This window comes from Lycium barbarum, chromosome 5 (genome assembly GCF_019175385.1).
Source record: "Lycium barbarum isolate Lr01 chromosome 5, ASM1917538v2, whole genome shotgun sequence".
NCBI classification, from domain to species: domain Eukaryota; kingdom Viridiplantae; phylum Streptophyta; class Magnoliopsida; order Solanales; family Solanaceae; genus Lycium; species Lycium barbarum.
In genome coordinates, this window is record NC_083341.1 from 141,906,584 (window position 1) to 142,050,762 (window position 144,179).

The following is a 144,179-nucleotide window of genomic DNA, read 5'->3' on the forward strand; positions in this document are numbered from 1 at the left end:
AATTAGAAATTTTAAGAAAAGAGAATAAGCAAAAAGAAAGAGATAAGAAAAATGAAACCAGTTAAGTAACAAATTATATTCCGTTGTCCTATTCCATGTAAAACAGGATGACATCTTAGAGCTAATCAGAACCAAAATGTTAGAGAAAGTAATGTAAATTAATTCAAGTTTTGCTAATGACACTGGAAATCTAAAAGGAAGCATGATAATTCTATCTACATTAAGGTACTTCAAGGTATTGTTACATCATTTGAAGATTATGATTAACATTTATAAAACTGACATTAGATATTTAAACTAATCCTGTTAACAATAAAATTAGAGGGAGCATTTTGGCCTTTAACTTTAGTCATATGAAAAAAATGATATTCTATTGTGTGCATTGAATATTAAGGATTGATTTGCACCCTACCAACCCACGAGTGGACGTTTCATGAATCATGAACGATATATTCAATCACTAAAAACCTAAATATTGAAAAAGATTTGGCCACTGGGGACTGATATAGTAGCAATGAATTAATTAATTACTATAATTATTTTTAAAAATATCAGAGAATGACGTCTTGTTAGTGGTCAAACGTAACCTGCAAACCAAGGGAATAAATTCAATGTGTAATTTAGTGGTAAAACAATTAACAATTAGAATCTCATGATGATGAAAGCAAAACTAAACATTAAAGAAAAAACTTGATAGGTAAATTGCAAAATTTTATATTTGTACTTAAGTCCTCAGCATAAATAAGGACCCCATAAGATCCCCTAATTTTGGCCTAATTAAATGATTATTTCTTGTGAATGTATCAAGATATCCCTTTCATTTTCGTTCTTCATTTCACATGGTTGATGGTCCTTCAATAGTGCTTAATTGATAATCTCATTACTGTGCCACGAGTGTGATATATAATTATGGTGGAAAAAACCATTTTTTATTTTTATTTTATTATTTTAGTAGAAAAAAAGTTGAGATGTATAAAAAGAAAATGTTCAAATTTGTCATTGAACAAATGCAAAATTATTACCTTTGCTCTCGGTCAGTAGTTGGGTCAAAACTGCCCCTATTGTCACCAAATTGGTTGACATTTGTCTGTTGCCACTAACGAAAAATAATTAGCACCACAAATTGCCCCTTTTTAACCGAAGAAGGGCATAAATGGTGATTTTGCATAATTTACAAGTGTATTTGAACATTTTTCCAACAAAAAAAGAACACGTTAATTTGGAACTTATATTTCTCCTTCATCAATAACTTTAACGGTGATGCAAATTGTAAATGAATAGAAAATTGGAATTGAACAGACAATCTTTAATGGTTCAAAGCAAGAAATAAACGGTACTTTCTTCGTCTCCATTTATGAGATATTCTTCTCTTTTTAATATGTTTGAAAATTAATGATACGTATTTATATATACTTAAAAATTATTTATCTTTAAACTTCTCATTTTATCCTTAATAATATAATTTATAGTCACACTACAAATTTCAACTTTTTCTCTCTCTTAAACTTCAAGCTCAATTACACAATATCACGTATATTAAAAAGGAGGAGTACAAAGTACTGCACAACACAAAATATGTATTACAATGACAGGCGAACATTGTCGTAATAATTGATTAGTGAAAGATGAAATTTGTTTGAATACTTATGTTATAAGCCAATATGTTTGTGCAACCACCCTTACATAAGGGGATACATAGGAACCTTAATGTCTTCTATAAGCCATCATTTTCCATGGTGTTTTTTGTGCTTTGACCTTGTAGTCCCATGTGTTGGAAATCCAATAAAAACAAAAATTATTGTACACACACAATACTGTCATACATATAGCCAAATATTTGGTCTTCGACAGACACACAAAGCAGTTGTATAAATGGACTCACAAAAAATGGCTCTTAAATATATCATTTGGAAAAGAAAATTAATATTCGACTTAAAACCTTAAGATAGTGTTTGAAAACTCTTTAAGAGAAACAAATAAAGAACATTCTTTAAGAACTCTTTTAGCAAATTGGGTGGGGGCTCCCTTGTGTATCTTGTACAAGATCTATGGAAATCAACGAGAGATTCGTTCACAAATAAAAAAGAGAGCGATTTTTACAGTTTGGACATTATCATATATATATACATTTTTTATGTGATTTGAAAACTGTTATTAGTTGATTGGACGTTCTTTGAGCCAATCACAAGAAGTTTCAAAATGTGTGAAACACGAATTGGCTACCATGTGAGCTATTAGGCGAAGCAATTAATGGATTGCAAAGTGGTACATGAATAATCTGTTGGCAAAGTAATCTATATAAGTTTAAATAAAGTTTCAACACAATCTGTAAAACACTTAGTAAAAATAGATTACACAGTATAAAATACTTAACAGTAAAATACTTAAAACTAGTAAACTACAGAAACTGGAAAAATGAACAGAAACAGTGTTGGAAAAAAATAAAAAATATTTTTCAGAATATAATCGAGCCCACTTAGTTCAAAGTGTGTCCTTAAGGAAATTATTCCCCTCACAGTACTCGAGGTTGATGGAATATCCCCTCCCAGGATAGAACGATTATTTTACCAGAATAGTAGTACTCCAAATTCCGGTAGCGGCGAACCACTCAACGGCAGTGTATCACACAGAATAAAACAAGAGAGTTTTGGAGAGAAAGGTTTTATTTTGTTTTTGTTGAGCGCAGAAAAATTCGTACTGAATTATGGAACAAAACAGGAATTTATAGCAATTGGAGGTACTAATTCTGAATGTTTGCAACCATTCAGATCAGTCACCAGGTTTTTGGAGGGAAATTCGAAAATATCCGGGAAGAGAAAAAATGGACCGGGTCGGTCACAAGTCACTGGTCAGGGTCGATCCGCATTGGATTAATTAATTAAATAAATCAATCTTTGACAAATCCAAATCCAAAGCCAAAGCCGAGCCGAGCGACGACGACGACGCGAGAGGTCCTTGCCCCCTCAATCTTTTTAGCGACTAGAGAAGGTGTAATGTAATCAATCAATCTTTGCCAAAGCCGAAGCCGAGCAAGCGACGACGACAGCGCGAGAGGTCCTTGCCCCCTCAACCCTTTTAGCGACTAGAGAAGGTGTAATGTAATAAATACACCTCTCTTTTCCTCTCTTTTTCCTATGTGGGACAAATGCTTTAACCAAAGCAAAAGAGACCTTTTACATTCTCCAAAGCAAAAAGGGGCCTTTTACATTCCCTTCACTTTTCATCCCATCATTTCCCATTCACCAATATCAAAACCCAACATAATCAAACTAATTATATTATTGCTATTAATTTTCCAACTTCTTTCTATGAATATTTTGTGGACAACAAATACCATTTATAGTTTTGCTGGTGCAGCTCCCATGGAACATCCTTATGGGGTAACAAAAAGGACAAAGCCAATATTTCTATGTTAATTCTGAACGAGGGTAAACTCTATTTAACAAAGGATTCTTGTGTTCAATCCAAGCCAATGAACATATTTTAATAGGGATTCTTACTCTATACAACAATCCTACAAAGCCCACCACAAAAATTAATCCTATTTAGCCAGTTTATTTAATTTACTGTATAACCAGTGTATAAATAAATACGTATAGAATATATACAGAGAACATAGTACTTTTTATATATACACTGTGTATACACCGACGATTACAAGAGGTTATAGTTAGAGACGGCTGAAACTTTTGCCGCTTAGCTAAACATATTAAGATTTTGTTTTAATACGAGCCCACTTTTATCGTAGTGTAATAAGAGATTTATGGATTTCTTGTTGATGAAATGGACATTGGGAATAACTCAAACTTAGTAGCTAGCTCATAAGGTGAGTACTATCCAAGACCATATAAGGAGACCAACAACCTCTCTTATCCGACCGAATTAAATTGCACTGATAATGTGAAGTTGCGTTGCATTACACGATCAGTGAAAATAATTATTCCCTCTTATCAATTTATGTATCATACTTTGCTTTTTCATTTGTCCAAAAAGAATGCCGTACTTCCTTATTAGAAATAATTTAACTTTATACATCTCATTTTACCCTTAAATGATTTATAATCACACAAGTATCTATAATTTGTGTTATATTGTAAGATTCAAACAAAAAAAAATCTTAAATTCTGTATTCACTCAAACACAACCACCTAAATTAAGACTATGGGTGTAAATTAAATCAATCGAAAATAAAGTATTAAGTCCGACAAACACAACCACCTAAATTAAGACTATGGGTGTAAGTTAAATCAATGAAGTATTAAGCCCGACAACTCCATATACATAAGACTAATTTAACAAGAAAATACCATCAAAGGTGACGATTAGAGGGATAACAAAGTGTGGAACATATCAATGGATGAAAAGCTCCAGCCGACACTCACAAAAAGAAAGGGGAAAAAGACAATTTAGTAAATGAAAGATTAATTAGCAATTAAGATATGTGGGGTATACAAAAGTAATGGCGTGTCATAGGCAGGGACATTGAAATATTGAATCTTGATTAATGCTATAACAATTGATTTAATTACTAATATATTATCATCCATTAATATCCTCTCACTCACTTTTCTTTTTCTGTATCTTTTGGTGCCAAGTAAGATCAGTAATATTTTATCATTATGGATAGTGGTGCTAAGGACATGATTCTTGAATGACTATCTCATGTTCCCTTGGAGGGAAAACAAATTTAACTATTTCTGAAAATGACACTTCCACTGTCATTCAGCACGCCAAAAAAATAGTAATTACTTGTTTTGGAAAACTATTTTAATGCTGAAATGTGTGATTATCTCATATAATCATTTAGACGGTTAGCGAAGCACACATTTGTTTTTTTTTTTTTTTGAGATTTTTGCATTACACAATGATTCATGAAAGCCCACAACAAAAAACAACTCTACTCTTTATTCTTTCGAATAGTATTAGCTAGTATAACCATTGTATAATCTGTCAGTATATATTATGCACTTATTATATATTAGTATAGATTGGCGATGACTCAAAATGGTTATGACTAGACGGTAAAAGTTTCTTTCGCTGTTGCCTAGCAATGTTAAGATCACATTATTTATTTAATTATGTCTTTAACATACCCATCGTATGTGTGGGCTTGATTACTTTTCATGAGCCAAATATACATGGAGAAATAATTTTTGATAGGGTAGTTGTTGTTGTTGTTGGATAGCAGTGAGACTCAGACACGCGGGGCTTCTTGTTTGCTGAATACTATGTTGAAATATATGTGACAGTCTCATCCAAAAATTTAAATTCTTACGGAGAGCATATTTTTATTGCTACGTAATTATGTTTTCAACACTTAAAATAGAAGTATTTGATAGACTTTATTAGCTTTAGACAAGAAGTCCATAAAAATATGGTAACATTTCTTTTCCCATTCGATATACTTAAAGGATTGATATGGATGAAACAAGTGAAGAAAAAAAAATCTCAAATTTGTCTTAGATCGATGTCTAAATTTTGCAGTAGAAATGGAATCTTAACGTTTTGATACCATTTTATTCACATTAGACTGGTCACCCTAGTTACATATGTTATCATTCTAGTTGCATATTATATGTTATCATTACCTTTTATTTTCAAAATTAGTTTACTTGTTAAAGGTACCCTAAACTGAAACGTGTTCATCCATATTATAAAAAGCAACAACCTTATTCTGGTGGATACCCATCATGAGACTTTAGAATTGAGAAAAGGCCAATAATCATGCGTGACTTATGAATAATTAAAAAAAAATGAATTTAATATCGTCAACTTTATATTAATTAAAGGAAATCATCATCCATTCAAGCATATAGGGTCACTCTAGCAAAGTTTAAGATGGACCGCAGTCCACATATGTGTCAAAAGCTCCATAACTTTTTGCTATGAATAAGGTGTTATTGCCATTGGCTAAGGTATACTACTGGTGTATATGAGCATTTTGCCATTTTCTTGTAGTTTGCCACTTGCCGATTCAAGAAAAAGATATTTGTCAAGGAAAAAACCTCAAGAATAGAGAACACATTGTTTTTAAGAATTGTTTGTATTCGTTTCACTAATTGTCAATATAATCACATGCCACAAATAAAAATTATATTGAAAACTTTACAGGCTAAATCATATCTGATCAGTTATAAAAATTGCCCCAACAAACAATGTTGAAAGTGATTTCTCACTTTCCTTAATTACTTTTCACAGAAGCTCTTCATTCGAGACTAAAAAAATTTCCGTTATCGTTCGATTGTGAGAGGAGAAGATCTTCTCTATTTTTAAAAATACTGTATATAATCGAAAGATTAAGATCCTAATGCTAGAACTTCTATTTAACTTTCTGAAGTGGCACAATTGTTCGGGAATTTTTCTAACAATAATAATATGTATTTAATTAATTAATTAATTAGACGTGGATCCGGTTGACCCACGTGGGTGGCCTGAATCCAACTTCCTTCAATTCGATCATATAAGATATTCACATCAAATCATACTTATCATGGTTAAATGATACAAATAAGTGAAAATCTGCACTAATGAATCATAATTATACGATAAATATAAATTTATGTGACAAAATATGTATTCATTGATTTGATATAAATATACATAAACGTTTTCTATATTTGCATGTGAGTTGTTAGATTACAATGTTCAACCTCTTCACTTTTTGGTCTTCAACTTGATGGTCATTGTCCTTTTTGGAGGTCAATGATAGTTTGGTTTAAATTTTGATGCCTCTTTGAGTCTCATCCAAGATTAGTTTTTAGACTTTTTTTAGTCAAGATTTGAATCTGGAAAGTTCAAGCTTGACTGCGTACCTAACCTAGACTTTTGCAACTTGCTAATCATTTTCTTGGACATAGTTTTGGTATTGGGAAGAGAATTAAAGAAGGGTTCCAATGACGAATGAGAGTGAAGGAAATAAGGAGTTACCTAGATAACCCTTGGTCATAGGATCATGATTTAAAGTTTGAAACTTCATTGAGATGGTTGAATTGTGTGAATATTTCATTTAGAAGTCTAAACTATTAGAGAAAATATAAGATTATTTACTTAATTATGCCTCAACACTCACGTATTTGATTTCTTTTGATGAGTCGAACATGTGAATTTTTTTCATAATGGGTGGCGGTAAGACTCTTAAGCATGACCTCTTGCCTGCTCTGATACCATGTTGATATAGATGACTATCTTATCTAAAAACTTAAAATGTTAGAGGCAACACACTTTTATTTACTTAATTATGCTTCAACATTGAGAATTGATAATTAATGAAACAAATAAAATTTAGGCCTTTTGTTTTGTTATTACTCCCTTAGGTCCTCTTTATCTGCTATTTAACAACATTGATCATATGAGGTATTTGACTAAATTTTCTTTCTCTCTTATTTAAATGAATAGTTAATGATTAGCTACAGTCAAACCTCTCTATAACAACATCATTGGGTTCGAATGTTTTTGGGTATAAAGCATGATTGTTATACACCTATAACACAACATTTACATTTAAATAAATAGTTGGCTGTTATATGTAAAAAAGATTCATAAAATCTATTTTTTATTTTTTTAATGTTATAAAAAATAACAAAATTATTTAAATTTTAAATCTTAAATATATACATACTTGACTAACTAAACATTAAAGAAAGTTAGTACAATTCCAATAAATTCATAATTGAATGTATAAAGTTTTAAGCTCTAAGGTACACATTTTAAATCTACTTGAAAATTAAATTTATTCAAGATTGCTGAAAGAAATTTATAATTATAGCTTGTTACGTAGATGTCAAACTCCTAGTGGTGATATAACGCGTGTTTTCCTTTTTGAAAATTATTTATAAATAAAAATAGAAAACAATGATATTTTTAGATTACAAAAATATCTATTCATATGTAATATTCTATCATAAATATAGTATATTAAAGTATCAAATTAAATATTTGGTCAAAATCTCTACACTTATTATTGATTATCATAGACTATTTTTATAAAGATGGTTAATTATTAAATTACCAAAAAAAAAATTGTTCTATGGGGGTTATTTTATAAAGAGCATATTGTTATAAAGTTAGTTGTTGTTGTTATAGGTAAAATATTGTTATAAAGAAGTAAAATATAACATAAAAAACGATTTGGAAAAAGCTTAGTTATTCTAAAGAGGTGCCGGTATATGCCGATGGAGCTCCGACTTCTGACTGTATATGATTTCTCAAAGTAATAAGAGTGAAGTTGGACAAAATTTTAATGTTTTCATGATTTTTTAAAAGTTTTTCCTAATTAAATTAAAGTAGCAATTAAAAAGGACATGAGAAAGTACATTTTAGTTGATAACTCTATATATTTAACTGTGTCTCATTTAAACAGGAGTACTATTCGATACCTATTTCCTCCGTTAGTGCCTCAACACTCTGCAACACACATTTTGACCTTTTCTTTGTTTCGTTTCATCGACTTTAATAGAGCTTAATTAGTAAGATACCTTTTCATTAAGATGTTTAACGGACAATGTAAAATATATTTACGTAATCAAGTTACTTAAAAAGTAATAACATGTAACTTTAATTGACTACATTAATTAATACTCTACTTAAAAGGTTTGTAAGTAACGTGATATAACAGGTTTGTAAAAAAACATTACTTCGACAAAAGCAGAAGGGTGAAATCTCAAAAGGTGGGGTTAAAAATCTTTTACTGTCTTTGTAGTTAGAGTGAATCTCCAATGTTGTCGCACGAGTTTTTGCACTAACCCAAAATGCTACTACTACTTAATTATTTCTTTCTGTTTCATTTTAACAGTCGTTTTAACTCTTTTCACGTTCATTAAGAAAATAATAATTTACTAAGTTATTCCTATTTATTAGATTATTTTTTTTGTGAATTAAGCATTATTAAAAAGTTTTTATCTTTAATGCTAAGGGTATAATCTAATAATTTTTAATTTTTATCTCGAATTCCTAAAGTGACAATTATTTTTTAGGCGAACTTCCTTTTTACTAACGACTTAAAATGGGACAGAGGAAGTACATTATTTGATATATTTGGAAAATATAGTAAGTAAATTGTTATAACATATTAAGTTACACTAATGATGTTAAAAAAAATATCATTACTTGATCAATCTAGAGATTCAAAAGGTGGGGTTAAAAATCCTTTTACCGTATTTGTAGTTAGAGGTGAATCTCCAATCTTGTCGCATGAGTTTTTGCACTAACCCAAAATGTGAGTAATTAAAGTTTAATCTCCCCACTAATGTTGACCAATTCTCCTCTTTTGATACTATCTTTTCTGGTACAGATTTCATTTCAGCAGACAAAAGTTGTAGTAATATTTTCAATGATAGCCACTTTAGGTTTGTCTGCTGTGTGTAGTAATATTTTCAATGATGGCCACTTTATGCGTGTCTGCTGGGAACTGAAATGCACTAAAACGGAACCTAAAATCACAGTTTTTTCATGCCTACACTCCTCCAAGTCAAATAACCGTCATTTTACTATGATCAACTTAAATAATTTACCTTGTTAAAAACGCTAAGTTTTTAAAAATATTGAAATTACTAGGGTGAAGATGTTAATTACGAGAACTACTGCTACCATGTAGAAACTATACAATCTTGGCTTGTCGCATTCATTCACTAAGAGAGAATATATATATGATACAATTTTGAACCCTAGTGAAACAAGGAAACTAACTAATATATGGTAATTATCTCCCTACAAATATGCTACCAAATAATATAAAATCCTACAAAGATATTATACCGCAATACCCCCCCTCAAGTTGGAGCATGGGAATAAAAAATGCCCAACTTGGAAAGCAAGAGGTCAAACTGAGTTTTGCCGAGAGCTTTGGTAAAAATGTCTGCCAATTGTGAAGATGTCGAAACGTGTGACGGAGAAATCAAACCTTCATTAAAGCGGATCTACCTCATTAAACCATCACGAACAAAGTGACAATCTACCTCAATGTGCTTTGTTCGTTCATGGAAAACCGGATTTTTTGCAATGTGCAAAGCGGACTGACTATCACAAAACAATTTGATCGCCTTGGGATGTTGTATACCTAAACTCAACAACAGACCTCTCAGTCACTTCAACTCACAAGTGATCGCAACCATGGACCTATATTCAGCCTCTGCAGAAGATCTAGAAACTGTGTGTTGCTTCTTTGTCTTCCAAGAGATGGGAGATTGACCTAGAAATACTAGCTAACCTGTTAACGAACGACGAGTAAGCGGACAAGCCGCCCAATCAGAATCACACCATCCCTGCAAAGTCAACTCACTGTCGGCACGTAACAAAATACCCTGTCCTGGTGTGCCTTTCAAATAACGGACCACTCGTAAGGCCGCTTCCCAATGTTCAATCCGGGGTTCTTGCATGAATTGAGACAAAATATGAACAGAATATACCAAGTCCGGTCGAGTGACCCTCAAATAAATCAAACGCCCGACTAATCTACGGTAGACCTCCGGGTCCGACAACAAATATCCATTTGCAAGGCCAAGTTTATGATTTTGCTCAATAGGGAACCCACTTGGCTTTGCACCTAACAATCCTGCTTCAGAGATAATATCAAGAGTATACTTGCGTTGACACAAAAACAACCTTGATGAACTACGAGCCACTTCAATACCCAAAAAATATTTGAGAGACCCAAGGTCTTTCATTTTGAAACAATCACTCAAATAGGCTTTGAAAGTTGCAAGTGCAGCGGAATCATTCCCAGAAATAATAAGATCATCAACATAAACCAAGCTATTAATCTGAATATTCCCTCTAGTAAATGTAAAAAGAGAATAATCAGAATAAGATTGAAGGAAACCGTACCCTTTCAAAGCAGTCACCAATTTTGCAAACCAACATCTAGGGGCCTGTTTCAACCCATACAACGATTTGCGCAAACAACACACCAACGTAGGATCTGGACTTTCAAACCCGGGAGGAAGCTTCATATACACCTCCTCATCAAGGTCACCATGTAAAAAGGCATTATGAACATCCATTTGGTGAAGTTCCCAATTTTTGGATGCTGCAATGGCTAGGAAGGCTCGAACAGTAGTCATCTTGGCGACCGGAGCAAAAGTTTCATTGTAGTCAATCCCCGCTTGTTGATGATTTCCCAACACAACCAAGCTCGATTTGAGCCGTTCCACATCTCCATTTGACAAAAATTTGGTCTTGTACACCCATTGATTACCAAGTGCTTTCTTACCCGGAGGAAGATGTTCCAAAGTCCATGTACCGTTGTCTTCCAATGCACGTATCTCTTCTTTCATTGAATGTCTCCAACCTTCGTGTTTCATGGCTTCTTTGAAGGTCTTAGGATCCTTACCCGAAATAATAGCTGCAAGAAACTTACGATAATTTACAGAAAAATTGTCACAATTAATATAGTGTGCCAAAGGATAGGGAGTACCTGAGGAGTGATTGTTAACAGGAGTAGAAACTATACAAGCTTGGCTTGTCGCATTCATTCACCAAGAGAGAATATATATAGGACACAATCTCGAACCCTAGTGAAACAAGAAAACTGAGATCCTAGTGAAACAAGGAAACTAACTAATATATGGTAATTATCTCCCTACAAATATGCTACCAAATAATATAAAATCCTACAAAGATATTACACCGCAATATACCAACTTATCTTTACGTAAAAACTTTATCGATATATGTATGAAGAGATTTTTTTACCATTGTTATTTTAGTTGTGCAAACTCTTTTTACAAGAAATCAATAAAAAAAATAACACAATAGATTTGTAAATATAATACATGAAGCAGAATGATTTTCTTTTATTCTAATTATAAACTAGCATAGGAGATTATTTTCTCTATAGGTTTAATGTTGAATAGTTCATCTTAAGAACTATTATCCACTAAGAGAAACTTCAGGAAAGATTAGTTCTATGAGCCGTACTGATGTTCTTTTAATTACATAGTTCTTTTCACATAAAATCGGACACATGAAATCAACCTTAACTATACGTACACTCATGGGACTTGAGAAATGCCAAAGCTAATAATTAACATTGGAATAAATACTTGGATGCATCGAATATTTATATTTAACTAACCTTAAGAATCATCGAATCAAAGTGAAAATGCATATCACTTACTACTATCTAGCCATGGTCAAGTACTACTAAAACTTGCAAGACATGTCTGATTTATATTTATTGGTGTGGTATATGCGCCCATAAAAATTATATATACAAGACATATATCTTATATTTATTAGCCTAATATAAACACCCAATACAGATAATTTTTTAACCTCATACTATACACCAAATTATTAAAAAATTCCAGCTTTAATAAAGGTAAGATAAGATCTCCATTATTCAAGTCAAGAGAGGAGATCAGTCTAAGAATATAAAGATTATTATAAATGGATGACCACATATCAAAAGTTCACTAGCTATATCTTATTCGTGGCATTGGCTAATGTACTATAATCTCATTATGAACATTATATTTTGCCTCCTTTTATTATTGTAGTTGACTTGCCACTTGCCGTTTTTACTTGTTTGCATGTGTTTGGTAGGATTTTACTTTATCCTTTTCACCCTTTAATTGAAAATCTTGAAAATGACTACCTAGCTATAACCTAAGATTTTGCAACTTGCTAGTCATTTTCCAAGATAAATTCTTAGTTTTGTCAAGGAAAAAATAATAAAGGGTTTGAGTGAGGTGAAGGGGAAAATAAAGACTGAGGTTCAAACTTCATTTATGAACTAGTAATAAGTTCATAAAGAGTTTGTAAGTTATACTCAATGCTAATGTAAATAATTTTTTACTCAATTAGCATACTCAGGCCAGGGGTGGAGCCAGGCAGCGATGGGCTTCGAACCTCCATTGGCAAAATATTATATTGTATATACAATGCTAAATTATTTTTAATAATATATATTAGATCCTAAATTCTCGTGACTTCTTTATGTGTTTGCTTCTTTATATTTTGTCTTCCCTTAGTAAAAATCATGATTCTACCACTGGAGGAGAACTTCCTTCTAGCTACCATGAATACTGGAATGAGTTTAACTTTTACACATTATCGGTGGGTGCAATTTTTTTACACTATCAGGTTAAAGTAACTTACAACAGCTTATACTAACATAAGAGTACAGTAAGTAGCATGTCATAACAAATTAAATCATCTTAATAGTGTAAAAATCAACTGCATTGTCAGTGTTGTAAGTTGGAGTTCCTTTTTATACATTTTTTTTCCCTTGACTAAGTAGAGAAGAAATGAGTAATTAAGAGATTTCCATCGATATCATTCACAATTTTCTGGGAGGAATTGACATTATAAAAATGGGAAACTTAAGTAAATGTATCCTTCGGCCAGCAAGTTTACGAACATGACCGACATATTTACTATCTATACAATTCGGGTGTATATATTTTGTATAGAAATGTATATTATATGTATATTTAGTATAAAGTATACACTATCTATATTGAATACATATTTCGTAAATTAGATGGTTTGAATATGGCCTTAATTTTCCCTACAAAAAAGGTGGGGTGAAAAATCTTTTTATTGTGTTTATATTTAGGGCGTTTAAAGCCGAAATGAAAGCCTAATGATCTTTTTAAGTGGCGACCATAATCCCCTTTTGGCTTTTGACAAAGATTTCCACACCCAAAAGTGTATATTTTGAATGATTCTACTTTTATGTGTGTCTAGTGGGAATTGAAAGGCATCAAATTAAGCATACTTTAAAATAAAAAGTATGCTTATCCTATAAATTACTATGTAATACACCCGTATTGTTTTGACTCCCAACAATAAATGATCTAAAACATTAATTCAACTCTCATTGATGTTAACTTCCAATCAGTGCAAGTTTGTGGGTAGTTTTCCCGTGTAACTGGAATTTTAAAGGATAAGCATACTTTTTAAAAAAAATCCTAAATTTCGACTTCATCCCTAACAATCCTGCAGAAGTGCAAATCAAGACTTTTTACTAGTCGGCAATTCTGAAATACTCCAATGTGAAAATTTCATGGCTACCCTATTTGCGTACCGTTATTTTTGTACTTAATTTTTACAAAGTTTTTGTTACATCCCGTATTTTTGAACGTCGGATTAATTGTAAGTTGAGGTGGGGCCCACACGTCAAGATTTTTTTTTCGGGACATGTGACAAATTATATGAATCACATATGTGAAGTTAAACACAACTCAAGAAGGACCCTTGGGCCAAATCAAAGTGGAAGTCCTCCAAACGAATATTTTTAAGAAAACGTTTTCGGATGACCTGACTTTGGGGGGCAAAAACTGTATTATAAGTTTGGAATTTGGAAAAATACCAGGAAATAGAAGTTGTATATAATTGAATTAGCTTTCCATCCATAGGTCGTGGGTTCCCAGGTGACGTCGGTACACGGAGATATGGACGTTTTAAGGTCGAAAGGTCAGTGGGCTAGGCCCAACTCGGGACCGACCGGGTTGGCCCAAAAAAATAAAAAAATAAAAATCAAGCCCAAGGGAGGGGGGGTGGCCGGCCATATTATGGCCCAAGCCCATAATTCCAATTAATTTGCCATGTGGAAAATTAATATAAGAGATCATAAATTGTCTTGAAACATTAGAAGTTTCAAGACAAAACTAGAAGGAGAGAAAACAAGAAACAAGAGCAAAAAAGAAGGAGAATTTCGGCCAAGCAAGGAGAGAAAGGAAAAAAGTTTAGGCCATCAATTCTTGACTCAAAAATTATAATTTTCTAGTATTCTTACTAATTTAAGGGCCCTCTTCAACGTGGTATAATTTTTAAGGAAAGAAAGTGCTTGTGTTGGCAAGTGGAAATTTCTTGAGAAAGGTAAGATTTTACTCCTTTTGTCTTGAAAGAAATATATATATATATGTGTGTTGTAAAATGAGGAAAGGAATGTAGAGTATGAAAAATTGTGTGTTATAGGCATATGTGTGTATGGCCGAAAATTGTGTTGATGAAGAAGGATGGTAAAAAATTTATTTGTTATGTTAATTGTGTTGTTGTGGCCTTGTGATGGAAATGGAAGAATAATGGTTCAAGTTGGTATAAAAATTTATGAAAAAATGGTTATGGGAAATTATGTGATTTTAATATAGTTTTACGTAATTATGGGAGTGAAGTTCTAAATGTGGATTATTATGTTAGTTGGTGGATTTGGAAGGATACTAATCCATATTGGCATGAAAGATTGGTTGTTAAGTTGTTATGGGAAGTTTTGTGATTTTATGGTAGATTTAAGTAATGATGAAAATGAAATTGTTAAGGTGTGAATTATGATTATTGTTAATGAAATTGGAGGATGAAAATGTGTTATGAATTTTTATGTCGAAGATTAGAAGTTTTGGATGGATTATGGTTTTGGTGAAAATTTTGTATACTTTGTATATTTTGTGGATATTTCGTAGAAATGATATGAAATGCTTCCGAATTATATTGTAATGATCTTGGTTAGTAATGAATATGAGAATGTTGGTATTGATTTGAAAATGTGAAGTCGGAATGAAAGCTATTGCACTATGTTGGAAAGAAGACTAGTTGTGTTATATTGTGTTTTGTAGTTATTGTTGTTGTTGTTGTTGTTGGTGTTGTTGTTGGGTTGTTGTTGATTGTTTTGGCCGAGTTAAATTCTCGGGGATGCTATATGTATAGGGGAGATGCTGCCCAAATTTTTTGTAGACAAGTATGAATTAAGATTGAATTCTTAAAAATTTGAAATTGATAATTGGTAAAAGTGACCAATTGCAGATTTTTGACGAAACGGGAATTGAATTTGGACTAGCGTAAAGGGCGAAAAAGGTATGTAAAGCTACCCCTATTCTTCTTTTGGCATGTCCTAGGTGTACTAGGATCAGATTTGAATCTCGGGAAGCGTTCTATTCATCGGAATCCGCATTCAAAAATGCCCCTTTATCATTCAATGGAATTGAATCCTTTAAGGATATTTTGGTTGAAAGAATTATGTAAACTTTTACAAATTGTCTAGAAAGTTATGGAATGTCCCTAGGACCTCTATAGGTGATTCCATAGGCATAATATACGTAATTCGAGCCCTTCGCTTCGGTTGTCCCGAGGTGGACCACTATTTTCGATTTACCCTTTTGTATCTATGATTTGTCTTTAAGCGGTTCTAAAGGAAATATTTTAACTACTCTTCTAACTACTAAATAAAAATTGTTTTAAATGCTCCCTTAAGTCTTATAAACTATTTTGGAACATGGAAACGATCGTAGAAAGGTTATTTCTCCGTAATCCATTATGACATCCGAAATACATTCACTATGATTCTGTCCGATTTCATTATTTCGATTTGTCATCCGATAAGTCTTATTGAGTCTCTAGAAATATATGACATTCGTTTGAATTATTTTGATAAGCCCCATAATGTATTTTGAAACATGAAAATGATTACAAAAAGCTTATTTTGACATATGCTATTGGGATATCCGAAATGCATACACTATGATTACTGCTCCGCTTCTGTCATATGGTTTGTCATTGAATTATGCTACTGAGTCTCCGTAAATGTGCTATATTTTATTTTGCATTAGTTTCTCACTACTCCATTCGTGGATGCCTCAACGTTTCCTTCACTGAGCCCGGGCCAGGATATGTTATCACGCGTATTTCACTGCATTGTTCGCCGCGCCTCGAAGTGAGGGGGCAGGTATACATGTATATGGGTTGTGGAGTATGCTGTGCCGTGTACACATATTCTGATATATGATGATATGATATGATATGATATGGCCATCTGATATGTTCGACATGTGCACATTCTGATATGATATGATATGATATGATATGTTACGGAGTTATTCCCTACTCTGGAGTTATGCTGTGTTGTGGCGCCAGTGTCGGGGTGGCGACCACGTTCTGTTCACCGAGTCCCTTGGCGGGGGCCGGATATGATATGGCATATGTTTCTGCATACACTCTTTATGTTCTGGAAATATGCATCTGATAATCTGGATATTATACTCATTTTTCTGTACGTTCTGTTCCGGTCATGATTTTGTTCCGTAATGGGACTAGATATGACATATGTTTTCTGCATGCACTATTTATGCTTTATGATCAGCATTCTGCTAATCTGGATATTCCGTTCATTTTCTGTACCTTCTGCTTCGGTTATGACTTTGTCTACTACGTTCCGTGCTTTACATATTCAGTACATTTTCCGTACTGACCCCCTTTCTTCGGGGGCTGCGTTTTCATGCCGCGCAGGTTCAGATGACAGATTTGTTGATCCGCCTGCTTAGGACTATATTCTGCTATTTCGGGGCGCTCTTTTGTCCGGAGCCTATATTTTGGTACAATCCTTTGCTATTGTATATATGTACGCTATTCAGGGGTATGACGGGGCCCTGTCCCGTCTTATGTTTTTGTTGCTATTCGTAGAGGTCTGTAGACATACATGTGGGTTCTGTATATGTTTTGGGTTGATATGATCTGTGATAGCCTTATCGGCTTCCACTTGCTATATCTGTTTTACTACGACAATTAGTAACGTCATTCGACTTCTGTATGTGTATATTCTGCCTACATACTGGTTTGGGTTATTGGGTACGTACAGTTGTCCAGCACGGACACTAGTCGCGGCCTACGGGGTTGGGTCGTGACAGTTTTAACACATTTATCTATTTCGAAATAATCCCAGATGTTGCCCTACTTGAAATTTCATATGACTGAAGTTCATTTATTTTTATCAGAAATTCAAATAAATATGGTTGAATTTCATTCATATGCGAATGAACTCAGGCCAAAATGCATGAATTTCAGCTATATGAATTGTCTGAAGTTTGGCATTGCAAGACTAACTTCAGACAAAACATATTTGAAGTTATTCTGAAGTGGATAGACATGCAAAAATATATAAACTTACAGGGGCGGATTTAGTGTGCTATATGGGGGTTCTCGGGAACCCCCATACATTTGCGCGGTTTATGAATTTGTATTGAAAAATCTAGTATATATATAAGAAATACGAATTGGGAACCCATTAACAAAGTGTGCTATTAGTTCAGTGGTAGAAAAACAACTTTTTAAGCTTTGTGCCTCTTGGTTTAAGGGTTTGAATCCCCTTGATCACCATGTATCATTTTTTTTATTTTTTAACTTGAGATGGGGTGGGAACCCCCAAACTTCAAATCCTAGATCCGCCTCTGTAAACTTAGGGCATAACTTAAATAGTGGTACCGAAATTGAGAATTTGTGCACTTCCCCCTCCTCCAATTGCTAGGAACTTTTTATTCTTTTCTTGTTTTTCGACCGAATATTGATCATCTCGAGTTGATAGAATTTACGCGTGATTGATTTGATCCATCACGAAACTGAAGATGTGATTAAATGATTAAACGGAAAAGGGCCAAATATACCCTTGTACTATGAAAAAAGGTTTAAATATACCCTTCGTTATACTTTAGGTCCAAATATACCCCTGTCGTTATACTATGAGTTCAAATATACCCCTCCACCGTTAAGTTTGTCCAAAGTGGACATTCAATCCTACGTGTCAATGACATTTGATGAGGTGGATGCCACGTAGCATGCCACCTCAGTGCCCTAACCCATTTTACCCCTCCCTTCTATTTATTCTTCCACCACTAAAATTTTCTTCACTCCACCACCATGCCATTAAAAATGGAGATGGATTTGCCAGCACTGTACGGGACCTGTGTTTTCCGAGGGGAAAAAATTATCAGCTTGTGAAATCCATGTGTTGCTTTGCACGATCTTTTCAAAATATATTGGTTCTTAGTTGCGTTGTACATCATCAATTAAGTTGTTAATTAAAAACCTCTGTATCAAAGGGCCCAAAAAAGAGAGAGCTTCATCGAATTAAAAGATCTTTGATGACACCAATAGTAATACAGTTTATAGTGAAAACAAGGAAATCTCATGGTTGCTACTTTACAGTCTTGATTCCCCTGAATTCTGGACTAATTGCTTCTGCCGACCTTCAGTTGATGCGACTTTAATGGTGGTGGGAGGGAAGACAATTTTAGTGGTGGAAGAACAAATAGAAAGGAGGTGGCATGCCACGTGGCATCCACCTCATCAAATGTCATTAACACGTAGGATTGAATGTCCACTTTGAACAAACTTAACGGTGGAAGGGTATATTTGAACTCATAGTATAACGACAGGGGTATATTTGGACTCAAAGTATAACGAAGGGTATATTTAAACCTTTTTTCATAGTATAAGTTGGTATTTTACCAACTTATCTCTTCTTTAATCTTATATTTTTGCTATGTTTGCTTGAGAAAATAGTGCATTTAATATCATTTACATCTATTTTACAGGTTTTATATGATTTAGAAGTGATCGGAAGAAACCAAGTGAAAATAAAGTCAAAAAGAGGCCAAATTGGACAGATTTGCAAAACTGTCAAAACTGGACAGTTTTGCAAAAAATGGGACAGATTCGCAAAAACAGGCAGAATTGCAAATCTGAAATATGGGGCATAAAAGAGAGGCTTAGGGCAAAAACATTATCATCTTTGGCATAACACATAAACTTGGAGGCTAAGGTTTCATCACCAACACCATTGGAGGAGAAGATTGGAAGCACTTTAATGAGATATTTCTTAATCCTTTCTTCAATTCCTTGTTTTGTATTGAATATTTATGTGTGTAGTATTTCATTTCAATACTTGAACCTTGTTTATGGAAGTATACATTGTTTAAGTTTGGATTGAATCTCTTGTTTTGCTTATGTGTTGAATGATTTTATTCCTAATGAAGTGGGTTATTGTTTCTTTAATTAATCTCATTTTGAATGATTCTTAAGGGAGTAGCTAACCCTAAGACTTGCCCATTTATTTCGATTTAAACTTGGAAGAGGCAAACTCGGGATTGAGAAAGATTAATTAACAAGAATTTGGGGCGTTAACCCTCATCTAATGGAAATCGACCTAGGGATAGGCGACACCACTTGTAGCCATATTCGGGTGTTCTTAATGCTCCTAATTGCTTTAGGGATATTCAATTAGGTAGTCTAGTTAGTCTTCGGAAGAAGCTAATTTAGAGTCATTATCTGAGGCTAAGTAATATAAACTCACCATTATTTGTAAATCATGAAGTACATTAGATCGTTACTTGAGCGTAGTTTCCCTTGTATCCATGCTTGTGGCCATTGATCATTTTACTTACTTTCTAGGTTAGTTTAAATTTTTGCATTAGTTATAATTTTCTCCGAAAAAAAACCAAAATATTATCTATTGTTTGGCATAGCTATCATTGGTGATAATTCCTACTTTTCCTAATCGCCTATATATTGTTCTCTGTGGGATTCGACCCCGACTCATAGTTGGGTAAATTATATTTGCATACGATCGTGCTCATTCTAATTAATAGGGTGGATTTGGACGTTATAAAAAAATGGCGCCGTTGCCGGGGAACAATTTGGCGTATTTGGGTTAGTTTGGGATTTAAGCTAACTTGTTTTGGTCCAAACTTTCTTTGCTTTATTTTATCTTAAAAAAAAAAAAAACTGACCAGTTTGTGCTAAACTGCACAGTTTCTGCAGAACTGTCCAGTTTTTGCTTCTGCAGAACTGTCCAGTTTTTGCAGAACTGTCCAGTTTTTGCTTCTGCAAAACTGTCCAGTTTTTATTTTTTTTTAAAAAAAATGGCATCATATAATGAAAATTGGTTGGATGGTAGTTGTTCATACTTTGATGACCCATGTCCATATTGTGGAGGACCTCACTTTTGGCAAAATTGTGAAAATGCTCCCGGGAGAGAGATGTGTGCACCGTCTCAATCTTATGATGGGAATATTTGTAATATATGTGGTGGTCAAAATGGACATTGGAGTGATTGTCCTAATTATTTTCCTTCCCCTCCCCCAAGTTGTTCTAATGAAAATACTAGTTGTGCTTTTGAATTTGATAGGAACAATGATATGGCAAACGAAGGGCAAAGTACCAGATATGAAGGTGTCAACTGGTGGTTTTTAATCGTGCCTTTCGTTAGAACCCCTTGATTTCGGGTTCGAACTCCCGCTCAGTAAAAAATTAAAATAAAATTGGCAAGGCAGAGTTTTGCATGCTTCAGACAGAGTTTCAAACTCTACCTTAAGGTAGAATTTTGGGCAAAACTTTGCCTTAAAAATCTCAAACATTAAATGAGTGTTCTCAATAATGTGTCCATTCTCATCCCTCATACTATGGAAATAGATCAAAAAGTTACTCAGCTAACACAAAGCAAAATCGCCAAAATTAAGTCCAATTTAGGGAAGAACACTATCAAAATGAATTACCTCTCATTTATCTGCCCCAGCATCAGTGTTTCAAACTCTACCTTAAGGTAGAATTTTTCTGCCTTGCGATTTTTTTTTTTAACTGAGCTGAGGTTTGAACCCAGAACCTCAGGTATTGGGCGAAGGACAAAAATTAAAGACCACTAATTTGAGGGACAAAAATTAAAGAAAGAAGGACACTCCGAGCCAAAAAATAAATAAAAAATTCAACCGAATGCGATTAATTCACAAAAATTAACTTTCTCAATTAGGAAAAAGGCCCTTTTGAGCCCAGACATCAATGGGCCAGGAGCTACACAATTGACATTTTTGAGCCCATAAAGATGCTTATCATTTGCGAGATTATCCTTCGCTGGGGGTGGGCTTTAATTTTTGTCCCTCAAATAAGTCGTCTTTAATTTTTATCCTTCGTTAAAAGCCCTTGGTTCCGGGTTCGAAGCCCAGCTCAGTCAAAAATTAAAAAAAAAAAAATTGCAAGGCATAAATTGGGTTTCAAACTCTGCCTTAAGGCAATATATATATATTGCTGGAATTTTGCAAACCTCTGCCTTAAGGCATAAGTTGGGGTCCAACTTCTGCCTTGCGAATCCTAACTTCTGCCCTGCGGATCCCAACTTATGCCTAGTGATTTTTTTTTTTACTGAGCCTGGGTTCGAACCCAGGACCTCTAGGTGTTATGCGAAGAGCAAATATTAAAGACCACCAATTTGAGGGGAAAATATTAAAGACCACCCCAAAAGAAGGGAAATCCGCACAAAAAATGGTTTATTACAGTTGGGTTTGGCAGCCCAAATTCATGAGAATCAACCCTCAATTAACATAAAAACATTTTTTTGCGCGGATTGTCCTTTTGGGGTGGTCTTTAATTTTTGTCCCTCAAATTGGTGGTCATTAATATTTTCCCTTCAGTTAACAACCAGAGGTCCTGGGTTTGAACCAAGGATCAGTTAAAAAAAAAATCGCAAGGCATAAATTGGGATTCGAAGGGCAGAAGTTGGGATTTGCAAGTGCCTTAAGGTAGATGTTTGCAAAATTCTAGCAATTTTTTTTTGTTTGCCTTAAGGCAGAGTTTGAAACCCAACTATTGCCCTGCGAATCCCAACTTATACCTTGTGATTTTTTTAAAAAATTTTTTTGACTGAGCGGGGGTTCAAACTCCAAACCAAGAGGCTTTTAGCGAAGGGCAAAATTAAAGACCACTGATTTGAGGGATAAAAATTAAAGACCACCCCCAATGAAGGACAATCCTGCAAATTGCCCACATAAAAATAGAGCGATTTGCCATTTTTCGGCCCGGTCTTTGGAGAATAGCTATTGTCATGGAATTTCAAATTCAATAAGTGAAATTGCATAACAATATCCTAAATTTTCACATGTCAAATTTGAAACTCTATGACAATGGCTATTTTCCAATTACAAGAACTGAAAGGTGGCTATTGTGAATTTTACCCTCTACTAACACAATCAAGCCCTATATTTATTCTTCCAAAAACTTGGTTTAGGATTCAGGGTTAAGGATTAGGGTTCAGGATTTAGGGTTGGTTCAAATGTATAACGTGCGTAAACATAGTTATCAATTTTACACAATTTGAAAAAATTTCAGACTAGTAGGTTCAGTTTGAGCCACTGTAAAGCTTGTCATACTGCAGTTCAAATCAAAACCTATATATATTTTGTTTGTGCGTCTGCATGAAAAGAAAATAAGCTAATAGCTAAGTTTTAGTTTTCTATAAATTCTTCTTGCACAAAGAGTATTTTGAATTGTTTATCAGGTTTCATGTTTGTTTTTCTTACTAGTAATGTTTGTTTAGGTATTAACGAAACGGTTAAAATTTTAAAATCCTCTCATTGCAATTTTTTCTTCGAAATATTAATGTTGACTTCTTTTTCTTTCTCAATGTTTTTATAGATGTTTTGACCTCTATATCCATTAGACATTTTCACATATTTTAACCAGTTGACACTTTTTTTACAAGGAAATGCAATGTTAAACTTTCCAGACATGGAAATGGTAGACTGAAACTATTCAAAGCAAAGTGAATTACTTTCAAATGGATAAGCTGTATTATATTGACAAAAATATTCAAAACCTCTCTTCTACCAGGATTACATTTGAGGATCAAGAATTGGCAAGATTTGTTGATAACAGTGTGGGAGAACCTAGGGAAAAAATCGGCTTCACCCTTTAACTGGCTAACTTTTAAGGTAATTCAACAGGTTCAATCCGCCATATATCTCTTGCATATTGATGAATTGTCCGATCACTGCTAAACTTGGATGATCCAGCTGTGTTTAATATCGACATTTTGGTCCATTTCTGCAGTCATTTCAAAGATAGATGTTTTAGAAACAATACCAAATGCAACACAAGTTTCTCTTTGCATTTGTATGACTGACATAAAGGAATTTCCTTCCTTGTCCTAGTCATATTCTCCCGAAAAAATAAGCATGATAATATCCTAATGCAATGTTAATCATATTGGGCAGTGTTCTATTTGACATCTAATTGTTTGCTTATAGCAGTAGGCCAGTTTGTGAGTACTATGAGAAAAAAATATGCACCTTCTGGTCTCGATATGCTTCATCAACCTTATCTTGGCACTCTATATAATCAGGGAAATCCTTTCCTACAAGAAAATAGTCAGCACGGCCATAGCCTTCGTTTCCTTCCAAGGATCCAATGAGTTCTTCATAGTTGTAAGGACCAAAGACGCCTGTCCTAACAAATGCCTTTACTTCTTCAAATCTAGGGTCCGGGACAAACTACATGAAGAACAGAGCAACATATATAGCATTATTATGAGCCTGTGCTTATGCAATATAATTTGTAGATAAAGAATGAAAAATATTATGCATTATGGTTAACTCACCTTTCCCTCGGCTCTTTCCTTACGTAGGCCAGCAATTTCATGAGCCTGTGCTCCAAAAAGAAAGAAATTGTCTTCTCCAACTTCCTCTCTTATTTCAACATTGGCACCATCTAACGTCCCAATGAGGAGGCAGCCATTCATTGCAAATTTCATGTTGCTGGTTCCACTAGCCTCCATACCAGCAGTACTATTGGAATAATATCGATATATCAGAGAGAGATATGACATGTTAGCTCAATACAAAATAGTGACTTCATGCAAAAAGTTGTATTATAAGTTAATAGGTACGTAGTGTTCAATTTGTTATGCAACATAAGTCCAAGATACACTCTCTTTGCCTATTATCAAATGTTAACCAATATGGATGTGCAATTACATGTTTTTTCCCTAACGTTCTTAGCATTTAAACCATATTATTCTAGAATGAGATTAGTTAGTATTTCAAATTTTGAAGTATCTAGTATGCATGCAAATTGATGTATTTACCAAAATAAAGCTGAGATATGCATTTGGTGCAATGCTCCTATATTTTTTAGAACAAATCAGATGAATGAAAATGCATCAGAATGCACAAAGGCAAATCTCTTGAAGGTATAGTAATGCTCATTATGAAGTAGACACATGTATGATTGGATAAAGAGAAACGGAAAGTTGAACATATTTTCAAATCTTCAGTATATTCAAACTTTCAACCATTAAACTTGAGATGCGACCGAAATATATGCGATAGTGAAATTAAGTACCTAATATGCTGGGACAGCTCACTGCCAGGAATTAGTATTTCTGCCACACTGACATTGTAATCAGGGACAAAGACAACCTGAAACGCGAGCAGATAAATTTTCAAATCTAACAACATCTGGGACTTATAACAGGTATAATCACAGGATTAATTACTAGTTAATATATGAGGTATTTACTGATTCAGAGAGAATCGATTATAAAAATCACATTCTACAAGACTGCAAAGCACATAGATAGCCTTTAACACAAATTGTGACTAGAAGAAGCAAGAAAGATAAGTAGGAGATCCACATGGAAAATAATCGCTTGCATACAGTTGACAAATGCAGAAAAGATACAATACAATGACTAATCTCTGCTTTCGAAAAAAATAATAATCTCTGTTTCAGAATCTTTAGAACTATTTCTAAAAATATTATCATATTAAAAAAATTATTGAAACATTATCAATTTTGTAATGATGTCTAATGAAATTACAGATAGAACTTTTACACCAAAATTAACATATTACTTAAGATATATGAACACAACAACCTCGAAACATATCTTTTAATGATTTTTAAAACTAGATTATTTTAGTAAAAGCTCCTACATTCATTACTATCTATGGAAGGAGCTTGGGAATGTTTCTTTTATAATGGTGGCTCCTACTAGCACAGGTAGTGAGAGACTCTGCCACCAAAGCTTAGACATATGGGAAGAAATCACCTAGTGTTTTTTGTCTTTGCTGGGATTTGAATGTCTCCAATGTTTGTACCCACCTCATTGACCATTAGGCCACACTCTTGGGTGCAGGAGCTGGGGACTTTACAAAAAAAAAAAAAAAAAAAAATAGTAAAGGAGCTTAAGAAACCTTGTAAAATGATCGATGAGTTAGTGAAATCTGGTTCTTGCTTCTCTAGAAACCAATAATTCTTGATGGACATGATTACCAGACTAGGGATCCAGTTTCAAGTATATTTATATAAGTGCAGAGCTACATAAACATATAAGTACTACAGCTGCATGCTATATTTGCTAAAAGATTATCATACTTATATTAATTGAAAGTTTGCAAACTTTAAAGGCATTTATAGTTAAATAATGTAAAATGGTTAGTAAGATCTTTGAAAATCTCTAAGCGTACATCGATTTTGACTCGTCCAAATCATACCTTCAAAAGATCACCAATTTCAGGATCATGGTTCACTATTGCCCCCACATCAGTGATAAATTTTACAATCCTCTTGGCCTGAACGTATGTAGCAAATGCTTTCCCTCCAAATATGCAAACTCGAGGAACAAACTTTTCTTTTCTTTCTTCAAGGCTCATTTCTTTCATCTTCTTATAGCGATAAACAATTCCGAATATATTTAATAGCTGTCTCTTATACTCATGGATGCGTTTGATCTGGAAATAGAGAAGCAAGGTTATATTTGAAATCCAGAAAGAAATAAAAATAGAGTAAGAAAGTGCCACAGAGATTCAATACATAGAAAATTAGAATTGGTGAACAAGAAAATAGATATTATTCACCTGCACATCAAACATTGCATCAGGACTGACCACGTATTCAGTTTTTTCTTTAATGAGGGAGACAATCTTCATTTTGTTGCTTCTTTTTGCCTTCCTCCACTCTGACTGGAGTTCTTCATTATCAGCAAACTGTTGACAGTTAAATGCCTGAGGTTGGTACATAATATAGGGTGTCCTTTTGTAAATTGTTTTGAAATAGATACATCACTTAAGATAAGAAGAATAGAATAATTTCTCAGGTCAGTGGAACTACACTTACCTGTAATAATTGTATAAACACCTAGAGTTTTTATGGTTTTGACTGTTTAGGAATCAATAAGATCACAAGTCAGATACAACTTCTTACCTTTCTAAGCTCAGCCAATTTTTCAGTGTTTACTAACCAATCATCAGATCCCGTCCACTTTGTTATAATTTCACTCAGCTCTGGGTTACAGAAGCTTAGCCATCTTCTTGGTGTCACGCCATTTGTCTTGTTTTGGAATTTCTCTGGCCATAACTGTCAAGAAACAAAGTGTTTGGATCAGTCAAAACAACATTGCAGTAGATAGCTGAAAATGATATCTGCCACGTCTAGGCACAAGATACAGGAATCTAGCAAGTGGCAAGTTCGAAATCTTTATAATCTTGATACCTCGTAAAATTCATTGAAAACTTCCTGCTTAACTATTTCACTATGAATCTCAGCAACACCATTCACTGCATGTCCACTAACAACACATAGATTTGCCATGCGAACCATCTGTGGTCCATTTGGAGCTGACCCGAATATCCGTTTTATTTTTGCCTGAGCTTCCTCCACCTCTACCTTCTCAACATCAGTTTCCTCCTCTCTGTCCGTAGTTTCTGCTTTTACAGCCTCAGTTTCCTCATCCTTACTGTCATCTTTACCTTCTTCTTCTTCTTCTTCTTCTTCTTCTTCTTCTTCTTCTTTGATTTCTTCTGCTTGTTCTATGCCTTCCTGGGATTTTATAAGCAACTCCAAAACAGAACTCGATATTTCAACATTATCCAGAATCCTCATTTGGTTTAGCTTTTGTTGCAACAAGTCAAGATCTTCAGTACCATATTCAGCAACTATAGTATGCATGAGCTGCAAAAGCATCGCCTCCAATTCAGTTTAGAGATCAACAAGTCAAAGAAAAATCTCCAAAAGCATACAGTCTATACAAGCACAAATCACGATGTCCAGGGAAGTATTCACGGGAAATAGTTCTAAGAAAGAAGCAAATTTAATATGCCGAGCAGCATCAAATTCCCCATTAAGAGGTGGGGGTGGCATCGAATATATAATACCTACGGTTCAAAATGTAAAATAAACACAATCCTAGAACTGAAATAAATTTTCAACTTTTACCTCCTCATCTATCATTTTTATGATCTCCACGTGCCGAGGAAGCAATTCCTGAAGGAGTGTCAAGCTCCATTTCTCCAGGGCCTCAGGTAGAACAGTGTGATTAGTGTATGCCACAGTTCTAGCAAGATATAACAGTGTCACGGAAATAGAGCTACTGAATTTACATGAATAGTCACAAGTGAAGAATCATCTATGGTCATATCTAAAACTGCTTGCTAGAAGAATCAGACATTGGAAGGGTCGAGTTATATTGTATCTCCACTAACAGTGTGAATGGAAAATTAGAATGCTTTAACAATGATGGTTTCCAATATATGTTTTTGGATAAATTTGTAGGCTAAGTGCTACGTTAAACAAAGTCAAAGGCAATCTAACCACAATATTAAACTGATTATTCTCATTAAAAGCATTTATCTGATGCAATAAGGAAAGAGAGAACCTTTGAGTAATTTCCCAAGCCTGTTTCCAGCTCAAACCTTTAACATCTATCAATGTTCTTAACAGTTCCGGTATGCAAAGTGTTGGATGAGTGTCATTCATCTGTACTGCAACTTTTTCAGGGAACTGATCCCAGTTCAGTCTATTCCCTGATCTCCTCTCGAACCGCGCAATAATGTCCTGAAGAGAAGCCGAACATAGTGTGTATTGTTGCTTCAACCTCAGTGTCTTTCCCTCAAGTGACTCGTCACCTGGATATAAGATATAGCAAATCTGATCCAAAAGACAACAAAAGATAGAACTTTAGTGATCTTTTCTTGTGGTGAATAAACTGAATTTTGCAGTATATCCACAACATTCATGCTTTGAAATAGCACAGTATTAATAGGACAAAACATGCGTGCATAATAATATATGGTCTTGGTCACTACCCAGTGTAATCCCACAATAGTGGGGTCTGGGGAGGGTAAGATGTACGCAGCCTTACCCCTACCTGGGTAGGGAGGCTGTTTCCGATTGACCCTCAGCAACCCTCCTCCTTTATCCGGGCTTGGGACCGGCAATGTGAGCGAGCTCACACAGGCGGAGTTGCATAATAATATATATGTTCAGAATAGAAAGATATCATTTAATATTTTCTTAATTAAGCTAAAGAAAAAAGTACACCTTCTCAGCCTTTTTCTGGGCCTCGTATGCTTTGGCATGGTCTCCATTATTAAAAGCATGTAGATCAAAAGCTTCTGCAGCTAGCTTTGTTGACCACAGTCGAAGGTTAATCGTTGTTTTTGTTTTATATCCTGGTATTGGGACATCATAGGCAACAACAGTTATATCTTCTCCTCCAACCCATTCTTTCCTCCCATCAGCTCCTTCAATGACCTCCCCATAGAATTTTACAGGATATGAAATATCATTCCTGACAATTTCCCATGGGTTTCCCATCTGAGAAAGTAATAGTTCTTTTACTTTGGAGAATAGGCCAAAAAAAAAAAAAACACATATAAAAGCTATTGAAATATAAAAAAACCTGCTTTCGGTAGCATCAGGATCCTCCAACAATATCATTAAGTGTTTGAAATTGCCACAAGTACTAAAAATTGATATATCATACCTCAAGCCAATTTTCAGCAACTTCCTCCTGGCCATCTTTTGTAATAAGCTGTTTGAAAAGGCCATACCGGTATCTAAGTCCATAACCCCATGCAGGGTAGTTTAGCGTCGCCATTGAATCCAGAAAGCAAGAAGCAAGTCTTCCTAAACCTCCATTCCCTAAAGCTGCATCTGGTTCCTGTCAGTCATTACACTAAACAGCTTAAGCTAATTTTAATAAACTACGTATCCCAAGTATGTCACACATCAGATATGCTTCGATTCGGGGGGGAAATCAAAATATAAGACACTGGTGATTTTTTCATGAGGAGATCAATTGACATAATTACTATGAGATAGACCTAAGTGGAAGGTACACATGTACACATCCTCTATATCACAATTTGGATAGTTTGAATATGTTGACGTGTTATTAAACCATTTTGGCACAGCATATCAATCAGGAACTTGTGAAATCTAGAAATGGGAGCTAGTAGCCTTGAATATTTCTCATTTTAGAGCAGAATTTAACTGTCAGTAACAAACATTGAGCTGTATCAAAACAAGACAAAGACTCAACTGAACAGAAACTACTTCTAGTGGCTATCCACTGACAGAAATAAGTTTCTACAGAACCCGACCTGTTTGGCTACATCTTCTAAAGTGTATCCGAGCTTAGCTAAAGCATCTGCATAAGGTCCTGTTAGCCCCAAGTTACCGATAGCATTGAGTAAAGCTCTTCCCTGCAAGCACCAAAAGTGTATTAAAGCAACTCACTCAAAGTCTCCAATGAACAACCTCTGTAGTTATACTCCGAAAAAAGGGGAAGCTTAATCGAACCTGAAGGAACTCCATAGACAAGTAATATGCCTGTTTTGCATTCATCTTTTCATAGAATTCGTATGTGGCATTCCAATTTATAATGAGCGTATCTCGAACACTCTCTGCAGTTGCATAGTACGTCTTTGGAAGTTCAAACTTCTCAGGAGAGAATGATGGCGTGAACTCTGCATGATATTTTATACTTGATAAAACAGATGTGGAGTCTGGCTGAAAAACATCTACTGTGAATCCTGAAAATACCAAAAACAACTCACTATAAGGTGTCCAATTCGAATTGCTGATCTCCAATTAACAAAGGGTCCAAATAATTACTGTTGCTTCTCTACTTCCTCTATGTTAATAGCCACTACGGAGTGAGAATGCCAATGTATTCGAGTTTTTGAATTCACCATTCTAAACAAATATAAAATTTGGCTCATGAAAGAGACTGAGCTTCAGTTTATTGTCAAAATTCTCAATAATGAGATAAAAATGTATAAACAAGAAATTATCATGTCAAACAGATTTACTGATTCCTCTAGTTTTATGAATCCTAGATCTTATTATGTTAAACAATATCATCTTATTTAAATGAATACTAGATGCACCATCGCCACTTTTTGAAGTCTACATTTTCCTTTAGTCTTCATTTCTCAGGCATTTATATAAGAAGGTAACTTCATCTCCTCCAGTTGATTGATTCTCATAGTCCTCTTCCCAATTCAACATTTTAACCCATTAAGAGAAAATGGATTCATCAATTTGCCTGGATTTTGATGAAAATCATTCAAAGGCCCTACTTGGTTCCAAAGGATACCAGATATACAAGCTGTGACTTCCCCAGGAAGACTAACATATAACAGATTAAAAATGAAATTGGGGAAGGGGTACCTAGTGTACCCTGTCTGTATTCATTAGTATGAGTTACAAGGCTATGGAAATGAAATTTGATTCAATAGTATTTGTAACATTTAATGAGACAGCGAAAGCTAACTTGTGCAGTAAGATTATCCAAGACCATATAAAAATAAAAAGATAAACACCAAAAGCTAACTCATGATGATTGTTGGAGATAACAGCCTATTCGCCCCACCAATGCAGGACTGTAACACCCCCACACACCTAGACTGACATTTGGAGTGCGAATAATATAAGATGGGGCCTACACTGAATAAACTAAAAATTAGGAACGGGTCTCATTACATATTAGGTAAATAACCGTTTGGCCATGAGAAACTTTCACTTTTTTCACTTTCTTTGAAAATCAGCGTTTGGCCATGAAAATTTCAAATTGAAATTTGAAAAACACCTAAAACCCTGTTTTCATTTTTTTTTCTTTTACTTTTTTCTCTTTTAGTACATTCAAACAACCAAATTGTTTTTTGCAAAAACTATAACAAAAAACAACTCCATCTTCAACTCATGGCCAAACGCCTACTAAATCTTTGACATAATTCAATCTCAAAAGCTAGCTAACGAGCCGAGCATTGTGTGAAACAATATAAAAATACAACAACTCATTCCTTTAACCAATGTAAGACTCTTAACACAAGAACCCAAAAGTTCATGAGCAAGAAAATTATTGAAGTACCTTCATCAGAGGAAGAGTCCTTGGTCTTCTGCTTTTGATCACTAGCAACATTGCTTACATATAAACTTCTTGTTCTCCAATTAAACAATAAAACCTTCCTTCTACCCAACAAAATATTTGGGTTCTTGCTTTTAAAATTGTTGAAACCAGTAATACTTGAAGTTGAAGTTGTGCATGTAACTGAGTTCACTCCAGAGACAACTGAAGTTGTCATGTCTCTGAACTGAATCTTTACTCTCTACAATGCTAAAATATTCACTATTTTAGATACAAATTTAATAAAAAAGAATAATGGGCCAATGAAGCTTTGGTTTCTTGTGGAAGGCAAAGCACAAGTGGGTAATAATACTTTTTTGAGTGTTGATGAACAGTGGCATGTTGAAAATGAGTCACTAGTAATAAATCTGATTTGTCTTTTTTCTTAGAAACATGCAGTACTACAAATTTTCTGATTATGATATTTTAAAGGAATGTGCGGCCAGTAGCATTCAAATTAAATTGGGCATGTAGATATTTTTTTCTGCCACCTTATTGGAGTTAGAATTTTGCTTAATTTCTACAAGCTGATGGTGACCTGTGTGGTGCATTTGGGGTCCAGTCCCCTATCCCATATTTTAAGAAAGGAAGATTTTTCTTCCTTTGACAAATTATACATTGGCAACAATTGTGGACTTGGCTAACAAGCCAATTTCTTTGTTCACATTTTCATGATGTAAGCGCTTACCTCATCATAATCGTGATGTAAGCGCTTACCTCACCATAGGAAATTCATTCCTATAAATAGGCAGCTTATGGTTCATTTGTAACACACCAAAATCTCAGACAATACATCTGAGTGAGAGCAAAAGTGAGGTATTCCATAGACTGTAAGAAAATAGTCTGTGAAGAAAAATAGAGTGTGAGTGATATTGTAGTAAGGTGGGAAATCAAAAGAGTGTTATTTCTTTTGAGGGTGTAGTGGTCTTAGGAGTATTTGTACTCGGTACTACACAGTGTAAAATTCCTCTATAGTGATATCAGCTGCTCCTCTTGGCCGTGGTTTTTCCCTTATTCAGAAGGGTTTCCACATAAAATCTTGGTGTCATTATTGCTGCATTTTATTCTTGCTGATTTAACCATAAGTTAGTGTTCCGCGTTTATCACTAATACCGTGAATATTATTTTTGCGGGTCTATTTTATTCCCATCAAGTGGTATCAAAGCCAAGGTTCTGTCTGAGTATGCTCTGTGGTTGCAGCACAGTCTGAACTTCCACATCAGAAAAGAATTACTTTGGTATTCGAATAAAATAGTATTTGTATTTGTGATAAATGATGGAAGCCAACACTAGTAGAATGGTTACTTTGAGTGGCGTAAATTATGTCATTTGGAAGGGCAAAATGGAAGATTTGCTCTATGTCAAGAATTTTCATCAACCTGTCTTTGCCAATAAAAAGCCTGATAATAAATCAGATGAAGAGTGGAATTTGTTGCATCGGCAGGTTTGCGGCTTTATTAGACAGTGGGTTGACGATAATGTGTTGAACCATATTTCTGGGGAGACACATGCTCGGACCCTATGGAAGCATCTTGAAAGTTTGTATGCTCGAAAAACTCGTACCAACAAGATGTATGCAATGGTATGCACTCGACCAGATATTGCTCATGCAGTCGGTGTTGTTAGCAGATTTCTCGAAAATCCAGGGAAAGAGCATTGGGAAGCTATGAAGTGGATACTCAGGTATCTAAGAGGAAGCTCAGGGGGAGCTATACCATGGCAGTCGAAGTTGCAGAAGTGTGTCGCACTATCAGATATGCTAACCAAGGTGGTACCAAGAGACAAGTTCGAATCGTGCAAAGAACTTGTCGGCATGCACTCAAATTAGAAGCCAGTGTACCCTCCTTCAGGTGAATGGGACTGGAGGGGGAGATTTGTGGGGTCCAGTCCCCTATCCCATATTTTAAGAAAGGAAGATTTTTCTTCCTTTGACAAATTATACATTGGCAACAATTGTGGACTTGGCTAACAAGCCAATTTCTTTGTTCACATTTTCATGATGTAAGCGCTTACCTCATCATAATCGTGATGTAAGCGCTTACCTCACCATAGGAAATTCATTCCTATAAATAGGCAGCTTATGGTTCATTTGTAACACACCAAAATCTCAGACAATACATCTGAGTGAGAGCAAAAGTGAGGTATTCCATAGACTGTAAGAAAATAGTCTGTGAAGAAAAATAGAGTGTGAGTGATATTGTAGTGAGGTGGGAAAATCAAAAGAGTGTTATTTCTTTTGAGGGTGTAGTGGTCTTAGGAGTATTTGTACTCGGTACTACACAGTGTAAAATTCCTCTATAGTGATATCAGCTGCTCCTCTTGGCCGTGGTTTTTCCCTTATTCAGAAGGGTTTCCACATAAAATCTTGGTGTCATTATTGCTGCATTTTATTCTTGCTGATTTAACCATAAGTTAGTGTTCCGCGTTTATCACTAATACCGTGAATATTATTTTTGCGGGTCTATTTTATTCCCATCAGTGCATAGGGTATTTTCACCCAACTTAGATAACTTTGGTTATACAAGTAAGTAAAGTCACTAAATAAGTACAAATGACTAATTTCAAATTTAATAAATCAAAAGATTATTGTAGAATCTCAAATTCGAATCCATAAAATTCAAAATTTTGGTCCACATCTGATGGAGACTAGAAGAGCAATTGTAGCACAAGGGTCGAGGTAAGAGTTTTATTGAAACCTATTGAATTAATCCTACAAATAGATCTCTTGCGAAAAATGTATGGTAAAACCGTGTACCATAAACCTCATACAGTTCTGCTCTTCTCTAAATTGTGCATAGCTGAAATTTGATGTACGGTAAAATTGTGTATCATAAACTTAATATAGTTTTGCTCTTCTCTAAATTGAGCATAGTGGTAATTTAATGTACGGTAAAATTGTGTACCATAAACCTAATATAGTTTTGCTCCCCTCTAAATTGTGCACAGCGGAAATTTAATGTACGAAATTGTCCTTAGATGGTAACCAATGGAACATTTCTTCACAATACATGGTAATTCAATGGTGAAATTGTTTAATACTTTGAAAGTTTATGAATATTAATAAGAAAAGAAATAAAAATGCACATTTCATTGAGTTATTGCTTGGTTTGTCATTTCAAAGAAAAAAGTTTGAGTTTCCATGAGGCATGATCTTTCAACGTCACAGAAAGAGGGCGACAGCAATTTGTGGGCTGTTGATGTTGTTTTTGGTGCTTGTGATTGTAATGTGTTGTGTTGGTAATGCAAAAACTTAAAAGATAGAACTAAACAAAGAGAATTTTTAATTCAGTGTGTAGTAATATCAATAACATGAAAGCTAAACACGAACCAAATAGACCCAACAAAATTCATTTTGTTCTTTTCCCCCTCAACACTATTTTCTAGAAATAAACCAATCCTAATGAAAACAATTATGTTTCTCAACTTATAAGTTACAAATTAATAGTTGCAATTTCATCTTACATCACTTAAGTGCAGAGTTTCAAATCTCACCAAAGGTCTTTCTTTCTTTTATTTTTCCCTTCTATATTATTCATGAGCAACCTCCTTAATAGAAATGGGATCCTTGGAATTGTTGTGCACACCATGGTTACTATTAGGCCTTAGACTATTTTATAACTAACATTAGTGAAAAAAGTGTTTCAAAAATTTCTTGCCACATGAATACAATATGGAGGTGAATAACAAACCAAAATACTCAATCCGATTCTAGTAATAAGGGAATTTTTTGCATTTAGTCTCTCAAATATCGAAAAATGTTGGTTTTGGTTCTTATGATTTATTGTTAAGCATATTTCACCTTTAATTAGTTGATATGTGCATTTTGATCTCCCTGACTTATGAATCTTCACAAATTTAAGGAATTGTTAATTGCTAAATTATTTAATTATCATTGTGTTATGTCAAATTTGAATTGTTACTCTCTATTTGTCACTAAAATTGTTAAAGAAATAATCAAAATACAGCGCATTTTCTATATATGAACTAAAATGCATATTTTAGTTAATTAAAGGGTTAATTATGCTTAATCAAATATTATAAGGACCAAAATTAGAGTTTACCAAAATTAAAAGACCATCAAAGGTTATTGTGGAGTGGTAAGTAACCTCCATTCTTAACCCGAGATCTCGAGTTTGAGCCCTGAAAATATAGTCATTTTAGTTATCGTGTTTTACCCCGATGTGATGCAAATTCGAATTTGTCGGGTCCTAAAGCAGATACAACACCGTGGAAAACCAAAAAAAAAAAAATGCACAAAAAATAGGTGGATAGGTGACGTAGGAGGATAACATAACTGAATGTTTGAAAAACGGTTAAAATTCCAAATAACGGTCAAGAAAGTGTAGAACACCTGGTTTTGTGGGTGACCTTCCAATTTTTCTCCTTAATATTTGATCCATTGAAAAGAGGAAGTGCTGTATCCATTGTTTCTTCATTGTAATTGCACCCTTAGGAGAGGAAGAAATTTCTGCAACATTCAGTGTTTCTTCTTCTCCATTGCCTCTCAATTCTTTAATTCCCTCTTCATACTTCTATTAATAGACCCCATTTCTTAATCATCCACAGGTAACTAATTATTTCATGCCAAATTTTTCATAGTTTTCTTCAATTTTCTTCAATCGTTGGTACGACCCTTTTTTTGTTTTGTTTTTGTTTTAAATATTTTGGTATAAATTTCTTGTACTCTGATTTGTGCTACTATCTGTTGTTTCTTGTACTTCAATTATCCTATTTATCAGTGATAGCTATTGCTTCTTTATTTCAGACTGCTTTATCATGGCTTTTTCGCTTTCGTTATTTTCAATTTCATACTGCTTTGAATTGCTTGTCCTTATCTGACCTTTTTTTTCCCCATGTTTTCTCTTGAGCCGAGAGTCTTTCGGAAACGGCCTCCCTACCTTCCAAGGTAGGGGTAAGGTCTGCGTACACTTTACCCTCTCCAGACTCCACATTGTGGGCTTTCACTGGGTATGTTGTTGTTGTTTTACATATTTTGGTGATCATTTATGCATCATTATTATTATCATTTTTTTTTCCGTTTTCCCTCCTGATCCTGCATTGAAACCCCACTAAATCCGGATACACTCTGGGAGTGCCACATTGAGGTAAAGGGCTCCCTAACAAAGGCAACTCCGTATCCAGCAGGGCTCGGACCTGAGACCTCTGGTTAAGAATAAAGGAGTACTTATCACTCCACAACAACCCTTGTTGGTTCTACATTAATGTTTATGTGCATTTCTTCTCATATTGGTCACAATGTAATTATACTATGATCTTTTGGATTACATATTCTTGAATTTTGAGTGCAACCCTTTACTCCTTTTTTAATTTTATTGGTGTTGGCTTCCTCAATTGATTAATTATGATGCATTTTTTTCTCAAATGAATACAGATTTTGGTGATCACTTCATCATCAACATTTTTTTTATGTGCATTTTTCTTTCTTTTGATCTTGATCATTTTTATGGTGTATTTTGTGAATGGTCCTTCAAAATTCAATTTTATGATAAAAGCAAAGAAGAATAGGGAAATTTAATTGGGCAAATGATGGCCTTCTGCAGAAAAACATTCACTTGATCCTGTTTGGAAATAAACTGTTTTTGCCAATGCATTATCAGCATGTTGAAATTAGAAGTTCCAATTAATCGATTTGGCCGAAAAAGCTACTGTATAGTTTGAAGTCTTAATAATTTGCTCCTATTGGTTTTTCTGTGTGGTTCAAGCAGGGACAATTTTTTTGGTTTACAAGCAAATTTGACCCTTTTGTTTATAACCTTGAAATTGTTTGCATTTCAGGTGATCCTATTAAGTGCAAATACTGATCTTTTAGAAAAATCCCTTTAGTTTTCCAAAAGCAGATCCCACTCAATTTCCAAAAATGTTTGGCTTCAGGAAACCTAAACCAGACTCTGCTACTACAAATACAACTCCTGATGGAAAACACGGAACTAAACCTGGTCGAAGAACTTCTTCCGAGCCAGTACTTGTCACACCAGATGACGATGATTTTGGAACATCATCGTCGTCAGGGACAAGGAACAAACATAAAAGTAAGACAGAGGACTTTGATAACATGTCTATGCAAGAATTGGAGGGGTATGCTGTAAACCAAGCTAAGGAGACCACGAGCTCAGTGAATAACTGTTTGAAGATAGCTGAGGATATTAGACAGGAAGGCGCTCAGACACTCGATACCTTGCATAAGCAAGGCGAACAAATTCATCGTACTCACATGATGGCTGTTGATATGGACAAAGATTTGAGCAAGGTATGATCATTTTTTCAAGAATTCAATAACTTCCGTGCACTGATAGTGTACATTGATTTTATACCATCAGTCAAGTTACCTACAACGATAGGTAACTATTCATAGCAAGTCTAATGTGGCAATTGTTATGATTTTTTGGAGGGAGATGCAAGGAGAAAAGTTGAAAGTATGGATGAAAATTGTGTCTTATAACTTTCATTAATCATAGGCTTTTATATAGCCACCATAAACAAAGTAGTAGACTCCTCCTACAGTTAAAGTATTTGACTCGTACAAAAACTGAGACATCAACTATTAGACTCATTTTACAATTAAACGACTAATTATTCAGGAAAACTATAGCAGTAAAAGACGCAACATCCAACAGTAATTTGGAAAATAGAGCAAATAGCATGCTGTCACATTTGGAAAGTAGCTTTATCTTGTCCAGCTTACAAGTCTTTTGCATTCTTCCAAGTCTCATTAGTCGCAACGAGTTCTTTTTACTTTGTCTTCTCTACAAGTTCAACTTCTCAGTTTAAATGTATCCTGCGACCATTAAAGATGAGGGTGTGGCTTAATTTGCTATGCTCGTTCGAAATGTTTATTATTTGGTATAATTGGAACAAAGGGTACATATGACATGACATAAGTTGACAATAATGAACATGTTTTCTGCAATCTAGGGGGAGAAGTTATTGAACAATCTTGGTGGCATGTTCGCTATGCCTTGGAAGCCAAAGAAGACTCACGATATTAAAGGGCCTCGAACTTCAAAAGGTTTTGTGTTATCCTCCATATCATGTTCATCCTTCTTCTTTCTGTAATTATGATTGCTAACTAAGAATTCAGAAGTTGATATATATAGTTATTACAGGTTACTTTTAATAATTGTAAGGTTACTTTTAATAATTGTAAGTAGCTGCATAATCGGTCGTGACTGACTCTCAAAAGTTTAGGCAATTTTACTGACTCTCTCTTCTCCGGCTTTTGTAGATGATAATCATAAAGGGAAAGGAGGTAGTGCAAGTGAAAGGGAAAAATTAGGTTTATCTAATGGTAAAAAAGGAAAGTCAGCATCTAGCACACCTCCTCCTGAATCGATGAATGCTATGGAGCAAGTTGAGGTACATTTTGTATATGCAAAATTAATCTAGCTATTTGTTACTTAAACTTATGTTATATTGTTCCAATGTAAACAACTATGTTAATGTTTAACCAGTTTGAGAAGGCAAAGCAAGATGACGCACTTGGGGACCTCAGCAACATATTAGGCGATCTAAAAGGCATGGCTGTTGACATGGGATCTGAACTTGACAAGTAAATTTCTTTGAACTTGACTAGCATTGCCTGATGTTTTTCTTCTTTATTACTCTGTTGTTAAGTTTCATTCTGAATACTTTCGAGAAAATGTTAAAGGAAACGTGACTTAGTAATAATTTCTTGTGACAAAATCATAAAGCATGACTCTGAAAAGAAATCCAACTAATAAATGGAAAGTTGACAATATTAGTGATTTCTAATCGAAAAACTATGAGCTGCAGATTGCATATACAGTATATACTTGATGGTTGATATGGTGCGCCAAAAAAAAAATGTGGATTCATCAAAATGACAAGTTTCCGTAGTCATTGCTTTGCCTAATGATTTAAAAGATGGATTAGGAACTTCAAAATTTTAGCCAATCACTAAAATTGATACGTAGACTAGTGTTTAAATATCACTATCATCTTTTGCTTGGCTTTTCACAGTTTCTTCCTAAGCACTGATCTATTATAATTTATAAGTAAAGTTAAAGGTGGATAAAGCAATCTTTGAACTTCCAAACTTTTGAGTTATTGGATCCAGCAAAAGTGATTCACATGTCAAATGTTGCCTGGTATACAACAATTTGAAATCTGTGACGAGGAGGAGAGAAGGAATACAAAAGGGATATTTTTTAAAATTGTTTAATTGTATACCAGAGGAAGAATACAAAAGGGATATTTATTAAAATTGTTTAATTGTATACCAGAGGAAGAATACAAAAGGGATATTTATAAAAATTGCTTAATTGTATATTGTTAAAGTCGCTGGCATAGCGGACCAAAGCAATTTTTATTTTTAATCTAGTTTTCTTCAAGCAAGTGGTGCAGTTGTTCATAGTTGAGAATAATTCTGAAGTTAAAATGTGTTTTTCATAAGGGAAGTCATCAAGTGACTGTCAACTTTCATCTGTGATACTGAACTAAATTATAGCATTTGATGAACATGTAGCTCAAAGCTGTGGTGATCATACATGAAAATAGGACATCCATCAAGATTTAATTCATATACACTGGCATTTTGACAATATAAAAAACTTATACCATTAGTATAATTTAACATATTGCAATATGTTGTCCGCTTTGCTTCTAGGTAACTAAATTTACTTATTCTGGACATAACTAAGTGTAACTATTTAGCTGAACTTATAGTATATAATTCTCTTACACTGTCAGTGTATTGGAAGTTAATCCATTCATCAAATATTGCAATGTGTATACTGTTTTTCTGCTAGGCTAAGACATCATTTTCTTTGTTTAGTCTTTTTTCATAATAACACTTGTTATTGAAACGTGATAAATGCAGGCAAAACAAAGCTATTGATGATCTTGACAAAGATGTGGAGGAATTAAACTCTCGAGTTAAAGGTGCAAATCGACGTGCACGTCAAATAGTTGGGAAGTGAGGGAAAACATTTGCTTCAACATCAGATTTACTGAAAGTTTCTGGCATTTGGCTCAAGGCCTATTAGAAGTTTTGGTTGCTTCTTTTATTCTTTTTTCATTCATTTTTGTCACTAAGATCACCTTTTTCCATTCCAAGTTTTACTGGATTGTCTCACTTTTCATTGTTCATTTGTGTAAGATAATCAAATAGGCCTTTTCGCAAAATTTTGCAACTTGAACTAGTTGTGTTTGTTAAATATTTGGATGAGTTTGTAAACCGCACAAGCCTTAAATGTTAGGACCTTATTATACTGTGGTTCACTTCACTATGGGACTCACTACTTTGCTACTGAAGCTTGCTTGATTAGCTCAGCAAGGATTAAGATTATGTATAAAGCTATAATTTTTATCAACAAAGACAGGGAAAAAGGTACCATAAGTCCTAACAGTCATGTATGATATTGGCATAAGACTTTTATAAATCAAGATAAGAAATTATATTTACCAGGTGTTTATAGTAAATAGTATCAATTTATTACGATTAAAGATTTAATAAAGTGAAACTATATGTTAATTAACCATAATTAAGTGAGAGGTTTCTATTACAGACACATTATGCATTTAGTGGATTGGTGTAAATATTTGCGGCAAGTATTTAACATAAACCACTTTGGAAGTCAATACACAACCTATGATTACCTGCAACTGATATTTACACAAAATCAATGAATCCAAGACACTTATCTTTCATACACAAATTCCTTACTGAACCATGATACTGAAAAAACTTACCACCACCTTGTGTTTACTACACCAAATCAAACAATTTAACCTTTATCATCTAAAAATACAAGTGAAAATACATACTCCATCGGTAATAAATGTGTGCATTAAAGACAAATGTCTCTGCTTTGATTAGTGTGATGTAAACACCGAGTACGGGTAATCTTACTTTTACCTCTAAGAGATATGGGCTTGTTTGGATTGGTTTATTTTAGATGTTTTTAAGCCAAAATGACTTTTAAGCACTTTTGTAGTGTTTGGACAAAATAAGTAGGCGTTTGGCCATAAAAATCAAAAAAAAAAAAAACACTTTTTTGGAATTTTTGAAGTTGGAGTTGTGTTTGGCCATAGTTTTTGCAAATAATAATTGGTTATTGAAATGTACTTTTCCTAAAAAACATGAAATATGATTAATACCCTCCAATTTCTAAAAAGTAGCAAAACCACCCAAAGCAATTACTAAACATAACCGGTGTGAGAAATATAACAATTATACTTGAGATCAGCTTATGAAGTGCTCAAAACTGATTTTTCTTTCCACCAAAAGGCTGCAACTGGGAGGCTTACTGGTGTACACAAAAAATATAGCATCTCTAAATATGATTTTGTTCCAAAATTTCCACCTGCTTCTTTTCTTTTAGAGGCTTTTTAGCACATGATGTTCAATGTTGTTGGAGTGGAGAGCAACTGAGCAATATAAGTTGCCTCTGACTAGTTAAAAAAGTTGTATGACCTTTTGGGTAAAAATTAAGCAACATAAAAACTTTTGGGATAAAAATTGAAAACGAAAAAACAAAAGTTAAGGTCCAAAACAGAAAATGGAAAAAGTGAAAAATAAGGTTTTGGTTGTTCTCAAAATTCTAGATACAACAACTTTAAGTTGTATTTGGAATTTTATGGCCAAACACCATAAAGTGAAAAAAGTGGGGGGAAAAAATCCGAAAAAAAAGTGAATAATTCTCATGGCCAAACATGTCCTAAAAAAGTGCTTTTAAGCACCAACTTTAAAGCCAAAATAGTAGAAATTCCTAACTTTTGACTTATAAGTCAAAAGCCATAAAACTCATCCAAACAGGCTCATATACATTCTAACTTTAATTTTCAACTAGCTAAGTTTAAATTACCGATTTTGATTCGATATAAATATCGGTCTGAATAAATAATTATTGTGGAGCAACTTCAACAATTACATTCTATTTAACCCAAAGTCCATGCATGACAACTATTTACTAGGTATTACAACACTCCTCCATCTCATAATAAGTGTCACTTAAGTTAAAAAAAATTGTTCCATAATAAGTGATGCTTTAGAAAATCAAGACATAAATTGACTAGTTTTTTTTTTCAATTCTACCCTTAGGCAAAAACTGATAAGTAAAAGTATCATCTAAATGATGATTGGCAAAGCCACATAATAACTTGGTGTTGTTGGATTTCCAATGTCAAAAGGTTTACTACTTGTGCGTGCTCTAGCTAGCCAAGAGTAAAAAGTAATTTATTTTTATTATATGGGGGTAATTTTTTAAACTTCACATTGCATTATTGGTTTCTTAATATGCGTGTTTTTAACCACGATGACACTTATTATGAGACAGAAGAAGTATTATTCAGTGTAATATTGAAGTTTAAACTATTTTCGCTCTAATTTTTTATTTTTATTTTTTCATAATGGCAATAGATGGGTCAATTTGGGTCTCAATTATTTTACTAGCGCTTGCAACCTCCCACGTCATTATGTTCACTCTAAAACACATAGTTTCGAAGTACGCTAACCAAGTGTGTTTATAATGGGTCGATGATTAGCTCATTTGGTGAGTTTTTTGCCTTCTGTATTGAAATAAATGGTTCAAATTTTGTTATTCTGCCTTCCGTAATTGAAATAAATGGTTCAGATTTCATCAATAGCTTAGCACTCTGTTCCCCTTGTCCCCCTCCTCCTCCTCGATGTAATAGAAAAATTAGAAAAACTATGTAATAGAAAATTAGAAAATCTATTAAAATAACACAGAAAAATGATTTGTGATTAAGACTTAAAGAGTAGAGACATGCCCTTAAATTAGTTTTAAAAAAAAAAAAATTGCCGCCCTCAAATCCTCTAATTTAATTGTTACTAGTATTCATACCCGCGCAATGCGCGGCGGGTACCAAATGAAATTATTCATAGAAAACTATTATCTTATTTGTTTGATATAATAAATTTTTTTATTATATATCATTGACATATTTAAATAATTTTTTAAAATATTAAATTGTAATTTTACTTATTTATACACATTAGGCCTTTATAATTTAACTAAAATTCAAATCTTGTTATGATTAACCTTGTTCATCATACAATCTCGATTAATTGTTGATCCGTGACATATATAAAATCATATCATTGCAAAAAGAAAAGGTTTATTTGACACAACTATAGTTAAGTAACTCATTCTAAATGTGATATTGAAAGCAAAAGAACTTATGAAGTCATTCTAAATGTGATATTGAAAGCAAAAGAACTTATGAAGGCTATGTTTTAGAGTTACCCACATGTTTAATGAGGTGCTTGAATTTATTTATATAAGATATTTTAAATTTTGGCTCTATTTATTATGTCTTATGTTATGCGGTCTTATTCATAATATAATTTTTATTAAAATATAATTTATTATAATTTTTTATTTCAAATCCTAATAAATTTTATATTCTAAGAAGTTGAACTACATAAACTCAATTTATAAATGAAGAAAAAAAAAAAAATTATGTACATACAATGATATCTACCTCTGCATGAAAGTCAATCATCATCATCTTCCTCTTCATGTAGGGTAATCTAGTTTCCACTAGATTTTAAATTAACAGAAAAGAGCATTCAACAACATCGTACCCGATGTAATCCCATAAGTCGTGTCTTGAAAGGGTAAATTATCTTTTATCGATGATAACAATTATATTCTAATATTGATATTAGTTCAGTAAATTAGAGAATAAAGACAATTGATAGGAAATGACGTACTTTATAATTTATAAAAGGCTTCTTTAACACTCTTCTCTTTATAAATATCTTGTCAGCGCTTGTTCCTTCATCATTAGATAATTAAAGATCTTTATTGATCCCTTATTTTTTAGACTTTCAGTTTCAAGCTGATGCAGTTGAACTACATAAACTCAATTTCTAAATGAAGAAAAAAAAAAAAAAAATTATGTACATACAATGATATCTACCTCTGCATGAAAGCCACAAATAGTTAGTATTAGAGCAGTCATCATCATCTTCCTCTTCATATAGGATAATCTAGCTTCCACCAAATTTTAAATTAACAGAAAAGAGGATTCAACAACAACATACCTGATGTAATCCCATAAGTGGTGTCTTGGAAGGGTAGAGTATACGCAGACCTTACCCTAACTTTGATCGGCTGGTTCCTACAACCAAACACATGCAATACATATATTTTATCATAACTACTACAGAAACTGTGTTACAATTCAAGCACTATATAACAACTTTGCATTAGGAATGGAGCTTTAGAAAGGAAGCAAATGATAGGCTAGTCACAAAATGAATTACACTAAATCATATAATTAGCCAACGATCAGTGAAAAAATGTATGATAGGAATTAAAAAAAGATATATTTTTCAACTCAAATTTAAACTGCAAATAAGTATGATAGGAATTAAAAAAATGTATTTATCTTCAATTTACAAATAAAAAAAGTTTTTCCTATAAATCTAATTCAAATTGTAGCTAAGTAGGATAATGATGAACAGTTTAAAAAGATATTTTTGTGCAAGTTAAATTCATAAAATATTTATTTTTCGATTCAAATTTAGATAGAAGATAAGTTTCAATAGATAGGTAGAGCAAACCTGATAAGATTAACAAAGATTTCATATTTGACTATTCAAATTTGAATACAGATATTATTAACAACCAAGAAGAGCTGTCGGATTTATCGTAATTTATGCATGCAGATATATGTTAACTTAAGATAATATCTTATTTTTTCTATTTACATTCATTCATCTAGTAATAAATCGTAATTCTAAAAGTATATATAAGTATTTAATCAATTTGTTCTCTCTAAAACAATTGTGCAAATTATGTTGGAGATAATATTTGAATGAATTTAAATCAAATAATATTACTCCTTTATCTTGCAAATATTAGACAATATCTTCATAAATATTTAATTTCTATGTAATCTTTTTAATCACTAAAGTCTTGATTAAAATAACAAACACTTTATGGATACCTAGCATACATAAACGAATTATAAAAATGACTGAAGAATAGAAGTTTAACCTAGAAAATTGGACAATTCTTTAAAAATATGGAACTTATCCATCTATGTAATCGTATATATATAGTATTTTAAAAAGATAAGGTTTGAGTTGTTTTGGGTTAAAAATCAAAATAGCACATCATATCATTTCTATATAAACTATCTGCGATCATTTTTTATATTATTAGTTTATAATTTCATATTAGAAAAAATTATTATCAATTGTTAATTTAAAATCTATATTTCAATCAAATTCAAACCCTTTATCTATAAATTCAAAAATTTATCTTTAAATTCAAATTCAATGTTATTACATAACCAAGTTAACCACATTGCTTATACCTCTCTTATTTTATATATGTAGATATAGATTATGATTACTATTATTATTATTATTAAATGATGATCTCAGACAAAAGATAATGAATAAAAGCAAAGTGATAAACATCCTTATTTTGAATTCAAATTTTAATTTCTAATCTTTTCATTTAAATTCAAAATTATTTATTTAAAATCTTATTAACTTTGTTTTAATTCTCATTAACTTTGTCTTAAAATTGCCAAGTGACTTGTTATTAGCGTGTCACTTAGCTTAACCACGTTGCTTGTACCTCTCCTATTTTATATATATATATATATATATATATATATATATATATATATATATATATATATATATATATATATATATATATAGATATAGATAACTTTGTCTTAAAATTGCCAAGTGGCTTGTTATTAGCGTGTCACTTGGCTTAACCACGTTGCTTGTACCTCTCCTATTTTATATATATAGATATAGATTTGTAAATTGTAATATAGGTTTTCTTAATCACTTGAAAACAACAGCTATCACAATACGTACCATTCCTAACTTTGAAAATCCATAGTGTGAACTCTCACCACATCTTGATCATTTTAAGAGAAATATTAGATCAAACTTCATTACAAAAGATTACGTAATAATCTTCATTTTCTATCATTAGCCTTTGACAACTCTCATGTTAACCCCACCTCTTTAAATACACGTCATTTTTAAGTCACTATAAATAAGAGGCTATTTTTCATCATCTTATAAAAGCCATAAATGAGTTTTTCCAAAATACAAAAAAAATTAAATTGCGTGACTCATTTGATAAAAAGGAAAACTTTCAAGTTCTGCCTTTTGACCTTTTTGGCTACGTGTCATTTTCTCAAAGCTCTACTCTTTTTTCATATATAAATATACATATACTTAACTATAAAACTTACTCCACTATGTACAAAATCCTCTCTCTCAATATATCTCTTTGTTTCTTTATTTTTTGCCTCTCAAATTCACAAAATCACCATGAAAACAGCTCTTTTTTCTTCTTCTTTTTCAAGTTCAAGAGTGGCATGTAAGTGTATATTTCTTGTTTATTTGATCCTTTTTTCATTCTCTACAATGGCTTTAACACAAACCCAAAAATTCCCAACCGAAAAAAAAGATCAAGATCATCTTAATTCTGTTTTTATATGCTATCAACTACAAAGAATTCGCCATTGTCCACCATTTCCACCACCACCACCATCATTATCTTCTTCATCACTAGATGAAATTGATCCAAGGTATGGTGTTGAAAAAAGATTAGTCCCATCTGGTCCAAATCCTCTACACAACTAAAAAAAAAACCACTTTCATGGCAAGAAAGTTATAATTACCTTTCTTGTTCATTTTCTTTCCCTTTTCTTGGATTATTTAGTTACCTTTTTGGATGTCACAGTTGAAAAGTTGAAGAAGGAACTGATTCGGTTAGGTCATTAGAGTTTTTGTTTTTAGTTTTGTCAGTATTATACTAAGAGTTGTTGTTTGTATGTATTCAGAGATTACTATTTCCTTTTTTGTTTTTGGACCTGCACATTAATGGCAAACACAGAGTAACCGATGAAACTCTGGGGGAAAAAAAAGAAGCAGGAAAAACAAGTCTGGAAATAGTTATCATGAAGAAATCAAGAAAGTAGTTCTTGTGAAGTTTGAAGTTATTCAAGAGAAATCCATGAGTTACATTTAATTTTGAGGTAGTTGTTTGAAAGGGGTATTTGTATTTAGTGGTGTCACAATTTAATGGGATTTTAGTTAGTAGTAGTACTAGCTAGCTAGTACATTAAATAGAGTCATGTAAAAATATAGTTTCTTCTTGACCTGTAATATTCAACTTGAATTTAATGTTAAGTTCAAAGTTTTACATTATGTGCCCACTTTATTCTTTTCTGTATTTTCATATGATGTACGATGAATGGTTATTATTGGTTGTTTCACTTATTCCTATGGTTACGTGGCATAAAGAAAAAAGAAAAAGAACAAATGTGTGGAGAAATTAATCAATCTTTCTGTGAAAGAAGTCATGCACTGCATGAGATTCCTAGGTATTGGCATTTATGGATTGGTTTTCAGAAGGGACATTTATTAATTCCTTTTTTAATCTTGGGTCATTGTTCTTCATTTGACTGAGAGAGGCATAATATTTTTACTGATACAATATTAAGGATTTGAACTTTATAAGTTTTAAGATTATGACGTTAAGTGTAATATATTTTGTAACACCCCAATATTATTTTTTTTTGTAACACCTCAATTTTTTTTTTAAGAAGAATTTTTTTTTTTTTTTTTTAGTTACGTTTTCGGGTGATCTGACTTCGGGAGGCCATAACCCCATCAGTGTTTGAGAATTTGGGAAAACTCCCAAAATGAAAATTGTAGATAATTGAAATACCTTTCCAACCATAAGTCGTGGGCCTGTATGTGACATCAGGATAAGAAGATATGGACGATGCAAGTTGGGCTGGCGGAACAGCAACTTGAGACCCAACCCTTACATTTCGGCCCATGAGTATATTTTGACCCATGAGGCCCATTAATGTTAACATATCTGGAAAATTCAGTAAATGGCTGATCATTTTACATCTAGGAACTTCCAAAATATTAGAGAGAGAGAGAACTCCTAGGCAAAGAAAAGCCATTTTGATCAAAAATCGGAGCCCCGAATTCCGAAGCTCGTGAAGAGAAAAGTGTTGTACGTTGCATTGCCTTCAGTTTGAGCCAAAAATCAGCTAAGAAGGAGAGTGTTGACGTGGTTGTTGAATACTTAAGGTAAGATTGAGGTCCCTTTTTCATTATTAACAAGTTTGTTTAGAGATTTAACGGATTAGAACGGAGAAAATAGCGTTATAAACTTGTTTATTGCCTTGTTGAGATTTATGGATTAGGGGCTGTTTTAGTTGGATTAAATGGGTGGAATTGGTTGAGTTATGATGTATAATGATTGTTGATGTTGTTGATAAGTTGCTGTTTTCGAAATTGGGAGAATAAAGTGTATGAAAATATCGTATACAAAGCGTATACTGGGCTGTTTTGTATGATTTTTGTGACAATATTTTGGGACTGTTTTATATGATTTTTGTGGCTGTTTTATGACAATATTTTGGGACTGTTTGGTGGTTGTTATGAACTATTTTGTGGGCTGGAATATCAAGGGAGTTGCTGCCCAGATTTTTGTTTTGCAAACCCGTTTTTGGATGGGACTGCTGTTAGTGTTTTTAGCATAACTCCTTGTGTAAAGCTCCGTTTTGAGTGATTCAAGATGTTCTGGAAAGCTATTTCATAGACCTAAAACTTTCATTCAGTCTCTAAAACCCAGTTTTTCCTTTATCTAGTCGAAAAGGGGTGATGAAGTACAGGGATTTTGTTTTGAAAATCCTACATGGACTGCTGTTAGTATTTTGAGCATATCGTTTTGTACAAAATTGCTGTAGGGGTGATTCGAAATTTTCTGAGACCCTAAGACATATATCTACAACCTTTGTTGAGGTCATAAAGTCTATTTCTCCCATTTACCCCTTCGAAACTGAACAACAATACAAGACGGTAGTGCTGTCCAGAATTCCTGTTTTGATAGTTTGGGCTGATTTTCATTGATTTCATGTTTAGTTTCGATGTGCTGAGACTCTTAAACTTAAGTAGATATTTGATTGTGTATTTAAGGTGTATATGCTCTTCTACAAGCTAAGAGGAATTGTTTGACGAAGTGGACTTTGGTTGGTCTATGGCGTAGATGAATTGAACTCCTTGAGTTGTGGTAGAACCTGTTGTGTGCTAAAACGCCAAGGTTCGGGTATAAACTTGAACTTGAAATATTTTATTTTCTGAAATTTTGAAGTATCTTGATGGGTTGTTTCCTTACTCTTCGTCTTATATTATGGTATGATTATTATCTCAAGTATTGCAAAACTTTCGCTAAATCGCCCACTTGTACGAATTGCTTGATCATTTTGCATTCTTGTTAGGACTTTGTCCTTCTTGTTACGGTAACTTGTCATCGATATTGGCATGCCCCTCGATTCGGATCTTTCCCATCTTGACTTTGGATTTACATTTCGTCTTGATGATGGATTTTCGTCCATTTTCGAGCACGAGTGGAAAGCCACTTTCAACATGGATTTTCGTCCATTTTCGAATATTGAAAGTGGCTTTCCACTCGTGCTCGAAAATGGACGAAAATCCATCATCAAGACGAAATGTAAATCCAAAGTCAAGATGGGAAAGATCCGAATCGAGGGGCATGCCAATATCGATGACAAGTTACCGTAACAAGAAGGACAAAGTCCTAACAAGAATGCAAAATGATCAAGCAATTCGTACAAGTGGGCGATTTAGCGAAAGTTTTGCAATACTTGAGATAATAATCATACCATAATATAAGACGAAGAGTAAGGAAACAACCCATCAAGATACTTCAAAATTTCAGAAAATAAAATATTTCAAGTTCAAGTTTATACCCGAACCTTGGCGTTTTAGCACACAACAGGTTCTACCACAACTCAAGGAGTTCAATTCATCTACGCCATAGACCAACCAAAGTCCACTTCGTCAAACAATTCCTCTTAGCTTGTAGAAGAGCATATACACCTTAAATACACAATCAAATATCTACTTAAGTTTAAGAGTCTCAGCACATCGAAACTAAACATGAAATCAATGAAAATCAGCCCAAACTATCAAAACAGGAATTCTGGACAGCACTACCGTCTTGTATTGTTGTTCAGTTTCGAAGGGGTAAATGGGAGAAATAGACTTTATGACCTCAACAAAGGTTGTAGATATATGTCTTAGGGTCTCAGAAAATTTCGAATCACCCCTACAGCAATTTTGTACAAAACGATATGCTCAAAATACTAACAGCAGTCCATGTAGGATTTTCAAAACAAAATCCCTGTACTTCATCACCCCTTTTCGACTAGATAAAGGAAAAACTGGGTTTTAGAGACTGAATGAAAGTTTTTGGTCTATGAAATAGCTTTCCAGAACATCTTGAATCACTCAAAACGGAGCTTTACACAAGGAGTTATGCTAAAAACACTAACAGCAGTCCCATCCAAAAACGGGTTTGCAAAACAAAAATCTGGGCAGCAACTCCCTTGATATTCCAGCCCACAAAATAGTTCATAACAACCACCAAACAGTCCCAAAATATTGTCATAAAACAGCCACAAAAATCATATAAAACAGTCCCAAAATATTGTCACAAAAATCATACAAAACAGCCCAGTATACGCTTTGTATACGATATTTTCATACACTTTATTCTCCCAATTTCGAAAACAGCAACTTATCAACAACATCAACAATCATTATACATCATAACTCAACCAATTCCACCCATTTAATCCAACTAAAACAGCCCCTAATCCATAAATCTCAACAAGGCAATAAACAAGTTTATAACGCTATTTTCTCCGTTCTAATCCGTTAAATCTCTAAACAAACTTGTTAATAATGAAAAAGGGACCTCAATCTTACCTTAAGTATTCAACAACCACGTCAACACTCTCCTTCTTAGCTGATTTTTGGCTCAAACTGAAGGCAATGCAACGTACAACACTTTTCTCTTCACGAGCTTCGGAATTCGGGGCTCCGATTTTTGATCAAAATGGCTTTTCTTTGCCTAGGAGTTCTCTCTCTCTCTAATATTTTGGAAGTTCCTAGATGTAAAATGATCAGCCATTTACTGAATTTTCCAGATATGTTAACATTAATGGGCCTCATGGGTCAAAATATACTCATGGGCCGAAATGTAAGGGTTGGGTCTCAAGTTGCTGTTCCGCCAGCCCAACTTGCATCGTCCATATCTTCTTATCCTGATGTCACATACAGGCCCACGACTTATGGTTGGAAAGGTATTTCAATTATCTACAATTTTCATTTTGGGAGTTTTCCCAAATTCTCAAACACTGATGGGGTTATGGCCTCCCGAAGTCAGATCACCCGAAAACGTAACTAAAAAAAAAATATATTTTTTCTTCTTAAAAACAAAATTGGGGTGTTACAACTCTCCCCCCCCCCCCCCCCCCCTTAAGAAATTTCGTCCTGAAATTTACCTTATACTATCCTCAAAACAACTGTGGATATTGAATTCGCATATCCTCTTCTCGCTCCCAGGTAGCTTCTTTGCCAGAATGATTTCTCCAAAGGACTTTTACTAATGGAATTTTCTTGTTTCTAAGCTCTTTTGTCTCATGCGCCAAGATTTGGATAGGTTCCTCTTCGTATGTCAAGTCAGGGCTGACCTCAATGGATTCAACGGGAAGAACATGAGATGGATCTGAGCGATATCTTTAAAGGTTTCTCCATGGAAGAAGATTATGAGATTTGGCCAAAAAGGAAAACTTAGTCCTCGATTTATTGGACCATATGAAGTACTTGAGAGGATTGGTCCAGTTGCATATAAATTAGCTCTTCCACCGGAGTTGGCACCTACGACGAACAAGGGAATTGGAGAATCTAATGGCTCCAAGCCCAAAGTTTATACACCACTAAGCCTTATGCTTAGCGATAGTTGTTTTCTATCGTAGGTAATGTGCGAGATGAGATGTGAAGATGGCCATTTGGAGTGGACTTTTTGGGAGCCCTTGTGAAGATCACATTTGCATATGCATCTAGTTTTTGTAAAAAAAATTGGGGACTTGTACATGATACATGTGTGACACTTATGTATAAAATTTTGAAGGCTTGTGGAAAACAAGACCATATGCTTGTAACTTGAGCTTGGTGACTTGTTTTGCTATTTTAGGGTGTGCTTTTAACCCAAGTCATGCCATGTACTGAGTTTATATTTTGTCTTGTAATTATGTACAAAGGATGATAATAGTTTTGTGAAAATCACTAGGCTGAGTTTTGTGTATCTTATGGACCCGCAATGGTATTGATTTGGAAATAAAATTTCAAAACGAAGTTTCTTAAATGTGTTGACTATTTGAGAAGGGAATTACCGTTTTAAAATGATACTCTGATATTGTATTTCATTTAAGAAATTTTTCGGAGGGCGCAATGAAAAAAATAATAATGTCGCACTTTCAACCTTTTTTCGCATGGGCCTTTTTCCGCTATTAAATATATTTGTGAATATCTTTGGGCATAAGTTTCTTCTAAACGACGTAAGTGTAAAATTAGCTTTTGTTTCGTAAGTGGTATCCTCCCAAAGGGGATGCTACATATTTTAGGATTTGAGTTAAATATTGAATTCATGTATTCAAATCTATATCCGTCACTGTACTTTTAGTTCTATTCTAATTGTAATTTGAAGTTAATTGATTTGTGGTATTAACCAATCTGTAGGGAAGGCAACAAGAAAATGTATAGTCAAACAAGAAACCGATAATTCTAGTTTTGTTTAACGAATATAGGCTGCTTAATCAATGGACAATTGAGTCATTGACGTACGGCCATTTTTCCTAAGTCATTTTCTGAAGAAAAAAATTATTTTGTGGTTGCTTTTTTAAGAGTAAAAATAAAAACTTTATTTGTATCCGAAATTTACACTAAACTTATAAATGCAATTCATGTATCTTTCGGATGCATTTGTCACTTGATCACAGTTAAGTGTTATATGTTCAATTTAATAAATAACTATTAAGATCAATTTTTTTTATTTGATATAAATACCAAAAACAGGTACTTTAATTAGAGTAAAAGAGGTGGTGAGTTCTTGGTTGATTATATCATTTCATTAAAATCCCATTATTGCGACGTGGGACTACAAGCACATTAACGTTGATTCAACTAGTGAAGTATTTAGTCATACTATATCTGAAGATTATTATCACCAAGTAAATTTATGAGAAAATTAACCATGCATCCCCCCACCCCCACCCCCTCTTTCGGTCACAATAACCATGAATGCTTCTTCCTTTCTCTTTGATTTTAGCCGGTTAAATTAGTGAAGCGGGTCAATTTAATGATTAAAATGGACAATGTTTTAGTTTGGCTTAAAAAAGAATTTACATCATGTTATAAAACTTATATAATTGGAAGTAAACAAGAGAAGCAAACTAAAATAACTTTGTAGAGAGAAAGGAGATATTGTATTATCACTTGTTGATGGTGTTCCAAATGAGAAGGCAAAGGTCTCTATTTATAAAAGAGTTTTGCCCCTCAATCTTCAACATACAACTTGTGCAAATTGATTTACAATTTGCTACAACTGAGCTACAACCAAGATACAACTAATCTACAACTAAAAAGTACAACTAAGGTATAACTTGCAACAACTAAGATACATCTTGCAAGTGCAAGTTGTATTTTATCACTTAATGTGCAATTGGTATAATTTACACTTAATATTACATCCAAATATCTTGTAATATAGTTCATAACACTCCCCCTTGGATGTTTTATAATAGATAATGTACCTCGTTAAAACCTTACTAAAAAAAACCTGTGGGAAAAATTCTAGTGAGGAAAAAGAGTACGCATATCTAGTAATACACATTGCTAGCTGTCTCGTTAAAAACCTTACCAGTAAAACCCAATGGGATAAAACCTTAGTTAAGGAAAAAAGAGTACAACACGTATTTCACTCTCCCTGATAGAAACATCAAGTAATGTCTCGGAGATGACGCATTCCAATCTTGTATATCAACTTCTTAAATGTTGAGGTTAGCAATGCCTTGGTGAACAAATCCGCTAAATTATCACTTGACCGAATCTGTTGTACGTTGATATCGCCATTCTTTTGGAGATCATGTGTGAAGAATAACTTTGGTGAAATATGCTTCGTTCTATCTCCTTTTATGAATCCTCCCCTTAATTGGGTTATGCATGTTGCATTATCTTCATATAAGATCGTGGGTACTTTGTCACATTTTTCTCAAATGAGATGTATCATTGACCTCAGCCACACACATTCTCGGCTTGCTTCATGAATAGCTATTATTTCAGCATGATTTGATGAAGTAGCCAAAATAGATTGTTTTGTAGATCGCCAAGATATGGCAGTACCCCCACATGTAAACACATAGCCTGTTTGAGATCGAGTTTTGTGTGGGTCAGATAAATACCCTGCATCGACATAACCAACAAGATCGGGACTGCAATTATTGGAATAAAACAAGCACATATCAGTAGTCCCTTTTAGATACCGCAGTATGTGTTTGATTCCGTTCCAGTGTCTCCTGGTTGGAGCAGAGCTATATCTTGCTAACAGATTGACTGAAAATGCTATGTCAGGCCTTGTAGTATTAGCAAGATACATTAGTGCACCAATCGCACTAAGATATGGTACTTCAGGACCAAGAATCTCTTCATTCTTTTCTTGAGGTCGGAACGGATCCTTATTCACATCAAGTGATCGGACAACCATCGGAGTACTTAATGGATGTGCTTCATTCATGTAGAATCGTTTTAACACCTTTTCTGTATAGGCAGATTGATGGACAAAGATACCTTTTGTCAAATGTTCAATTTGCAAACCAAGACATAATTTTGTCTTTTCAAGATCTTTCATCTCAAATTCTTTCTTTAAATAATCAATTGCCTTTTGAAGCTCTGCTGGAGTTCCAATAAGGTTTATGTCGTCAACATAAACAACAAGTACAACGAACCCCGATGTTGTTTTCTTTATAAAAACACATGGGCAAATGACATCATTTATATAATCTTCCTTCGATAAATACTCCCACATGCGTCCTGATTGCTTCAAACCATACAATGATCTTTGCAATCTGATTGAGTATATTTCCCGAGACTTTGAACTATATGCTTCAGGCATCTTAAATCCTTCGAGGATTTTCATATATATCTCACTATCAAGTGACCCATAAAGATAGGCTGTAACCACAGCCATCAAATGCATCTCAACTCTCTCATATACAGCGAACTAATAAGATAACGTAATGTTATCGCATCCATAACCGGTGAGTATGTCTCTTCATAATCGACACCAGGTCTTTGTGAAAATCCTTGTGCAACAAGGCGTGCCTTGTATCTTTGTATTTCATTTTTCTCATTTCTTTTACGCACAAAGACCCATTTATAACCAACAGGTTTAATACCCTTAGGCGTTTGGACTACAGGTCCAAAAACTTCGCGTTTGGCAAGTGAATTCAACTCTGATTTAATTGCTTCTTGCCACTTTCTCCAATCGCATCTTTGTCGACATTCTCCAATAGATTGAGGTTCAAGATCATCACTATCTTGCATAATTCTTGTTGCAACATTATATGCAAAGACATAATCCACCACTATTTCTGATCGATTCAAATTGTTTCCATCATCAATTGGATTTATTGATAGTTTCTCATTTTCTTGAGTCTTAGGCTCATTGATCTCTTCAAGGATCATAGGATTGCTCAAATCTTGAATTCCTTATGAGATTCTTTGGTAGTGTCATCTTGTTCATTGTTTTTTCGTTTTCTAGGATTTTGATCCTTAGAACCCAATGGTCTACCACGGTTCAGGCATGCTTTGGACTCATTAGCTACGACACTAGTAGATGGTCCTACAGGGACTTCAATCAGAACTGGGACATTATCTGCATGGATATGTGATTTGGTAATTCTTTTCAAATCTGTAAATACATCTGGCATTTGATTTGCTATTTTCTGCAAGTGAATAATCTTTTGAACCTCTTGCTCACAAATAGAAGCACGTGGATCAAGATGAGACAATGATGGATTATTCCACAAAATTTCTCTTTTGATTTCACTATTTTCTCCCCCTAATTTTGGGAAAAGTGTCTCATTAAATCGACAATCTGCAAATCGAGCAGTGAACAAATCTCCTGTCAATGGTTCAAGGTAGCGAATAATTGAGGTTGATTCAAACCCAACATATATTCCTAACCTTCTTTGTGGACCCATCTTAGTACGACGTGGTGGTGCTACAGGCACATATATAGCGCATCCAAATATTCTTAGATGGGATATATTAGGTTCTTGACCCAAAACTAATTGCAATGGTGAGAATTTATGATAATTTGTCGGTCTGAGACGAACAAGTGTTGCTGCATGCAAAATTGCATGACCCAAACAGAAGTGGGCAACCTTGTTTTCATAAGTAATGGTCTTGCTATCAACTGCAGACATTTAATTAATGATTCTGCAAGACCATTTTGAGTGTGAACATGAGCTACAGGATGTTAAACTTTTATCCCAACTGTTAAACAATAATCATTAAATGCTTGGGATGAAAACTCAGCAGCATTGTCAAGGCGAATAGATTTGATCTGATTATCAGGAAACTGTGCCCGTAATCGAATTATTTGTGTCAATAATTTTGCAAATGCCAGGTTGCGAGATGACAGTAGGCACACATTAGACCATCTAGAAGAAACATCTATTAAGACCATAAAATATCTAAACGACCCACTAGGTGGGTGAATAGGTCCACAAATATCCCAATGTATACGTTCTAAAAATGTTGGGGACTCAATCCCAACTTTTGTTTGTGATGGCTTAATAATCAACTTGCCTTGATAACAAGCAGTACAAGAAAATTCATCATTTGAAAGAATCTTCAGGTTCTTTAATGGATGCCCATTTGAATTTTCTATAATTCGCCTCGTCATTATAGATCCAGGATGTCCTAGTTGATCATGCCAAAGTACGAAAGTATTAGAATTAGTAAACTTCTGGTTTACAATAAAATGTGCCTCAATTGCACTAATTTTTGTCCAATATAAGCCAGAAGATAAAGCAGGGAACTTTTCTATAACATATTTCTGGCCCGAGACATTCTTGGTGATACCAAGATATTCAAGATTCATCTCATCCATTGTCTTAATATGATATCCATTTTGACGGATATCTTTAAAACTCAATAAATTACTTTGAGACTTAGGAGAGAACATGGCATCGTTTATAATGAGTTTTGTTCCCTTAGGCAAATTTATGATGGCTCTTCCGGAGCCTTCAATCAAATTAGTACTACCAGAAATCGTAGTAACATTTGTCTTGTCCATGAGTAAATGAGAAAAATATTTCTTGTATTTGAATATCGTGTGTGTTGTAGCAGAATCAATCAAACAAATGTCTTCACAATTGAATTTTAATTCAAACTCATTTTGAGAGATATCCATATCTTCAAATGACATACATAAATAAAAGTAATAGTAAATATTACTACTATCATTTAAAAACCAAAATGTTTAACATATAAAAACGGAAATAGACTAGTACTTCGATTACATGATCTATTACTACTATGATAAAAACGGAAATAAGCATGAAAATGGAAATAGACTAGTACTACGATTACATGGTCTTTGTTTGCTTACTACTACGAATTAGCAAAAACCAAAATTAAGCAAATCAATCATTCTTAACAATAGATCCATCACCAATCAAGTGATCTATTTTTCCTTCAGGGTGCTCGAAAAAATCGGCAACATCCAAGTGGGTAATATCAACTTGATCTTCAGAGATAAAATTAGCTTCAGGATTTTTCTCTTTCCTTTTCATTGATGCTTGATAAAGCTCAAACAAGTGCTTTGGCGTCCGACATGTACGTGACCAGTGTCCACTTCCACCACAACAATAGCATTTATTTTCTGAGCCACGTGCTTCTGGCACTTCATGCCTCTCATCCTTATTTTTCCCATTTTGGTAGTAATTTTTCTTTGAAGAATGATTAACGCTAGGGAAATAATTTCTTCCTTGGCCATTATCACCACTACGACCATGACCACGATCGGGGCCACGACCTTTTCCACGCCTAGAGTAGTGGGCATACACCTCATTCACTTCAGGGAATGGTGCAGCGCCAGTAGGTCGATTCTCGTGATTTTTCATCAGCAAATCATTAATTTGTTCAGCCACAAGAAGATGAGCAATCAAATCACAATAATTTGTGAAACCTTTCTCTCGATATTGCTGTTGCAGGAGCACATTCGAGGCATGAAAAGTGGAGAACGTCTTTTCCAGCTTATCAGAATCACTAATCGTTTCTCCACATAGTGTTAATATAGAAGTAATTCTGAACATCCCAAAGTTATACTTCATAATTGATTTGAAATCTTGTAGCCTTAGATTGATCCATTCATGTCGTGCTTTTGGGAGGAAGACCATCTTCAGGTGGTCATACCTTTCTTTCAAGTTTTTCCATAAAATGAGCGAATTCTTAATAGTAAGATATTCAATCTTTAGATCCTCATCAAGGTGATGACGCAAGAATATCATAGCCTTTGGCATTTTCTTGGTTGGATGCTTTATTTTTTTCTTTAATAGTGCCTCCAAGACCCATAGCATCCAGATGGATTTCAGCATCTAGCACCCATGATAGATAATTCTTGCCCGAAATATCAAGGGCAACGAACTCAAATTTTGTAAGGTTAGCCATAAAATAGAGAGAATAAAAATAATACCTTAGCTTTCAAAAAAATTCTTGAAGCGGCAGAGTCTCGTGCTGAGAACGTGTTATAAAACTTATTTAATTGGAAATAAACAAGAGAAGCAAACTACAATAACTTTGTAGAGAGAAATGAGATATTGTATTATCACTTGTTGATAGTGTTCCAAATGAGAAGATAAAGGTCTCTATTTATAGTTTTGCCCCTCAATCTTCAACATACAATTTGTGCAAATTGATTTACAATTTGCTACAACCAAGATACAACTAATCAAACCAAACCAACTGCGTCAGATATTTAAATTTATACACCAAATCAAACCAATAAAATTCGAGTTTTTCAACCTAGGATTTTCTCCGGTTATTCGGTTTTCTTAGGTTTTTCGGGTTTTTTCGGGAATAGTCTTGACACAAAATATATAACTTTTACTTCAAATATTTCTTTAGTCCTACTAAGATACAACTATATAATTAACGTGTTCCATAAGAAAATAACACAAAAATGTGAGAAGAGTGATGACCTTGTATTTAAATATTCAACAAAAGATAATAAAATCGATTAAAATAAATATTGCTAATTAATAAGCCATAAAGAAAATGACCATAATCTAAAAATACTAGGTCATGCTAAAATAAGTACGGCTAATAAGTATTAATTACATGACAAGAAAAAAAACTTAAGTTATGTATTTTCACTCTCTAAACCAATTATGCAAAACTAAAGAATAGATATCCAATATTATTGTCATTTCTAATGGTAAATTGAATTTCTTTGGTTAGTATTAGTGTTGAGTTGGTTTTGCTTTGGACTTTATATGAGCTACTAACATCCATAGGATATAAAACTTATTGACATTCAAAATTCTAAGTTCAAGCTTGAATAATATGATAATATATAAAAAAAACTACGAAAAAAATTTAAGAAATATTTATAAATTACACTACAAATAAATATTTTTATGTATAAAATATTTTAAAAATTGAATACATGTAATGTCGGGTTGGTTTGGTTCGGTTTGACTTTTTTTTAGCTAAAACCAAACCAAACCCTTAATATTCGGGGTTTTTTTTTCAACACCAAATCAAGTCAAACCAAATCACTAGTCAGATTTTTTTTTTCGATTTGACTCAGTTTATCGGTTTGGTGCGGTCTGTCGGTTTACTTTGTACACCCCTACCTAAGAGGACTAAAAATACATCAACAACAACAACATATTCAATGTAGTTACACAAAGTGAAGTCTCAGAGGGTAGGATGTACCTACACATCACCCCTACCTTTGTGGGGTAGAGACTAAAGAGGTTGTTTCTGATAAACATATTTTGATTAATTAAAGGTTAAATGTGCTTCGTGGATATCAGATGACCAAATCAGAATATATCTATAATTTAGGGACCAAAAATGTTATTAAAAAAAATATATATAAACAAACTGAGTCCAAAAAAAAAAAAAAATCACTCTGTTCCGTACACACACAGTCACATAGTGAGATCTTCTCAATTCACTTAGCGATCTTTCTACTGTGGATGATTCTAGAACCTTCGATTTTTTTACCTCACTGAATGTGTGATTACATATATATATCTAAAAATGTCGTGCCATTATCGTCTACATTCAGTATTTCTGTTGATTATCGTGTTCTCCTTGTTACGAAACGTCGTCGTTCACTGTAAAACTCTCAAACGTGACGGTAATTTTGCCTTTCTCTCCCTCATTTACTCTTTACTTGTTACGTTTTTACTGTAATTACGATTCGATCTAATCAGATTTTATTTAGCTTATACGTGTTAGAATTTACTACTTGGTTTAGTAATTTTGAGCTTTAACATTTAGATGATTTAGTTAAACAAATTAGCTTTAACTGTAGAAATTAGATTTATTGCCCGATAAAATAGTGCTATCCGTCCTAATTAACTAGGCACAGAGTTTAAGAAATTAAAGATGTAATTAGTGTACTAAAATATCCTTTGAATCTTGTGGTTTTAAACTTGTCATTGTACGATGTTTGAGTTGTCAACTTACTAAATAGAGTAAGAAACGCTCTTTTTGGAACAGAACAAAAAGGAAGGTAAGACACTTAAATTGGGACGGAGAGAGTAGATGATTTAGTCGGAAAAAAAAGTTAGCGAAGTTAGTAATGCAGAAGCATGGTCCAATAAACTAGTGTTATTTTGCTAGTAGTAATGTGCATATTTATAATTGCACTTCTTTCCTATTTTATGATGGCATTTCAAATTGTCAAAAATTATAGGCATAATACATAAACAAACTCTCAAACTTGGCCTCAGCTGACAAGTATGCCCTTCAACTTTCGGTGTGCACAAGTAGGCACCTCAACTTGTATAAAGTTGAACACGTAAACACAAATGTTGACGTGGCACCTTCAAAATGTATGTGCCACGTCAGTGCCAAGTCAGCATTTGTTTTTACGTGTTCAACTTTATACCAGTTGAGGTACCTACTTGTGCATACTCAAAGTTGGAGGGCATACTTGCCAGCTGAGGCCAAGTTTGAGGGTCTGTTTATGTATTATGCCAAAATTATATGAAAGTATCGGACTGGATATGGTGTTTAAGATGTTAATTAACGGCTTTTATTTGATATTACTAATAGTAGGAAAAATTATTAGGAGTGGTTGAAAAGTTATTTTGATGAAGAAAAGAATCCATTAACGCTTATATCTGACTGGTTTAATGAATTTCCTTGGTTAAGTAGTTTTGAGCTTTGGCATTTAGATGATTTAGTAAAAACAAATTAGTTATCGTGGTCCAATAAAATAGTACTCCCACTGTCCCAATTTATGTGATACATTTTTCTTTTTAGTCAGTTTCAAAAGAATGATAAATTTCTCTATTTAGTAACTGTTTCACTTTAAACTACCTATTTTACCCTTAATGTGATGATTTATAGATTGTTTTACACCACAAGTTTCAAAAGTGGTCCTTTCATTCTTAAACTCCGTTGTGTCCACATTTATATATTGTACTTCCTCTTTCCCATTTTATGATGGCATTTCAATTTTTCAAAATTTATATGAAAGTGTCTGACTTGACACAAGTAGGAAAAATTTGAAGGAATGGTTGAAAAGTAATTTCGATGGAGAATTCAATCCATCAAAGCTTATAATTTAAATAATTTAATGAATTTGAAAGCTTAAAAAGTTAAGCTTAAAAAGTTAACATCTCAGGAATATCGTATAAATTTGGATAGAGAGAGAGAGTGTATTAGTTAGCACTTCTGACGAAAACTTCGTTATATGGATTATATTTTTTTCTTCCACAAGGAAGTGAAATTAATTAATGTTTTTGTTCAAGTGTGAAAAATTTAACAGTTTGATTAATGTCTTTCATTGCATTCATGAAAAAAAAGTAGTTATTGTAAATCTAATAGTATGCATTTTTATGACTGTAGTGAAAGCATTGAATGAAATTAAGGCATCTCTTGGATGGAGAGTGGTATATGCGTGGGTTGGTGATGATCCTTGTGGAGAAGGCGGTTTGCCCCCATGGTCCGGTGTTACATGTACCACACAGGGTGATTATAGAGTAGTTACTGAACTGTAGGTGTTGCCTTAAAATTCTAAACTCTGGCTTTTGGATGTACTACTTGCTACCTGTACTATAATATATATTTCTATCTGAATATCACCTTTTTCACACTTCTTATAAACTTGCAGGGCAGTTTATGCTGTTTCCATTGTTGGCCCATTTCCTACTGCCGTGACTAACTTATTGGATCTTACTCGGCTGTAAGATGCTTCTCGGTTCTTTAGCAGAATCTAATTCCTGATGACCTTTAGCTATCTTTTTTCTTAACCTAGCTCTTTTACATGATTGAAACGGAAAAACTTCTTGTAAAACTACAAGCTGGATGTGATCTTTTACACCTTCCAGTCGTTTGTACTTGTTAGTTTAACAAAAAGAATTTCCAAGCTTGGCATTAATCATAGAGTGCCTTTGTATTTTTCAATTAAGGGACTATGTGTATGCATTCTTCTATAACTTTTAATCTTCATTCAGTTTCTTAATGTGTTTTATCCTTTTTAATTGGCAGAGATCTGCATAACAACAAGCTGACTGGTCCACTTCCTCCTCAAATTGGGCGGTTGAAGCGTCTTAAAACATTGTACCTTCTTCTCCTTATGTATTCATATTAAAGCCTCTTTAATTTCTAGCTTTTTTGCATTCATAATTGTGTCTAGACTTTATGCTCTGGCCTTGATAACCAGAGTAGTTAACATCTGGATCAACATCTTATAAATTAGTGTTTTCTTGCTGTTGTCGTTCTATCACCTTTAGGGGTTGATCATTCGAAATATAGGAAGAAAAGGAAACTAATAAATAACAAATCCAGTACCATTTTAAGGCCCATTTGATTTGGATTTATCAAAATTTATTGCAAATTATATACATAAAAATTATTAGGAATTAATTAAAATGATCAATTATTTTGGAGTAATAATTTGTTATTTAGCATTAAAACTTGTATTCGTGATCTGATTTAATCAGACAACTAAAAAATTCTAAACCCAATGAGTCCTAATTCAAAATATTTTATCTTATCCTTGTTTTCATTCCCTTTTTTTTTTCCTTTTCAACCTGTTGACCACTTAAGCTCTCTATTAGTTAATATTGTAAATACACATGCTACTCTATTTGAATTTTCACAATATTTTTTCGGATAGCTGAGAAATCTCAGAGGGTTAGTGACACACGGTTCGAGACTCAGTGGATAATGTGCTTGCCCCTCTACCCTTTTCCACTTAAATACCAGGTTTTTGTCTGTAGCAGGATTCGGACCCGTGATGTGCGCCTAACCTATGCATCATGTGTTGTACTATTAGAGACCAAAGCCCTGGGGCTGTTTGAATTTTCAGTATTACCATGCCTTTTTTTTTGAAACATAGATTAGCATCCTACCTTCTTGTTAAAATGAGATGTAAAACATTAGGTAGGGGCTAGCTGTCTCGTATCTGGAAGTATCGTATTTGACAAATTTTGTGTATCGGAAACAAGTCTGGCTTTGGTAATTACTTTAATGCCCTGTGTTCTTTCTTTCCGGTGAATATTGTTGTTTTAGTGAAACTTTTTGGAGGCTTCTACTTTCCAAGTGTGTAATATTGATACACATGTTATGTTACCTTCTCAAAAAAAATATTGATACACATGTTGATAGTTCCTTTTCTTGGAAATTTTCTCCCAGAAATTTAAGGTGGAATAAGCTCCAAGATGTCATTCCTCCTGAAATTGGTGAATTAAAGCAGCTAACACATCTGTGAGTTCTTCAATACCTTTTCAGACTTTACTATCTATATCCTTATCAGTTTAGTGTCATAACTAATAATTGACTCCATGGATCTTATTCAGCTACCTGAGTTTTAATAATTTTAAAGGCGAAATCCCCAAGGAGCTTGCTAATCTTTCAGAGCTGCGTTATCTCCATCTGCACGAAAATCATTTTACCGGACGAATTCCACCCGAGTTGGGAACCTTGCAGTACCTTCGGCACGTGTAAGAGACTCGCCTATATATTTGTTTATTTTATTTTAGCAATTGAACCGGTCTCTTACATGGATTACTCTGTGATCTAATGCAATTCCAGGGATGTTGGTAACAATCGTTTGGTTGGGACTATTCGGGAACTCATACGCGTGGAAGGATGCTTTCCTGCTCTTCGCAACCTGTAAGTTGATTATTCTTGTCCAAGCCTCAAATTGCCTGAAAGTATCTTTCTGCTAACTTGATGGAGGATGTGCTGATATAGGGACTTCTCGTCTTGCCTCTTTAACTTGCAGTTACTTAAATAGTAATTATCTTACTGGAGGCATTCCAGCGCAGCTTGCAAATTTGACAAATTTGGAGATCTTGTAAGCTTTATGTTTTGGTCTTCATGTAAAGTGCTTATTTCTGGATAATAGATGCCAACTCTTTCCTGCAGTTATGCTTGTGCTTTCAACTTTGTATCAAATTTGATATCTTCGGTTACTACAGATACTTATCCTACAACAAGATGGCTGGAATTATACCAGCTAGCATTGCTCATATTCCCAAGTTAACTTACTTGTAAGTCTTCATCTCTATAGTTTATCTACGACTTTACTATTGGATGTGAGGTTACAGCCGTTTCTTTCATGTATGGCATCAAGGATCTTTCTTTAATTCTTTTTTAAGGAGATAACTCTAGGACTTTTCAGCTTAAGAATTGCTTTGGCATACAGGTTATAGATGTACTTGGGGCTGGCTGGCCGACCATATGGGACCTTAATCTTGACCATTTATTGATGCGTAACAACTGGAAGAAAAAAATTAGTATAAGAAAGTTTACATCCTAACATTAGCTTGCCTGCGCAACCCTTACAAGAGCTATACATGATGAATGAACTCTTTCCAACATTTAAGCTTGCCGACAAGTTATAAATAGCCTTCTGCTTTTGGACTTCCACAAGGGCGATACACTGTGATATGTATGGTCCTAGATAAGAGCCTGTTATTGCAACTAACAAGTAACAACTACAATTCATAGGTTAAATGTCAGATTAGGTTTTTCTCTTTTGCCCCAGTCTACTCTCTCACCCCCAACCACCAAAAAGAAAAGGATGGAAAAGGGTGTACTTTTGAGTAGTGAAAACTGTTGCGTCTCTATGAAGCTAAACCCCTAAGTTTATTTGGGCAGTAAGCTCTTTATACATAGCAATATTTTAACAGATACTGGTAGGCCTGCCACGAAATGAGCTCATGTGGACTGGTTAGTCTACCAACATATACTCTTTCAGCGTTCAAAATCTTGACACCATATAGGTTTCCGTGCTTGAATCAACCAAATTACAGTTACTTAATTCTGCTCCTTGTCCATAAGTGCTTACAGATCATTTTTTACTCTTCATGACTTTTTAATAGATCTTGTACTTGAAAACATCTTTGAGCATGCATGTGATTTTGATTCTTGAATCGTGATGTCTGAAGCTGTATCTGTTTTCAGGTATCTTGATCACAATCAGTTTTCTGGGAGGATCCCTGATGCCTTCTACAAACACCCCTTCTTGAAAGAAATGTAAGTGATAACTCTAAGCAACTAAAACTTTTTGGGCACCATGCAGATACTAATGTTAAATCATGTTACAGGTATATTGAAGGAAATGCATTCCGTCCTGGTGTAAATCCAATCGGCGTGCATAAAGTTATAGAACTTTCAGATTCAGACTTCCTGTTTTAAATCACTTACACCAATTAGATCAGCCATGAGTAATCACACGTTAATTGAAAGAAGCAAAGCAATTCTTTTAGTAACTATTCTTTAGTTGTCAGTTGAGTGAAGGTTATATTCTTTCGTGCAAATAAGCAATAGTCCAAAGCTATCTGGTGCTCTTGATTTCTTTTCTGCGAGAGAATTAGGCGTTTTCGAGCTGAAGATAGGGTATATTCCACGGTTGGTCCTGGTTTTGGAATTAGAACAATCTCTGCTTCATGTTAAATTGCAAAATTACTGCAATAAAAGCACTAGTTATTGATTATAAGTCACTTAAACCTTGCAACTTTGTACGTTTTGCTAGTTGAAAGTGATGATTGGAAATGTCTAACTGAACCATCTTTCTATTTATTTTCTTGAAACTCTGGATTGCCTAGTTGGTTGTCTTATCGTCTTACGGTAATATTGATAGAGAATTTTATAGCAACTCTTTTGTTCCTCCTGCCCCAGTTTAACTGAGGAAGGTCGTCATTTTTCGAGTTTGAATTGTTTAATGAGCTCATATTGTGTTTATAACTCATTCAAGTTTAGTGTGAGATGATTGTCTTTTTGTGGGTGCTTTTTCCATGCCCTGACAGATCATAGGATGCATTAGTCATGTGACAGACTGACAGGCGGCAAAGTTCCTTTAAGGTAATGGGCAGAGTTTGGCAAACGAAAATTCATGTGATATAGTTTGACTAGGCACGGAATTTTAAAAAGAAAGGAAAACATTTAAAATTTATAGTGTAAAATAAGTTATAGATATTTGTGTGGCCGTAAACATTTCATTAAGGGTAAAAGAGGAAGTATTAAGTTAAATATTTTTCTAAATATAGAAATGTACTCCCTCTGTTTCAAGTTATGTGAACCTATTTTCTTTTTAGTCCGTGTTAAAATGAATGACCTCTTTTCTAATTTGAAAACAAATTCACTTTATGAAATGATTTACAGCCAAATGGGTTCACATAAATTGAAACGGAGGGAGTATCATTCTTTTGGAATAAACTAAAAAGAAAAGTATACTCCCTCCGTCTCATATTAGTTGTCCACATTACTATAAATATATGTCTCAAATCACTTGGTCATTTACAAAATCAAGGTAGAAGTAATTAGGTTTTTCCTACTTTGTCCTTGACATTAATTGTCTTTTTTAAGGAACCAATATTAATTAGAGTGCAATTAATTGGAGAAAGATAAGGATAATGTAGTAAAAATATACTTTTATTTATGAGTTCTTTAAGTGTAAAGGAAAAAGTGGACAGATAATATAGGACGGAGGGAGTATCACATCAATTGGGGCAGAGGAGTAACATTTTTAAACCGTTCTTCTTTCAACCATGAACAAGAAATATTTTAATGATGATATTAAAGATGTATATTGTAGGTTCAAAAACTTTCCAGCCATAATTAGTAGTTAGTGATTGGAAGAGAAGAGAAGGCACGTTTAAATTAAAACAAAATTGTTGGAAGTGCATGTCCAAAAGAGTTGTGTCTTTTTTCAATAGATGTCATATGACTTGAAAGATACCTAAGGTATTATGAGTATACTTCCAAACATTATTAGACACCAAATCAGAATAGCCTAAAAGTTACTTCTCTTCTTGGCAAAAGAATTTACAAACGTGTTCTAGTGGAAATACAGTTATTGCTAGAACTTGAATTTCGATTTTGGTTAATAAAATCCTTGAGGAATTCTAACAGAAAATATAACAATATAGTAAATATAGCAAGCGTCTATCATTCAAATAAGTAAGAAATGGACAAAAGTTTGTAACAGACAGGAGCAGAATCGCATTCCTAATTTCTTATATTCAAGTTATAAAAAAATAGACATGCTTTTGAATTTTAGAGTATCAAAATAGAATTTTATTTAATTCTAGATATTCTGAACGTGTATTTTTTTAATTGACATCGTCGATAGGCTATTCTTTTATCGAACTTTAAATTAGGCAAGGCTTTTTAGTTTACATTGGCGTCGATCTCTCAATTATTATCAAAAAGTTGTGTTTGTCTTAAATACTGCTTAATCCTAAAATTAGCCTTTTTTATTTGAATGAAATAAAGCAGGATATTCGGATTACAAAGGATAAGTTAAATTCCCTGAAGATATGATATAGTTAAAGTAGGCACATCAAAGTATTCAACGATTGGTTTGAACTTTGTAATTTCACAGTATACATATTTTTTATAGCATCAAATTAAAACGACCTACATTATCAACATGTAACTGTCTATAATAATAATAATTCTAACATGGTGATCTAAAAGTGACATTAAAATCATCAGTTATAAACGGTGAAAAAACATTGATAAGATAAAAAATCTTTATTGGGCAAGTGTATATATGTTAATTTTCTTTATTATTTATAGAGAAAAATATTAATATTGTAAGAATTTTTTACACCGTTAGTATATCTAAGTTGAGCTTTTAAGTTATATACACTGACATAATTTTTTTAGTCCAATATAATTAGTTAATATAACAAATTATTACTTTAATATTTACAATACTATAAGACAACATAACCTGATAAAGTAACAGTTCTTATGTTGTCGGTACATTACTTAAACTCATAAAATCCTACTTGTAATCATGGACGAAATTTGTCTTTGTGTTGACTGTTGAGTCCTCTCAAACTTTGAACTCTTAATATTTACAGTATAAAGGAATAATTACTGGATAAGTTTTCTAAATAGAATCATAGTTGTAGTAGTTCACATTTTGTAACAGTGGCCAACAAGGATTTAAAGTCCTTAGCCACTATATTTTTTCTCTATATAAACGTTTCAACCTGCATAATTTCTTATCACATTCTTCTTTCTCTTCCACTTCTCATTGATCATTAAAATCATTAAATAAATGATGGTTTCAAGAACTAGGTTGTTTTGTTTATTGGTTTTTTTAGTGTCATCATGTTTTTTTCGTTTGTCTAATTCAGATGAATTGAAATTGATGGTGAAAGGAGTTACATCTATTGCTCAAACAGATGATAATTTCATATGTGCAACTTTAGATTGGTGGCCAGAAAATAAGTGTGATTATAATCAATGTCCATGGGGAAAAGCTGGTCTCCTTAATCTGGTAATTATTCTATTTTTATTATCTGTCCAAGTTTTGTATTTTGTATATAATTATTTCTTGAAGAGAAGATAAAAAATAGGAGATTTTCTATTGATTGATTGTGAAAAATAATAATCATGCAGGACTTGAAAAACAGGATTCTTGCAAACGCCGTTAAAGGTTGGTACTGTAGTTTATTGCTTTAATTTCTATTGTTTTTATATGTAATATAATGTAAATCCTCCTTTTAATATGTACACACTATACATGGACCAACATTACTTGAAAATAATATCATTTAAACAAAAATAGAGCCTCTAAAACACCACGGCCCTTAAATCAACTCATTTATTGTGACAATAAATCACTACTTGCCTAAAATTAAGGGTGGATGCAGCATACTAATAGCGGCTTCATTATATGTAATAAATATTAGACCTGAACTCATAAATTTAGAAGTACAATAAATTGATTGAATCTCTCAAGGTTTAATTCTGAATCTACTTCTACTAAAATCTTGTTAATTTTGAATGTAAGAACTGAATAGAAAAGAGAGAATATAATGGAAACGAGAAACATCTAGAAAATATAATGAAAACAAAAGAATTTGTTGTTTTTTAATAGAATTTAATTTTGGAAAGTTGTCTTTTACTTTAGATGTTCTCATAGTTTTCATGCCCAATTTTGTTTTTATTCTAAACGTTTGTGTCATTAGAAATACGTTATATTTGCAGTTTTTTTTTTCCTTCAAATAATGTTATAATTTTAATTAATTTGCAGCATTCAATCCTCTAAGAATCAGAATAGGAGGTTCACTGCAAGATCAAGTTTATTATAAAGTTGGAAAATTCCCAAAGAATTGCTCAAACTTTGAGAAAAAATCTGATGGCCTTTTTGGATTTAGTGATGGTTGTCTCCACATGAATAGATGGGATGAATTGCATGGTCTGTTCAACAAAACAGGGTAAGCTCATTAAATTCTTGAACACTTAATAATTTTTTTTTTTTTGAAAAATTATTCTAATTAATGCTAAGATTATGTTTGTTAGTGTGACTCCTAAGGTGAATTTATGCTAAGATTATGTTTGTTAGTGTGACTCCTAAGTTAATATTTCAATATGTTTGTTAGTGTGACTCCTAAGTTAATATTTCAACTTCTTTGTGAATTTATGCTAAGCTTATATTTGATAGTGTGACTCCTAAGTTAATATTTCAACTTCTTTGTGAATTTATGCGTAAGATTATCTTTGTTAGTATGACTCCTGAATTAATATTTCAACTTCTTTGTGGAATTATGCGTAAGATTATATTTGTTAGTGTGATTCCTAAGTTAATATTTCAACTTCTTTGTGAAATTTATGCAGGGCTGCAATAACATTTTCATTCAATGCCTTACTTGGAAGAATACAATCAGATGAAGATAATACTCTTTGGGAAGGCGATTGGAATCAGTACAATGCAAAGTCATTGATGAAATACACTATCAAAAAGGGATACAGAATTGACTCATATGAATTAGGTAAAAATAAAAACAATATGAATTGTGTCACTTACAAAAATAAACATTAATTAGCGACAGACAATAACTGTTGTACATCCAACTACAAAATTTTGTAGTACAGATTAGCGACGAATTTTGTATTATGTTTATGTACTTATAAAACTATTAACATCAATCTTTTTTAGGTAATGAGCTTTGTGGAGGAGGAGTGGCTGCAAAAATAAAAGCTCAACAATATGGCAATGATGTCAAGAAACTAAAGAGACTTGTAACACATATGTACCCTGACCCTACAAATAGACCAAAAATCTTGGCCCCTGGTGGATTTTATGATGAACAATGGTTCAAAGAATTCCTTCAAACTACTGGACCGGGCGTCGTGGATGGATTGACACATCATATTTACAACCTTGGAGCAGGTATATAACAATTTTCTTGCATCCAGAGACAGATCTAAGATTTAAACTCCGTGTAAAAAATGTTGTATGGGACTAAGTATCTTGGCAATTTGCAGGAAGGGATCCAACTCTGATTAACAAACTTCAGAATCCATTTTACCTCAGTCAAATAGCTCAAACATTCAAAAATGTTGAAAATTCTGCTAAGTTATTTTCACCATCATCTGGACCTTGGGTTGGTGAATCTGGTGGAGCTTACAATAGTGGTGGCAAAACTACTTCACATACTTTTGTCAACGGCTTCTGGTAACTCTTCATAGCAAGTCTGATAATACGTAAACAATATCTTTTCATCGTCGTTGGCTACAATGTCTTATATTAGTCTCTGTGTTCTAGGTATTTGGATCAGTTGGGAATGACTTCAACTTTCAACCATAAGGTATACTGCAGACAATCTTTAATTGGAGGAAACTATGGTCTTCTCAACACTACAACTTCCATCCCAAATCCAGATTATTACGGGTATTTAATGCGATTTTTATGATCACAAATCGCCTTTTTTCATGCTAAAGTTTAGCTCTTTTACAAGTTTTTTTCTGATAATTTTTGCAGTGCTCTTTTATGGCATAAGCTCATGGGAAAGAATGTGCTTTCTGCTACTCATGAAGGCTCTCCTTACTTGCGCACTTATGCTCATTGCTCAAAAACAAGTGTAAGCTACACAACATCATAAAAAAATGTTTCATTTTGGCCCGTCGGTCAAAAATTAATTACGGCCTCTAGCAAAAATATACAAAACCTATACACTAATTATGTATATTATATATCTCTATACTTAATATTCAAAACCTGCTATGATCTTTAAAGTTGTCTGAAAAATCTTTATTTATTTATTTTGTCTCTCAGGGTATTACAGTTCTACTAATTAACATGGACAAGTCAACAACCTATGAAGTCTCTGTGGTGGATGACTTGAATTTGTACCCTGATAGTGTTGAATCTATACATGAAAGGGAAGAGTACCATTTAACTCCAAAAGATGGAAACATTCAAAGTGACGTGTTGTTGCTAAATGGCACTCCATTGAAGCTCACTTCCTCATTGGACATTCCTGAAATGAATCCTAAGCTCATTGATCCAACGTTGCCCATCGGTGTTGCTCCTCGTTCTATCGTCTTTGCTACCTTGAGAGGGTTCCAGGCTCCTGCTTGTGCATAGAGAATTTACAAAGTTCAAATTATTAATTTAGTTTTAGATTAGGATAAAGATATTAGGTCCTTCTCATGATCAACATGTTTAGAGAAGTTTCAGATTGAACTTAAGAGTTTGTTTTATTGCTTTAGTAAATTGCTTTACACTACTTTTTAGTTTTGTTTTCTTTGTTTCTTCTATTGGTTTCTAATAATGGAATTTGAATCTATATAACCAGAAAAGACTCAAGATTCTCCTTTTCAACTCTAGAGGAATCTGAATCTCTTCAAGAAAAAGTAAACCAATTAGCACAAGAAAAGAATGCTTGATAACTTTGTTTCAAGATCCAAAACCAAGCCTTACATGCAAAGATACCTTAACTTAGTCCTTTAAATTCCTTCAAAAGCAGCACAGCTTTTATACCTGACAAAGAAGCTTCCTTTTTTGTTGTGCTTCTTCAAAATAAAGTTTCACTTTTTTATCTGGTCTTTGATTGAAAGAGCTTCAAAATAAGGTTTCGTTACAAAGAAAGATGGATATGCTAAAGCAAATGAGGTAACATACACCGTCAACTTCAAATTCTAGCGTAAGAAATAACTTTTTCGTCACGTTGCAATTAATACAACTGTTCCAGGGTGAGATTCTCCGGTATAGGAGAAGAAGAGAAAGGAGGCAGCAGTAGCAACACAAGAGATAAAACAATACCACCTCAGAAAACTCAATCCTTTAAAGGTAATAACTCAAATTCATAGTCTCAATCTGAGGACAAAATAACATTGTAATTGTGAAACTTCTGAATAATGCTAGAAGTTTGGTTTTTGTTTTGGCAGACACAAAAAGAACACCTAGCTGGTTGTACAGACAATTTATAAGAACAATGAGTCGTGATTATGATTCAAGCGATGTCGAATATCCAGCTGCGGTGGCTGCAGCTGCATTTGCTGTAAAATCAGTCGAAGACAAGAGTGGATATTATGACCACAGAAGGACACATAGTGGAGGAGCTGATAAACCTGCGACTAAGATCAAAGGTAAACCACAGGATATTGCTAAGAGACCTGAAAAGTTTTCGGGTAGGAAGAAATCTTGCTATGGTTTTACTTTGATTTTACTTTTGTAACAAAACTTTCTTCTTAACTTTGACTTGTATCAGATGAAGGTTCAAAACTTCCTGATAAAAGTTTGCCAGTAAGGTCAGCAACAATCAATCCAGAGCCAGTTAAATCCGTTCCATCTATTAAGAAGACACCAACTTTTGGAGATAACAAACCTGGAAGTGAAGTTGCTGAACAGGCCAAAAGAGTTCCATCCATGAAGAAAACACTCACATTATCAGACCAAAGCACTGATATTAGAGCTCCTAAAACCCCTGAGGTTCCTGTTTCCGATCCTGCTCTTAAGCCAACTAGACCATCTTCATCTCAAACTAGACAATCTTCATCTCAACCTGGAAGTGGAAATTCTAAGGCAGATATTTGGGAGAAAGAAAAGATGGAGAAGATCAGAGAAAGGTACCTTGTTAAACTGATGCCTTACAATTTTCATCACACTAGAAAACCTTCACTCATACCCTTTTCTCCGAAAACGTTTTTGCATGAAAATTGTCTGATCTTCTCCAACCTGCCCAACATGACTCAACTCCCTCCTCTTTATTTTTCTTTTAGAAAAAAGGGACTTCCATTTTGGCTCGTCAGCTGAAATTAAATACAAAACACATACACTAACTATGTATATTTTATATGTATAAATGTATACGATATATATAATATATGTATATTTAAGTATTAAATATACAAAACCTATACATCTGCTAGCTAGTTTGTATATTAGATCACCCAAAGGCATTGTACTGTAATTATGTGAAAACCGATCTAAATGGTCAAAGCGATATGCCTGCATATTGACAATTACATTTCATTGTCCAATTATATATGACCTACTTGTTACCCTTTTACTAAGAAAAGAATTTTTCAGGTACAAGAAGCTCATAAAAGAAATAGTGGAATGGGAGACTAAGAAGAAGCAAAAGGCAAGGCGTAAATTGGACAGAATTGAGGTTGATTCTATGTTCAACTTATTATAGTTGATCTGCTTGAATTCATTTATTTTACCAACACCAATTACATACTGAATGAAATTACAGGCTAAATTACGATCAAATAAGAGTATGAAATTACAGGCTGAATTAGACAGACGTCGGGCAAAAGCCATGACACATTTCAACAATGAAGTCGGAAGGATTGAAAGCATTGCAGGAGGAGCCAGAGAACAAGCAGATCAACATCGAATAAACAAAGAGCTTAAGGTTATAGAGAAGGCAAATAAGATCAGATCAACTGGGAAAATGCCATCAACATGTTCATGCTTTTAAATAGTACCATTCATTAAGAAAACTGTAAAAATTGTGAAAATCCAACTTTTACTACATTTGTTGGAGAAACATGTAAATATACTGAGTACAATATTTGCCGTATATAAGCTTCATATGATTATCACAAATCAGTATTGATGTCAAGTTGTAATCCATCAAAGGAGAACAAATCTATCTGAATACAGTTATACAGTCAGACCTCTCTATAACCAACATTTCACTATAACAACCATGTTTTCTGCGGAAACGATCTTTCATATTATGTTATATTATATGTTCTCTATAACAGCATTTCGTTGTAGCAACCAAAACATATCGAGACAAACAATGTTGTTATAGAGAGGTTTGATTGCAGTAGAAAGAGCTGAATGTGAAAGGATCAAGCAGTGAACCCCGCTATACCATTAATCCAATTACAACAAAAAATATAAACTATGAAGGAAAATTAAAATTAACTTCCATGAAAACCAACAAATATTTACAGAATCTCTTGTTAACTAGTGCAAACAGTACTTTGTATTACAGCCTCGGAACTCTAAGAAATAATTCTCAAACAAATTGAACGGAAACACTTCAAGCAGTAATCTCTCTCACCAGCCAATCTAGAGCAGGGTAAGCGAAGTATAATACTAGCAAAGATGGAAGCCCAAAGAGAATTGTGATAACCAGGTATAGAATCAAGATGCCCACACTTGAAGGTATCACAAATATAACAACCAGAAGAAGCACAATAACCAACGGAAACTTGGATGTCAATTGGAAAAAGAAATCAAGCGACTTCTGAAGAGAAAACTGGGTCCTTTGCATTGTAGGGGTCCCACTTGGATTGCTAGGACCACTTGAAGAGCCTAGACGATGAGACCTCCTGCAGTTCGTGATAGAACTCTGGGTCCCAGTTGAAGTACAAGGGGCGGAGCCCACTAGTTGATCCTGGTATATGGTAGATGGAGACTTCATCCTGTCACCATTTCGGCTCTCCACCATCCAGAGGAGGAAGAAGTTTTTGCTCGGAAACTTGAGATTTCCCTGGTAGAACAATCGAAGTGTCAACAAATTGCACCATGGGCAGGAAACGAACAATGGAATCTGGACTTGTTGAGTGGATATCTTCACGGAAGCTGGTTTAAGTCCCAACAGACAATTCTTACAAAGAGAGTGGCCGCACCATAATACATAGGGAACATTCTCAACAATGTTAAATGATTCCCAACATATTGGGCATTCTAGTCCTTCCTCCGTGCTGTCATTAGAGCAAATATCATCGTCGTCTGAGTATTCGTGACAAGTATGACTGGGTGTAGCAGATTCCTTCTTCTGACCAAAGCTTGTGATGGCATTTGAAATGGATTTCCACATAGCACAGAGCAACTAGTGCAATAAGGATCTGATAGGAAGCACTTGTTCAACCGAAGAACCTCTTTTGGTTCTTTTGAACCTGAATATAGAGTTTAAAAAAGCATTTATCAGCAATCTCTAAGAAAACCCGGAGAAGGAGAAGAGCTAACGTTACACGCCTCATAAACTGCAATCACAAACCTCTCTAATATGGTTCAACGAAAAAACGAATAGCTCCATTTCGTTGTCCCTCTGCCTATTCATTATGTATCAGCACAAAGGAAAAAATGAAGTATATATACTCAACGTCACTAGAAAAACAAATCATCTAGTTTAGCCCCTCCTGAAGCCAGAAGAAAAACTGAATTGGACCTATTTTCCCTCCAAGTAGTGAAAACTACATCCAACGCCAAACTAATTCCTCTGAACGAACCAGATGGACTGTTGACTGCCATATTGAACAGAAAAAGGGATTTTTTACATGGCTGCCTCGTCTGACACTTTGATGCTGGTTGAAAATTATACGTGGATTTTTACATGGCTTAACAGAACTATCATGACTGCTAGGCATAGCTCATGCGTGAGTAGCACAGTAACTCATCTAAATCTATGTCAACTTACAACTCCCACGAGGGCTACAGAATTCCAATATCTGGATATAGTTGCAGTTAAGTTCTCCTCTATTTGGTTTTTGTGGATCCGTATCATTTCAATGCTCAATAATTTGTTTTAACAGACAACTTAAAGGTTCTCTAAATCTTGCAGTTGTCCTTATACTGACATATAAATCTCTAACCAATCGTATCATTTCAATGCTCAATTTGTTTTACAAGGAAACTTAGCGGTTGTCCAGATATCGTCCTCTAAATCTTGCAGTTGTCCTTATGCTGATATATAAATCTCTAACCAAACTGGAAAAGCTCCTCGGAAAACCAAAAGCCTAATGTGTAGTTAGAATAATTCCTTCATTACAAAATTATGCTTGGAGAACAAATAATGCTCAAAAGGAGATATCTAGACACTACGAGACTTAGACATTGGGTACTCCTTCACCCACTCCAGCCCCCGAAATAAACACCATTAAAGGGGGAAATAGTGGCCTTGATCACTCTCGTTCATTTATTACAACGATGATGACATCTTAACCCCAAGCTAGTTGGGGTTGATTATATCAATCCTCATTAACTATGTAACTCCGTTTAGACCCGTATCAACTCAATATGTAAGAATTTAGATCTTTTAGCACTAGAAATTATCTAAAAACATTGGACCTGACATAAAATCTCAACATGATTGAACTTTAATTCCAACTAATTCATAGCATATATGATTTTTTTCCCCTTACATTGTGCTCTATTTTATGCTAAATCTGCATTTATTCCAAGAGGTTTTAGGTATTTCCAGACAACTTCCTTCTATAAGATTTTAGGCTTACCTCATCCCCTTTAACACATTCTATCACCATAGTTCCGTACCCATAGACCGATGCATTGAGAGCTCGAGGTAGGACATGACTAATTATCTCAAGAGACCTTCTTTCGTTTTACTTTGTATGTGTGCTACTTGCATTCTGCCTAATGTGATCATTCCTAATCTTATCTAATTTAGTACAACCGTGCATTAATTTTGCAAAAGATGACAGCTGTGGGATCTGAACCCATGCCCTTTCTGACCAGAAACTAAATCTGACACCTTAACCACTCTAGTTCATTTAACAGTTTCAAATTCTTACTAATCCAATGACAAGAACTAATCCAAAACATTATGCAAGCTCATCAGCAAAGTTTCAAAATCCAAACTTTTCTATTAAAACTTTACTAATCCAATGACAAGACTAATCCAAAACATTATGCAAGCTCATCAGCAAAGTTGAAACTTTCAAAATCCAAACTTTTCTTCAACTCTTTTATTTCAAACTAAAATTAAAAACATACACAAGATAAAAGAACCAAGAACCTCCAAAACCCAAAAAGGGTTAAACCAAGAATTTGAATTCCACAATACTTGGCAAATCAATAAGCATTGCATCAATCACAAAATACCCACAAAAATTCAAAACCTACAAATAGATTTATCTATCTCACATGTAACAACAATTTCTACACATAACAAATCCACCAAGTTGATAAAAATCCAATCTTGAAACTTAATCACCATCAAAACAAGATTAAAAAAATATAAATTTGCAGAATAGAGATTTAAAAAAATCAAGAAAACAGTGATGGACTTACTAGAATTAACAACAATTATAAGGAATCCACAAAGTTCATAAAAATCCAATCTTGAAACATAATCACCATCAAAACAAGATTAAAAAAAATATATAAAAATTTGCAGAATGGATATGGAAAAAATTTCAAGAAAACAGTGATGGACTTACTAGAATTAACAACAATTTCTATTCATAAGAAATCCACAAAGTTTATAAAAATCCAATCTTGAAACTTAATCACCATCAAAACAAAATTTAAAAAATACATAAATTTGCAAAATGGAGATGAAAAAAATTCAAGAAAATAGTGATGGACTTACTAGAATTAATTGATGATTCTAATTAAATATACATAAAGAGAGAGACCAATAAAGAGAATTGGGAATTTTTTGGTTTAGGTCTCTCTCTCTCTTCTTTTTTTTTTTCTCCGTGTGTTTTTCGGAGAAAACTTTGTGGAAATTGTACATGGTACAGCCAAGTGGAAAAACGTTTGATTTCCCTTTTTATTTTTATTTTTTAAACCCTTTTTTTTTTTTTTTTTTTTTAATTCTGTTGTATGTTATAGGATGATTTCTCTACTATATTTGTTATGTCTAGTTTGTATTCTACTCCTTTAAAACTTGTTTGATATGCGTTATTTGAGTCGAGGTCTTTCGGAAGCATGAATAAGATTTGTGTACATTTTACAAACTCCACTTTGTGAGATTACATTAGACATGTCATTTTATTTTTTGGTTTTTTTGGTTGTTTGTGTGGAATTAGGTGTACTATTTTTACTTGTCCTGCCAATATTGGGAATTTGGTAAGACTGGATTTTTGCTACTTTACTATTAATGGTATATCCACTTTGACGGCTAGTAGCTTCATTAAATGTGAGCACATGAGAATAAATGTGCATACTTTGGAAAACAATTGATCTTTTTGTTTATTTGGTATTATACATTTTTCATTATCTTTTATTTGGAAAACCATCACAAATGTTATTTAAGAAAAGTTATTCCCACCACAAAATATTGTACTAAGAAAAGAAAACCATCACACAAATCATTTCTATTTTCTTTAAGTTGTTAATTAGAGTAACACTCCACTAATTTTATACATGAATAACTTACCGTATGTAATTATACAATGCAATAATGGTAATGATCGAGTGTTTACCATAATGTAATTACAATATACTCCCTCCGTTTTATTTTACTTGATCCTTATACTAAAAATAGATATTTCTTTTTACTTGTCCATTTAACAAATTAAGAGAATTTTTTTTCTCATACTACCCATAATATTAAATAACTACATAAAGTACAACTAGTCAAATTTAAAGTTTTAAAGCATCGTTAATAAGATTAGTTTAGTAACATACATTTCTAATAAATGTTTTAAGTGCCAAGTTAATATGGGTCAAGTAAAAAAAAATGAAGAGAGTACTTTTTAGTGCTATATTTGATTGCACTTCTCATATTTTGATATCCTCTTATAATGTCTAACCAATATATGTGTTTATAAGAAATAGTAAAAAAAAATAAAAAATTGAAAAGTCATCAAGTAATTATATCACGAAATTATTATCGATTCTTTGCACCCCTCGAGAATTGGAGAGTGGTTCTCTACCTTAATTGCACTCAATTACATGCTGACCAATTAATTATTTAGCCATATAAACATATCAATTAATTTAATCACACTCAAATCCTATTTCGAAATAGCCTTCAAACATGTCCTCAAGGAAACATAGGATTAAGACACCTTGAGTTGGGCAAACTTTATCAAAACATAAAAATGCTCCTCCACTTGTTTAAAGGAAAGTGTAAATTTATAGCGGAAAAGGGCCAAAATTACCTGAACTTTGAAAAATAGTTTATTCATACCCTTCATTATACTATAGAGTCAATTATACCATTACTGTTATACTATGGGATCAATTATACCTTCATGTCTAACGGATGCCACGTGGCATCATCCCAGAACTTCAAAATTATTTTCCCCTCAAATTATTATTTACTCACTATAATAACCCAATCCGACCCGAATTCATTTTTTTCAGCCAAAAATATACGGACCCATTGGGTTTTGAATAGAAACCCATTGAGAAAAATCAAAATCCAAAAAGCTAACCAAATCATACCAAAAAAAAAAAATCATTCAAAATGGCAGAAACAAAACAACAACAAGAACCTCAAATTCCTTAAACCCCACAAACTCTGTTTTTTCTAATTGTCCTGCTTTATATGCATCTGTGTTATTAGGTTTAGGTTTTGGTGTTCTATCAATGGTTGCAGCTTTAGCTGTTGCAGTACCAGCTACTTTCGTGACTTGGATTACTATTTTGGTTTTGTTAACATTTGCTGGTAAAAATAGAAGGGATTTGGTGTTGGAAGGAAAGAAATTGACAGGTGATATTATTGGATTTGTGGTTAAGGTTTTGATTAAAGAATGGAATGTTGTTGCTGCTCTTTGTGCTGTTCTTGGTTATTTTGCTCTTCTTGTTAGAAGGAATAAACAACAAGAAGATGTTGATTATTGATTGAATTATTAGAAATCTGAATTTTGGGAAATTAGAAAATTGTAATTTTATTTTGTTGAAATCATCCCAGGCAGTATAATAACCCAACCCGACCCGGATTCATCTTTTGCACAGTTGGGTCCGTATATTTTTGGCTAAAAAAATAAATCCAGATCGGGTTGGGTTATTATAGTGGATAAATAATAATTTGAGGGGAAAATAATTTTGAAGGCCTGGGATGGTGGCATCATCCGTTAGACATAAGGGTATAATTGATCTCATAGTATAACGGTGAGGGTATAATTGGTCCTGTAGTATAACGAAAGGTATAAATAAACTATTTCTCAAAGTTCATGGGTAATTTTGGCCCTTTTTCGAATTTAAAGTGTTAAGAGTTCATGATACATCAAATTCTAATGGTCTGAATCAAAATCCTAGAAAGTCCTAAAAAATATAAAAATACTTCCAATCTTGCAACTAGTACCACCTTGTTCACTCTCTGTTAAATTAATGAGTTCTTTTGTATTTTGCACTCTTAAACCGCCACCATTTATTTTTATGAAGCCAAATTGAGTTGAAATAAATAGATACATAAAATATTGTCCTGGTGATGAACAAGTATCAGCTTATAAATTAGGTTTAAGGTTTGATTCTTTGTAGGACTAAACTAATTTCGTAAACACTCAAACATTGACGTGAATAAATTTTTAATCGGGAAAGAATGAAAACTTATGACATGTTTGGCAAAAAAAAATATATATATGCGTTCTAACTCGAACAATAAACCACTTGGTTCTAGACTCCTATCCTAGTAAGTTAGAATGAACAACATCACTGTCGACGTCAGGTTCGTTAAAAATAAATTATATTGTTGAATTGAATTAAATTAGTGGCTAGCTGTCTTATTGGAATGTCACATTGTGTCAACATAAGTTATAAAAATAATTCAATAGCCGTTGTTCTGGTCACTTCAATTAAATAAGCATTAGCCCTTCATTTCAACATACAGGTACTCATGAAAGGCATGCTTTTTAATTAAGATTTAAGTAATAAACATTGACATAGTAAACAAAAATCATATCATTAGGTGAATTAAATTAATTGTAACAGATTATTGTTCTATTTTCAAGTTATTATATTAGACTTGTTATAAAAGATTTGTTTATTGTTGGAGTTTAAGTTTTATGTACCGTCAGTGTATAAAACTATTTATACCATCAGGTAATTTTAAAGGTAATAGATCTTTACTTTTATATTTACAATTTATTTAAAAGGAAATTGAATCCTAATTGTAACTAACCAAATTAAAGTTCTTTCCTTTTCCAGCATTATTTACTAAAAATACGTTTTTCATGGTTTTCATCATTTTCTTTTCAACTTTCATGGTTTTCATGTCAGTAAATTGATTCTTCAACACCAAATTATTTCATAATTGAATGCTATTTACTAAAGTATTATTTTCTGTCAACATCATGGGAAATCTTCAACGCCCAAACATTAGAATTCTTAAAAGAAAAATTCATCAACGTCACATTGGAAACTTTTCTGATTTTCATTAGGAAATTGGTGCAATTCCTTATGAATTGAAGTTGTAGTGGCAAACTGGCAATAATATTACCATTAACAATATTCTCATTCTGGTGATACAGAATTAAAGTTAGTGGTAAAGTTAATTATTTAAAAAATAATCTACTCATATTCATGAAAAATACCAATAAATCCTGGAAACAAAACCCAAACAAATATACATATATCCAAGAAAGCTGGATTTCATTAAAGATATGAGGATAGAATTGGCAAAAGTTTGGTATGATTGTTATGGACTGAAGAAGAATAGCAAAAGATGCATTAGGCAGTGACAGAGAACTTCGAGGAAATCTCAGAGATAGAAGTGGTGGATTCATTCAAGGTACTTCCTATAGAAAGAGAAAATAGATTAAATTTTGAGGGTGGGGGGAGACTATTGGATTGAAAGGGATAGAGAGAAAAGACATTGTTTGACATTCTTTTTTGCAAAATATTTACCAAAAATAAAATTTTAACAAAAATTTGGTAACCTCTGTTGCAGGTCATTGTTACCTGATGGTGTAAAAAAATAGTACACTAAACTTAAATAAACTTAACATGATAATATAAAGAAAAGAGTAAAATTATACACACAGTTTACAGAACTTCAACTCGTTTGATTATTGTGTTCCATTTCTTTTAGTAATACAAATGGAAATACTGCTGACTTAAGTTACGACTTACGAGATAAAGTGACAATATTCTTCCACAACTTGAACACTGATCCCATAATTCCCATTGGTCTTTAAAATTTTGACGAGGTAAAATGTGGTAATTAACAAAGCTAGTATAATTAATGGGTGTAAAATACATGTTTAAGGCCATTATTAGAGAAATCAAAACGAATGACATATTCAAGCAATTAGTGGTAACTAGTAGCATGCATACAGTTTTTAAAATGGTTTGTTAATCAACTACATAGTTTTACATGCCCATGTACTTTAGAAGCAAACTATTGAAAGAAATATTTCAAACACTGTTCACTTTCATTGTCGCGTTATGTTTTTCTAGGAAAATTTGAGTTATAACTAATATCATTACATATGGAATGTAACTTATATAATCAATGACAAGAAACATTCTATTTAATCCCCCAGGAAACTTTATTTATTTGTATTAGGTGTACTATTTTTTTTCTTGTCTTGCCAAATTTCGGGAATTTGGTAAGACTGGATTTTGGCTACTACTATTAATATCTACTTTGACGGCTAGCTTGATTAAACATGAGCACATGAGAAGAACTTTCAACACACTGTTCTTTTCTAATGTGTTTGGTACCACGAACGTCATTTTTTAGAAGAATAATTTTTATTAATGAATATTTTATGGTGTTTTTAATTAGATATTGGCTTTTAAAAATACTTTTTATTAAAAGTCAATTTTTGTAAAATTATTTTAACTTTTAACTTCATATTACTTGTTCCATCTAAATCGTAGACATTATTATGACTCTTTAACCACATTTTGTTTTTAAATAATTGACGTTTTAGGTTTTTTCATTTTATTTCAAAATAAGTGGTGTTTTAGAATTTTAAGAAGAAATTATTCTTCCAAAATTAACCTTATTTACATGATCAAGAATCATTAAGTAACTTTTAGGAAAGAGGTTAAATTTGATTAGGGGTAAGTTCGTAAAAATACTCTTAATTTTTTAGGAGTGGGTAATTTCTTAAGGGGTGTGCATAAGCTAAAAATACTATTTATTATGAAATGAAGAGAGTGGTAAAAAAATGTTTAGACGATCATTAGGTGAATTTAATTAGTTGTAATAGGTTACTCTTTTATTTTTCAAGTTACTATATTAGACTTGTTATAAAGATTTATGTATTACAACAACAACAATAACAACAACATCCCAGTGAAATCCCACATCGTAGGGTCTGGGGAGGGTAGAGTGTACGCAGACCTGACTCCTACCAAGGTAGGACGGCTGTTTCCGAAAGACCCCAGCTCAATACATAAAGATTTATGTATTGTTATAAATAAATGAACTTAACTTGATGACGTAAAGAAAATTATATGCGAGTAACTTAAACTCACGTAGCTTAAACTCGTTTGTTTATTGTATTCCATCTCTTTTAATATAAAAATGGAAAGTACTGCTGACTAAAGCTACATCGTGGTGTCATGAAGTGACAGTGTTCTTCCACAACTTTGACCTTTTTTTGGTTAAAAAAATATTGTATTAATCTCCACGAGCCGATATTACATTTTATCATCCAAGAGGCAAACCAGAGTTGCCTCACAGTTATTCTTGATGGGAATAAAATAGACCCGTAAAAATAATATTCACGGTATTAGTGATAAACGCGGAACATAACTTATGGTTCAATCAGCAAGAATAAAATGCAGCAATAATGACACCAAGATTTTATGTGGAAACCCTTCTGAATAAGGGAAAAACCACGGCCAAGAGGAGCAGCTGATATCACTATAGAGGAATTTTACACTGTGTAGTAACGAGTACAAATACTCCTAAGACCACTACACCCTCAAAAGAAATAACACTCTTTTGATTTTTCTACCTCACTACAATATCACTCACACTCTATTTTTCTTCACAGACTATTTTCTTACAGTCTATGGAATACCTCACTTTTGCTCTCACTCAGATGTATTGTCTGAGATTTTGGTGTGTATAGCAAATGATCTTGGTGATGTTACAAATGAACCATAAGCCGCCTATTTATAGGAATGAATTTCCTATGATGAGGTAAGCGCTTACATCACGACTATGATGAGCTAAGCGTTTACATCACGACTATGATGAGGTAAGCGCTTACATCACGACTAAGATGAGGTAAGCGCTTACATCACGGCTATGTGAACAAAAGAATTGACTTGTTGGTCAATTCCACAATTGCTACCAATGTGATTTTATCAAAGGAAGAAAAATCTTCCTTTCTTAAAATATGGGATAGAGGACTGGACCCCACAATTCTATGTAAAATAAAAACTCAACATATACATGTGTGGTGCTATCTAAGTATATCCTCTATCCAATCCTTGTATTTTTGACTTTGTCGTCTGTTAAAAAATGTCTCCTTACGTACTTTGCATTCCTGTTGGATTTGAACCAGCAACAATTGAGGTCTGGGTACCTTAAAGTCCCACAGAGCTGAATTCCTGGCCTTCCAGACAGGGGCGGAGCCAGCCCTTCGAGTGTGGTTCGGCCGATTCAGTAGCTTTTGTCTTAATCATCTATTTGTATTAAAAATTTTGTCAAATATGTAAAAATTATGTATTAAGAACTCAGTAACTTTAAAGAATTAGAATCCCGAACTCACAAGTTTGGAATCCTGGCTCCGCCTCTGCTTCCAGATCCTATATATTAGTGCTGGCAGTGCCACCCTAAACCAATTCCCTCTACCCTCTTCCTTGTGCAGTTCTATCCAAACGTCTCCATATCCCTTTGAAGTCCATGATCCGGAGGTTTTTCCTTAGCCATTGCAGCAATTCTAACTGGCAAGTTTTTGAGAAATCACACTCAAAAAACAGGTGTCTCTCATTCTCTCTCTCAGTTCCACATAACAAGCATTTGTCATCTTGACTTATCCCCATTTTTTTTTTTTGGTAAATAAGTGTTCTTTAGATACCAAGGGAAATGTGTACAAGCAAATTAAACCCCCAGAACAGTTGGACATACCCCAACCTGCAAACAAACAGAGACCATCCCAGTTACCCATCATACTTCCTTCTACATGAACTCTACATTTCACCTATTGCTTCTACGGGTAGTAATTCATGTTCTTCAGCATACCGGCCAGTTTTGGGAATCTGGCACTCCGAGAATGTATTTCCTGCACTATCATCTTGCATAATACTTCATGAGGCCTAGCTCTGTCCTGGAATATCCTATTATTTCTTTCCTGCCATATGAAGTAGACACAGCTTGCCAACACCATTCTGTACACCATAGTTCTAGCATTTTTCCCAGTCACAAACTTACCCGCCCATGCTAGTTCTGCATTCCAACCTTGGGCCTGTCGATGCACTCCTTGCCAGCCCAGTAGCTTAGTCCACAAATTCTTAGAATAAGGGCATTTGAAGAAGAGATGGTCCACGTCCTCATCAGCATCCTTGCATAAGGCACATTCTTTGTCATCCACCACACCCCACTTAGCCAGTCTTGTCCTAGTATATAATTTCCCATGAGCAGCAATCCTGAGAGTGAATATCCATTTTGGAAGTCCAAGGTTGTTGCACACCAGTCTCCTCCAAGGTACTTTGATGAAATCCCCTCGTAGTTTTTGATACATCTGCTTAATAGAGAAAGTATTCATATCTAACACTTCCTGGCGATTATATCCAGCCTCTTCAAAGTACTTGTGGGCCTTCAAAATCTTTCTAATTATCCACGAAGCAGAAGGTCGATGCACCTCCCACTCTGTACACTGCTTGATATAATAGGCATGGACCCATTGGATCCATAACCTGTCTTTTTTGTGACATAAGTTCCAAAAATGTTTACTAATAGCAGCCTTATTCCAAATCCCAATGTCAACTAAGTTGAGGCCCCCAGCAGTCTGAGGCCAGCATAGTTTATGCCATGCCAGTGGTGACTTCTTTGAGTTCTCTGTCTGGCCTGTCCACAAGAATTTCCTGCAAATAGTCTCTATCAACTGAATGATTTTTTTTTGGGAGAATAAAAATTTGTGCCCAAAATGTCTTGATGGCAAATAGGACACTCTTTAGCAATTGCAATCTCCCTGCGTAGGACAAGTTTTTGGTAGTCCATGAAGTTATCCTGCCCACCATTTTCTCCAACAGAGGCTTGCATTGGTTTATGGTAATCTTCTTGGTGCTGAGAGGGACACCCAAATACCTAACTGGTAGTTCACCATTTTCAAACTCCAAGTAGTCTAGTATCTGTTGTTGAACCGAGCCATCCACCCCTCCAAAAAACACTGAACTCTTGTTCTTGTTCACCATCAATCCCGAAGCTGAAGAAAACTGTTTAAAGCAGTCATATAGTAGTTGAATAGAACTGAAATCTCCCCTGCAAAATAGCAACAAGTCATCTGCAAACCCCAGCTGCACTATATGCAGTTTTTCACACCTGGGATGGTAATTGAAATCTGGGATTTGTTGCAGGGTCTTCAACTTCCTGGTAAGGTACTCCATAGCTAATACAAAGAGGAACGGGGACAGGGGGTCTCCTTGCCTAAGTCCCTTTTTTGCATCAAATGGTTTGGTTGGGACACCATTAATGAGAATGGAATAAGAGACACTCTGAATGCATTTCATTATCCATTTAACAAACTGTCCAGGAAAGGCAAGCCCATATAGTACTTGCTCAAGGAACACCCACTCCAATGAATCATATGCTTTTTGCATGTCTAGTTTCAACATACATCGTGGAGAAATTCCAGACCTTCCATACCCCTTAACCAGCTCATGGCTCAATATGATGTTATCCGTTATAACTCTCCCTGGAACGAATGCAGATTGCCCATTATCCACCAGACTATCCATAACTACTTGGAGTCTCTTTGTAAAAATTTTGGATATGAATTTATAGAGAGTATTGCAACAAGAGATGGGTCTATATTCTTTAATTGAGGAAGGGTCTTTAACTTTAGGGATCAAAGTAACTAACGTAGTATTAACTGGTGGGAACATTTCGGTTGTTTCAAAGAAAGCAAGAACAGCATCAGTTACATTTCCACCTATTATGTTCCATGCTTTTTTGAAGAAGTACGCATTCAGCCCATCACTCCCCGGTGCCTTCAAATCATCCATATCTTTCAATGTCAGGACCACTTCATCCTTAGTAACAGGCGTGATCAGTGCTAATTGTTGGTGTCGGGTTAGGACAGGTCCTAGTTTTATCACATTAGGATCAATAGCTGGAAGTTGTCCATTATTTGAGCCCAATAGATTCTTGTAAAAGCCTAAAATTTCAGTTTGGATCTCATGGTCTGTCTGCAGGAGGTATCCAGATGAGTCATAAAGGTTCCTGATATGGTTCATAGAGTGTCTATTCTTCATACTTGCAAAGAAAAATGCAGTATTTGAATCCCCCAAGTTCAGCCATTGAATTCTAGATTTCTGCCTGTATATACTTTCTTCAATCTTACCCCATTTTTCAACTTGGCATTTCAGTTCCTTCTCTTCATCTATCCATTGTTGTTGATGCATTTGTGACCCCATCTTATTTTGAAGCTGCTTTAATTGACTCCTAGCTTCTTCCAATTTTTCCCTCACCCCAATGAATTGAGAGGTGTTAAGTTGTTTCAGTTTCAGTTTGGCAGATTTCAATTTATTCCATACCTTTTTCAGGTCCATTTTTGCGCTGTCTTAGCCCCAACAGTCTTCTCTAAGTGGTAAAAAATGTGGAGACTCTGCAAGGCAATTTAAAAATCGGAAAGGCCTTCCTTTTGTCTGTGGTGGTTGCTCCAGTTTGAGCAAAAGTGGAGAATGGTCTGAGAAATGAGGTTCCAGAACCACCACTGGTGTGGTTGGCATTTGAATAATCCATGCGGGGTTGACAATTGCTCTGTCAATTCTGCTATAAACATGGTTATTAGTCCATGTGAATTCCCTTCCTACATATCGCAATTCAGTAAGCCCACACTCCACAATGCACTCATTAAAGTCTTTTGTCTCTGCATCTCTAACTGGTGTCCCATGTTGTCTGTCATCAGAGTTCAACACCGCATTATAATCTCCCATTGGCAACCATGGTCATTGGGTTACTTGCTCTAAACTTCTGATCTTATCCCATAGGCTCACTCTATCTTGTATTGTATGCAACCCATATACTGCTGTGAATGTAAAGTCTAGGTGCAAGCTATAGATTCTAACCGACCCATGTATATGCTGGATCCCAGTTTCAATCACATTAAAACTAATAACATTTGGATTCCACAGTATCCAAATTCTTCCTTTATTGGTAGCACTCATATTTGAGCACCAATGCCATCCTGGTACGATAAACTTTATTATTCTACCAGCTTTCTTGTCGTTCATTCTATGTTCTACTATGGCTATTAACGCCACTTTATTCTCCTTTATAAACACCTGTAACTCCCTCTTCTTGTAGGCTTGATTCAGCCCTCTCACATTCCATGTGACAATCATTGAGTTGGGAAGTTGGTATCTCCCTCTGTCCCCCCTTTGCTAGTCTGCCCTCTTTCTTTAATAGTTATCCCCATTTGTGCAGGCTGCCCTCCTATTGCCAGTGGATCATACGCATTGCTCGTACTAAGTGTGACTTCATCCACAGGTACCACCTTTGCTGACTTATTGGCAGATTTCCCTCTAGCTACAGTCCAGTCATTTGAGTTTTTATTTGGTGCTGAATCAGATTCTTGGTCGTGTTTCAGTGATTCATTCTTGCTATTTGACATATTAGGGATCACCTCTGAAATCTTCATCCTGTCTTGTGGCCCTTGTTGCACTGAATTTGACTGATTGACCATAACTCCTGGCTTTGATGCATTCTCCTGCCATACCTTCCTTATTCTAGGAGGTTTCCTCTTTGCGTGCTGCTGGTTAGGGCCCTTTGGGTTTGCTATTAAGCAATTATGCCCAATCACTAAGCATTTGGAGCAGAACTCAGGCTGCCAATCATACATTACTTGTTGCTCAAAGATTTTCCCCTTGGGATCTAGAACTTTGATACTTTTCGGGAGCGGCCTAGAGACGTCCATCTCTACGAGAATTCGAGCATAAGTAACCCGAGCAATGTTCGTTGTGCAATCATCAGCATACACCGGATTACCCAACCTACTACCATTCTTACTCAGAGTTTGCATACTCCAGCAGTTCACCGGTAAATTCAGTAGTTTTATCCACAGCAGCACATTGGTGTTTACTTCATCGTTCGGTTGGAAATTAGAAGTCCAAGGCTTCATCACAACTGGACGACTGTTAATTGTATGAGGGCCAGACAACATGACTTCATCCCTTTCTTCCACTGTTGCGAATCGAATTATAAAATAGTCATCCTGATGGTATAGTATCTGAGGCTTCGCTGGGAAAATCCACTGGGATTTTAAAAACCTTTCTATGGCTCCAATTGATGGAGAATCCCCAATTAAGTATATAATCATAGCTGAGTCCCATTTCCGAGTTTCCTTTTCAATTTCCTCCGGATCTAATTGTACTATCTGCTCCCCTTCCTGAATAATTGGGGCTATAAAATGAAGATCCATCCCTCGTGAGGCAAGTTTCCCGCCTGTAACGACATTTGCCCAGGTCTGCGGCAATGGATCGATTGGCTTTATTTTTGCTAGATCTGGTGGTATAGTCCCTTTTCCCTGCTGATTTGGCGTTCCTTGTATTCCTTTTCCCCTTTCCTCATGGCTCACACCGGTAGGCGGAGTTACCGGTGTCGTAGTCGTGACCACCTCCGCTAACCCATTCGATTTCTGTGTTGAACCTTGGATTTGCACTGTCTGGGTCGGACCTGCAGTTGCCGGAGTTGTCGGCGGCGATATCATCGTTTTTGCAGTCTGTGGTTTTCCTTTCGTTTGGATCGGCTGCTCAGAGATCTCAGATCCATTTATCGAGCCTCCCATACTCCATTTATACCCACTGCTTATGGCGTATTTGCCTGTCAAAGTTAGCTTTAATATTTTGATGAGGTATGAATATCGTAATTAATAAAACTTTTTAGTAATTAACGAGTGTAAAATACATGTTTAAGGTCATTTGTCATTTAAACCCTACTACTAAGAAAACAATATGTAATGTAATTGGAGTTGTAATATATAGAAATCGAGACGGACGACATATTCAAGCAATTAGTAGGACTCTTTGACCAAAATAAGCCATTATTTCAGCCAATTCACCAAAATAATATATTCTTTCGAAAATTTACAGAAGTAGAATAAACGTATTCCGCAGTAACGTATTATGCATTATTTTATTCAAAAAATTCAACGGGCAAAAAAGTTAAAGATTAACGGTGTTAAAGGGTAATTCGTTACTGTGAGTAACGTTTTATGATTAATACGTTACTGTGAGTAACGACTCTAAAGAATACAAAATCTAACATTGATTGATCTTAAAGTCGTAACTCAGAGTTACAACTTCAGGCTAAAACGTAACTGACAGTAACGTTTCTACAGAATCCAGGCACGAGCAGTTAAATCCTGCAAAGAATTCCTCAAATTACGAACCCTTCTAATTGATGTAATTATAAAACTTTACCGACAATATTGATTACCCTTAAAAAAAAGTATCGATTAGCCTTACAAAAAGATACTGATTAGCCTTAAAAAATATTGGTAAGCCTTATAAAAAAAAGTATTGATTAGCTAAATAAAGTAGTTGTTTTTCAATTTCAAAACAACACCAGCAGTGGGAAATTATATGAGCAGAAGTTGGTTAATTCTCCCTTTCAACATTTTCTTATACATTTTAAAGTGCAAGATGGTTAAGACCCAAAAGAAATTAAAGATACAATGTCTTAAGTTTACAACAATAACTACTAGTAATTAATGCTTATATATCACAACCTTTTCATATATGAAAATTAAGAAGCAACCATCTTTCATATATATTGCTTAACGAAAAATACTCTATCTTCTAAAAGCAAAACAACAGCTAAATTTGGTCTCTCAATTCACTTCGCGGGAACTAAAATTGTATAAAGCAAAACGGCAGCTAAGAATGGTTTCCATCAAGTTGTAGACTAAGAGACCTTAGTGAATCATATATACTCCATAAAATAAAGCACACAAATCAGCTAGGATAAAATAAAGAATCAAATCAGTGGAACATTGAAATCATTAATTAACCATAAAATGTTACTCACAGTAACGTATTAACCATAAAACGTTACTCACAGTAACGAATTACCCTTTAACACCGTTAACCTTTAACGTTTTTGCCCATTGAATTTTTTGAATAAAATAATGCATAATACGTTACTGCGGAATACGTTTATTCTACTTCTGTAAATTTTTAAAAGAATATATTATTTTAGTAAATTGGCTGAAATAATGGCTTATTTTGGTCAAAGAGTCCAATTAGTAGGGTTTAAATATGGTTAAATGCATACAGTTTTCAATGTGGTTTGTTAATCAAGTACATATAATTTTAAATGTCCAAGTACTTTAGAAGCAAACAATTACAACAAATATTTCAAACACCGTTCACTTTCGTTGTCGCACTATTTTTTCAGGAAATTTTGAGAAGTAATATCAATACATTTGGTATACTTATATAATCGATGGCAAGAAAATTTCTATTAACCCCACAGAAAACTTTCAAATCAAAATTGTATATTCTACTTACATGCATGTACATTAATATTTGCATGGCAGCTCCTAGCTAGCTAGCCACACACAGAGTACATGTTTCCATTATTACAATTCAAATCGAACTATAGCTAAAAATCCTAAAACTTTAGGAAAGAACAACAGAAAAATTGATCAAAAGCTTATAAAACAACAGATCATGACATTCTATGTTACAATTAGTCTATGTTTCTTATTACTTGAAGAAACTTCCTGCCATCTTAAGAAAATCTCCTTTGCTCTCTGCACCTTCCTCAGTGTGATCTTTGGTAGGGCTACGATCGCCCTCATGACCGGAATCTTTCTTAAACACACCTTGAGCCATTTTCATGACCCCACCAAACCCGCCACCGGAATCTCCATCACCTCCATCCCTTGGACTTTCATCACCGGACTTTTTCTGGAGCATTCCTTGAGCTTTCTTGATATAATCACCATACCCTCCACCAGATTCAGCATCATCTTTCTCCGGACCATCATCGTCAGCTGATTTTTTCTTGAGCATCCCTTGAGCTTTCTTGATGTACTCGCCATACCCTCCACCAGATTCACCATCACCTTTCTCTGAATCATCATCACCTCCGGGTTTTTTACTTAGCATTCCTTGAGCTTTCTTGATATACTCGCCGTACCCTCCACCAGATTTGCCATGATCATCTTCCTCTGAATGTCCACCGGATCTATTAGCTTTACCGTGCCCGCCTCTCGGATGATCATCATCTTCCTCTGAACGTTCACGGTGATCATGATGGTCACCAGCTTGTTTCCTGGGCATCCCTCTACCCTGCTGCACATGCTCGCCGTGCCCTATTGAGACATGATATTATTAATTAATTAAAAGTATGGTCTCACCTTAAATTTTTAAAATGAGATCGATGGTCATACAATTAAACATATAATTAGAGCAGGCAGAGGTCCTCTTTTCAGATCTCAAACTCACTCAAAAAGCAGAAAAAATATATCACGTGTTTGACCAGGAAAAAGCGTAGTATCCAAAAGTTATCATATGTATTAACACATAATATAATTAACTATAAAAAGTATATATGGTATCTGTAACAGTTTAATCTTTCAGACGATCACATGATCTAAATACTCACCTCCAGCATGATCATCATCACCTTCCTCACGATCATGATCGTAATTGTCACTGGATTGTTTCTTTGGTGGCATCCTTTTCTTATGCTCTCCGTGCTCATCACCATCATCATAATCATCTCTTGAATTGTCGGCATTGCCCTTTGGGCGATGCTCCGAGTCCTTGCGCGCCGCAGTAGTACTCTTTTTGGCTGAGGCAGCACCAGCACCTGCACCTGCACCGGAACCTGCACCCGCTTTTTTTGCATTCTTGAGCTCATAACCATGGAGATAATCCTCAGCTTGTCCCACATACTTACCGATTCCATCTTCGCCTAATTTCCCGTATTTTTGGGCGGCGCTAAGGAGGTCGGCGGCGGCTCCGGCAAGCTTTCCAGTATCCAATTCTTCTTTGGGTTTGCCGTCGCTGCCGCCACCTAATTGAGACTGTGCAGCTGCAGCCAGCAGCTTTGCACTAGCCATCAGCTCAGAGTTTGTTGGCTCTTTGTGCTCATTTGGATTATGAGCACCAGCCGCGCCGCGACCTGCACCACCCTCGCCGCGGCCTGCACCCGTCTTGGCGGCACCACCTGTCTTGGCGCCGCCACTCTCGGCGGTGCCACCTGTCTTGGCGTCACCGCTTCTTGCAGAGGCAGTTTTGGCGCCACCGCTTGCGGTGCCAGTCTTGGCGCCGCCACTTGCTGATGTTTTCTTTTCAGGGCGGTCATCGGAATCATCCACGTCATCATGATGTTTTGTTCTTTCAGGGCGAGGGGAAGTTTCTTTGCCACTGTTGGACCTGAGAAATTCCTTTCCTTTTGCAAAAAGGGCGTCCATTGGATTGAGTTATTGTTCGGATAATGAGAAAATAGTAATATTAGTATTAGAAAATAGAAAGTGTATCAAAATGTGATTCAAATGACGAAAATGGTGAATGTGAAAATTTATATGGACGCTTTAGAGATTTTCACTGAAAAATGGGACGCTGCACAAAACTTTCGTAATTTTATGGCTGTAGAGTAAGCTTATACAAGTGAACAACGATTATTTGCCGCATAATACTAAGGTTCATCTTCAAATTAAAAGAACAAAAAGCGGACCATCTCACATTTCACTTATACGCATTAAAATGTTGTTAATTGTTCTTTCTTTTTCCAATTTCTTTCAACAAAATTTACGAGTCATTGTGAGATTTGTGTTTGACTGATGGCATGAAATCCGTTTGGATCACGCACCAAAAAATTGATGAAATTAACTCAAGATTTTTGCTTGATAGTATGACTTAAGATAGGAGTTTTAAGGATTCATTCTCGTTAGCATCATTTCCAAATTTCCTTAGTCCGGTTCCCAGTAGCATCACTTTCTTGCTATGGCCTTTGTTGCTCAAACTTGTTTAGTGACATTTTTCTTATACGTTCGTTTGAGAGTACTTGATATGAGTATGTAACTTTTTTCTCCCTAAGTTTTATTCCCTTTGTCTCAATTTATTTGATACATTTCGCTTTTCAAGAGTCAATTTGGCTTTGAAGCTAAATTTGATAACATTAACTCAATATTTTAAGATTAAAATTTATATATTTAAAAGTTATATGAGAAGTACTATAAGTTGCAACTTTTCTCATATTAATTTGGGCGAAAAGTATCACGACAGTGGGAGTAGCATATTTTAAAAAGTTCCCACGACGTACTCACACATTAACACATATGTTGGACATGTACATGAATATTCCAGTTAAACGACAACAAAATGAAGAATGCTTTGGTATTAATCAATGGAGAAGACGAAAGGAGGGTGGGGTAAGAGTAATGAGACTAATAGCGGACATTTTGGAAGTTTAAGAAAATATAAGGGATAAAAAGGTAATATACTTGGTCAAAGGAATAGCTTTTTAAGCAGTTTTTAACTTATTTTAAGCGTTTTTCTATTTTGCCAAACACTAAAAATTAAAAAGGGCTTATAAGCAAGTTTAACTAACTTATAAGCTAATCCAAACTCGTGAGTCATTAGTTTTCGAAGTGTCTCATATGTCCTCGAGTATCCATCATTAGTTAATCTGATTTAGACTTTAAATGAATGGAGAATCTTAATAGTCCGGTTAGATGACTACCTCAATGAAAATTTGTTAATGGAGAATCAATTCTTCGCCTTATAATATCATTGTATGCGTAATAAAAAACATTTTGAAAAATTAGACATGAATGATGTTAAGGTTTTTTTTTATAAGTCTCTTAAATAGGAAAAAAAAATCATATTTAAGTCCCTGTAACAAGTCATTTTCCAACACAAACACTGAACTCAAATTACAACTGAGAACTGGAAAACAAGGTAATAGCAAATATTAGAGGAAGAAGGTACCATAAGGCATGGACGGAGCTAGGGCATCGGAAGGGGATTCGTGAAAAAGTTATACCATATATATAAGGTTAAATAAAAATTTAGGCATATATAATTCGCTTGACTTCTTTATATTTTGAATCTCTTTAGTGAGAATATTTGTTCCGCCACTACCATAAGGAAATGAGTTACTGGAACATAGAAGGGAGATATAGATGAGGGGACATTTATCAGACACCGCAAAGCTGCGGTATATATATAAGTTTTTGCACGGGTTGTCCTTCAAACGTACTAATCTTTAATTTTTGTCCCTGCTGATCATTTCTGATTATTTCATGAAAATACTCAGACCTGTTTCGCTCGGCATAAGTTCTATAACATTTATCTTTAGAAACTAAATTTTTGTCTCGCTCGGCATAAGTTCTGTAGGAATTAAGTTATGTGGCAGAAGCCGCGTAGTATTTTTCAGATTATATTAATTAGAATGTACAAAGTTTTGCCTTGTCCAGCATAACTTGTGGGATATGATATTGCGAAGGGAAATGTAAACTTTGCCGAGCAAAATCTAAAATTATACCGCGCCAAAAGTGCTGAAGGGAAAAAATTAAGGGCCATAAATGTGAGGACAAAAATTAAAGACCACCCCAAAATAGGTATTTGCGCGAATGACCCACCACGTTATCAACCTGGATCCCAAATAAATATTTTGTTGGGCTGTCTTATTATTCGGCATTGAAGTTTAGTCCCTGATCCAATAACTTTAGGGTCATTTGCACTTTCGTCTCTATTTTTTGTTGGTTTTCAATTTTGGTCCTTTAAATGGGCTGGTTTTCAATTTATGTCCGCCCTCTTAAAAAAATTATGTCCCTGCAGGCATAAGTTTTATTTTGAGGAGCAAAAATCATTTTTTTGCACGGATTGCCATTCTTTTGGGGTGGTCTTTAAATTTTGCCCCTCATATTTGTGCTCTTTAAGTTTTGCCCTTCGCTTGGATACCTGATATTTTGGGTTCGAACTCCCGCTCAGGCATAAAATAAAAAAATAATTTCGCAGGGCAAGGCTGGGGGGGGTGTGTGCCGGATCCAGCATATAATCCTTAAGGAAAAACTAAAGTTATGCCGGAAGGGGGGACTTTTATATATATATATATATATATATATATATATATATATATATATATTTCTTTTTACTTTTCAAAACAAACTTTTAATTATGCCTTAAGGAAAAGTTCCGCCTTATGGGGCATACTTTTAGTTATGCATTAACTAAAAGTGTGCCCCGTAAACTATAACTAAAAGTATGCCCCATAAGGCGGAACTTTTCCTTAAGGTATAACTAAAAGTTTATCTTAAGGAAAAGTTCTGTCTTATGAGGTATACTTTTAGTTATGCCTTAATTAAAAGTCTGCCCCATAAAGCATAGTTCCTTAAGGAAAAGTTTTGCCCCATAAGGCATAACTAAACTATAACTTGAGGATAAGTTATGCCTCCTCCGACATAACTTTAGTTTTTCCTTAAGAACTTTATGTCTGATCCGGCATACACTCCCTCCAGCCCTGCCTTGCGAAATTATTTTTTTATTTTATGCCTGAGCGGGGGTTCGAACCCAGAACCTCAGGTATCCAAGCTAAGGGCAAAATTTAAAGACCACAAATATAAAAGGTAAAATTTAAAGACCGCAAATATGAGGGGCAAAATTTAAAGATCACCCCAAAAGAAATTGCCCAGCAAAAATCAAAGACCAGCCCATTTGAAGGACAAAAATTGTAGGCCAGTACATTTGAAGGACAAACCGTGCAATTACTTGTTATCCAAATAATTGGCCCATAAGCATTATTTGAGTTAGGGCAATTCGCACTATTGTCCCTATTTTGGGGTGGTCTTTAATTTTTATCCCTCAAATTTCTAGTCTAATTTTTTTCCCTTCACTAAAAAAAAGTGGTCAAAAATATCATGAGCTTTAGAGTTCGAACTCCATCTTATTCAAAAAAAAAAAAATCGCAAAGCAAAGGTTTCACAAAAGTTATGCCAAAGATTATGCCTTATAAGGCAAAACTTAGTTATACTTAAGGTAATAACTTCTGTAAGTCATAACTTAGAACTACAAAAAATTTGCCTTAAGGCATAACTCGTCTTAAGGTGTAACTAAATTCTGCCTTATAAGGCATAGTTCGCTTAATGTGTGACTAAATTTTGCCTTCTAAAGCAGAACTTTCGCGAAACCTTGCCTTGCAGAATTGTTTTTTTTTTTTTTTAATTGAGCTGGGATTGAAACCCAGAACCTCGAATATTTTCGGCCACTTTTTTAGGCGAAGGGCAAAATTAAAGACGACCAATTTGAGGAGCAAAAATTAAAGACCAGCGCCTTTGAAGGGCAAGCCCGCGCATTAAAAAAAAAGAAAAAAAAGTTGTTATCCCGGTCCACAATAGTCCCCTTACCAGTTTTTCTGAATGATCCTTTTTTTTTTTTGGTTACCAATTACATCCCAGTATCATAATTATAACGCCACATGAAAACTATAACTCATGAGTCGTGGCTATAAGGTTAAGCAATTTTTTTTTTTTTTTTTTTTAAAAAGATATCTTAGATGTCCAAGAGTTTGTTTTAAATTCCTTTGTTAAATTGCTTGGCTCTGCACCACTGATAGGATGTTAATTGTTCGTGTATTAATACGAACTTAAGGACTTGGAACATGATCCTATAATCTTACTGAAGTGTACATTCGGGTTATGCAAATTATTTGTTGTAAAATTATGTCTCGTCAGTTGTCACTTATGAAATTTTGTCTATGTGCATGCAAAGGCTATTTTACATTGTGCCCCCCCCCCCACCCCCCCACCCCCCAAAAAAAAAAAAAAAACTATGTTACAAATCCAACTGCTAAAGTAAAAATACTAAAAATTCAACAGCAAAGGCTCTGCTGGTCCATCATCAGTAACTGGGCACCCAGGCATCTATATCAAATGAAAAGACTTCCTCATGGCCCTTATATTCGAAAGAAAAATAATCAGACATTATGTTAAAGAATTATCCGAAGATATAAAGGATGTTAAAAATAAAAAAGGCAAACTTAAAGCAAAGACGATGATTGGACTCTATACTCTAGGAATAATCGTTACATATATTAATGCCAAATAAGTTTATAAATCACTACAAAAAAATTACTATTTTTCCACTGATTTGTCACTGAAAAATTTTCAATAGCGTCAGTGGAAAAAACATAAATAGTAGAGACGGAGAAATTATAAAATTTTCCAGCGTTTCAATGGGATTCTGTTTTTCACTATGCATTTTTCTAGTGAGAATGAGGTGAAAAAATCATATTTTATAGCACGAATTTTTCAATAAATGTCATGAAAAAAATCTCTTTTTCTAGCCGTGAATGTAAATGATTGAAAAATATTTCTCATCATATTAAACATATTTTCGTGAAAATATTTCCCTTCATATTAAACATACCACAAAATTGTAAGATACATGGTACAAGAAAATTGTATACATAAAAAAAAAAAATTTAAAAAAAAAAGTAAATCTTAGGCAATAAACTCAAATTTAAGTAAATCTTAAAAATGGGCTAGAATTGGGCTAAGATAGAGATCACTTTAAAATGGGTTATGTTGGGTTGAGCTAAAATCAGCCTAATATAAAATTATCTTGAGCTCAATTCATAAAATTTTAGGCGAGTTGGACGGGTCATCACCTTTTGGGCCAAATTTGACACGCCCGGGATAATAGTCGTTTTGTTTACTGGAAGCGGACGGTACTAACTTTACGGTCCTTGTCTGAATTTTTTTGTCAGCGTACTGTACTAACGTTATATTTGGTGGTTTAGTTGAAACTACCAAAACATGAAAAAAACAATTTGTAAAATTTGACATAAAGGAGGCATCTTACATGCCCCACTTGACCAGACATATAGTACTACTCCATAATTAAAACAGTAACGATGAATTGAACATGTCCAGTTTAATTCAATTAATGATATGTGTATACGTGTTATTGAGTAGATTAATTAAATGGATAAGAGTTTATGATGCAAATACTAATATTGTGCTTATTTTGGTGGGGACAGAGTTCCTTGTGATTACAAAGGCAAGAATTTGGCTATTCGAGTAGAAGAATCAAGCCAGAAACCACATTATCTAGCAATAAGCTTCTTGTAACAAGGTGGTCAAACTGAAATTGTTGGTGTTGATGTAGCTCAGGTAAAAATCAATTCCATCTCAATATTGTCTTTTGATGAGTAAATTTGAATGGGTCAAAATGGGTTGAATCAATTAATCTGTTAATATGTTAATAGGTTGGATCGTCGAGCTGGAACTTCATGACCCGAAATCACGGAGCAATTTGGGACACAAGCAGAGTGCCAAGTGGGGCATTGCAATTTAGGTTTGTGGTGACAGCAGGGTATGATGGCAAATGGAATTGGGCAAAATCAGTGTTGCCAGCAAATTGGAAAAATGGAGAGATTTATGACAGTGGACTTCAGATTACTGACATTGCTCAAGAGGGTTGTTCTCCATGTGATGATGGAAACTGGAAACTTCATTAGCTTTTTTTTCTTTCTTAACTGTAACAATCCGTGTGATCAATACACGTACTAAAATCACAAAGATATATAATAAAATTGTAGATTGATGCAGTTGGTGTAGACATATAGGGACACAATTTAAATTCTTAGACGATTTCGATTCTTTCTTCTTTTCAAGTCATATTAATATTGTAACGTTAAAGTTATCCTCCTTATTTATATAACAGCACATTCTTTCAGCCAACCACAACATTGATTAATGATATCTCTTTCTTTCAGTGCAGTTATCATGCAATTTATTAACAGTGCCTAGGTTGATCTCTTTGGTTAGTTAGACTTGATCATATGTTAATTTAAGAAAATACTCCCTCTGTTCACTTCGCTTGTTCACTATGGACTTTGCAGACCCTTTAAGAAATAATAAATGAAGTATATATATTACCATGATATCCATATTAATTGGTGTACAATTGTATTGGATTTGGAAAATGATTTGGAATGACTAATTATTGTTAATGGCAAAACAGGAAAAATAAATTATTTTTCTCTTGATATGCGAAAGTGAACAAGTAAAAGTGAACGGAAGGAGTGGCTACTTAGACATCTCAATATGGATGCATCTTCAAATAAGTGCGCAGTTTAAGACCATAATAATACCAAGTACCTTGTTGGATAGTCTTTTGCTATATTGATGGATAATTTCTAGAGATTAAACATAAGACAGTATTAAGGATATACCAATACACTTGGGGATGTGTGAATAAAAAAAAAACAGGAGAACAAAGAGTATAAACTCACATGGCGTGCAACTTCTAGTTTATGTGAGTTTTCAGAAGCCCATCTACGAATCCTTGCATGTCTTCTTAGGAAGCCCAAATTCCTAAGGTTTATGTAGCAGAAATTTTTGCTCGTAATCCCTTTGAGGGACTATTGTTAGTACATAACTCTTAGTAATTTCTCTCGCATTTTATGAATCTATTAGACTATGATATAAAGATTTCTTTTGAGCAAATTAAAACTTATATGAAAAAATTGAATCACAATCTAAACAAGATTTCTTTTGAGCAAATTAAAACTTATATGAAAAAGTTAGACCACAGTCTAAAACTTTTGTAGACGTGAGATGACTATCTAATGTTTATGAATCTCAGAAGTTATAATTGCACAACTTCCAAAAGGTGGGGACAAAATCGCAATGATGACCTACGGGAATATTTGGGTAAATTTCTATAGTACTTGCTCAACTTTCCGCCATAGTCTTGGAAGGAAATTTTGGGCATCTAAAAAGAAACCGTGGGCCACAGTTCAACCCAAGGCCGATGATTTTTGAATGTCGGAACGGCTTGGACAGGTTAAGTTAGGGTCATAGCGCATCATTCCTCAGAGATTGCACAATCGCATTGCTCATAGTAGTTTTAAGTTGTTAGCTGCTATGATTCATACACAGTGATTCGTGAGAAATATAGTAATTCATTTAAATTCAGATAAGTTGATTTATATATATTAGACAACAACCATAATTAATACATCTACAGTCAACTGCTAATAAAAATAAAATTTTGCTCGAGGTTCACTTATAATTCCAACATCTAATAACAGCCAAGATGTAGGCGACAAAATTTAAAGTGTAGCTGGAAAAAAAGAAATTAGTAAGCACACTTTCTGAAATGTTTTGCACTCTCCTACACCCTTATCATTGACCACCAAATACCTGTAAAAGATGAAGAGCAGCCTCTATCAGAACATTAGCAAGTCTTTCTTCCCCGCTCTTCTTAGAAGAAATGGGGGTGAATGGGTGGAAAGGGAACTTACTCCGGCTAAAACGTCCTTAGACAGCTTAAGCTTGATTTTTCTAGCTTCATCTCCCACAGGTTTTTTCTGGGAAAACTGTCGTATCACCTTTGGCGCAAACTCTTCACTTGGGAAATCAGAAATTACCCCAGATTCCTGTTGCACCTTTTGCTTCTGAAAAGATGGAACAATTAAACGTATAGGATTAATATATTAGACGGTTCTGAAAGATATATTGCATAAGGTAAGATGAAACTGACTGGTCAAATTCCTAAACTAAAACTGAACATAAGGCTTGTAATACATTACAGCAAGTAATAATAATTTGGGGTGAGGAAAAGAGGGCAACTCAATTTACCCCTTTATTTGGCACAAAAGTAACATCTTTAATTTTTTTAATTTTGCTAGAAGAGACTTTTTCTAACATCAATTGATATATTACCAATATACATAAGAAGTTATCGATGAAAAAATAAAGCTGTCTCATGTTATAACTACTATTTAAAGAATGAAAACGCAAAAAGGAGATGATAAATAAGAAACTCAATCGAGTCAGTTCAAAAACTGCTGCTTAACAACTATTTCCACGCTAAAGAATCCATTAAAAATGGATCACTGACCTTCATTCGTTCTTCAATAGAACTTAAAGCACGAGATTTATCAACTTGTGTAAGGTAGAAATCACGCTCCCTCTTAGCAGCAGAAAGCTCCAAAGCTAGTTTCTGCTCACGAACTGCGTGCCTTTGTGCTGCAAAATGTTTGTAAGGCATCAATTAAGCTGTGAATGAAGACTGAAGAATGTAACATAACCCAATAAATTGAAAATAACAGCGTACCAATTTCATCAGTAACATCATCCCATTTGATTTTAGACAAGTATTTGACATTCCAAATGTCATAATAGAATGATGACCTTTTCCTTCCACCTATACAACCAAAAACTTGACAATAAAGTCTATAACCTCTCAACGTCACTGCAAATGCAAGAAAAAGAAGTAGTTTTTTTTTTTTTGATGAAATAGAAAAAGAAGAAGTTGAAAGCTGAATCTGACGAATACAAACAATGATAGTCATTATGTTACTATTGTTATGACACAAATGGTATAATGCAGCACAGCCATGTTCGTCTACCCGTAATAGAAGCCAAAATTTTGGCTAGTATCTGAATTATTGGTGTTCCCCCTAAAATATGTGTAACAAGCAGAATAACTAGTCAACTCAAAAAGAAAATAGAAATACTTGCCAAACTTGGTGCAAGATGCTATGATGGTACCCTATGAACCAAATAGAAACAAAAAGCTGGAAAGCTATGTAAATAGCCTGAATGTCTTAATAGAATTCCTTAAACTGGAAAAGAAAGAAAAGAGAGGCATTGCCAAGAAAAATATGTTACCTATCTGTTGACCATTTAAAATATTTGCGACTCTCTTGGCAACATTCTTCTTCGTAAATTCAGTCCACCTACAGATATAGATGATAGTTTAATTATTTTCGGTAACAAATGTCATAATCTTGCAGATGCAAGATGCAGAATTCATCATTGTAAATTTTTAATGACGGATAAATAACAGATAAATCTGATTTTAGTTCACAGAAACCTCAAAGTAATACATACCCTTCTGAAAATGCTAGCCCTCGGAACCCACCTGCCCGTTTCCGATTCATTTGAGCAGCAGCAGCTATATGCAAGCAATGAAAAAGACAACTAAGCTGAGGAGGAGGGAAAACATGCTGCATAGTGAAGCATTTAACCAATATCTCTGAAGATGTTGATCAAATGAAAAGTAGTGAAGATATAAGAGCATAAATAAGGAACTCAACAAACCTTCAGGTACAAGATATATTCTTTGAATTTCTCCAAACTGAGAAAGAACCTGACGAAGTTTCACGTGGTCCATACGAGGTGGTACTCTACTTACGTGACAAACTCCACGTTCTTCCACCTTCACACCTTCTTTAAAGGACTTTTTCTTCTTTTTAACTTTTCGCACCTCTGTTTTAGCTTCATCTCCCCTCTGTTCTTCTCCACGTGCTGTACTTGTTTCCTCAATTTCCAAATCTTTCTCACCCATCTAATGAAAATGATACCACTGAAGGAGAATACCAGTTCTGCCTAGCAGATATATCTTCTGCTAAAGTGGAATTTGTCCGCTAAAGCTACAAGAACAATTACCAATGTATTTTAGAAACATAAATTAGGACAGTATTAGGATTCACCGAATAGACTGTAGCTCAGAAGAACAAAATCTACAACAATAATAGGAAAGTTACACACATTGTATGTTGTTTTGGTTACTAACAATGTTGTCAAACGTGTGCTTAAGCCTTGAAGCGAGGCCCAAAATATGTTGAGTGTTTTGCCTCGCTTAATGTGCGCTTTACTGTCGTCACCAAGGTTCTAAGACATGCTTTTTCTTGCCAATGAGCGTTTCTTGAAGAGGTATTTCACGCTATTGCTATTGTTTTTCAATTTCTCTGTCCATGTACTTGTTATTCATGCTTATAATTATTAGTCCTGGACTAAACATATATGCATGTATTTTTTTCTCCATTTGGGCCTTTTTTCATTGAAGCCTGCGCTTAAAGCCCCAACAGAAGGTAGAGCTTTTTTGCGCTTTTGGCAACACTGGTTACTAATTACTATCAAGAAATGGAATTAACCAGGGAGCGTAATTCTTACGATGGAACGTTATTTTAGAACAGCCTTTGAAATATTGTTTTTAAGAAATTAGCAAGGAAAATTTTCCTACTAATATATTTGGATAAATAAAATAACGGATAATTTTCCCCAAAGTATTTATTTTTAAAAAGTGAGGTGTTTGACCAAGCTTTTGGGAGAAACTAGAAAGTAGCAGAAGCATATTTTTAGAAGCTAAAAAAAATAGTAATTTTTACCCAGCAACACTTTTGAGAAAATTACACTTAGAAGCACTTCTTAAAAGTTAGGTCAAACACTAATTGCTACTCAAAAGTGTTTTTTAATTTAATTGATCAAACACAAACTGTTTTCCGTCAAAAGTACTTTTTTTAAAAGCACTTTAAAAAAAACACTTTTCAAACTAAGCTAATTTTAAAAACTTGGTCAAATAGACTATAAGTCCATCACTAATATTTATTAAAATGAAGGCACCTAAATTTAACACTTTAGTGGGCGTTTGGCCATAAAAATTATTCACTTTTTTCCGGAGTTGTATTCCGGAATACTAAGGGCCCGTTTGGCCATAAATACCAAAAACTGTTTCACTTTTTTGGAATTTTTGACGTTGGAGTTGTGTTTAGCCATAATTTTTGAAATCGTAGTTTTTGGTATACAACTCCGGAAAAAAGTGAATAATTTTTATGGCCAAACGCCCACTAAAAACAAGAAAAACTTGTTTTTCAACTTTTTTACACTATATTTTAGGGGTGGGCGTTCGGTTCTTCGGTTTCGGTTTTTTAAAAGTGGACACCGAATTAATTCGGTTAGGTTTTCTACTGGGATACTTGATTGATTGGTCGTAGGAGACAATAGTATATACAATCATGGAACCGATGATCCATTCTAATATGAATCATTAAGTTTCCTTCTTAATATAGTCCTCCAACCAAATTGATGAGTCATCATCATTAACATGTGAGGAACTAAAATTTCTATTTGATTTTGATCACCTATTATGCTGGCTGCCAAAGGAACAGATTGCATAGAGGAGTGATTCTACAAATTCAGTGATTCTTTATCCAAAACTAGCTAGGGTACGGTGAAAAAAGAAATTATAAGGAGAAAATAAAATTAGCTGGGTGTGAGAACTCCCGCCGCCGTTGTGTGGACTTCTCATTCAACTCATAAAATGTAGTCACTTAATCTCACTCTCTCCACCGAAAAACAATCTGCAAAAACATTAAGTACTATAATTACGGAGGCGTTACGGTTGATGAGTTGGACTTGGTCTTGGAGAGATAGCTGGTGGCCTTGCCTGGTAATACTAATTTGGGTCTAAGAAAGACACAAACTGGAGTGGGCAAACGGCTAACCAGCTAAACTAAGTGATCTGAAGGTAAGGGTTATTTATTAAATTTTCGGTTTAACCGAATACCGAAAAACCGGTGAACCGGAACCGAATACCGAACCGGACATCAAATTTTTTATTTAAAAAAACCGAAACCGAATCGAAAAACCGAAAAAACCGAACTAATTCGATTCGGTCCGATTTTTCGGTGTTTATGCTCACCCCTAAATATATATTTCACTAAAAACTAAAATTTCAAAAACAATAGCCAAACACGACTCCAACTCCAACTTCAAAAATTCCAAAAAATTTGAGCCCTAATATTTCGCGACGAATTTTGTTTTGTATGGCTATTAGATCCTACTTCTTTTATTTCTTATTTTGCAACAAAATTATAACTTCGTAGTTAATTTGTCATTATTTAGCACCAGTAAATAGTTTAACGCTAAAACTTGTTATTTCCTGTTCTTTTTTGTGGTGTTAGGATCATAATTATACAAAAGTCTTGGTTAACAAACATGTGAAGAAATATATTATGAGAATTTATAAGCCCCACTTATTTTAATAAAGGCCTTTAATAAATACTAAGTAAATTTGAAACAATTGTGTTGAATGTCACTTAGGCCTCATTTGTTTTTATTAAAAGTGATATGTCTGAATCTGAATATTAAGATGTATTTTAAGATTAAGAAGTTTGAATCTGAATACACACACCTTTATCATTCGAATTCTAGATAATTAACACTATTTGATTTCTCAACATTTAAATGTATAAATTTTGTCTTTATTCAGAAAAATTTAAAAATATGAAATTGATATAAGATACTAGTAGTGAAAGATTTGGTGTTTATACATCCTCTAAGCATTAGGTAGTCAAGAAAAAAGTGTGACAAGCAGGTTGCGAGTAAACCCATTACCTCCGTAACAACGTCAATCAATCTATGTATCTGCTCGACTGTGGTACATGAGCAAATAGGCCATATTATCGAATAACAGGAAAAGGCAAGACATTCTAGGGTACAAAAGAACCCAATGGTTCAGGGCAATTTAGCTGCTGCATGGCCTCAATCTTCTGTCTACGGTCGTCCAGCTCCCCCGCCAAATCTCTGTCTCAGATTATTGTACGTCCGAGAAACTAGTTGCAGTCTTGGATCATCAGCTGGTATCTCCCGAACCTGAGATGCACAGAAATTTACCAAAAAATTATCAAAACATACATTTATCAACCTTGGCTGGAGAAGTTATTCTTGAATAACCACAAATGGTGGACCAGAGCTACTAGTTTTGCACCATTCTATATCAACCTTTCGACATAACCAAATTGCAAGAATGCAAGTAGATCCAGACAAACCATAAGACATGAATATACTTGGGGATGAATCCGTAGTGGTTATCAGGTAGACTTGATTGGACAAGATACTTTGGAAGTTCGGTTGCCAATTGCAGGAGCAGCTAAGAACTTTGTTATAGCATCTAAGAGCCGCTTGCAATCTTTAAAGTTTAAACCTTGGCACTATCTAATAGTGCCCTTCCCTAGCGTTATGGAAGAACCAATGGATCTGTCAGCAAGTAAAGAAAACTCACCTTCAAGCCATCATGATATGCTTGAACGGCAGGAAATGTTGGTGTAATTTTACGAGCTTGCATCATGTCCCATATCAGATTGGCAGTGGTATATCCACCGGTCTGCAGACATTAAATACACATTAAATAACTCGTTATGTGATGAGAAAAGAGAAATGTAAGAGAAAGCTAAGGGCTAAAACTCCTTCTTTTCTGCTTTCCCACCTTTTCACCCGCAGCAACAAGAAGGAGATCACTTCCCATTTTGGGACTCAGGAAGAAGTTCCTGGAGTTCATATTTACCTGCACAAGTAAGAAACTTTATCAAGTGGAATCCACTCTGACATAATGAGAAATTGCTATAACACGGTCAAACACACCATACCAGTGTCTCTTCAGCGAGTTGCATCCCTTCAGAAGAGTAACCGACCATTAACAAGTGTCTACAGCCAAATAAAATTTGAGAAATGAGAATCAGCTTGGAGAAGTTTCCTGCTCAACTACTTTAATTACTTTTATAAGCTCCTTTAAATTGGCTCTCTTGCATCATGGCAGAAAATCCACTTAAGGAGATCATGCATGAGTTCTTTATCCCGAAAAAAAGACCATGCATGAGTTCTTTATCCGGAAAAAGAAGACCATGCATGAGTTAAGATGACAGCTGCAGGAAGATATACTAGAGTACAAAGTCCTTTATATGGTGGTGTTATGTTGTGATAGAACGCCAACTTTCTAGGCAAGACTATAGTGCAGCCTTAAATGTATTTTGGAACTTACCACATATAATTCAATCATAGGTGGTTTTCCCGAATTCATGTAGTCCTCAAAAAATTTCCAACCACGTTGTAGGTCTCCAGAATGAAGATAACACCTGCACAAACACATGGAGGCGAATCAAAGAAATGAACTATAGACTATGAAAAATTATGTAAAACTTGAAATACCGTTGATTTTGGTAAGTTTTCAGTAACGTGTGTTTCTTGGATTATGCACCCAGATTCCCCGAATACATGGGATACATAACGGATTAGTAATAATGCTAGTTCGAATGCATCTTTAACCAATGATGAAGGGAACATCTAGTGAACATAGTTTCATGGTTCGCACTCAACTGGAGATTTAAAAAATAACAGTACAAGGAGTCATGATAGAGTTGCAGATTTGACAGTAGCTTAATGCTATGTCCTAGGAGTAAAACACAGATTACATATTTAAATGACATAAATCAAGCCACACTGGGCAGCGAAGACAGCACACTGAAATGGTTGGATAAGGTTATTCCAGTAAAAAGAATGAACAGATTCACACATGAAGCACAACGCAAAATAAACTAAATATAACTTGGCATGAAATTATAGACTGCCTTGAAGCCAGACCAATAGTCCAATGCTTCCAAGTAGACTAACAGTTGTTACTTAGTTAACAGGCTCGTACATGTGGCCCAACCCTCTTTATAGGAATTCGCAAGATGATCATGAATCCAAAGCAACCTCTAAGATGGTGTTTGGACTGCCTTTTTTTACATGCTTTTTGGCTAAAATAGCTTTTAAGCTCTTTTGTGATGTTTGGGAAATGTAAAAAGTGCTTTTACACACTCACTTTAGGCCCTAAACCACAAAGATAAGCTAAAAGTCTGACTCTATCCCTCTTTTGTACTTATTGCATCTTCTTGATGCCCTTTCTATAAAGTCTACTACTTCATCAAAAAAAAAAAAAAAAAACTAAAAGCTAAAAGTTGGGTATCCCCAACTTATGGCTTTTACCTTATCAACAACCCAGTGAAATCCCACATCGTGATATGGCTTTTACCTTATAAGCTACTTAAAAAAGCCCATCCAAACACCCTCTAAATCAAATATTTCAGCTACTCAGACGGCCAGACCAAGTGCATTCAATGGATAGAATATAATAAACAGCAACAACATACCCAGTGTAATCCCACAAGTGGGGTCTGGGGAGGGTAGAGTGTACGCAGACGTTACCCCTACCTTGGAAGGTAGGGAGGCTGTTTCCGAAAGACCCTCGGTGGATAGAATATAATAAAAAGGCATGAAAATAAAAGGCCAAACTTGGACACCTGAAGGAACTAAGGGAGGATATTTTTGTTTGATCATGTACTACCAAAAGTTGTTAGGACGGTTATTTAAGAACATATGCTAAAAAATAAAGTTGCAGGAAGAAAAGTAATGATGAGAAGTATCTTCTGCTATTAGCATCATCCTGATGCTCATTAATGATATCATTTTACTTCATCACAAAAAGCAATGGCGAGGGATAAATATATTTCACTCATTTGCTTGGATATAAAACTGGAGGCTACAGACTACATGAGCCTTTTTCAATCATTCCTAGAGAGAGTGGAACGGAGGACCAAACAACAGGAGAGGAGGAATGTTAAGTTAAAGTAAATCAATTATGCCCCCAGTTGCTTCCCTTCTCCTCCCCACTTCTTGAGCCAACAGTGTTTACTTGGTGCTTGACCAGGAAGTAAAATACAAATTATGGATAAGTTTCCTGAAAAATACTTGAGCCATCCCCTATATAACACGTGTTTCCGAATACCTCTTTTCCTTTTATCAAGAGCTGCTTTCTACATTATTATCTCTTGGTATAGGTGTTTACACTTACCTAGAGCTATTGAAAGAGGAAAAGGAAATTTTACAGATTAAAATTGAAGGACTTAGATCAAAAGCTCACAGTCCAAGGACATTTCCGGAGAGCCATTTCATTGCGAAGGATTTATGAATGGTGCTGCTTGTTTGCAGAGTTTGCTCTTTTTGTAGAAATAAAATATGTGCTTTTATAGAAGTCTAACATATGAAGCTTATGCCTACCTTGAAGGAAACTAAAAAAGCTTTAGAGTTATCACCACAGAGCCTGATAAGACTAGGACCACCCTGTCTCATCCAATGTCAAGAAACTTTTATACTGAACACAACATCTCTGTCAACCAACTCTGACACACCTCATGGCGCGATTACATTATGTATGACTTAATAATTTAATGCTGTGATTTCAAGTTGCTTAAATACTTTCTAAAGTTCTAATCTCTCCTCTATACGGATTGTGAGCTTTACAAGACTCTAACCCTTTTAACCAACTTATAGAGCTAAACAGTTGGTTGCACCGTGGAAACAGCCACTTGCAGAAATGCAAGGTAAGGCTGCGTACAATAGACCCTTGTGGTCCGGCCCTTCCCCAAACCCCACGCATAGCGGGAGCTTAGTGCACCGGGCTGCCCTTTTTTTTTTTTTTATAGAGCTAAACAGTTGAAAGGAGGATCTAATACAATACCTCATGGTTTGCATCAAAATGAACACATCAGGCGTTTTACCATCCTTGCTAAGCATCTCAAGAAGTGCATCGATCGACTGCCATGAAGAAGAAACATAAGATCAAACTGAGAATTGCCAAATTATTAAGGTTGGGCATGTTCTATTTTTTTTTTTTGATACGGTAAAGGCTTTTTTTACTATTAAAGTACAGAGATGGTACAGAAACAGTACATGACTAAGCATCCTCCCAAGACATAGAAAGGGAATTGTCATTTTCGTAAGGATCCTGATGTAACTCACAACACAACCTTTGTCATTTTTTTTGTTTCAATAAAATGTTTGTTTCCTTGTCAAAGAAAGTCTTTGGAAAAATTGATGTCACCAAAATCTTCAATGACTTTACTGCGGTAGAGACAATAGTACGCTCAACCTTGATCTGATCCCTAACAATACTGACACTGCTTATTTTACAGATTTAAGATCCACTGGTGTCATTAAAACTTAAATGTGCATGACGCTATACTAAGGATTGTTTTATCACGAAAATATTCCATTGTGACATCATACTAAGGCTTTCTTCAAAAGATTGAATTCAATCTTCAAGGTTTATTTCACTTTTTTTTTTGCCCTCGGGCATCTCTGCAAAAGGTCTTCACATATAAAGATTAGACCAGACAATTTCCAAAAGTGCTATGCTTGAATGTATTAAATTTACTACACATTCAAATAATTAGACAACGTTAGGTCTATGTTATCTGTTCTCAAAATAGAATACAATTATTTAAGATATTTATTGAATCCGAGGCCTACTGCACGGAGGGGGAAGCCTACTGCACATAACATATTGAATTGGAACGTCTAAATTAAATGAATGCCAAGTGTTTGGCAAGTTAATTTACAGGAAAAAATAACAGACGGATTTGAGCCATATCTATTAAAGCAAAACTGAATTACATCTAATGATCTTGTTAGTGAATGTCAAGTATGGTACCTCCACACTTTTTAGGTCAGCACAGGCATGAAACGCAACATGATAAACTGTGAATTCCCTATTTAAAAATCCACCACGCCGAAAAACATACTCAGCAGTTGGGATATTGTAAAGTTCTTCCTCAGACATGTCACTAGGTGCTTCAACTGCTGACCAACCCTTGGACTGCTCAACTAGCTCAATAATCTACTCCAAGAAATAACAAAATCAAATAAGTTAAAATACTAAAAATGGAAAACTTGTAAAAGCACATGATGCACTTGTGGCTCACCTTGGAAGCTACATCATCCGTGACAGGTTCCTTATTCTTGTGAGCAGCTATAAGTCCAGCATAACAGAATTTATTCAGACCAAGACCAGCAGCAGTCATGTCCCGAACAATTGCATACCTGCAATGTTAGAAGAGCAGCCAATCAGATGCCAGAGTAAACAAAGATTGGATGAAATATGACACTGAAGCATTAACAAGGACTGCAGAGAAGTTTTGACACTTCAGGGAACTTTAAGGCTCTATATCCAGTAGCTTCCCGGAGCATATCAATCAAATATCATTTCACTGAATAAGCAGATATTCTTATTCAAATGAACCATAACCTATCATGGTGTTATGCCTGGGTAATTACTAATGAATTTGCTGCATTCCAGACTATCCACTGCATGAGGATCTAATTGTGCAACTAACTAAACAGACATCAGCATATGCCTTCACATGTAGGCATGATCAATTGTGTATTAGCAATATATAGAGTTGCAACCATTGAGCAACTTTCTTACACTCTGTCTACCCGACCAGCAGCTGCACATGCATTGAGGAGATAAATATAGGTTTGCCCAGTAGGCTTGACTTCAAATCTCTTCATTTCTTCCAAAAACTACTTACAAATAAGAAAAACAACATTAATTACTTCAATGGATCATAATACTGTTGATACTTTCAGAAAAATGAAGCAGAAGGACACTGCAACACAGAGTAAGGACACATACCCGTACTGCTTGTTCAGAATTTTTGCATTTTCCACAGGTAGATATCAAGAAATTGTACAAAGCAACCTGTGATATCGGCAGAGAAACAACAACCCTTGTTGTTATTATAATTTTAAGGCTGGGTATAACTTACACATTGTGGCAAATATTAAAAGTGAGTAATACAACAGAGGTGACTAGGGCCTACCAAATACGGGGGATGATATTCTCTGGAATACTTGTTCACTTTATTTGAGATGGATGTGTGGCCACACCAGGAGCGACAGGATTAGGAATGAGGATATTCGGGATAAGGTGGGGGTGGCCTCGGTGGAAGACAAGATGTGAGAAGCGAGATTGAGATGGTTTGGGCATGTGAAGAGGAGAGACACAGATGCCCCAGTGCGGAGGTGTGAGAGGTTGGCCATGGATGGTTTCAGACGAGGTAGGGGTAGGCCGAAGAAGTATTGGGGAGAGGTAATTAGACACGACATGGCGCAATTACAGCTTACCAAGGACATGACCTTAGATAGGAGGGTTTGGAGGACCCAAATTAGGGTAGAAGGCTAGTAGATAGTCTCGTTATCCGTTCTTATTAGTAATCGCAGTATCGCAATATAATTTCTTATGCTCCGATCTATGCTATTATCTACTATTTCCTGTGCTTTCATTATCCTGTGGTATCTGTGTCGATTGCATTATTTTATTTTATAGTATTGCTTTTCCATGTCGCTTTGAATTTCTTAGCCTTATCTGACTTTTTTATGCTTTTATGCTTTTCTTGAGCCGAGGGTCTTTCGGAAACAGCCGTCCTACCTTGGTAGGAGTAAGGTCTGCGTACACTCTACCCTCCTCAGACCCCACGATGTGGGATTTCACTGGGTTGTTGTTGTTGTTTATTTGAAAATTAGTGTTTGGCCATATAAATTCCAATCCAACTTGAAGTTGTATTTCAAATTTGGAAAACAGCTTTTAATGTGGTTTCTAGCTCACTTTTCACTTTAGAAGTTGCGTTTAAGTACATTCAAGCATGAACATTATTCCAAATATTCTTTTAAGACAGTATAACCAAACACAAGTCCATTTTCAACTCTAACTCCAACAATTCCAAATAAAATTGAATGTATGGGCAAACGCCTACTAAGATATGGTAGCAAGCATAGGAAGGAGACATACATGAGGGACCAAGCCCATAGCTTTCATTTCATCACGGAAAAAGAAAGCGTCTTGCAAGCGAGCACCTTTCATGGTCCCAATGAAATGTATCTCTCTCAGGCTTTACTCCATCTAGCACCATGTCATCATCATAAACATCCCTCAACAAGTAATGCCTAAATTCATGTCATACATACACAAGACTCACTGTGAGATAAATCGAGTCCTCAATCAACTGGAGTAATGATGAAGATGACCTTAGTAATGCCTAATTCATATCATACGTATACACAACGAGTCCTCTAACAAGTATGTAACCATGATTCAAATCAATTGGTAAAAATTACCTTCGCTGAGCAGTCTTCCGGTGTGGCCGCGAAGTATCGACGCCCTATAGTTCGAGCGAGTAGATAGATTTCTGGGTCCTGAAAAAGCGAACGAACAAAAATGACGACTGTTAACTGACTGCAGTAGCAGTAGTACCAGAGAGGCTTCATGACTGCACTGTCATATTTACTAAAAAAAAAAAAAAAAAAATACAAACATCAATTAATTAAATAAAAATAAAAATTAAACATGAATAGTAATGTAATTACTCTTTAATATAATCCGCCCACATAAATTAAAGGTTAGTAGACATAAATAAAGGTTGATGAAAGTTAATGAAATTAATAAATGATTGATGGGGATAATTGTAAAAAAATTTCTCCAACTGATGGGTCTTTTTTTTTAATAAAATATAAACTTAAGGTTTAAATTTTATATTTAAAAAAATTAAAACCATGAGTGAAAGCGCATATCTAAACACTGGTTTGAAACCATGATTTGAAAACGCATGGCGAAACGCCTACTTACATTATTATGATTATTATTCAGAGAGAGTAAACAAATTATCCGCCTGCATCCATCTATAAATTTCGTCCATAACAATAATTGTACAACACAATTTTATAGAGTTGTATACATGATTTTAAGAAGATGGATGTACTATTGCGTGGAAACGGATTCACAATTTATATATGATGGATTCAACCATTAGGTTCTTAGCATTAACTCAATTTTTTATTTTACATATCTATACACGTATTGAAAATATTTGAACTCATTGACTATATGTTATATTCTCCACTGCAATTAATTTTATTCTAACTATTTAGAAGAGTGTGTGGGCACTTTTTCGTCCTCCGCCCACCACTTTTTCGTCGTCCGTTTGTGGGCCCAAAAAAAAAATATGAGCCCGCATATTTTAAACAACTATTAATATTTAAAAATAACTATTAATATTTAAAAAAAAAATGTGGCCCACATATTTTAAAAAACTACTAATATTTAAAAAAAAATTGTGAGTCCCATATTAAACACCAACCAGTAATAAAAAATAAAAAAAAGGTGGAACCCACCACATCCAAGCTCACAGGAAAAAAAAATGGATCCCATATTAACAAAATTAAGTAATATTAAAAAAAAAGTGAATCCCATATTAAAAAAACAAATAATGTTAAAAAAAAGTGTTTAGAAAATCAAACAATTAAATCAATAATGATGGATTCATTGCCACATGCGTATCAACCCATTAGAGGGAGCAAATGAAATTATTGTACAACAACATACTTAAAATACAAAAATGCTTAGAAAATCAAACAATTAAATCAATAATGATGGATTTATTGTCACATACGTATCAACTCATTAGTGGGAGCAAATGAAATTATTGTACAACAACATACTTAAAATACTTATATATATATATCCGTTTTCCAATTTTTGAAAAAAAAAATTGTGGGCCCATATAGCCTGATGGATGCATTGCCACATGCGTATCAACCCATTAGAGGGGGCAAATGGAATTATTGTACAACAACATACTTAAAGTATAAAAGTGCTTAGAAAATCAAACAATTAAATCAATAATGATGGATACGGAGCACAAACTACAATGTTAGATTAATCGTGTTTTGAACATAGTATCCCACATTGACAAAATCAAGCAATATATATAAAAAAAAAAGTGAAACAAAATCAAGAAATATTAAAAAAAAAAAAAAACTAATCTCATATTAAAAAAACAAACAATGTAAAAAAAAATGTAGATTTTATATTCGTAGCAAACACTAATATAACAAAGTTTTAAATATGGAGCACAAACTATAATGTTATATTAATCATGTTTTGAACATAGTATCCCATATTGACAAAATCAAACAATATATAAAAAAATAAAAAAGTGACTCCCATATTAAAAAAACAAATAATGTTAAAAAAAAAAAAAAAGTGCAGACTTTGTATTCATAGCAAACACTAATATAATAAAATTTTAGATACGGAGCACAAACTACAATGTTATATTAATCGTGTTTTGAACATAGTATATATATATAGGAAGAAAAAAAAGTGGAACTCACCATCTCCAAACTCATGGGGAAAAAAAAAGTGGATCCCATATTATTAAAATCAAGCAATATTAAAAAAAAAAAAAAACTGAACCCCATATTAAAAAAAATATAATGTTAAAAAAAAGTGCAGACTTTGTATTCGTAGCAAACACTAATATAATAAAGTTTTAGATATGGAGCACAAACTATAATGTTATATTAATCGTGTTTTGAACATAGTGTGTGTATATATATATATATATATATATATATATATATATATATATATTATATGCATAAAAATAGTGCAAACTAATAATGTCTAAAAGGGTAGACCTCATACTAAATAACACCAAGAAATATGAAAAATAAAAATAAAAAAAGAAGAAACTACATAAAGCATGGGTTTATGCTTCGTCGTCCGTTGTCCCTTAACAAAAAAAAGGGGTGGGCCCCATACTAAATAAAACCGAGCAATAAAAAAAGGAAGAAAAAAAAGTGGAACTCACCATCTCCAAACTCATGGGAAAAAAAAAATGGATCCCATATTATCAAAATCAAGCAATATTAAAAAAAAAAAAAACTGAACTCCATATTAAAAAAAATATAATGTTAAAAAAAAATGCAGACTTTGTATTCGTAGCAAACACTAATATAATAAAGTTTTAGATACGGAGCACAAACTACAATGTTATATTAAATGTGTTTTGAACATAGTATATGTATATATCTTATATGCATAAAAATAGTACAAACTAATGTTATATTAATCGTGTATATATATATATATATATATATATATATATATATATATATATATATATGCATAAAAATAGTGCAAATTAATAATGTAAAAAAAAAAGTGCACTCCATATTAAAAAATCAAACAATATTCATGTAATTTTCAAAGTATCTCATTAAGTCAATAATGATGGATTCATTGCCACGTGCGCATCAATCCATTAGTGGGAGCAAATGAAATTGCTTTTCTTCAAAAGATTAAGTAGTCAAACCATACAATTTTCTTTCTTTTTTTATATTAGCCTGAGATCTAATCTAGATATTAAACTGTTGTATCTGCTATTACACCATGTCATTTATTTGTTATGTTTACTAAAATAAATATACTTAAATATTAATATTTTAAAATAAGATAGGAATTTAATTATTTTTTTAATTTTTATTCTTACTATAATAAATGTGAAAAGACATTAATGTCGTAAAAAAAATATATCAAATGGAGATCAAATAATGAATAAAGTAAATTAGTCAAATTATAATTCTAATTCACGTTTCCTTAAAAAATCATATAAAAGACAACATGACAAGTAAAATGAACTAAACCGAGAATATTTACCAAAAATTCAAAAATAGCATTTCTTCGTTTAAATAGAAAATCAATTTCTACTTTGTTTCGTTTCAAACATGTAAAATTAATTTAAGAATTTGAATTAGAATTACCCAAATCAAAATTTGATAAAAAATAATAAGTATTTTACACCTTTAAATTAATCGAATTAAAATTAAAAGTATCAACTAATGCTTAAATATTGCTATTGTTTTATCTCAAAGCGAGGACAATAGTTTTCTTTTAAACAAGTCTTCTCTTTTAAAAAGTATTAATAAATTTTCGTAGCAAACACGAATATAATAAAGTTTTAGATACGGAGCACAAAACCCATGCTTCGTGTGTGTGTGTATATATATATATATATATATATATATATATATATATATATATATATATATATATATATATATATATTATTACTATCCAAATATAATTATATATACATAGATACACTATAATCTAAAGTGTTGGGCCCGTGCGCAGCACGGACATAGACCATCTAGTAACTATATTAGAAGCATGACTTTGGAGGTGGTATCGTCGCCCACCTCCTACTCATGTTAAAAAAAATAAGGTGGGGATCCACATGTGTGCTGTGGGTGAAAAAATATTTACCTGAAATGACTCATATTTTTAGTATTACCCAAAATGACCTTTTATACACTTTTATAGAAGATCGACACATTATTTACAGTAAGTGTATAATGTTGTATATCATGTGTATAAACACTATTGTTAAAAAAGTTGGCTATATAGATGTAAATTAAAAATATAACTACGTGGATGTAATATTTTATGCTGGATTGTATATTATTGAAATATTTAACTATATTATTAGAATTAGAAGAGTGTGCTTGGTCATCAACCACCCACTCTTCTAATATAGTTAATTAAAATAATTTAAAAAATAAGGTGGGGTCCACGTGAAGAATTAGGAGACGATTGAAAAAAAATATTTTAAGGTGGGGCCCACATGAAAAAGTATGAGACAATTGCAAAAAAAAAAAAAAAAAGGACATTTAAGTAATAATAATAAGTGAAAATGGTAAAGGTATGCTTAGAGAAAATTTAAAGAAGGGAAATCCAAGAAAAAAAAAATAATGATTTAAATTAAACAAAAAAAATGCTAAAGAAGTCATAAAACCAAAAATTTTAAAACTTATACCTTTGGGTAAGGATAAAAATGCACTGATTTTAGACACATACGTCTCACACAAATAATGAGGAATAACATCAAGAAGACGAAATATAAACAGTTAAGAAACGTATACACGTATTTTCTTAAAATGATGAAGTTGGTCTACACTTAAAAATTTAAGACTATAATAAATGCTAACACATGACAGCGCTTTTCAGTGTTGTTGAGTAGAAAGAGATGATGGCATGAAACTCGGTAGGAGAGGTGTATTAATGATAATAAGTTTAGAAAATGGTAAAGGTCCGCTTAGAGAAAATTTAAAGAAGAAAAATTCAGGAAAAAATAACTATTTAAATTGAACACAAAAACCGCTAAAGAAGTCATAAAACCAAAAGATTTAAAACTTATACCTTTGGGTAAGGATAAAAATGTACTGATTTTAGACACATACATCTCACACAAATAATATGGCTCAAGTTTATATCATTATCATAAATGTAATTTCGAAACTTAAATTTTCAATAACTAAAAAAAGCAAATCAAACCATAACTTTAACCGAAATAGAAAAAAAGTGATCACGATGACACAACAAAAATCAAAAGCAAAACTGTCAAAAGCATTCAAAGCTATTTTTTTTCCTTCACAATAATCAAATTACAAACAAAAATTAAACAAAGTTTGTTGATATGTCTAAACATCCAAAAGATAGTAAATCAGCAAAATTGCGCAAATCTCAGTACCTAAATGAATGAAGGTTTTTTTTTTAAAAAAAAGTTTCTTGGTATTTTGGAAAATGATGGATGAATTAGTGAATATAAATAAACTCGACAATGATAGGCAAAATTATAGTGAATAAAGTAACACCGATGAAACATCTTTCTCCAAAATCAAAGCAAACTTTAAAATATTTCTAAAAGATAATCAAATATTTATCAATTATTTCTCCATAACAATGTTTCATTATTGCAAAACTGAGTCAATCATCATACATCAAATCTTCAAATTTAGTGAATTAAAATAACAACAGTAAATATTTTAGGTTCTTAGGAAATACTATTAATCTCAAAGGGAAAAATGGATTATCGCTATACAAAAAATTGACTTTGAATATCTTAAGATTGTCATTTTTCATAAGGTGAATAATTTTTCACACCTGGCATAAGAAAATTGAATTATGGACTGACATGGGTAACAAAAAGTGAGATGACAATGATAATTTATCAGGATAAGGATGTAGAATTTTGCAACTTGTGTATAATATTGTAACTAACCTTTTAAGTACGTTTTGCTCTCTGTATCGTCATCTTTTTCGTATCGAATTTTCGATGAGCCTTTTAATTTGTTGGGGAGAAGTTTTGTAACTGAAAGTTGATCTTAGTAGGAAAAGTGAATTAATGTGGAACTGTAACTGAAATTTTGAATGAGAACAAATTTTAACCAAAGTCCACTGCTGTGGGTACGAGTGTCAAATGGGCGGGTTGGGCTGAAATTGGCTCAATCAAAATGGGCTAAGGTAATATATGGATTGGGCTAACATTGACCCAAAATTACTTAAGCTGAAATGGGTTGGGCTGAATTGGGCTAAAAATGGGCTGGGTCATGACCCGCCCAACTTGATCCAATTTTTTTGAAGATCTATTTTCTAGACAAAGATTTTTCGTGAAAAATATTTTTGGGGATTTTTCATGAAAAATATTTTAGAGGAAAACATTTTTCGTGGTAAATATTTTCGAGAAAAACATTTTTCGTGAAAAACATTTCCCTTCATATTAAACATAATTTCGTGAAAAATATTTTCCTTCATATTAAACATACCACAAACTTATAAGATACATGATACAAAAAAAGTGTATACATAAAAAAAAAAAAAAAAAAAAAAAAAGTAAATCTCAAGCAATAAACCCAAATTTAAGTAAATCTTAAAAATGGGCTAGTATTGAGCTAAGTTTGAGATCACTTTAAAATGAGTTATGTTGGGTTGGACTAAAATCAGCCCAATATGAAATTATCTTGAGCCCAACCCATAAAATTTTGGACGGGTTGGGCGGGCCATCACCTTTTTGGGCCAAATTTGACACCCCTAATTGAAATATTTCAATTATTGAGTACTTGTCTTAAATTAAAAAAAAAAAAAAAAAAAAGTGATCACGAGTCATTCATGGACGTGTATGAAAACAGACCAAGGAAAAAAGGAACATGAATCTTGTATATCCAAAGGCTAATATAGAAAGAACGTGTTTAGAACTTTAGGTTGCTGCGATAACAATATTTCTCATAAATTATCAACAGCAATTTGTGCCTAAAAGTGTATTCGTGGCAGCACCTTAGAATTGTGGAGCCCCATGATATGATGATTCTTGTCAAGGCTTGCTTTTGCTTTTGCTTTCGTTATTTAGATAAATTCAGAACAAATAAAAAAATTATTTCCTCCTAAAGTTATAATTTTACTCTCTTTCAAGACAAAGGTAGAGGGAGTCTTGGAGTAACATTAAAATTATCGTATGATATACGGACAAATATGCTAGGGGTTAGAATCATAAAAATAATCAGTAATTAATATTTGCATTAGAATAAATCATTTACATCACAAAACTTGAGATACACCCTTTCATTAGATCCTATTAGCGTGAAATGTTTTGTACACCGGCTATCTTTTTTCATGAAAAAAATAAAGGATCATACCATTGAATGGGATAATTTTCTAAATCTGCTAAAACGGAATGCTTTATACCCTGAACTGTTTTTTTCAAGATATAGATAATGGATAAATTTGTAAGATGTCTTAATAATTTCCATAAGCTGATTAGCTGAAAATGGGGATCCGTCATTGGAAGTCGTGTTACGAATGCCAATGAACTTGTTAGTCATACTTAATACATATTTGATAATAATGCAGTTTTCAAGTGTATGTAGTCAAGGAATTCAACTTTAATATTCTTTTCTCATGATGACTATAGTGACTACAATTAATTATGCATATGATATATAATCAGGTGGGGTCATTTTATAAACTTCTTATCAAGGTAAACTGTATAACATCACTGCCTATCCGCATATTTGAATGTCGCAAGAGGAGATGATATTCTAGCTATTTAGAAGTTTAATAAGTTTAAAACTAAAAAAAGTTGACCCTACAGAAGAAATTATATTTTATGGAGTATTTTCTTACCGACCTTCATATTTTCTATATTTTATTTATTACTTTTACATTTTTTATATCGATCACCTCCGAAAGGGTCGTGTAAACACCCAAAAACCCGATAATTCGGTGATCTCCAAAATTTATGTCCTGATTTATTTGCGGAGAACAAAGATCAAAATACTTACTGTAGTCTGTAAATTCGCTATAAGTTTTTTAAATTGTATAAAATAAAATTTGTTATTTAAAAATTACATAAGAAGAACCAATCAACACAACAAAAATCATATTTAAAAATAATTTGAGAAAATTATAATCAAAGGAAATTATTTGACTCCTCCAATTATAACATGCTCGCATAATGAAAAAGGAGGACTACTGCTGTACTAGTAATATCGGAGGAAATTATATACCTGGACGATTTTGAAATAACACAAAGGCAATTTGTTATATTATATTTCGTAGGGATCATTGAAAAGGAACTAAAAAGTACCAGTTCACCTTACAGTATTGCACACTCTAAAGGGAAGAAGACCATAAATTAATCCACACAGCACAAATTACACTCTAAAAATCACACTGAAATACATACATACACAACTTACATACATATTCCATAAGAAAGTGAAACGAAAAGAAACCTAGAACACAACAGCCATAACTTAAAAACACAGGCCACAATTAATTAAAGAGGTAAAAAACATATCTGAACTATCATTTTTTTGCGAATTTTACACCCCAATAATCGGCTGTTTCTTTTCTCTACCGAACTATCACGATTGTACTAAAACACGCCTCGATAGTTTCTATCTATCATCATCTAATCAACCACGTGTCTTTTAATACATAGATTGTGACAGTTCAAAAGGAAACAACCGATAATTGAAAAGTAAAACTCGAGAAAAAAAGCAATAATTTCAGTTATGTTTTTACCATTAATTATCTCTTAATTAAAAGCTAACTAATTAAACTCACTTCTTGCCTAAGAAGTCACCAGCCATCTTAAGATAATCCGATCCTCCACTCTTTTTTTCCTCTTCATGCTCTCCTTCAGTAACCGGTGCCGTAGTAGGCGCCGGTGCTGCTTCCGCTGCTGCTGCCGGAGCTTTTGTTTCTTCCGGTGCGGCGGTTGGAGGCTTTTCTGTGGCGGTGCCGGTGCCAGAACCGTACTTGTGGAGGTAAGTTTCGGCTTTTTCAATGTACTGCCCAACTCCTTGAGTTTCATCTAATTTTCCATATTTCTGTCCAGCATCCAGGATATCAGCAGCAGCTTCAGCTACCTGTTGAAAAATTGGTTTCTGTTACGGCTGATTTATCATAATCAAAAGTAATTTAGTTTTAAGAGGAGTGTTTGTCTAAATTTATAAACACTTAGTTGAGATATTTTAGATTTTCTGAATTTTAACCAGCGTTTAGCTACAGCAGTCGAATATTTTTCACTTTATTTAAAACTTTTGAAGTTGGATTTGTGTTTTGGACTTTTGGTTATAGTTTTTGAAAGGATAAAAAAAATTAAAACAATAATTTAATCTGAAAGTTTCATGGCCAAACTATAATTTTCAAATAAAGTGTCTGAAAAAAAAAGTAAATAATTCTCATGACCAAAGGTCCAGCGGCAAAATCAAAATTTTTAATAAGAGTTTAAAAAATATAAAGAAATAAATACGTGAACAAATATAAAGGGTTCAACTTTTACTATGTATAAACATAAAAAAATAATTTTATGCTTATATATGTGCAGTGTAATTTATCATTGATGGATTCATATGAACCCCTCAGCCTTTGCTCAGTATATATACAGTGTAATTTATCATCGATGAATTCAGTTGAACCTTCGGCCTTTGCTCGCTCCGCCCTGAACGAATTCTAAATTATACAGATTTTTCGTTTTGTTTTATGTTGAGTATTAAAAACCCTCCTACACTTAATAAGCCTGGCTATACTTAATAAAAAAAAAATTGAGAGATAAATTACATCTTCTAAAGAACTAGGATATTTTAAAAAAACTAACCTTTTTGTTATCGACTTTGGTTCCATCTTTGTTGACGTGGCTTTGAGCAGCTTCTGCTAACACTTTTGCACTGGCAAAAAGCTCAGCTGTGGAACCTGATTCTTCCCCGGTGGTTTTTTTGGGGTCGTCGGTTGTTTTTTTGGGCTCGTCGGTGGATTGGCCAGACAAAGATGAGAGAAAATTCATGATTTTTTTTTTCTTGTGAAAAAAAAGAAGAAGAATTAATTGTGTGTTTATGTGTTGGAGAGTTGCTTTGAATAGTGAGGAGATTGATATTGTGTGTGTAGGTATATATAGAGGTACTAGTAACATTTAGGGTGTGTTCGGTAGGAAGGAAAATGTGTTTTTGAAAAATAAATAAATTTTTACTTATTTTTTCATGTTCATTTGGATAGTGAAAAAAAAGTAAATTTTTACTTATTTTTTTTTTATGTTCGTTTGATATTTTGAAGTTAGAGTTGTGTTTGATTATAATTTTTACAAATGATATTCAACTGTTTGAATGTATTGAAAGTAAAAATAAGTATTTTGATGTTTTTTAAATTTCAAATAAATTTTATTTGAAATTTTTTATGACCAAATATTAATTTTTAAATAATGTGAAAACGTTTTTCGAGAAAAATTGAAAAATTTCATGGCCAAACGGGCCCTTAGATAAGTTTCATTATTGATACACCGACCAATAAATGATGAGAGGTTTCCCTATTCGTTTCAAGGCTTAGAGAGAGCAAAACGGAAAATTCCATTTTCGTCCCTGAAATTAGTTACGTGTAAGTTTCACTTCTTGTTCTAAATGATTTCAAAATTTGTCGATTTATCCCGTATTATACTTTTCGCTTTTCCGTATTCAAATTGCATGAACCTTGATTAATATTTTAAAATGTATTTTTTTTTATCAAATTGACATGAGAAAAATGGCTATAAATTTTAATTTTAAAATATTAATTTAATCTATTCCAATTTAGTTTTAATGTTTAGTCAAATTGACTCATGAAAAAATAAAAAATATCACATAAATTGGGACAGGAAGAGTACGTAAAATAATAAAAGACATAAATAGCTGAGCTTGAGTCGTATTTTTGTGGTAGTCTTGTAGTGAAATAAGGATAAAATTTTAAGTCATAGAGCCTGTTTGGATGGGTTTATGCCTATAAGCTGTTTGCAGCTTATAAGCTAAAAAAAATAAGTTGGGGTAGTCTAACTTATTTTATTTTTTTGGCTTATAAGCTGCTTTAGATAAGTTAAGTCAAATTGGTCTAATTATTTTTTTGAGCTTATTTTAATCACAAAATGACTTTAAGCTGGCCAGCCAAACACTCAAAAAAACTGAAAACAACTTATAAGCAACTTATAAGCCAATCCAAACGGGCTCATAGTAACATTTTGTCAAATCATCCATTGTTAGATTAGTCATGGTTATACAAAAATTCGAACATGACAAAATGTCACTAGTAACGAAACAGTAAAGCTCCATTTATTCTTTCTAAGTGTTATTTTTTCCATTGAAGTTTCAACCTCGCACAGCCACACCTATGTTTAGTCTATTTTCAAAAAACTTAACTGTAAGATATTGTATTATTAGGTAAACATTCGTAAAATTATACACCAAGATGAGGAATTAAGACACTTCTGATAATTTTCAAAAGATACGAGACATCTGCTTAAACAATTAAAATAACTAAAAGATTGCATCTACATATGTAGATGTCACTTGAATGCTTTAAACAATAAAGCCAGATACTTTGTTTTCTTTTATATCTTGTTAATGAACTTATAAGTAAATATTTACCCCCATCGAATGTTATATTAAATTAATAAATATTTAATTAATAAATTTATAGTGAAGATTTTTTTCTTGGGCTTTATGGCTATGAACGTGCCTCATGGAGGCTTGGGCCAGGCCCCCACTGTTCTGTAGGGGCCCATAATGTGACAGATCCAAATCAAAAGAGGATATGATTTGGGAAGAAAATAAAGACTGTCGGCCACAGCCACACACATTATACGCGACTCAAATAATTCAATTGCTTTTATCAAACAAAGGCTTTGAATAAGTCCTTTTGAATTTAATATTCATTGAAAGCTATTTAATTATCTATCCACCACAGTTCAAGCCATTGAAAACCCCACCACTGATGTGTTTTGAATTCCGGTAGGTGTTCAGTATTTGCATTGAAATTCAATTAAATCTGAATTTATACGGAAAGTCTCATATTGGGGTCGGAAAGGGGCGGGGAGGGGCGGATCATTGATGTCACCAGTTATTTTGACGCGTAGCGTGAACTTATGTGTAAAATCAACTACTATTGCAACAAATAATAAATATTAACCCATAATTTAAATATATAATGGGTTGAATGTTAAAAAACTTAAACATTGAATCCATAAAAATTAAATTTTAGCTCCGCCTCTACTTCGACCACCACAATTTTTTTTCCACAACCTAACGCTAGCCATTTAAATTATACTCACTCGGTTTTAATTTTTTTTTATCTTATTTTAACTGGGCACAAAATTTAAGAAGGTAAAAAAAATTTCTAAATCACGTCGTCTTAAACTAGAGATATGCATAATGTACCAAAAATGCATTTTAATTTTGTTGTCTTAATATGCTATGTGTGATGTTGTGACAAATAAGGAAAGAAACATTCTTTTTTAAACAGACTAAAAAGAAAAGTAAGACAAACAAATTGAAATGAAGGGAGTAATACTTGGAGTTATTTTCCTTAGCTAAATTTAGGATAATTGAAGGATTATACTCTTTTGTATGATTGGTGGGGAATATTGCTTGTATTTTCCTAATTGAACTTCTTTAGATTCAACCCTTGTATGATTTCATGTACGAGTTTAATCTCTTTTTTTTTTTACTTGGATTAATTAATAATAATTTATCATTATATTATCTCTTCTTTCTCTCATTTATGTTCTTCTCGATCTAATTTATTATGTTATCTATTAATCCTATATTTTGTTCTTAGTTATTTTGTTACCATTCCTTATTAGGCCATCTCCAACCCTTCACCTCAAATCTTTACCAAAATGGAGTAAACTAACTCCAACCATTACTTTATTTTTTACTTCAAAAAAGAATATTCCTTTTTATATTTTCTCTCTCTTCTATATTCTATTACTATCATTTATTTAAATTTTATTTTCTTATTTCCATTAAACAAATCCTATCTTTTTTTTTTCTTTTTTACATATTCATCCCATGTAATTCATATTTCTTTCTTATATAACCATTTAAAAATAAAATTATTTTATACCATAAATTTTTAAATAATATAATTTGTAAGCAAATATTATAGATTACACATATTAACAGATAATTCAAATAAAAGTGAAATCATTGAGATACAAGATAATTCAATACATATTACATTATGGTAAAATTTAGTTTAAATACTGCTTAAATATTCAACTTCCACCTCTAGTATGCTCCCATAAATGATCTATTAATGCATTAAGAAGTGCAAAATGAGCATCTTTGTCCTTAATTTTTTTGTGTCGACCTAAAAATTGTTCAAATCGGTGATTTTCATTTACTACCATTTCTACTGTTGGAGTTGGACCTTCCCAAGCATCTTGAATTGGTGCATTAAGATCACACTCATCCTCGATTATCATGTTGTGCAGTATAATACATGTAGTTATTATATCATGTAGCACTTCTTTTCTCCAAAAACGTGACGGTCCTGCAATAATTGCAAAACGAGCTTGCAAAACTCCGAATGCACGTTCAACATCTTTTCGACATGATTCTTGTTTCATCGCGAAATATTTATTCTTTGGCGAACGTGGCTCACGAATAGTTTGCACAAGGCTAGACCATTTTGGATATATACCGTCAGCTAAATAATAACCCACATCATATTCTTTTCCTTGAATAACATAATGGGCGAGAGGAGCAATACCTTTAGGTGCCCAATTAATGTATTTTCAATTTTCAATTTTCAATTTTAGCAACATCTTATATTTTATATTTGCACCTTTCATTTTTGTGATGGTTATATATATTTTATACAATTATAACTTATAATAAAATTAACTTTCAATTTTACATAAAAATAATATATGCACGAAAATTAATTTATCAAAACGCCAAAATTAAGATGTAAAATTAATATTATAAAGATATTACATAAACATAATTAAGTATATATAATATGATAAATTAAAAGGGTTAAATAATAATAAAAAAATAATAGGGAATAGTGATGGAGTGGATGAATAGTGTCCCTCCAAACAAATTTGGAGTGAAACTATTCACCCTCCAAAATGGAGGCAAATTTGCAGCTGGGTTTGTATACGGGTAAAACCGAGGAGACGGGCACGCTTGGTTTCCCGTTGTCATGGTTATGCTCGGTCGCGATACGACCCTCTTACCGGGAACGCATCTTCGAGTTCGGGCCGGGATGAGACGATAAAAGAAGGACAGTTGACTGTCATAAGGAGAAGACCGAAATATCCGCCCTCAACCGGATTATTCGGCGTCGATCTCGGTAAAACATCTATCACCAGATTTATTTTCTTTATTTAGAATTGTACTAGGGTTGAAACTCCTCTACTATATAAAGAGGAGGTTCTCATCCATTAAGGAGGTTGGTAACGGCAAGGACAGAAAGAGTTCACATCAACAATCATAAGAATCTTTTTAAAACCATTCCCATCTGTTCTTAAGTTCATTTTCATTATACTTCGTGTAAGTTCTTAACAGAAGGTATTGACCTCGGTTTCTATACCCGAGGCCAGATGTACTTAATAGTTGGTCAGATCTGCTTCTCTGTTCATTTATTGGCTTATCTCACAATTTAATCTTGAATTGAATTTAGCCACATATCTTTGGCGTCACGCATAAATTTAATTGTTCTCCGTTTTAAAGTTAAACAGGGTTGGAGAAAAATTCCTCCATTTTTGACTACAAAATGGAGTTTGAAGGTAAAATTAGGGGTGGGTTGGAGATGGCCTTAATGCATTTTGATTGTTATCACCTACTCACAAGAATCTATCGTTTTCCGTCCATTGTAAACTAAACAACCAAGCAACGATTGAAGCTTGAAGGCCTTAAAATTTCTCAAATTACGTAAACTACTTTTTTTTTTAATCATCACCACAGTCTAATGTATAATGTAGTGATCACACGGCACGACAGAAAAATTAAAAGAAACAAAAAAACTAAATGTGATGATGGTGACAAAGTACTCGAGAATCGAGATGACAAAAGGGCTGAAGGAGAATTAAAAAACAATTTAATTTCTGTCGGTAGAATATACCATGACGATGCTAAAAAAATTCACCGCTATTTTAAATTATCATCATGTATATCATGCTAGGAAATTAAATATTTACGGCTTCCATTTAGAAATGAACCTAGTGATCTTTTTTACTTTTGTTCACCAGTAATTGGTACAGTTAAATTTATATACGTGGTCAAGGACACGTGAATCAATACAATTAAAATTATGAGATAATATGTAAAATTAAGCAAAATAATTATAAAAAAAAGTTAAAGTAATTTAAGGTAATTGTCTGAGCCTTGACGAAATGATGAGCTAGAGTATCCGGGCAAGCTATACATCAAAGCCTTCTCAAGAGCAATCAAGACCAAGAATAAAAAAATTAATTTAAGAGTATTTGTTTTTTATTAGATTTTAGATGTCCCTTACAATGAAATAAGAAGTTCTATTTATACTGAGCTATGGGGTCAAGTTCCATGAATCGTGCCCTCTTTACTACCAATATTAATGCTATGACAATGAATGGTAATAAAGGGTATTAATGTACATTTAATATAAAGTTAGGCATAAATAAGGTGATGTGGTATCTCTCTATGATTTAGAATACCATTTATCTTTTTTCTCTTTTTTTTAGCTCTTTTTCTTCCTAAAAATGTCGCAGTATAAATTTCCCATTAATTTTCAATTATAAATCCTTCATTATAAGCTTTAAATAATACTAAAATCTACACAATAATGTCTTGAGTCTCTTGAGTTTCCTATCTTTATTATAATCTTTAAACCTTGATTAAATCTTATATACTAGGCTGAAAAAGAATGTCAAAAGTCACATCTTTTAATGAAAGACTTGTGAAGGCAATTAAGACTTACAATGGCATATTAAGAATATTAGGTAACGGTTGATTAATGTTAGAATTAATAACAGTGACTCATTACATGCGTTAAACGGTAACCTTCTTATAGACCACATAGTTCCTCAGGTATTAAAATTTATAGCTAGTCTATAGTAATATAAAGCAGGGACATGAATTCTAGTCATTTTCGCAGCAATCGATTTTGGGCCTTTGTCGGTGGTGTTGATATTTGGGACTTCAAACTACATAGTTCCTCAGGCATTCAAATTTCATTCTTCACAATACATGTTCATTTTGTTAGCAGGGAGACTGATATGATCCTAAATGGCACAAATGGCACAAGGATGCTTAGAAAGACGTGGGACGTTTGGATGATAGCATGGGAAGAGATTGTGAAGGCTTCTACACCAAGTGGCTAAAAGCGCAAAGGACTAAAAGTGCAAATTGTGGCTATAAGATGCAAATCATGGCCAAGATCCCAAATTCAAGGCTATGGATGTAATTTGGGCTACAATTGCAAGACAATTAGTGTTTGGAAGATGAAGATATCATGTTGGGTTATTTTTGCAAAGAGCAACTTTAGGGCCTTTGTTGTAAGAGCTTTTAGTATAAATAAAACACTTAGTCTTTCATTTCTTGCTTAGCTTATGCATTATGAGAAGATGAATACTCTTGTTGAGTAATAGTTTATTTAGCTAGGTAGCTATAGTTTTAGTGATAAACAATGGTGGATTCCATTGTTGGCTTATTAACCTCATTTCCGTTGATTTCATGAAGAGTTGTTCATTTGTGGATTCAACTGAATTTCTCTTGCCTTGATTTCAAGTAGTATAGGTTCTCTTGACTGAATCCAATTGGAAGGGTCTAGGTTTGATATATCTACGTTTGTCCATAGATTTATTATCATTAGGGTCTAGCTTTTATTCATCTTTTCTCATCCCCTTTTCTTCAATTCTCATCCCAATTTCTTGTTATCTTTTAATTCCGTATTTTAGGTATTGATTTGGTCTTTCCCCCAAATCGCTCTTTATCATTTGGTATCAGAGCTTAGGCTAAAGTGTTGTTTTTACAATCCTCAATCCTAGGTTCTTCATATTTGAAAAAAAAAAAACTGAAATTTTTGAAATTCTAAAAAATTGTTGTTGTGTTGTGTTTTGTGTGGATTTGAGGTTAGATTTGAGTTTTTTGATATCAAATCTAGCTAGATTTCGAATCTGAGAGTGTTTGGAGGTGTTTTGAAGAAATCACCATTGAAGGACCTTCAAACCTTGAAGAACACAAAGTGGGTTAATCGAGTTCAATTTGGAGTGGGCTTTGTTCTCCTAGTTGAGAGGAGGTTAGATCTGAAATTTGAAGCCAATCCAAGTTGAAATTGGAGTACATTGAATTTTGTGTGTTCTTAGTGTTCTTAAACATCTTCATAAATTCATAAGAAAGAAGATTCCCAAAGAAGCCTTTTGATCCAAAATTTCAAGTATAAAAAGTGAAAAAGTGTTTGTTGGGCCAAATTTAGCAAAACATATGATATAGTGGACTCAAGTACCGCAAATACAAGTAATATTCAGAAAAATCCAGCCCAAAGATCGAGGTACGAAATACAATATGTCATCACTGAAGGATTTTTACAGAGGCAATTTACGGACCGTAAATTGAGGCTTGAATTGGTTCCAAAATTTGAGCTCACTGTTACGGTTGTACGGTCCGTAAAATGCACTCGTCAAATGCATTTTATGTTTCTGCTTGTACGGTTCCATTTTACGGACTGTAGATCAAAGACGGTTTGTCAATCTTGACCCTAAAAACTTGTCTACTGTTGTTGATTTATGTCACAAAATACGAACCATAAAGTGCACTCCGCAAATGCTTTATGCTTCCTGTTGTGGGCCCCCAATGTCCCTTTGCAGGGTCATATTACATACCATTAGAAACCCATATGCAAAGCCACGACCCCTAGATGTGGGTATATTTATCCGAAATTGCATTGCAAGTTTGTTCTTCAACCCGATTTCACTTCGTTTTCAGTTCTAAGTTTCGTTAGGTATTTGTTCATCCTTCCTTGATCTACAAGTGATTGACCTTACTTAGTTGTTGATTAGTTTTTTTAGTCCCATTTCTTTTTCAAGCTTTTCTCACTGTAACCTTGTTGAAACTTCTTTGGCTCAAGTCCTTTAGTTTAATTGAGTCGTCCATCTTTCAATTAACAAGAATCTACTCTTCCACAAAGAGTAGCAACCTTGTGAATTGATTTGGATAAGGGGTTCTTGACCAACTTTGGTAGAAGCTTTAGGTTGAGTGGTAAGCTTGAGTGAAAATACGAGTGACGTGAGGAACTTTACTACTAATCTTGTTTGCTCGTTTTGTAGGTACAAGAAGGGAAGTCATAAGGAAAGGAGATAGAAGGATGTCATCCATAGCTTCGGAATACTGTGGTGATGATTTGGAGAGTTATGCCTCTAGCAATGCAGGGTATGACTATGATAGTGAAGGAAGCTATGAAGGAGATGATGTGACTTATGACAATGGTCAATATGAGGGTGAAGAGTACTACTTCGAAGGTGAATATGAAGCAAGTGGATCTCATGGGCCTTATGAAGACGATGAAGGAGTAGATGACCTTAATGAAGAATCCTATGGTGAAGACGAGAGCTATAAAGAGCCTCATGCTACACACCATGCACATGGAGGCGACTTGAGGTATATTCTTTCCTCACACTTACGATATGAAACAGTTGGTGGAAACTTGCATGAATTAGGAAGTTGTGATGAATATGAACCTTATGGTTATGCGCTTTGAGATGACTATGTCTATGAAGATAGTAATGTTGAACATGATAATTGTGAAGAATCTTCTAGTGGTTATTCACGTACATTGAATTGTGATACCTCCTATTCCAAGCGAAGTGGTATAAATATGTGGGTTGGACCAAGTAGGAGTCGTTCTAGAAATAGTAGAGAGTATACATTTCCTACTTCAAGAAATACAATGAGTCATACTTCTTATCCTAATACGAAGGTATCATGTTCTCAATATGGTTATGATGTCGAAGGAAGGAGGAGGGAAATATTGAAAAGTGATGGAAGTGGAAGAAATGCAAGGTCGCAAGTGAAGAGGCGAATTCTTGAGGCAAAGGTGAACTTACTTAGTAGTGTGGGGTATATGTCCTTGTTGTTACGTCCCGTATTTTTATACATTGGGACAACCCGGATTAATTATGATAATTTAGAGCCAAGACTATTCCGGGATTCGAAGTCACGACTTTTGACCTTTGATTTTATTTTGAGGCATAAGTTATATATGAAATTGTTGTCATTCAACACTTAGGAAAAATTTGGGACCACAATTCATAAATTGGAATTAAAAAAAAAAATCTTGCAAATGAGGCCTTGTGGCCCTCAAATGGTCCCACACATTGTGTGGCCAATTTTAATTGGTCCAACACATGTGTGGGCCATGGGACACATGGATAAATATTGTGGAAGCTTAAAAGATGACCTTAAGTCATCTTTACCACTTCAACACTTAGCAAATAAAACCAAAAGTTGAAGAGCTTCAACAAGAAGCTCACGGCCAAGACTAAGAAAAATCAACTCCATTTCAAGCCATCCCAAAATTATTTCTTTGGTGTAAACCCACTATTTTGAGGTCCCTAAGTAGCGTGGAAGCATCGTTGGAGCGATCAAACCATCATTTTTCATCTTTTGGAAACCCTAGGCTATTGGAAGTTGAAGAGAAAAAGGTAAGATTTGATCTTGTTTTTGTGTTATGAAGGTTATATTCATGTTGTAGTATCTTATAATGGAGGAAAAATCATGAAATATGGAATATTGGAGATGAGTTGGGTTTGGGTGCTTGAGCCGTGTGTGTGTGTGTGTGTGATGTGATATTGAATTGATGAATTAATGCTTAGTTAGTTTATTATGATCATTGTAAGATGAAGAACAATTGGGAATCATCCATATATGTGTATGTGTAGTGTTGATTGAAATGGGTCACATTATATGGCAATGAATAAATTAATGTCGCTTAATGTTTTAGTCGTCGTCGTTATGAATTCGATGTTGGAAATGAATGCTTAATGATTCAAGATGATGTTGTTAATGTTGCGGACTGTTTTAGAGGTTATTAAATGTTTAATGTAATTGGTATATTGATGAGATAGCATTGTTAGAATGTAAATTGTAGATACAAACCATGATATGGAAATGAAGAAAAAGTTAGAGGGGCTGTCTCGGTTAGGGGCTGTTTTGGGTAGCTTGGGAAAATTTATGGATTGTTGGAAAATTTGTATAAATTGCTTAGAATGTCTTGAAATGTTTTGGTATGGGTTCGGGTTAGTATGTGAGCATATAAGCGTCGATTTTGGCTTGAAGGTAAGTCGTCGAATTGAATTTATGAAAGTTGATAAATGATGGCAAGAGAGCTATTATTGTTGAATTACCTTTCAGATTAATTATTAATGTTGTTAGGTTGGTTGTTGTGGTTGTTGTTGATTGATATGGCCGAGTTAAATTCTCGGGGCAGCCTATTTACAGGGGAAATGCTGCCCGAATTTCTGTAGAATTAAGGGCGAAATTGAAATTTATTGCCAATAAGTCTTTAGCTGATGTTTGGCATTTTATGGCTTATTTTTAGATCGTGGGCAGCCCGAATCATAGTTTGGACTTAGCTTGAGTTGGATCATATTGGAGAGCGTTTGAGGTATGTAAAGTAACCTTTCTTTTTGGCATGCCTTAGTTAAAGTAGGCCATGATACGAGCCTCTAGGAAACTCTATTCTCGCAAATCCGAGCTTGTCTATGATTCGTATTTGTTTCCTTGGTATTCTTGGGCGCATATGCCATAACATTGATCCTTTTATCCTCGGAGTTTATGATTTGTAAAGATTTCATGAAAGTTGATTTTTGGTTTCAAAGCTTGTTCTTTAGCGATTCCAAAAGTTCAAACGCCCATAACTTCCTCAGAAAAGCTCGGATTGCTTTGAAATTTTCGTAGGAGTTTGTATGATATAAAATGAGTATGTTTTTCATAGGCGGGCTCAGTTCGGGTCTATACTCGTCCGTGGGTCCCGCGACGCCCTTTATGTAATTTCGGTAACTTTGGGAAGAAAATGTTGTAATTATTGTTCCGATTTTAAACATGACTATTTTGCTTATCTTTGAATTTATGATAATGATTTTATGCATATGATTCCTCACTACTCCGCTCGTGCCCTATGATATCGTTCGCCGGTTCCCGGGCCGGTTCGGTTGTCGTGCGTATTATGATACATTCCGGTGTTATGCTGTGTTTATGGTTCACCGAGCTCCTCGCTCGAGGGCCGGGTTCCACATATGTTTGGAGTTATGCTGTGATTGGCGTTATGCTGTGTTGTGATGTGTACCGGGGATTCGGAGATTTGAAACTTTCTGGTGTTATGGCGCCATCGACAGGCGGGCGACCATATTTTCCTGTGCCCTATGCATAATTTATACTTTGGAAATAAACATTTTGATATTTTTGGATATGTATTATTTTCCATACTTCTGATTCGATTACTGTTCAAGATTTATTTCTGTACCTTCTGCTTTGCATACTCAGTACATATTTCGTACTGACCCCCTCCTCCGGGGGCTGCGTTTCATGCCCGCAGGTACAGACGCACAGCCTGGTGATCCACCTGTTTAGGACACCCCCTTCTTCTATTCGGAGTGCTCCTCTCATCCCGGGGCTTATATTTTTGGTATATATACTTGTTAGTGCATTTATACATATTCGTTCATGGGTACGGCGGGGCCCTGTCCCGTCATATGACTCTGTCGGTCTGTTTAGAGGTCTGTGGACATGTTTGTGGGTTAGGGTCTTTCTGTACGGATGCATGTATATGTTGTGTTTGGGCGATCACATTCGCCGCGGCGGCCGGTCCGCATATGTTTAAATGTTGCTTTGTTGGCCCTGTGTGGCCTTTGTTGGTGTTATCTGTGCGCAGGGTTAATTTGGATAGTCTGTAAAATAAAGGAAACTCTGCCGAAATTTTTCTGGAAATTATCTAAATTTGAAACACCGCCTTGTCGGTTTCTGTTATATACTTGAATGCGTTTGATAAACTTTGAGATAGCATTTGATAGATGTGTTTGGGTGTCCAGATCGGGCACTAGTCACGGCCCACGGGGTTGGGTCGTGACAGAAGTGGTATCAGAGCGGTTGTCCTCGGAATGTCTACAGACCGTGTCTAGTAGAGTCTTGTTTATCGGTGTGTTGTGCACCACATATATAAACAGGAAGCTACCGGACATTTAGGGTGTTTCCTTTCTTTGAATCTTAGATCGTGCGATAGAGCTATGCTATTGGGATGATTCTGTTCTGATCCGTTGTTGTTTTTCTTTCAGTGATGCCTCCGAAAAAGGCGACGGCCGCCCAGAAGAAAAAGGGCGTGGTAGGAGAGACCAGCCGGGCTCAGAAGGGTACTCGGACCCTTGCTCAGATGATGCGTGATATTGCGTCCCAGCCAGCAGACTCTACTACGTCTTCATCATCAGAGGAGTCTGGAGCACCAGTCGCTGCCACTAGGGGTCGGTGGCGGCTACACCATTAGCTCTAGAGGCTCCAACGGCCGCGCCTCCAGTTCCCCAGCCAGGGGCGGACGATGGTACCCTGCGAGAGGCAGTTCAGCTATTGACTCGACTGGTAGCAGGGCAGGTTCATAGACAGGGAGGAGGAGATGGTCGGGCAGACAGGCGCGACAGTTCGAGGGCCCGTGATTTTCTGACCTGTGTCCCCCCAGAGTTCTTCGGGTCAAAGCCCGCAGAGGACCCTCATGAGTTTATTCGACAGATGCAGCGGACCCTGCGACTGATTAGTGCTTCTGATACAGAGTCAGTTGAGTTGGCGTCATACCGGTTGCACGACGTAGCAGCCAATTGGTACGAGTCTTGGATGCTGTCCAGAGGTGAGGGTGCCCCTCCAGCTGTATGGGATGAGTTTACAGAGGCCTTCATGGCCCACTTTCTACCTCCAGAGGTGAGGCGCGCCAGGGTGGACCGATTCCTGCTGTTGAAGCAGCGGGGCAGGCCGATTCGGGAGTACAGCTTAGAGTTTGATTCACTGGCCCGATATGCGCCCACATATGTAGCTACCATGACTGACCGGATGCACCGATATATAGTGGGGCTGGATCTGTATTACGTTGACAGTTGCCTGGTATTGGCGGCCCAGCACGGTATGGATATTGCCCGTATACAGGCCCACGCCCAGGGCATGGAGGATAGACGCAGGGGGCGCAAGCCTGACAGAGTTGATGAGAGGGGCCAGCCCAAGAGGGCTAGATCGTCCGGGTATTCTGGGGATTTCCGAGGCAGACAACCTAAGCAGCAGCAGCAGAGCAGATATACTTCTCAGTCATCACGGGGTACACCCTCACAGTTTACCGGCAGGAGATCTGAGGGTGCCGGATATTCAAGGGCAGGCCCGAGCTCCAGGGCTTCTGGTTCACAGTTGGACAGAGGTTCCAGCAGTCAGATGAGGCCACCCAGACCTTCGTGTTCCTACTGTGGGAGACAGCACCCGGGGGAGTGTTTCCGAGCTACGGGTGCATGCTTTGTTTGCGGCCGTCAGGGCCATCAGATGAGAGATTGTCCGGTCAGAGACGGTACAGGCAGTTCAGCTCAGTCTACCGGGTTAGCCGGTGGTTCATCTTCAGCCTCAGTAGCCATGCGTCCTACTGGACGGGGTACACCAGCATTAGCAGGCCGAGGCAGGGGTCGTGGTGGAGTTCCTGGTTCTAGCGGTCCTTCGAACCGCATTTATGCATTAGCCAGCCGACAGGACCAGGAGGCGTCGCCTAATGTCGTCACAGGTATATTACTGGTTTTCTCTCGATCTGTGTATGCTTTGATTGATCCTGGTTCGACTTTATCATATATTTCCCCACTTGTTGCTAATGAGATTGGGATAGAATCCGAGCCGATAGAGCCTTTTGAGGTAGCTACACCTGTAGGGGATTCTGTTATAGCCAGACAGGTTTATCGGGATTGTTCTGTTATCATATCTGATCGTTGTACTAAAGCTGATTTGATAGAGTTAGATATGCTAGAGTTTGATGCTATTATGGGCATGGATTGGCTAGCTTCTTGTTATGCTACTGTTGACTGTCAAAAGAAGATAGTCCGTTTCCAGTTTCCGGGGGAACCAGTTATAGAATGGGCAGGTAATACAGCTTCGCCGAGGGGTAAGTTTATTTCATACTTCAAGGCTGAGAAAATGATCAGAAAGGGATATATTTATCATCTGGTCCGTGTTCATGATTTAGAGGCAGAGGCACCGACTCTTCAGTCAGTCCCAGTGGTTAATGAATTTGTAGATGTATTCCCAGATGAGCTTCCAGGTCTTCCCCCTGAGCGGGAGATAGAATTTGCTATTGATTTGTTGCCAGACACTCAGCCCATTTCTATTCCTCCGTACAGAATGGCACCAGCAGAATTAAAAGAATTGAAAGAACAGCTGAGAGATCTATTAGAGAAGGGTTTCATTCGGCCTAGTGCGTCACCCTGGGGAGCTCCGGTATTATTTGTGAGGAAGAAAGACGGCTCGCTAAGGATGTGCATTGATTATCGGCAGTTGAATAAGGTAACCATCAAGAATAAATACCCCCTCCCCAGGATTGATGATTTGTTTGATCAGCTGCAGGGTGCCCGGTACTTCTCGAAGATATACCTGCGGTCAGGCTATCATCAGGTACGGGTACGAGAGGCTGATATTCCCACGACAGCATTCAGGACCCGATATGGGCACTATGAATTCAGAGTCATGTCTTTTGGGCTGACAAATGCCCCAGCAGTATTTATGGACCTGATGAATCGGGTATTCAGACCGTTCTTGGATATGTTTGTGATCGTATTTATCGATGATATTCTGGTTTATTCTCGGTCAGAAGCAGAGCATGCAGACCATTTGAGGACGGTACTTGGCACACTTCGGCACCAGGAATTATATGCTAAATTTTCTAAGTGTGAATTCTGGTTATCTTCAGTGGCATTTCTGGGACATATTATTGGGGCTGATGGCGTCCGGGTGGATACCCAGAAGATCGAGGCCGTAAAGAATTGGCCTAGACCTACGACGCCGACAAAGGTGCGTAGCTTTCTGGGATTGGTTGGTTATTATCGGAGATTCGTGGAGAAATTTGCTTCCATTTCAGCGCCTTTGACAAGGCTGACTCAGAAGGGAGCTAAGTTTCGGTGGTCAGATGCTTGCGACCGTAGCTTCCAGTTGCTGAAAGAGAAGTTGACTACGACTCCAGTCCTGACTCTTCCCGAGGGTCCAGATGGGTATGTGATTTATTGTGATGCCTCTGGTATTGGTTTGGGATGTGTGTTGATGCAGCACGGCAGGGTGATAGCTTATGCTTCCCGGCAGCTCAGAAAACATGAAAAGAATTATCCTACTCACGATTTGGAGCTGGCCGCGGTCATTCATGCTTTGAAGATGTGGAGACATTATTTGTATGACGTTCACGTTGATATTTATACAGATCATAAGAGCCTTCAGTACATATTTAGGCAAAAGGAGCTGAACTTGCGACAGAGGAGGTGGTTAGAGTTGTTAAAAGATTATGATGTTGATATTCTCTACCATCCGGGGAAAGCTAATGTTGTGGCAGATGCACTTAGTCGCAAGTCTATGGGTAGCCTAGCAGACGTGCCATCAGGGAGGAAAGAAATGGTTTGCGATATTCATCAGTTGGCTAGTCTTGGAGTTCGCTTGGCTGATTCTGGAGATGTTGGGGTTTCTGTTCGAGGTATTGCTGAGTCCTCTATTACAAAAGATATTAAACGGCATCAGTATGAGGATCCTATTCTGGCACAGTACAGAGATGCAGCTCCGGGACAGGAGAAGACTCCGTTTGAGATTTCACCTGATGGAGTGTTATTTCACAAAGGCAGATTGTGTGTACCTGACGTTGCAGGGTTGCGGCGACAGGTTATGGGCGAGGCACATTATGTCCGATATTCTGTTCACCCAGGGTCGACGAAGATGTACCATGATCTCAGATGCCTATATCGGTGGGACGGTATGAAAAGAGATATAACAGAGTTCGTTGCTCAGTGTCCAAATTGCCAGCAGGTTAAGATTGAGCACCAGAAGCCCGGTGGGCTATTGCAGGAGATGGAGATACCGACGTGGAAGTGGGAGATCATTAATATGGACTTTATTACAGGTTTACCTCGCACTCCACGGAGGTACGACTCCATTTGGGTTATCGTTGATCGGCTGACAAAATCAGCCCATTTTCTTCCAGTTAGGACTACATACTCAGCTGAAGATTATGCCAGGCTATATATTAAGGAGATTGTGAGACTGCACGGAGTTCCTGTGTCTGTTATTTCCGATAGAGGTGCCCAGTTTACAGCTAAGTTCTGGAGATCATTTCAGGAGGGATTGGGGACCCAGGTGAGCCTGAGTACAACCTTCCATCCCCAGTCCGACGGACAGGACGAGCGCACTATTCAGACATTGGAAGATATGTTGCGTGCCTGTGTTATTGATTTCAGGGGTAGCTGGGACGACCATTTACCGCTTGTTGAGTTTGCTTATAATAACAGCTACCACTCCAATATTCAGATGGCACCATATGAGGCTTTGTATGGCAGGAAATGCAGATCTCCGATCGGTTGGTTTGACGTGGGTGATACTCAATTAATGGGCCCAGATGTAGTCCAACAGGCGGTCAATAAAGTGAAACTAATCCGAGAGCGACTATTAGCGGCCCAGAGCCGACAGAAATCTTATGCCGATAAGCGACGTCGACCGTTAGAGTTTCAGATTGGCGATTGGGTGTTCTTGAAAGTGTCACCGATGAAAGGTGTTATGCGATTTGGCAAGAAAGGAAAGCTCAGTCCCAGATATATTGGGCCTTATCTGATTATTCGCAAAATAGGCAAGGTGGCCTACGAATTGGATTTGCCAGCTGACTTGGGAGCGGTTCACCCGGTATTCCATGTTTTCATGCTTCGTAAGTGTATTGGTGACCCTTCCAGAAATTTTCCTTCAGATGAGATACAGGTCACAGAGGAGCTATCTTACGAGGAGCAGCCTATAGTCGTATTGGATCGTCAGGTGAGAAAGTTGCGGAATAAAGATGTGGCTTCGGTTAAAGTGTTGTGGCGGAATAATAACCGCGAAGAAATAACCTGGGAGGCTGAGGAGCAGATGAAGGAAAAGTATCCTCACTTATTCCCAGTACCTTCAGGTAATTCAAATTCTTTGTTTGACTATGTTGATTTATGAATGATTTGTATGTGATGGCTATAAAAGCAACTCCCCCGAATTTGAGTAAGATCCGTAGAATTAATCCAACATTCGAGGACGAATGTTCTTAAGGGGGGGAGGATGTTACGTCCCGAATTTTTATACATTGGGACAACCCGGATTAATTATGATAATTTAGAGCCAAGACTATTCCGGGATTCGAAGTCGGGACTTTTGACCTTTGATTTTATTTTGAGGCATAAGTTATATATGAAATTGTTGGCATTGAACACTTAGGAAAAATTTGGGACCACTATTCATAAATTGGAATTAAAAAAAAAAAAATCTTGCAAATGAGGCCTTGTGGCCCTCAAATGGTCCCACACATTGTGTGGCCAATTTTAATTGGTCCAACACATGTGTGGGCCATGGGACACATGGATAAATATTGTGGAAGCTTAAAAGATGACCTTAAGTCATCTTTACCACTTCAACACTTAGCAAATAAAACCAAAAGTTGAAGAGCTTCAACAAGAAGCTCACGGCCAAGACTAAGAAAAATCAACTCCATTTCAAGCCATCCCAAAATTATTTCTTTGGTGTAAACCCACTATTTTGAGGTCCCTAAGTAGCGTGAAAGCATCGTTGGAGTGATCAAACCATCATTTTTCATCTTTTGGAAACCTTAGGCTATTGGAAGTTGAAGAGAAAAAAGTAAGATTTGATCTTGTTTTTGTGTTATGAAGGTTATATTCATGTTGTAGTATCTTATAATGGAGGAAAAATCATGAAATATGGAATATTGGAGATGAGTTGGGTTTGGGTGCTTGAGCCGTGTGGTGTGTGTGTGTGTGATGTGATATTGAATTGATGAATTAATGCTTAGTTAGTTTATTATGATCATTGTAAGATGAAGAACAATTGGGAATCATCCATATATGTGTATGTGTAGTGTTGATTGAAATGGGTCACATTATATGGCAATGAATAAATTAATGTCGCTTAATGTTTTAGTCGTCGTCGTTATGAATTCGATGTTCGAAATGAATGCTTAATGATTCAAGATGATGTTGTTAATGTTGCGGACTGTTTTAGAGGTTATTAAATGTTTAATGTAATTGGTATATTGATGAGATAACATTGTTAGAATGTAAATTGTAGATACAAACCATGATTTGGAAATGAAGAAAAAGTTAGAGGGGCTGTCTCGGTTAGGGGCTGTTTCGGGTAGCTTGGGAAAATTTATGGATTGTTAGAAAAGTTGTATAAATTGCTTAGAATGTCTTGAAATGTTTTGGTATGGTTCGGGTTAGTATGTGAGCATATAAGCGTCGATTTTGGCTTGAAGGTAAGTCGTCGAATTGAATTTATGAAAGTTGATAAATGATGGCAAGAGAGCTATTATTGTTGAATTACCTTTCGGATTAATTATTAATGTTGTTAGGTTGGTTGTTGTGGTTGTTGTTGATTGATATGGCCGAGTTAAATTCTCGGGACAGCCTATTTACAGGGGAAATGCTGCCCGAAATTCTGTAGAATTAAGGGCGAAATTGGAATTTATTGCCCAATAAGTCTTTAGCTGATGTTTGACATTTTATGGCTTATTTTTAGATCGTGGGCAGTCCGAATCATAGTTTGGACTTAGCTTGAGTTGGATCATATTGGAGAGCGTTTGAGGTATGTAAAGTAACCTTTCTTTTTGGCATGCCTTAGTTAAAGTAGGCCATGATACGAGCCTCTAGGAAACTCTATTCTCGCAAATCCGAGCTTGTCTATGATTCATATTTGCTTCCTTGGTATTCTTGGGCGCATATGCCATACCATTGATCCTTTTATCCTCGGAGTTTATGATTTGTAAAGATTTCATGAAAGTTGATTTTTGGTTTCAAAGCTTGTTCTTTAGCGATTCCAAAAGTTCAAACGCCCATAACTTCCTCAGAAAAGCTCGGATTGCTTTGAAATTTTCGTAGGAGTTTGTATGATATAAAATGAGTATGTTTTTCATAGGCGGGCTCAGTTCGGGTCTATACTCGTCCGTGGGTCCCGTGACGCCCTTTATGTAATTTCGGTAACTTTGGGAAGAAAATGTTATAATTATTGTTCCGATTTTAAACATGACTATTTTGCTTATCTTTGGATTTATGATAATGATTTTATGCATATGATTCCTCACTACTCCGCTCGTGCCCTATGATATCGTTCGCCGGTTCCCGGGCCGGTTCG

General features: G+C 34.5%; 11 protein-coding genes, 1 long non-coding RNA gene and 2 pseudogenes across 17 annotated transcripts; 7 read left to right on the forward strand and 7 right to left on the reverse strand.

Moving 5' to 3' along the window:
* Positions 1–23,301: 23,301 nt before the first annotated feature.
* Positions 23,302–32,051, reverse strand: LOC132641987 (alpha-1,4 glucan phosphorylase L-2 isozyme, chloroplastic/amyloplastic). Of its 2 annotated transcripts, none has more exons than XM_060359172.1 (15): positions 31,688–32,051; positions 30,115–30,347; positions 29,916–30,017; positions 29,297–29,473; positions 28,852–29,127; positions 28,187–28,458; positions 27,748–27,865; positions 27,025–27,483; positions 26,737–26,889; positions 26,391–26,537; positions 26,028–26,264; positions 24,874–24,950; positions 24,131–24,317; positions 23,823–24,023; positions 23,302–23,577 (listed from the first exon to the last, which is right to left on the reverse strand). In XM_060359172.1, the coding sequence occupies exons 1-15, from the start codon at positions 31,899–31,901 to the stop codon at positions 23,461–23,463; spliced, it is 2,970 nt and encodes a 989-aa protein (XP_060215155.1). In that variant the 5' UTR covers positions 31,902–32,051; the 3' UTR covers positions 23,302–23,460. The 2 variants fall into 2 exon arrangements, with proteins under 2 accessions (XP_060215155.1, XP_060215156.1); XM_060359173.1 differs by having other exon boundaries at positions 26,391–26,519; positions 31,688–32,047.
* A 4,029-nt stretch (positions 32,052–36,080) lies between these two features.
* Positions 36,081–40,847, forward strand: LOC132641988 (putative SNAP25 homologous protein SNAP30). Its single transcript, XM_060359174.1, has 6 exons — positions 36,081–36,289; positions 37,520–37,991; positions 38,657–38,750; positions 38,967–39,097; positions 39,193–39,290; positions 40,581–40,847. Exons 2-6 carry the CDS (start codon positions 37,602–37,604, stop codon positions 40,678–40,680), a joined length of 813 nt encoding a protein of 270 aa, XP_060215157.1. The 5' UTR covers positions 36,081–36,289; positions 37,520–37,601; the 3' UTR covers positions 40,681–40,847.
* A 9,407-nt stretch (positions 40,848–50,254) lies between these two features.
* Positions 50,255–52,889, forward strand: LOC132642860 (uncharacterized). Its single transcript, XR_009583358.1, has 2 exons — positions 50,255–51,904; positions 52,232–52,889. It is a non-coding gene; the product is annotated as an uncharacterized LOC132642860 (long non-coding RNA).
* Positions 52,890–58,312: 5,423 nt separating this feature from the next.
* On the reverse strand, positions 58,313–59,191 carry LOC132639942 (uncharacterized). The gene has a single exon (XM_060356321.1). It carries the CDS (start codon positions 59,189–59,191, stop codon positions 58,313–58,315), a length of 879 nt encoding a protein of 292 aa, XP_060212304.1.
* A 1,595-nt stretch (positions 59,192–60,786) lies between these two features.
* On the forward strand, positions 60,787–66,969 carry LOC132641989 (probable leucine-rich repeat receptor-like protein kinase At1g35710). Its single transcript, XM_060359175.1, has 11 exons — positions 60,787–61,038; positions 62,760–62,907; positions 63,025–63,096; positions 63,402–63,473; positions 64,551–64,622; positions 64,715–64,858; positions 64,950–65,030; positions 65,143–65,214; positions 65,339–65,410; positions 66,327–66,398; positions 66,470–66,969. Exons 1-11 carry the CDS (start codon positions 60,939–60,941, stop codon positions 66,558–66,560), a joined length of 996 nt encoding a protein of 331 aa, XP_060215158.1. The 5' UTR covers positions 60,787–60,938; the 3' UTR covers positions 66,561–66,969.
* A 2,356-nt stretch (positions 66,970–69,325) lies between these two features.
* On the forward strand, positions 69,326–72,895 carry LOC132641990 (heparanase-like protein 2). Its single transcript, XM_060359176.1, has 9 exons — positions 69,326–69,657; positions 69,780–69,816; positions 70,417–70,600; positions 71,001–71,155; positions 71,323–71,556; positions 71,652–71,841; positions 71,932–72,057; positions 72,148–72,247; positions 72,442–72,895. The coding sequence occupies exons 1-9, from the start codon at positions 69,436–69,438 to the stop codon at positions 72,751–72,753; spliced, it is 1,560 nt and encodes a 519-aa protein (XP_060215159.1). The 5' UTR covers positions 69,326–69,435; the 3' UTR covers positions 72,754–72,895.
* A 136-nt stretch (positions 72,896–73,031) lies between these two features.
* Positions 73,032–75,293, forward strand: LOC132641991 (uncharacterized protein At3g61260-like). Of its 3 annotated transcripts, none has more exons than XM_060359178.1 (6): positions 73,032–73,281; positions 73,361–73,458; positions 73,557–73,799; positions 73,880–74,237; positions 74,701–74,782; positions 74,870–75,293. In XM_060359178.1, exons 1-6 carry the CDS (start codon positions 73,259–73,261, stop codon positions 75,095–75,097), a joined length of 1,032 nt encoding a protein of 343 aa, XP_060215161.1. In that variant the 5' UTR covers positions 73,032–73,258; the 3' UTR covers positions 75,098–75,293. The 3 variants fall into 3 exon arrangements, with proteins under 3 accessions (XP_060215161.1, XP_060215162.1, XP_060215163.1); XM_060359179.1 differs by having other exon boundaries at positions 74,906–75,293; XM_060359180.1 differs by having other exon boundaries at positions 73,557–73,757.
* Positions 75,294–75,525: 232 nt separating this feature from the next.
* On the reverse strand, positions 75,526–79,124 carry LOC132641992 (uncharacterized). Of its 3 annotated transcripts, none has more exons than XM_060359181.1 (2): positions 78,965–79,124; positions 75,526–76,532 (listed from the first exon to the last, which is right to left on the reverse strand). In XM_060359181.1, the coding sequence occupies exon 2, from the start codon at positions 76,451–76,453 to the stop codon at positions 75,671–75,673; it is 783 nt and encodes a 260-aa protein (XP_060215164.1). In that variant the 5' UTR covers positions 76,454–76,532; positions 78,965–79,124; the 3' UTR covers positions 75,526–75,670. The 3 variants fall into 3 exon arrangements, with proteins under 3 accessions (XP_060215164.1, XP_060215166.1, XP_060215165.1); XM_060359183.1 differs by lacking the exon at positions 78,965–79,124 and adding an exon at positions 78,813–78,941; XM_060359182.1 differs by lacking the exon at positions 78,965–79,124 and adding an exon at positions 76,634–78,755.
* LOC132639943 (uncharacterized) lies at positions 76,914–81,394 on the forward strand. The gene is made up of 2 exons (XM_060356322.1): positions 76,914–77,012; positions 80,755–81,394. The coding sequence occupies exons 1-2, from the start codon at positions 76,914–76,916 to the stop codon at positions 81,166–81,168; spliced, it is 513 nt and encodes a 170-aa protein (XP_060212305.1). The 3' UTR covers positions 81,169–81,394.
* An 11,509-nt stretch (positions 81,395–92,903) lies between these two features.
* LOC132642861 (uncharacterized) lies at positions 92,904–94,950 on the reverse strand. Its single transcript, XM_060359885.1, has 2 exons — positions 94,064–94,950; positions 92,904–93,770 (listed from the first exon to the last, which is right to left on the reverse strand). Exons 1-2 carry the CDS (start codon positions 94,875–94,877, stop codon positions 93,160–93,162), a joined length of 1,425 nt encoding a protein of 474 aa, XP_060215868.1. The 5' UTR covers positions 94,878–94,950; the 3' UTR covers positions 92,904–93,159.
* A 17-nt stretch (positions 94,951–94,967) lies between these two features.
* LOC132639944 (expansin-like A2) lies at positions 94,968–101,156 on the forward strand (annotated as a pseudogene).
* Positions 101,157–102,423: 1,267 nt separating this feature from the next.
* Positions 102,424–107,739, reverse strand: LOC132641993 (pre-rRNA-processing protein ESF2-like). The gene is made up of 9 exons (XM_060359184.1): positions 107,601–107,739; positions 106,469–106,564; positions 104,523–104,852; positions 104,313–104,376; positions 104,091–104,158; positions 103,534–103,623; positions 103,318–103,445; positions 102,719–102,871; positions 102,424–102,617 (listed from the first exon to the last, which is right to left on the reverse strand). The coding sequence occupies exons 3-9, from the start codon at positions 104,767–104,769 to the stop codon at positions 102,600–102,602; spliced, it is 768 nt and encodes a 255-aa protein (XP_060215167.1). The 5' UTR covers positions 104,770–104,852; positions 106,469–106,564; positions 107,601–107,739; the 3' UTR covers positions 102,424–102,599.
* Positions 107,412–115,127, reverse strand: LOC132639946 (pentatricopeptide repeat-containing protein At4g35850, mitochondrial-like; annotated as a pseudogene).
* An 8,024-nt stretch (positions 115,128–123,151) lies between these two features.
* LOC132641994 (nodulin-related protein 2-like) lies at positions 123,152–124,912 on the reverse strand. Its single transcript, XM_060359185.1, has 2 exons — positions 124,643–124,912; positions 123,152–123,911 (listed from the first exon to the last, which is right to left on the reverse strand). The coding sequence occupies exons 1-2, from the start codon at positions 124,826–124,828 to the stop codon at positions 123,603–123,605; spliced, it is 495 nt and encodes a 164-aa protein (XP_060215168.1). The 5' UTR covers positions 124,829–124,912; the 3' UTR covers positions 123,152–123,602.
* Between the last annotated feature and the right edge of the window lie 19,267 nt (positions 124,913–144,179).

What these genes read in the sequence shown, in the direction of transcription:
- LOC132641988 (XM_060359174.1), top strand. Translation starts at nt 37,602, where the DNA reads ATGTTTGGCTTCAGGAAACCTAAACCAGACTCTGCTACTACAAATACA. An exon ending in ATGCTATGGAGCAAGTTGAG is followed by an intron (nt 39,098 to 39,192) that starts GTACATTTTGTA and finishes ATGTTTAACCAG; the next exon opens with TTTGAGAAGGCAAAGCAAGA. An exon ending in ATGGGATCTGAACTTGACAA is followed by an intron (nt 39,291 to 40,580) that starts GTAAATTTCTTT and finishes TGATAAATGCAG; the next exon opens with GCAAAACAAAGCTATTGATG.
- LOC132641987 (XM_060359172.1), bottom strand. Translation starts at nt 31,901, where the DNA reads ATGACAACTTCAGTTGTCTCTGGAGTGAACTCAGTTACATGCACAACT. An exon ending in TTGCTGAAAATTGGCTTGAG is followed by an intron (nt 29,128 to 29,296) that starts GTATGATATATC and finishes TTACTTTCTCAG; the next exon opens with ATGGGAAACCCATGGGAAAT. An exon ending in AATTGGCTGAGCTTAGAAAG is followed by an intron (nt 26,538 to 26,736) that starts GTAAGAAGTTGT and finishes TACCAACCTCAG; the next exon opens with GCATTTAACTGTCAACAGTT.
- LOC132642861 (XM_060359885.1), bottom strand. Translation starts at nt 94,877, where the DNA reads ATGGACGCCCTTTTTGCAAAAGGAAAGGAATTTCTCAGGTCCAACAGT. An exon ending in TGATGATGATCATGCTGGAG is followed by an intron (nt 93,771 to 94,063) that starts GTGAGTATTTAG and finishes ATGTCTCAATAG; the next exon opens with GGCACGGCGAGCATGTGCAG.
- LOC132641990 (XM_060359176.1), top strand. Translation starts at nt 69,436, where the DNA reads ATGATGGTTTCAAGAACTAGGTTGTTTTGTTTATTGGTTTTTTTAGTG. An exon ending in TCTTGCAAACGCCGTTAAAG is followed by an intron (nt 69,817 to 70,416) that starts GTTGGTACTGTA and finishes ATTAATTTGCAG; the next exon opens with CATTCAATCCTCTAAGAATC. An exon ending in GGTCTGTTCAACAAAACAGG is followed by an intron (nt 70,601 to 71,000) that starts GTAAGCTCATTA and finishes AAATTTATGCAG; the next exon opens with GGCTGCAATAACATTTTCAT.
- LOC132641989 (XM_060359175.1), top strand. Translation starts at nt 60,939, where the DNA reads ATGTCGTGCCATTATCGTCTACATTCAGTATTTCTGTTGATTATCGTG. An exon ending in TAAAACTCTCAAACGTGACG is followed by an intron (nt 61,039 to 62,759) that starts GTAATTTTGCCT and finishes TTATGACTGTAG; the next exon opens with TGAAAGCATTGAATGAAATT. An exon ending in TTATTGGATCTTACTCGGCT is followed by an intron (nt 63,097 to 63,401) that starts GTAAGATGCTTC and finishes TTTAATTGGCAG; the next exon opens with AGATCTGCATAACAACAAGC.
- LOC132641992 (XM_060359181.1), bottom strand. Translation starts at nt 76,453, where the DNA reads ATGTGGAAATCCATTTCAAATGCCATCACAAGCTTTGGTCAGAAGAAG.
- LOC132639943 (XM_060356322.1), top strand. Translation starts at nt 76,914, where the DNA reads ATGGCTGCCTCGTCTGACACTTTGATGCTGGTTGAAAATTATACGTGG. An exon ending in CTGCTAGGCATAGCTCATGC is followed by an intron (nt 77,013 to 80,754) that starts GTGAGTAGCACA and finishes AAATCCAAAAAG; the next exon opens with CTAACCAAATCATACCAAAA.
- LOC132639942 (XM_060356321.1), bottom strand. Translation starts at nt 59,191, where the DNA reads ATGCCAAAGGCTATGATATTCTTGCGTCATCACCTTGATGAGGATCTA.
- LOC132641991 (XM_060359178.1), top strand. Translation starts at nt 73,259, where the DNA reads ATGGATATGCTAAAGCAAATGAG. An exon ending in GATATGCTAAAGCAAATGAG is followed by an intron (nt 73,282 to 73,360) that starts GTAACATACACC and finishes CAACTGTTCCAG; the next exon opens with GGTGAGATTCTCCGGTATAG. An exon ending in GAAAACTCAATCCTTTAAAG is followed by an intron (nt 73,459 to 73,556) that starts GTAATAACTCAA and finishes TTGTTTTGGCAG; the next exon opens with ACACAAAAAGAACACCTAGC.
- LOC132641994 (XM_060359185.1), bottom strand. Translation starts at nt 124,828, where the DNA reads ATGAATTTTCTCTCATCTTTGTCTGGCCAATCCACCGACGAGCCCAAA. An exon ending in CCAAAGTCGATAACAAAAAG is followed by an intron (nt 123,912 to 124,642) that starts GTTAGTTTTTTT and finishes ATTTTTCAACAG; the next exon opens with GTAGCTGAAGCTGCTGCTGA.
- LOC132641993 (XM_060359184.1), bottom strand. Translation starts at nt 104,769, where the DNA reads ATGGGTGAGAAAGATTTGGAAATTGAGGAAACAAGTACAGCACGTGGA. An exon ending in TGATGTTACTGATGAAATTG is followed by an intron (nt 103,446 to 103,533) that starts GTACGCTGTTAT and finishes AACATTTTGCAG; the next exon opens with CACAAAGGCACGCAGTTCGT. An exon ending in CTATTGAAGAACGAATGAAG is followed by an intron (nt 102,872 to 103,317) that starts GTCAGTGATCCA and finishes CCATCTTTTCAG; the next exon opens with AAGCAAAAGGTGCAACAGGA.